Source organism: Aptenodytes patagonicus, chromosome 10 (genome assembly GCF_965638725.1).
Source record: "Aptenodytes patagonicus chromosome 10, bAptPat1.pri.cur, whole genome shotgun sequence".
Lineage (NCBI taxonomy): Eukaryota > Metazoa > Chordata > Aves > Sphenisciformes > Spheniscidae > Aptenodytes > Aptenodytes patagonicus.
In genome coordinates, this window is record NC_134958.1 from 12,159,125 (window position 1) to 12,281,020 (window position 121,896).

Sequence of the window (121,896 nt, forward strand, 5' to 3'; positions counted from 1 at the left end):
CTGGGTTGCTCTGCATCAGCATGTCCTCCGCATTCTCCCCTGGGCATCCTCTGCAAAAAAATTTCCCTGCTTCTGCTTAATGGTTACTTTATTTGGATATCACGTGGCAAACACATAACGCTTTGCCCTGCCCTGGACACCTCTGGGCTGGTGGGGACCGTCCTTTGACTCTTAGATGGGCACTTTCTGATGAAATCCTGCAGGACTGAAGTGCTGTGCTTCAAAGCTGTGGGTTCATTAGTTTCCCGTTTCCCAGCTCCAGGTACCCTCTGCCCAGCAGAGCCACTAAATGGGGTTAAACCCAAAAGAAACAGGCAAACCGTGATTGTGCAAAGCGCTGAGCCCGTGATAAATGGGAGACGAGAAGCAGAGCCTGGATGGTGACAGGCAAAATAAAACAAGGTGATTTGTGTCCAGGACAGCTCTGGAGGGTACGGCCGGAGAGGTGTCACTGTCCCCTGGCCGATGGGCTGGAGGGGAGGCAGCCGCTCTGGAGGGAAGCCTCTGCGTGCCTTCTCCTGATGCTCAACAGTGCTTTATTTATTTAATCTCCTCCAAGAAAAAGCAGCCCAATTCCCTCTCCTGGCCGCAAGCAAACCCCATCCCCGGGAGCAAGCGGCAGCACCTGGCCAGCCCCTTCCCACGGCTCCAGTGGGAGTGAAGGCTGCTGGCTCCCATCAATCCGCTAAAATAAAAAAACCCCATGGGCAGAACGTGCTAGTTTTGGGGGGGGAAGGATACTGTCACCCTGGGGAGATGCCAGTGTGTCCTGTATGCATTAATGAAACACTTTCTTTCCAGTTAGGACTTGAAGGATGCTCATTGAAAATCAGGCTGCCATGGAAACCAAAGGTGTTTAGTCTTTTGGGAATGCAGTTGGATGGAGGCAGGGAGAGGTGTGGGAGGGGGGAGGAACAGCCTCTGCAGATAAGGCATTTTAGCAAAACCCTTGATTCACCATTGGTCGGTACCTGTCTGTTGCTTGTGGCTGCTAATTGTGGGAGAGAAGGGTTCATCTCTTTGCTGGATGCTTTTCCCGGCCCCAGGGGCCTCCTTGCCCTTGGTGTGTCCCTATGTGGATGTGGCACATGGAGCCTCGTGGCTGCAGAGGCTTTGCCATAGCACCGGCACGGGGTCCAGAGGGGATCAGCAACTGCGGAGCCCCAAGCATCCTTCTTGCTTTCAGCACGAGGTCCGTGACAGGAGGCAGCAGGTTGGGGGCCCTTCGGTTGCTCAGAGCCCCCCGGTCCCAGCAGGACAGGTGCCGGCATCCGGTCCCCTGCACCCCTTGCCCCGCTCCTCAAGGATGAAGCCCAGGGAGGTGCAAGCATGGAGAAGTAATGGAATTATTGCACCTCCCCTCCCCGCTCTGTCACGTACCATTCGTTTTAATTAACGCAGAACATCCACACTGTGACAGCGGTATTAACGAAGGTTTAGGAGGTTATTGCGAACAGTGTCATCTTCCTACACCTTGTCACTTCGAGCGCTGTCCCCGAACCAAACTCCTTCTCCTTCCCCTGTTCATTCCCTTCTCCATCCTCTCTCCGGCTCTTGCTGGGAGCCTGTGGCTGTGGGCAGGAGCTGGGGGCTGAGCCCGCTCCCCCTTGGCCCCATGCAGCCCCTCACCATGAGAAGTACCTACCAACGCATTTTAATTAGGATAATTAAATGAGTTGCGCTAGGAAGAAGGACTGGAGCAGGTCCCTGTTGCATGCGTGACGCAGCTCCTCGTGGTGGCTTGTACAACACTCTGCAACACTTGGCTGCAGGCACTGATGCTGCTGGAGGTTGTCATTAAGTCTAATTAATTGCAAAGATACCCAGCGCTTTCCGTTGGGCACCTTTTTATTAGGGGCTGCCATGGCAGTCCAGTGCAGCGTGGGCAAAGACAGGGAGCCATGCTATGGCTCAGCCTGGGTTTGAAGGCAAAATGCAAAGAAATAGATAAAAAGAGCAAAGCAGCCACCCTCCCTCCCATCAACTGTTCCTGAAATCAGCATGTTTCCACAGAAAACCTCGGCTTTTTTCCGTGCGCGATGGAAAATCCTCAGCTATGGGGGACGGGGCTGTGCGGGGCTTTCAGTGCCGGCTGCCTAAAGATCAATTAACCCTTGATTTGGATTTCTCCTCCCACAGCAGTTAATGCTCTGCCGGTGTTTTACCACCATATCCAGACCCGTAATTACAGTGACTGCACAGATCAATTAACAGCCGCTTAAAGCCATTAGCAGCCCAGGCCCGTATAGCCCATAGCAGCCCGTAGCTCATGGCCAGCAGCTTTGTGCATGGCGGAAGAGCATCAGGAGGGACCTCCTGGTACCTGCGGTGGGCAGCCCCCTCACTAATTTTAAATTTAGATGTTAATCTTGTTTTCCTCATTGCCCATCAGTAAAAAATCTACTGATGTCCTTAGCAGGGATGCTGGGCATCCCCAGGGTCTGGGGTCGAAGGCTTCGGTGTGGATTCTCTGATGTCTGATAAAAACAGTCTGCCCACTAAGATGCACAAAGGCGGGCAGGACGGATTTGCGCTGGGATTGCACAAATCTGCTTTTTCTTTTCTTTCAATTTGCGCTTTGTCTGGCTGCGAATGTTTCATTTCTCTGGGATTTCAATGTTGCCTCTTGGGGTTGGCCAAAAGGTAACAATTCTGTTTCGTGATGGGGTTTATAGTCAGGAATTCGTCCTTGTTCAGTGCTGGAAGAAAACCAAAGCCCCCAAGGGTCTGGGACTGTCTTGAAACATCCATTTTCAGAGGGAAAAGCAAAAACCTTTCCTGGGGTCTCATCCAGGGGGACGAGGGAACCGGGGTGAGAAGCGGAGGAGGTGTGTGAACAAACGCATTTTCATATCTGAAAGGGAAGACAAATATTTCCTCTGTGCCTCAGTTTCTCTGTTGGAAATGTAAGTATTGCCTCTACCTGCCCATGTAACCTGCAGTGCTCTGAGTCATGCAGATTCAGAGCTCGGTGTTTTAGGTTAAATGGTTATCGACGGCAGGACAACCGGGAGCCAGCCAGCTCCAGTGGTGTGGCTCAGGTTAAAGGATGGAGATTAAGCTCCAGGCTCTTCGTGAAGTCGTCTTGACCTACCAGTGGGCACAAGCACCTCAAACACAAGGTTTCCATTCAAATATAAGCATTTCCATTCACTTTTTCTCTTATACTGAAAGAAGACAGCAAATAACATCCAAAATATTCCCCAAAGAGGTCACTTCTTTCAAGGTCTCCCCAAAAACTACAGGTTAAAAAAGTCCTGGGAGAAGCTCAAGACTGTTAACCAAGTCTTGTAATATCCAACATCTCACATGCCAGGACTTTCTTCCTCTTTTCCTCCTCTGACGAAAGGATTTACCAGGTTTAATGGTGGCATGTCCTGACTTGTGTGGCCCCGTGTCCAGGATGTCCTTGGTGGCACAGCTGTCCCTGGGCAGAGCCTGGCGTCCCCAGCAGGGAGAACCCCTCTGCATTTTAAAAATCTAAATAGCTGGGAAGATGCTTTTTTCCTTTTTCTTATCATTTTATAATGAAAACAACAACAAAAAAAGATTAAACTGCTGTGAAAACCGCAATATTTTCAATGGGGCTGAGGGACCCTGTATGCTGGAGACCCTGTTTGGGGCTGTGCTGGTCCATGGGGCAGTCGGGGGATCCACAGGGCAACTTGGGGGTCCCTGTGAGAAGCTGGGGGGCCTGGTTTCCAAAACCCAAGTCATAAATCACGCATGTAAAAAGTCACTCAGGGCACTCTAAACCAGCGTGCGGCAACTGTAAATATTTCTAATCTAGAGGATTATTTTCTTTTTGGGAAGTGGATCGTTCTGTGTGTGACTTATCTCATTTCTAGATTGACGTACGCAGGATTTTATAGGCATGTGTGCCCTTGTATCTGCTCGTGGTTAGTTGATAATGCAAAAACATATGGGCTGTCGTGTACTTTTCCAGATATTCCTGTTATATAGGATACGAAAATAACTTGAGGGTTAAAAAATAAATAAGCTCAAGGATGGTATTGTTCGTGCTGGATAAAATCCTGTGAACAAAGCAATTGGCATCATTTCACTTGCAAATTGAGCAGTGAAGCAAAATACCATTTATGAAACTGTAATTTATTCTTGGAAAATCAAGCACTTACAATGTCGGCTTGTCACAGGTTAAGTTACAGAAAAGGGAAAAAATAGATTAATGATGAACGTGACAACATTTCAGGGTAAATCATCACAGTGAAAGCCTTTGAAAAGCTTGTATGCTCCCTGCACAAACTGGGTATTTTTTTTCTCCCGAGAACATTAAACCAGCGATTGCTTCAGGGCTCAGCGACGCTGGCTGCAGCCAAGCAAGCAGTAGCAAGGTCCGGGGAGGTCCCTGCACCCCTTTGCCCCCATCCTGCTGCATCCCATGCTGGGGAGCCCCTGCTGCCTTGAGAAGCCAAAAAGCAAAGTCTGGCTCATTATTTTTTTCCCCTGCCTGCAATTTGTCCATCCCTTAACGATCCTCTTTCTTGCAGGTATGCGTATTATATTCTTATATTTTGGTCCTGTGCAACTAAAACCAGGCAATGTGGACAAGCAAAGTCACTCCTCCGGTGGGGACGTCACTGGTGACACCACTGGGGCATCAAACCCCATCATCAGCTTCTCCATCGTCAGCTCCTCCAGAGGAACCGCAGGAGATGCTCCATGACCTGGTTCCTTGAAGAAGGTCTTCCAAGGTCTCCTTTCTGCCTTGGCTTTTACTCCTCATCCCTCTTAGCTCTTTTTCTTCTGACCAGGAGACCACTCCCCACCGCGCGGGCACCCCTTGATAGCCGGCAGACGCCATGGAGGCGTTGCAACAGGGATGGGAAGAAAATTAATATAATTTGCACAAGACAAGGACAGAGCTCGTCAAAATAAGTCAATAGGTGATTAGGAGGTCTGGCCTCGTCTCCCGGCGTGGGGGAGTTTCTGGGCCACTTAGAGCCTTGAATCCTGGCTTGGGGTCGGACTCTGGAAACGCGTCTTACGTCTTTAATAAGGGAAATATCAGAAAACAGTCCTAATCTCAGTGATTTCTGCACCAGCATCTTTTAAGGTCTCACCCCAAGTGCTGGATCCCGCCTCTGCCTTGGTAATGGGGTCTTGGCAGGGAGGGAGGAAATCCTGATCTTCCAAACAAAGTTTCAGATAAAGAAATCAATTAAAGGGCCTCAAATATATTATTGCCGGTGGGGACCATGTTGTGACCGGTACCTGACACCCCCACAGAGGGATGGGGCTGTCTCGAGGGCTGTCCTGAGGAGCGTTTGGGGCTCATGGGGTGATGCGGGACCAGGAGAGCGCCCGTGGTCCCTGGGGGAGGATGGGGTCGGGCAGGCGGAGGTGGGCTGGAGGGGACCCTTGGTGGGGAGCCACGCCAGTGCATCCCCAGGAGCACGGTGCTTTCAGACCCATCTTCAAAGGGACACCCCTTTGTGACGGGTGGGCAGCTGTGATGAGTTTGCAAGTTCTCAGTGCAGGCAAGGGGACCAGGGCTGAATCCCAGCACCCCCATTCCTTTCCTCCAGCACTTCAAATGCTCCGGATAAGCCCCTAGATGAGGATTTCATGCCATTAAGATTTATTTCTGCCTTTTACGCTTTGGGTAGGCAGATGATAACATCAAATGCAGCGGGGCGACGTGAGCAGAGGTGTGCTTTTTGCATGCCGTTAAATCACAATCCCAGCAATGAGCTGTGTGGGGCAGGAGCGGGTATTTCCATATCTCAGGCCGAGGCATCGCTCGTCTCCCCGCGGCGCTCGCCGAAGGTGATAGTAAAACGGAGTTCGCGACCCGAGGAGCTATTGCCGGCTGTAATAGTGTGTCACGTATTAAGGGAGCATGTTTGAAACCACATTATATTATTAAAATTCATAGGAGTGATTTATAGGGGTTTTTAAAAACAGCAGCTTGCCAATATAAATTGGCTTAGGAAAGTCAACTGTAATCCACCCAGGTCCAAATAATGACATTTCCTCCAATACATCCAAAAAGCTGAAAAGCAGAAAATAATATCCAGGCTCCAGAGATAAGGCGAGTGCCCAAGGGAAAGAGGACTCTGAAATATTCATGCAGTCGTAGATTGCATGGTGGAAATGGCCGTTCCCAGCGGCTGTATTTAGGGACTGATGAATTTAGTTACTGTACCTTTATATTTATCGCTCAATAAACAAGACAAGCTCCTTTACGATGCCAAGCAAGACTAATTTAGCTATTTTAGCACTAAGGAAATGGCTTTCTGGGCAAGATGAGGGCTTGACAGTTTTGTATGAAATTAGGAGTCTTTTAATTTAGCCAAGGCAGCGAGCGTTGGTGGGCGCTGATGGTGCTGTGAGTAACAGGGCTGGAGACCCGGATCTGAGGATTAAACTCCCCCGGACCAGGTCTGCAGCGCGTCAGGGTGCCCAGCTCTAGGTTTTGGGGGACCCTGCACTGAAAGCGGGTGCAGCCTTTCGGGGCCGCCTGCACCCACTGATGAAGATGTTCCAACTTTTGATTTTTAAAGATTATTTTTCGAGGCAGAGACCGTCGCTATAAAGGTTTTACAGCAGCTATGCTGGAATTAAGCGTGGCTTTGTAAAAGTGTCAGCAAATGAAACGGTGATGCCCAAGCAGTATTAGTGCTAAAATGACCTTTCGGATAGTTAGGGTTTTATGGGATATTATAAATTCTCCCTGTGTTGGCAGGGTTATAACTAGGACATTAGCAGTAACATCTTCTCCAGCGATACCCAAGGCAGGAACCCAGCGTTTGGAGCCGAAAATACCCAACACAATTTTTTTTAGTATTTCTGGAGCTGAAGAGCTGATATGAGATGTTTCCAGCAGAAATTTGAATGTGTGCGGTCAAATGGAGATTTCTTTTATTAAAGATGAGTTTTGAACACTCAGGTAGGGTATTTTTGAGACTACTAATATTTCCAACAGCCAAAAATCAAAGCGATTTAAATGTATTGCTTGGGTTTTTTTATTTCCTTAGTTTCTAAGACTTCAGATTAATATTGTCAAGCCTTTTTTTTTATTGCCATGAAGGCAGGGAAAGCCCTTTTTTAATGAAAGCCATGAGCTTTATACAATACCTTGACTCCGCAGCTGCTATCTGAAGCACCATATTCCACTGAACTTACAGGAAAATCCCCCGAGTGAGCTAGCTCTGATCTTTTGTTCACCTCTTGCATTGCCACTGGGAAATAAAATCAGTTTTTATGCTTGTATTTATTATGAAGTATGTATTTAGACAATCCGTGCTTCAATTTAGCAGCTTTGAGAGCTTCGGGGAGTTGTTTGAAGCGACTCTTCACTCACCTGCTTATTGTTCACAGCCCCCGTTTTGGGGCAAGGATACACCTTCTCCATCAGCCCCATGGATGCTGCCGTGTCATTAGGCTTTGGGCTTCATACCTGGCTCATCGGTACCTTGCGGAGATGGGAACGTTGGGTTTAACGACTCTGCCCGAGAGGCAGAGGTTTGTGCCGTCCCAGTTGGCGATGAGCCCGCGGCTCGGCACTGCCCGCTCCCGAGGATGCCCGTCCCGCCTCGGCCATTGCAGACCAGTTTGCAGCTGGGCTGGAAAAGGCCGGAGCGTGGCTTTAATCCGGGGTTTCTGCCAACAGCCACCGGGTAAAGCGATGCCCCATTAGCGCCCTAGGCAGTGGGAAAAGCAGACGGCAGCAATAACTGAGCAAAGGCCAAGATTAATTGGAAATTAATTTGCACCTCCAAGTACAAGGTGTCATACCGTGACCCCGGAGCTGCTCGTCTCAACCACCTCCCCAGCTGCTGAAGAGCTACTGGCAGCCCTCAATGCTCCAGCCTGCCTCCACTGACAGCTTGGCCTGAGGTTTATGAGCAAAACAACAAGAAATATAACTCCTCAGCCCTTAAAAACTGCATTTTGTAGGCTGCTCTTTGAGAAGAGCCAAATTCACCAGCCCTCTGCATGAAGTGGTGGTGCCCTGAGCCGCCCCGCACGATCCCCACGCTGCAGCCGTGCATGTGCTGCGGCACAAAGAAAGCACCACTCAGGCTGAACCGCTCGAGCTCATTTATTCTAGCTTTATTTTTCTTGTACAAGTAGCCACAGGCTAAAAGCTAAACAGAGCAAACTACCAAAAAAAAAGGGGGTTATTTTTTTTTTTTTATACAGAGCTAACAATCGTAGGATCAGTGGGATTTCAAATATCAAGACAGTTCAAAGTAAGAAAGGTAGAAAATAAACAGTAGAAAAGTGCTTTGTAATTTGGGTTTTTAATATTACTCTTAATGGTTGATTCCCGAAGAGGACTGGGACAGAGGTTTAGCACCGTCTTTATTATTATTTTATTAAAAACGTAAAGATATTGCAACTTTAAATGATGGAAATATGATCAAGGTAAAATCCCTCTTTGCTTTGTAAGTAAGACCCTGACCCAAAGCCCCGTGAAATCAGGCTTTTCCCTGACTCACCGGGCTTTGCCCCGGCCCCGTCCCTTCTTGTTACACAATGCTGAAGCTCAGACTCTGCTCTCGGAGGAAACCCGGAGCCATTTCACTGATTTCCAGCGTTACGGTGGGTTTGGGTGCCATGGCCCCGCACCAGCAGCGCTTTCAGCTGGGGATGCTGGTGCTTCACATGTAACCATCTCCCTGCCCGCTGCTCCAGCCCAAGCATCGTTCCTTTCCTTGCCCTTTTTTTAATTTGACGGGTGAGGAAAATAAATGAGCAGGCATCAAGTTGCTTGATAGGATCTTTACTCTGCCTTCACTGGCGCAGCATGGGGAGGGATAGATTTCCAAATGCTGTTTGCACAGATGAAGTAAGTAAGTAGCTCCCCCCCCGCGCCGCTGCCGTTTATTTTCATAAGCTTTTAATTTCCTTTTTTTTAACCGATCTTCTCAGACTTAAGTGCTGTCAGTCAGCTCAGAGAGGGCTCAGACACTGCACTGATTCCCTCCGAAATACCGTGGGATGGTTATCCCAGAGAAACACCCCCATGGGCACCAAAACCTTCCCTTCAACATCCAGAAGCAACAACGCTTCGTAGCTTCTCTCCTCTTTTATTGCCAACTTAAAATGTACAGTCCCTTGGTATAATTTTGGGTGAAAGCTTTAAAATTCCCAAACTGGTCCAGCACTTAAATATTTCAGCATCTTTACAAAACAAGGAAGAAGAAAGATACGGTAGACAAATAAATACCTGAATCCAACAGCGTGAAAATACCCTGTCGCAGCATAAAACTATTCCCTGTTCAACTAAAGACAATGTGGATACTATCCCTGAGGTAGCAGCCATCTCTGGTAAACTTGAGAGCTCTAAGAATAGGTTGTGCCCATTATGGGTTACAAAAAAAAAAAAAATCAGCTTTTGGATACTTTATTCCTTGCTGTAATTTCATCTCACCACAGCCAGAAAAGCAAGAGGGTTTTTTGGATCTGCCCAGAAAAGGCAGCGAGTTGAATTAGTGGAATTATTTGCTTGGAAAAATACTAGAAGATGAGATTCCTACCCCAAACGCAGGGGGTTGCCAGCAGCTTGCGCTGGATCCAACACCTGCCCATTATCCAGCAGTTCTACCTCTGGATATAACTCTCTGATTCCTCCCATCAAGAAAAGGGGGGGGGGGGGGGGGGGGGGGGGGAAGAAATAAGAAATCTGGCAAGCTGTTGCTTAAATGTTTGAGGTGTATAAATGAATTATCGGGGCAAAGGGCGTGCCTGCCGTTAGCTGATCTCCGGCAGGTGGGCGAGGATGGGTGCAAGGCACCGGTAACGATCCCTGGGACAATCCGGCTGGTTTGGCCCTCTGGTCCACGTACGTAAAATGATGCCTGGACCCCTCTGCTGTGGCTCGGCCCCACGCCCGCACAACCCGTCCAGTTTCTGGCCCTGGGCGGTGGTGGGTTTGGTGGCCGGTAGGTTTGCACCGTGGATGCAGCAGAGCTTTGCCCCAAGGCTCAGGAGGGCTTGTCCCTCCTGGGACGCTGCCACGGTGGCTGCCAGCGGCACGGGGACATGCAGAAATGCTCCTGTTCAACCAACAACCCGGCCCAAGCCGGAAGGTGATTCCTTTGAAGAAGCCTCTGATTCCATGAAAACAGGTACGTGCTCATGGAAGACCTGGGAGGAGCGTTTCTGACACCTGTAAACCGCATCCAAACCACCGGCAGCACATGGGGACCTGCAGTCCTACTTGTCTACCCAAGTACAACATGTCTATGCAAGTACAACATGTCTACGCAAGTACAGCTGCACCCCAAGCACAGAATAAGAATCCAGCGGTTTCTCTCAAACACAGGGCAGCAGTTTGGATGAACCTAGGACAGACCTGAAGCTGTACCCCATGCTGAAACCAAACACAAGCTCTTTTTTTTTTCTTTTTTCCTTCTTGTTTTACAGCTTAAAGGCCAGACGCTCTCCAGGTGATGTTTTCCCAAGTTTTTGGTCGGCACAGCTTTGCCTCCAGCCTGGCTCAGGCATCGATGAATGGCGAGAAGGGCTATGACATGTCGCTTCTCCAGCTAACTGGCAGCTAGAGGTACTCCACAGCACAAAGCCAGAATGTGCCATTTCAAGGGGGTTTTTGCCCAGCTTTGTGGACTTGGGAAGCTTGGATAATTCAGGGAAGACCATGTCCTCCTGCTGGATCTCCAGACTCCAGCCTCATCCCTTTGGGGGCTGACCTGCCGCAACTGTCTGCATTAGGTCCCAACAGTACGGATTGACAAGAGCAGAAAAGAAACCCCAAAAAAGAGGAAAAGCTAAACATCTAAAAAACAGTCTTTAAAGATTCACGTCCATCTTCAACCGTCGCAAACCAACACATAATCTGCATTGGTTTAAGACATTACATTTCTGCATAATTATTTAAAAAAAAAAAGAAAAAGCTCTATTCTTGAACATACTTTCATATTTCAACTAGTCAAATGGCACAGCATTTCCCTTTAATAAAAGGAAGTAGTGACAAATACTTGTTACTATTACAATATCACAATAATATGATATTAAATTAATAGCATATTCACAGCTCCAGAAGTCTGAGCTGAAAGCTAGTCTAAATTCTGTGTTCACTTTGGCAACAGTACTTATTCAATGTGAACGTCGGCGTTACACACACACAAAAAAAACAATAAAAAGAAAAGCTGGGCTGGAGCAGGAGCGGGATGGCAGAAGGAGACTGGGATTTCTTTGATACGAGGTTATAACTCGAGCCATTTGGCATCTCCTCCTCCCTCCTGCCATTTCTAAGCCCCAGCATCCTCCGGCTCCCACAATGGGCTGGGCTGTGCTACCGGTCTTGTATGGTGCCACCAGCACTGTCCCCCCGCGGTCCCTTCCCAGGCTGTCTCCAGGTCCAGCACCGTGTGAGAGGGATCATGCCCCCGTGGTAGGTGTGAGCAGGAATCGGTCTGATGGCCCATTTAGCCTCTTTGTGGGGTGGGGAGAGGCTATTTGGGGGGTTAATGCATAAATTTAACCCTTCAATTTTTTTCTGTCCTGCAAGATGTCTACAGGAGGAGGAATTTTAATGGAGAGGGCTACGAACACCGAGCCTCAAGAGCTCCTTGCTCTCAAGGTCAATGCCATTACATCTGCTTGGGCCAAGCTGGATGATTTGATCTGGAAGGACAGAGTCCTGCTCAGAGCTAACCCAGCCCAGCACCAGGACACAGCACGGGGGAAGAGATGTTTGCTTTATCATCCTGTATATTGTATTATTTACACAATTATCGGTAGCATCCCATTGCCAAATGGGAAGGTGATGGGGGATGTTTCTGACACAAGGGACTCCCCCACTGGTACCATTTAAAAAAATACAACTTTTTTTTTTTTTTAAACTTAAACTCTTTTCCTTTCCTGATTCCTTTCACTTTTCCTTGCAAATACGGCAACATTTGATTTACCACCACCTATACAAAGAGTTCAAACCTTCACATTCGCCTGGTTTTAACCAACCCACGTGGCAGGGAAAGGGCTGCTGCCCTCTGGCTAGCTGATGTCCCTGTCCCCCGTGCGTGCCCCCATCTAACCCCACGGACGACACCGGTCACACACCGACTCACAAGGCTGCACCATTCCAGGACAACTCAAAAACTATGGTGGTACATTGGCGGTGGTCCCTGGAGGGGCAGGGTCACGCACAAACCCTCTCTTTGGTGTCAGGAGCTCCTCTGCCCACCCCGGGTATGGGGAAGGGGTGGCTGCTGACAGCCCCCAGCAGCCTCCAGCATAGGGCCCCCCTCTGCATCGCTGCCCGGGAGCCCTCCTCCCCTCCTCCCCCCCCAAGGAAGCGAGCCCTTTTTGGCTCAGCTCGTGCTTTGGCTGTGCCTGCCTGCCTGGGGATGAGCCCCTGCTCGCTGGAAATATGCTGGAGGAGCTGGCAGCAGCTCAGTAGCATCTCAAGGGGTTTGGGAAGTGCTGTTTCAGGGTTTCCTCATAGGTGCTCCTGATGGCAGGGTGGGCTTTGAAGGGGCAAGATGGTGACAACTGGGTTCCCACCTCCCAGGGGTGCGTTACGCTGCTCATGCTGGCACATGCCATAAATCATCCTGAGGGGAATCAGCCTTGGGGAGCCGTATCCTGAATACACCCAGGATGGACCAAGGCAGCCACCACCAGAGCTGAATTTGGCCCTGCAAGAGCAACAGTGCCAGCGAGCCACGGGGCATCGAACTGCGTGCCTGTGATGGCCCCAACAGTCTTTAAAGTAAAAAAACCATGATACGAATCTCCGCCACACAAAAATCAAACCAGAGCCCCGCTACATGCCTAAAAGTAAAGCTCATAACACTGGTGAAGCATCTTGCTTCGTGTGGGGCTGGGTGGGAGAGGCAGGAATTGGGGGAGAGGAGAGGACACACACACACACACGCGCGCGCGAGTTTCTATCACGCTTGAGGTAGAACATTGCTTTCAAGGTTTGGAAGTGCTTTACATGGGAACGACGACAACAAAACCACCAAGGCGGCAGGTACAGAGCGTGACTGCTGAGGTAGGACCAAGCTTGTACTGACCAAGTGCTACGCTACTTGTTTTTTGAACATGAAGGAAGACGCAGGTATTTCTGCTTCCCAGAAGACATTCATTCCGGTTGAGGTAGGTTCTGAGTTCACTCGGGTTGTCTGTCCAAGTCTTTCAGTAGCCCTCAGGCAGGCATCCTTTGACACACACACTCTTTTTTTTATCATTTTTTTTTTCTTTTTTTCATATTATTTCGAGTCAATCAGCAAAAAAAGTATCCTGAGAAATAGCGAAAGTGTACAAAATCATCAAATCCATGGAGAGACGGCCTTCCTGGGCCTCGATTTTTGGAGTCAAGTTAGAAGGATTTCTCCAAATCCAGTCTTCTGGAAATAAAAAATAGATCCGAAAAGTAGTCCTAAAGCTGCTGATCAGGAGAAAGTCTGGGATGCCAAGAGAAGGAGGCTCCACTGTATCCCCAGTCTGTCAGAGACGGGAGAGTTTGCCAAACTCTGCCAAGGAGTCTTTTACTTAGCAGCTGCGGGGAAAATCCATCGTGACCAGTCTCAATAAAGCCATCATCGGAAAAAATGCACCGAGGGGCCCGAGAGAGGTCAGAAAGATAAACTTCACAAAGTTTCCAAAAGGCTGTATACATATATATATATTTATATATATATAAAAAAATAAAGCAAAACAAAAAAATAACAATCAGACTGTAGAAATCTTCAATTGACCTGAGATTGACGACTCGTTGTAAAGACATCACCAGCCGTGGGTTTGGTTTCTGGCAACTCCTACAAGAGGGTTCGAGTCTTGGCAGTTTTATCCTTCATTGGTGGGACCGTGGTCGGGAGCCGGAGCTGCAGGGCTGCCACTGCGGGGGCTTTTTGGGAGGGGGTCTGGCTGCTCCTCGATGATGCTGAACTCATCCAGAGGGAGTGTGGATATCTGGGTGTCGTCGTGGGTGGCTGGTGGGCTGTGAGCCGACTGGCAAGAGAGAAGGGGACAATGCAATGATGGTGGCAGGTCACCAATGCTCTTAGACACGCAGCCGTGTCTCCATTTCCCAGGTGTGCTCCCGTCCCGCTGGACTTACCGTTATTCCCTTATCCTGCTGCTCCTGGGACAGGGATGCTGGGAATAACCTCTCCAGCTCATTCATATCCAGCTGCTTTCCATTCAAGTCCCGGTCATCCCTGTCCCTGCGAGCGGCCCCATTCAGGATGAGGCCCGTGGCGCTCCGCTGGCTCCTGGGGATCTGCGGGGTTGACAGCTGCTCCTGCACATTTTTGCACATCAGCAGCCTGAAAAATAAAGAGATGGAGCCTGAGGGTGAGCAAAGCCAGTTCCTCCCCCGCTTCCTTCCCCCAAGCCTGAGTCTGCCTTATCCCTGTGCTACGTTCCTTCACTCCTTAAATCCCTCCTGTAAAGTCACGTCTCTTCCCCTCACTGTGAACGGGCTTTCGGTTTACAGGGAGGATCAGGGCTTGCCAGAGCAGAAATAGTGATGCTCCCGGGCAGTACCAGGTCCCTCGATGGGGACTGGAGCTGATGGGGTGTATTCAGAGAAGCCCGCTGGGTCGGGGTGCCTGGGAGGGAGGCAGGAGCCGTGCCGCAAACAGCACCTGGCGTTCACAGGAGCCGGGCTGCGCAATCGCACGCTGCGGTATGCGCATCCTGAGATGTGCATGGGAAACAGCCCGTCATCGTACTGGGGGTGTGAGCCCCCCGCAGGGATACCCACATGGCATTAGGGACCACCGCCCCTCGTGAGCAATGGCGCGAGCAATTCGTACCTTCCTCTGTACCCAAACATGAGAAAGAGGACGCAGAATATGATGCACGTGACACCAATGTGGATCCCAATGATGATGCCGGTTGTTGAGGTTTTATTGTTCTGCTCGTCCTTCATGCAGTCGCAAGGGGGATTCAGCACTGCCAGAAGAAAGGGGGAGAGGGAGTCAATGGTGCTGTTTTCCTATTGCTCCTCCAGCTTTTGGGGAGCCCAGAGCAACAGCTGGAGCCTGGGCAGTGCTGGGAGCCATGTACGGGGAAGAGGAGAGCGGGGTGGGTGGCCGGGGTGTCACTGCCTGCCAAAGCAGCTCCCCTGCTCCTGGTACCCCAGGAAGGCAGTCACAGCAAGCACATGACTGGAAGGTCCGTAGAGAGCCAGCCCCATTACCCGGCCTGCTGTCATTAGACACAATTAATGAATAAAAAAGACTCTGATGTTAATTTTTACAAAACCCTGTGTCTGGGGTGAGAGGCGGCCACCACGCCAGAGCAGGCTGACGCCTGATGGAAAGCACGAGTGGGCAGATGCCAATGAGATTAGTATTTACTCCAACACAGACAGAGGAGTAATAACTGTCTCTTGAAGGTATTCCCACTGGAAGGCTTAAAAGGCTTCCAAGAGCAGCAGGATGTTTTTTACACATAGATGAATATGAAAGGTGTGATCAGTTAGAGATTCCCTCTAGAGATTTCCCCTTTTCTGCCACATAATGCAGTGCTCATGCTCTGCAGACCTTCTCCTTTCCAAAGCCATGCGTCCTCCCTTCCTGGCACCAGTGAAGGTCAAAATATCCAGGAGAGCGGAGATGCTCGGTGCACCATGTCCCACCCGAGGACAGCAGCTCTTAGTTTATGCATGGGGGTTTGTTCATGTTCATGGCCTCACCTCTAGCTTGAGCTTAGGGGACAAAACTGGCAATTACAGGAACATTTGGTTTGTCCTCTCCCCCCTGATGAAAAAGTCACCAGGCTGAACTATGCTGTGAAGGGGTGTCAGCTCGCTAATGCTAATGAAGGCCAACGGGGATGGTACAAGCCACGTGGCAGAGAAGCCACTCCTACCAGCACCAGGTGGTCCCAGCCCCACAGTTTTCCTTCATCATTATTTGTGATGCTGAAAATAAATGAGTGGCTGAAAATGAGATGGTGGGGTAGAGCCACGGGTGTCTGGGGGATGTGTCTGGCCTCGCCACCTTCCTGCAAAGCGGTTTTCACAAACCACCACCGAGACGGACGTCCCATCTCACCTGTCCTCTCCACAGTTTCCCTCAAGGACACGAAGCGGACAGTTGAATTTCCATCCCCGTGCTGGTTATAGGCGAGGAGCTTGACTTCATACACCACCGACGCATCTGTTTCGAAGGAGACACAAGAAGGGAATTTCAACCTTCATCATTAGCGTTATCTCCCCGAGCAATGCTTATTTAGGAAACGCACATCTTTCTTACCAAATACACACAAGATATTGCAAACAAGTACCTGCTACTGTGAAAGCACCCCAAAAACCTGGGGGAGAGCTGCAGCATCTCCCACTTAGTGGCTGTGCAACACATCTGAGCTCTCCCATCACAACAGGCTCTCCCAGGGCCAGGAGGGGATGTGGATCAAGCTGTCACCATACTCACCCAGGTGGGTAATGTTGTACGCTGTTACGTTGCTGGGCAGCAGCACTGGACCTGTGTACTGGGAGAGGTGGACCTTGCGGTAATACAGCTTGAAGCCTTCGTGCTGGCCCAGTTTGATGGAGGGCTCCCACGTAGCCTGGACAGCGGTGCTGTTAATGACTTTAATAAAGAGGGATGGCATGGCTGGGACTGAAAGAGAGAGAGAAAGACAGTGGGTTGTATGTGGTTTTTTTAGTCTGCGTGATGACAAATTCCCCAGCAGCCTTTCCCTGCGGTCATTGCACCAAACAACACGCTAGACGAGATTGAGAAAAATCAGATCAGACCAGATCCTGGTTTAACAGCTTTGAACTTCTTCAGGGAGCTGTAGGAGTTTCCAAGGGTTTCCTCTGCTTGGTTCAGCAAGCAAAGAGGCTACTTTTACACTCCGGTTGCAATCTGATGCTCAGCCCCTTGGGTCAGGGCAGGAATGCAGCAACTTTGGCAATGCATTCCCAAATTCCACTTTTCTGCCCTCGCCCTGAGGGTAGTGAGGACCTTTCAGAGTGATTAATCCCCCAGGGAGGAAGGAACCAGAAGGAATGGAGCTGGAGACATCCATCTTAAAAGCATGCTAGGTACCTGCACTGGCTTGCAGGGTGCACAGGCACTTGCTCTCCCCATCGGCTTTAGGAGGGAGGTTTGTGATTCTGTGCTGGGGACTTAGGAGAGAACCGGGACATCTTCATTAACAGCCCTAAATACCTGAGCAGCCTGAGATCCCTGCACAGCTGTGGCTGGCTTGTTTTGGTAGGCAGGCACTTACCTGGCCTTAGGGGCGCACGGGGGTTTAGCTGGGAAGATGTCCCTGCTGCTGCCTGGTGTCACTGAGGCCTGATTCAAAGTCCACCAGGACGCTTTTTGCTCCAGTCAATGCCCCAAAACCCTGCCCTCATTCTCGGGGTGTGCTGCAGCGGGAGGTCACAGCCGTTTCATCCCCAGGTCCCCGGAAAGCTGCCCGGCCCCATCAGCCTGGGCTGAGAGGCAAAGATTTGCAAACCAAAGCCAGTTTTCTTGTGATGCAGATATCTGGGTTTTCCAAAGCTGGTTCTGCACAAAACCTGGTCCAGAGCCCTGTGCAGCGCTGGGGCACACAGGACCACGTTTCCCCCAAGCCTCTTCCTTCCCCTCTCCCTCCCTTTCTCATACGCTGATCACACCAACGCAGAGATGTGTCTCAGCAGGACATTTCTCTGACGATTTTTTTCACCTCATTTCCACAAAACACCCCCAGGCCAAATGCTTCCATCAGTTCCCCAGCCTTTGGCACCATTCAGAAGGTGCAAAGCACCAGGCACTGCAGGCTCTGCCCTGCCCAGGGCTCTGCTCCAGCATGGGGAGGGAGAAGGGTTTTCGGGCACTGCTCTACCAGGCAGCGAGCTCGGCTAAACCCTGCAGCAAAAGCACCGAGCAGAACAACAGCCCTGCTTCTCCAGCAGCCTCCAGGCTTTGAGGCAGAGCTATTTTTCCAATCCCACATGATTATAAGCTCAGATATCCCCAAATACAAGGATTGCTGGGCTTGCATTGGACCGATGCTGCTTTTTGTCTTGTTTTTCCCCAAAGGGCCTCTAAAGGATGAGCAGTGCAAACCTGGCCTTGACGGCGTCCTTTGGCAGAGTTCAGCACAGCCATTTAGTGAGCGATGGTGAAAAGCGGATGAAACATGGCTGTGTCAATCTAAGACTGACGAGAGCTAAAAAGGGCACTTCCTCCATTTAATAGTAAAGGCAAAACTGCACAGCACAACAGTTTGCCTTTTCCCAGGCACTGAGAGCTCAAGCTTTCCCATGATGAGATCTAGGGGAAGGAAAGACACCTCTCCTGGTGAGCAGGAGGGTCTGGGCAATCCTGTCTCTTCCCAAAGTGATGCCCTCCTTCAGGTTGCAGGGGCTTTGCCTGATGCCCTCTGAATAAGCGTGGGGAGAGGAACAAGTCCCTGGTGACCGGCGAGCATCTCCATGTGGACTCAGAGAGGAGCTGTCCTCCATCAGGTTAATGAGATCCCATCCTGTCTGAGTGCTGCCAATGGGAAAAAACGGGTTGAAGTACTTCTTGCTAGGATTTATTCTGAGTTCATTGATGGGAAGGCTGTGCTTAGCGATTTCTGGGTGCAAAACACAGAGTAAATTCTATTTATACCAGAATGTACCATTCTTCCCAAGGCTGCATATTTTTGCGATCCAATTAAATACTCTTTTTTTCTAAGTCTCCCAATTCCCTTTAGGGCAAAATTAGGAATTGTCTGGATCCCCCTCTGAGAAGTTGGACTTTTGCTTAAAGCATCATTTTCCAAATCATGGGTGAAAACGCCACAGAAAGGGAAATCGCATTATCCCATGGACAAAGAAACACTGATGTGGGCCATCCTGATTTGCGAAGAGTTGGCTTTATTTTATGGTTGCAGAGCCTTACATTTAATAAAAACCACAAGAATATCTGTCCTTCAAAGTATGGAATATATAGTATTTATTCAAACTTTGAGTATATATATGTATAATATTGATTATATGTATGCACTCGCAGAATGCATGTGCTGTTTATAATGTTATTACACAAATAAGTGTATACAGATGGAGTATATCTGCGTGTGTGTATAAATATATGTACACACACCAGTGTATAGGTGCTTCACAGAAGTATATATAAGACATAATATGGATCTACTGTAAGTGAGGCATCTCCCTCATGCTAAGGGCTGGGATACTTGTTTTCCTCTTCCGTGCTGTTTGGAATTTTCCCCAGGTCATTTCAACTTTCTTCTTGAAGGTGTCTTTAGCCGAAGATGACTAAAGGAACAGTCTTCATCCTAGAGAAATGTCAAAAAGTCCTGGAGAAAACCCTAAAAAGCATTAAAAGACAAGAACAAGGAGTGTGTGCTGCTTAATGAAGCGGAGAGACTTTGAGATTTAAAATACCACAGCATTTGTGAAATGGCATAAAGGAGAACAACAGGGAGGAGACAAGAGGACCTTCCTAGTGACAGAGGTTTATGGAGGACAAGGTTCACTTGGGTAGTTTCTCTACGGAGTCTTCGCTTCTACTTTGCATCCAAAATTACCACTGGCACAAAGGAAGGAGCACCGCACTTCGAGAAAGCGCTGGAAGCTTCAGCCAAGCGCATTCTCAGCATATTCCTAGCCCTGAAAAGCTGACCTCCCCAAGCCGAAAGCAGCCCTGCTCCTCAGTACCTTCACCGTACTCCTACTCCAGACAATACCAGTATAACATGGTCATTCAGACCAGTCTCCAGCTGGCAGCATCTCTGCTGGCCACTCCGACAAGCACTGCCCCGGCTCTGCCGAGCTGTCCCTGGCTGGCAGATTCACCTGCCGTGTCCTTTCCACGCAAGGCAGGACACGGCAGCGTGGTGACACGGTGGGTCCTGCCACCACAGGGCTTCACGCACATCTCTGTGCACATCTCATGTGTGTCATGCTGAGCCGGCATGACAACGCCGAGACATGGCGTGTCGGGGAAATCCCATCCCTTTCCGAGGGGTTTAGCACAGACCCAGGGGCTGCCCAAGCCCAGGGGAGTCACAGCTCTCCGGTGCACCTCGGGAAGGCACGGGGTGAAACAACTGGGCTGTGAGAAGAGGCAAATCTGCAGTGAAACCTTGATTTGGTGACAAAAGCCACTGGATCCTGGCTCTTTGACCTGCTCTCTCCTCTGTGAGCAGAAGGCAACAGACACCCGAGTAAAGCAAAACAAACAAATCAAGCCAGAACTGGGGCTTTTAAATCTCTTTTTATCTTCCTACAAGGCAAACACAAGCTGGGGTTGAGTGATCTTAACCAGGCCAGCTTGTCCATCCTGAACATGGAGCTAACTGCTGAAGCTTCGTTACACAGGACAAGCCTTTTTTAAAGGATAGCAGAGCAGGACAGTGATGCCTTGAAACTTCAGAGAGCCAGGAAATTTATGATCCCATTACTGGATACCTAACTATTTCTGTCATGATTGAAGGTAATAATGACAAAAAGTCCTCTCTAGCTTGACCCAGACTTCTGCAGAAACACCAAGCTCTATGAAGCATGGCTGGCTTCTAGCTCCAGTAGCTGAACTCAGAGCATCGGGTCAAGGAGTTTCAAGTTTTGCCTTAGTCCATCCTTCTGTCTCTAAATTGGAAGGAAAAACAAACTCTAAGGGTGACCAATTCCCTGCGGAGTAGGGGAAAATAAAAAATTTGCCAAGGAAAATAAACTTGCAGGGTAACGACCCAGCAGGGTGAGGATTTATTGGCATTGTTGCTTAAATGCTGTAGCAAACACCTGCAAGGGCTGAAAATGGAATGAGAACTGGATCACCCATCTGGAAGTCAATGCACTCTTTCATTTGGTCCTAAATAACATCCTCACACCCAAGGCCCTCTCTGATGCAAATTCATGATTACTGAGTGTTCATGAGAACGATGCAATGCTCCTAAGAAATTAGTCTCTGTATGTGAGACGAGCCAGGATTCAGAGGTGCTGGAGAGTTACATGAATCTCTAGGAAAATGTTCCTAAAATGCCAGCTGACAGATCACACTGGGGCTGTGGTTTCTGTCTGGTGTCTGTGTGCAAGGGTCCTGCATTAGAGCACCCACTTTCTTACTGGGGAAGCTAACTGGTGGCCACAACTGGGAGGCCAAGTCAGGGAAAAAGCCTTGGAGATCACCCTAACTTCCCACTGAAACAGAAGGCTGCTCCAAGGCAGGGATTTGTAGGTCAGGACAGCTCAACTCCACTGTGATTTCTCCAGGGTAGAGCAGAAAAAAATCAAATTTAAAAAAGTGCGGCACCTATCAAGTAAGAGCTGTGAGTACCAGAGCTGCTGGAGGATGCTGAGACACTGCTTCAATAGGAAATCTGCATTCAGCAAGCAGTTTAGGAAAAGCCCAGAGCAGCTGCAACACACGAGAGCAGCCAGACTTGCACTCACACCCTGCTACAACATCAGCTGTGAGAGGCAATGCCGCATTTAAGGCAATCAGTCGACTCCCGTGTAACAGTACAAGTGAGTTTTACACAATATCCCAGAGTATGAGGAGGAGCGGGAACAAGGAGCATCAACACGGCAGGCTATGTGCCAAAGCGCTCTGGAGTGGGTATCGGGGTGATAGGCGCTGCTGCTACGCACAGAGGGTTTCAGCACCTGATGGTCCAAGCGCAAAGCGTTCCTTACCTTCTCCCAGCGTGCTCACCACTGTGACTTCTGAGGCTTTGCTGGCACCCCGGGAGGTGTAAGCCTTTATATAAAAGCTATAGCTGGTCGAGGGCTCTAAATCAGTCACTAGCTGCTGGAAGGTGTTCTTGCTAACAGCCTCCTGATACTCCATCTCTACAGGATCTGAAGTGCAAAGGAAGAGAGAACAGAGCAGCATTAGGCTTTGCAAGAGGTAAAGAGACTAAACAGATGTTGCAAGCAGTAATTTTGGTCCCTAAGGTGGATATGTATCTGCCCTTTTCGGCTGACATTTCTGCGTGCTTTGCCAGAGACCTAAGTGGGCAGCAAGATCTGACCACGCAGCTTCACCCTCCCCACCCTTTTGGTATTTACATCAGCGTTACTGCCTCATGTCTGTCTTTCAGAAACATGGGGATGATGGAGAACATGGGTGGCAGCACTGTCTACTGCAGTGCAGACTTGGTTTATCTAGTGGGCCACGCTGCTAAATTATAGGAAGGCTGAGGATGCTCTGGGCAGTGGGTAGAGCACCATACCTGCAGCTTTCCGAATGTGCAGCACGTAGCCGATGATCTCCTTGGTGTTCTGCAGAGGCTCTTTCCAAGACACCTGGATGGTGGTTGCAGAGACCGTCTCAGCCTTCACACTCTGCGGAGGACCGGGCAGCCCATCTGCCCACAGGACTGTCAGGCGAGCGCTGGCTTGTGTGGAGCCGGCGCTGTTCTCGGCGATGCACTGGTAGATGGCTTCGTCCGCCTGGTTGATCCCGTAGATGGATAGAGTGCTGCGTGGGGACATGAGAGGGACAAGCATCTCACTGAGTGCTCTGCAGCAGACGTCCCTCCCCTCCAGCCATGCCATGGTCCCCATGCTGGCTCTGATGCAGGGCATCCCACATGCCTCTGTTTCCACAGAAAGCTTCCAGAAAGCTGTGGGCTGGTGCTTTTGGGGAAGGAAAAGCCCAGGAGGTGGATGCATCATTCCTCAGATCCCGTGACTGGGCAGATTATCTCTTGCCTTGCAGAGACTGTGGTTCAAGTACAGCCAGATGGGGACACAGGGCGGGACAGGGAATGGTAGGATCTGAAGCCTTGAATTCAGGAAGATCCCAGCCACACTACAGCTACATCTCTGTGGCAAGTGCATCCACACACCCAAACCAGCTTTGACTGGCTTAGCTCCAGTACACACCAGTGAGACCCATCCAGGCACTGCACACGGTTGCTAAGCCAAGTCTAATCAAGCGCAGCCAGAAAGCCCTCTGGTGATGCTCTATAGCATTGCGTAATAGCACATTAGAGCAGTCTTAGGGTAACATTGGGAACAGCTGACTTACCCAGCAGGGTTACAGCCTCAGCTCCTGCTTCTGCATTTTCAGAAACATGATCACCACAAGCCAAAAGCCAAAGCTTACGAACAAGTCGCAGGTTTTGTCTGCAAAACCTCTGAGCGTCTTTTTGATGCTGGTGCATCAAAGCTTGGTTTCCCAGGGCAGCAACCAGGACAGTTCTTCCAGCCTGCTCTTGTGGGCCTCCACACCAGGCTTAGATGCTGTTTTCAGCCTCCAAGATAAAGACAGGCACTGGCTACCCTGATGGAAAACATCCCTAAAGGAGGGGGAAAAGCCAGCCATGTACCAACTTCCCAAATGAGCGCGTTCCTGAGCACGGTGCCCATCTCTGAACCACCTCTAGGAGTGGTGTTTAGTGGCTTGATGGGCACAGGGACAACCAGAGTCCACGTACATGTGGCCACCTGAACTGAAGGCCCTTTCTGAGCTGCATGACGCTCCAGCAGTGGCTGTGTACAACCGGAGCAAGTTCAGGGCCAGCCAATATGTTGTACTGCCCAGTATCTTTAAAACAACACCAGCAAATATTGAGTCAGAAATAATTCAGCGTGCAAAACAGCTCTTCTTAATAACATTTGTTCACAAACAGGGACCCGTCAATGAAAGCTCTGCTCTCTCCAGGGCTTGCACCCTTCCTCAGAAACCAAGCCAGGAGCAATGCAATTCAATTTGTGACTATCCAGCAGACGCAGGACCCCATAAATAAATACCCAGTGTGTCTCCCTTCCAAGACATGGGTTGGGGAGTCTCACCACGCTGCGTCCAGCTCCGAGCTGGAAGTGGAAAGGCAGTCTTTGATGTTGGAGATGTTTTTACCAACCCTGAGGCAGCAGCTCAGGTTATGATACAGTATGCTTATGATGCCCTTAGTCCCGGTAGGATATTCTCACAAACAGGGCATCTTGGGGAAAATTTTGGAAATAAAGCTCCAGCAGGAGCCCAGACTGGACCAACTAAACCTGGTGACAGCTTTGACACTACTGTAAATTGTATTTGTTACTGCAAATTGTGGGGATTGACTAGTCCTATAGATAGGCGATAGGACACACCCCCCAGCACTGAATAAAACACTGCTCACCACTGCCTGCACCATACGTGCACCACTCTGGATTAATCCCTATTTGTGCATCTGTATTTCCAGTCCTGCCCAGTTCGTTTGAACTGTGGTTTGCTTCTGGCTTGGTATGAAGGTTTGGGAGACCACGATGCCCCCGAGCTTCAGCATCATCTTGTTGGCTTATGCCAAAGCTTGCATGAGCTTTTTCATTGCTATTTTTCTGTAAGAAATGACCCGAACCTAACCAAATCCACATCCACTGCTTGCTTCTAGGGAGAAATAAATTATTTTCTTCTCCTGCGGTGAATTCCAGGTGGACTTGGGACTTGACTGCACATAAGTAAATCTCAAGCACCTGTGCTGATGCAAGGGGCGCTTCACGGCTTTTTGGGAGTCATAATCAAAGCTGCCCTTTATGTAAATGAAAAATTGTACATGGAAAGTGGAAATGATAAATAACGTGCCACTGCCTGCCTGTATGTCAGAACAAACACTTCTTCTAATTGCAGCAAAATATTGGTCTTCCTATATTAAAATTTATTATTGCTGTTGATTTAACATTCATATTTCTGCCTTGCAAATTATCGGGGCCATGGTAAGCGAGCAAATGTTTAACAGTCATCTATTTATGTCCTGTGCCTTTGTTTCCTTGGAAACATTGTAAATGGAATATCAAATGTGATGGTTTCAGCTGATATGGTGATTTTAGAGAATCAGCCCTAAGCTCCCCTCATAGCCACGGGCTCAACGTATCTGATTAAATGGAAGGAGAAAGGCAGAGCTGGGAGGGGGGCACAGGGAGAAATGACCCCGATGTGTGGCTCAACTGTGTCAACAAGGGCTGATTCCTGTGAGGACAGATGGCAGAAGGCAGGATTACGCCGTCCGAAAGCTGTACTTGCAGTTCTGCATAAAGCAGATGTGTGGAAGAAGCAGCAGTGCTTCCTTCTGCCCATCAATGCAGGGATTATTTCTACGCGGCTGCTGTGCATCTGGGCACCCAGGAGCAGCCAGGCCAGGCTGGCATGCAAGTCAAGAGCAGCGTTAAGCTTCCCAAGCACAAAGCAGCCCAGGAACAACAAGGAGTATTTAGGCTCCGCTGCCTCCAAGAGTATTTATTTGCTTTACAAGGAGAGAGGAAAAGATGCGGAGGAGGGAAGAGAGGAGCCTGGTTGGAAAGCAGTGCAAGGGTGCAAGGAGCCTGACGACAACACCATGATGCTGGGGCCAAAGACATCTCTCTCCTGGGAGGATTAGGGCAAAGCTCCTCTTGTGCAACACAGATGATATGCTGTATGCCATCGCTCCTGGACAGCACTTGGCCACTGGGACCCGGAGCTGGGCAGAGCCTCAGACATCCCAGCTGCCTTTCTGCAGACGTCCCAGGGAGGCCGGTAACAGTCATGCACAGTCAAGTCAGAAGAAGTAAATAAAATAAATTCCCACAAAGTGGACATGTCAGGTAGCTGGAAACTTGCTTCAGGCTTTGAAAAGTTCATTTCCATTGAGATTTACAAAGCTGCGTTTGGATGTACCGCGCAATAAGAGCCTCGGCCATCCATTACCTGGGGCCCACGTTACCTGGAACGATGTGCAGACAGCAGGGTCAATAAAATGACTGGATTTTTGGCTATGCCTATAAACGTGCGTAAGGAGCAGAAACCAAGTGCAGAGAAGCTGGCGAGCAGAATGCCCAGCATCTAAACACCAGCGTCATGAGAACAAGGGTTTTCTCTCTCTCTGTCGGTCCCTCTAACACCCACTGGCAGACCTCTAAAGGAGGCTGCCGAGCTCCCTGCAAGCCCCAGCGTGAGCTCTGAAGCACGCTGGTAGCTGCGATGAGGAGGGCAGGAGCTGCAGTGAGTTACATGTACGCCAGCACCATCCCAGCTGATACCTCTGCTATGCATCCGTTTTCATCTTAACTACTGACAAATTCTTCCTGCCTTCACCCACCGCATCACCCCCTCGGATGCGGAGGGTGCGGCGCAGCAGGGTCAGTGTTCAGTCCAGCAGCTTTCCCAGGTTTTGCTGCTTTTTGTCTTTTTCTTTTTTTAAGGAAGCTCAAACAAAAGGAAAATATGTAGTTGCCATGAGAGGAGGCGCAGAGCGTCTCTGCGCGTCAACCATCTGAAATATGCAGTGTCCTTTTATTTCTCCCCGTCAACAGGAAAAAAATCTGTCACTTTGGGACATCTGCTGTTGGAAAACTTTCCCGCGAGTGCCAGACTGGCAGCGCCATGAGCACGTCAGACGAGGCGAGATGCCAGAAGGCTTTCTGCTGGTCACCAAAGCCGCTCAGCGAGCCGAGGGCTCCATCACATCTCCGCACAATGCCCTGACAGGCATTGATGGAAGTGGGGAGAGGAGCCGCTGCAGATTCACACCCGGCTGAGCTGAAACGAGAGGCCTCCGCTGCTCGAAAGCCACGGTATTCCCAAGCTGTCTTCCCAGTTCATAGGCAATCAGGATGACTGATCTGGCTCAGGTCAGGGGTCCGGGCCAGTGACCGGAGATCGGCTTTCCAAAGGCTCCTCTGAAAAAGTCTGAGAACTGAAGGAAGCCTCTTCATCGATTCAGCAGCACAAAGAAGAAGAGGGGCCCATCTGGAAGGATATCAGCATGCGCGCGCACACAGGCGCACAAAAGAGGGAGTGTGATGAAATTAATGCAGAGAGCAGGCTGTGGCTAGCGCTGAGAGCATTTTAAGTGCTGGCCGCTCCAGAAACCCACCAGCGCCTCATTCAGACGCCCTGTCCCCGTGCCCTGCTCTGCCTCCATTTGTTATGGGTTGTGTTGTGCCTTGCTGCACCGAACGAACCGCTCCTGGGCTGCTGGCCGGTGCTGTGCTGGCAAGGAGCTTTTTTCCCTCCAGTGCTGGTTGTTGGCAGCTTTGCAGAAATGCCCTGTGTTTGAAGGTTGCCTCGTACAGGCTGAGAATAAGGTGCAAAGCTTGAAGAGTGACACTCACCGGTCCAAAGAGACACTGCAGATCATCCCCAGCCTTCTACAAACATGTTCTTACACCTCCAGAAATTAAATATCATGCAGGGCTTCCTAGGTGAAATTGGGTTGTGTTATGCAGGAGAAGGATCCCTTTCGGGACAAACTGGGTTATATTTAGCAGGTACTGCAGCCCGCTGGCCAGGATCCCAGCCTGATTCTGCGGTTACAGATTCACCCGAGCGCAGTTTCTGGAGGGATGCTGCTGGTCCCAGAGGGGTGCACAGTGCCATGGGGAACTAGCCCACCATCCCCACTGGTGCTGGATGAAAGGGCTGGCAGACTCTCAGCCTGCAAAGCTGGTTAGAGATGGTGCTCCTTCTCACGCCCCTGGGAGAGGACGGAGTCCGGCAGGACAGGGATTTGGCTGTACGGTATGTTTTCTGCAAATGGGAAGTTGTAAACGGCATCACATTTGCTACAGGAGGCACAGCAGTGGCACCATTTCATCCTGAAATGCTGACCCTTCTTTGCTGACTTCACGACACCTGGGTTTGCACTGTCTTGAATTGACACCAAGCACACAAGCTGAGCCCTTCGGGGAACCTGCTGCTGCTCAGGCACCATGCTCAGGACAAGCAGAGGCCGGCTCAGCTCCGCAATCCAACTGGACACCAAAGTCTATAGCTTTGGAGGCTCTGGGTCCTTGGGTTCAGCGCTGGTCCACATCAGAGGTGGTCTGAGCCTTCCCAGGTGGGAAGGACACATCCATCCAGCTGGTGCTGCAACTCAGCCCTGCCTTGGAGCACCTCCCAGCACAGCATTGAGCTCCATGCAGAAGACCTTCAGCAAGTGAGCGGCTCCAATTTCCCATGAGGTCTGTTCCCTCACATCTATGGCCAAGGCAAGAGGGTCCACCAACCGCACTGATGGTGGTGGCGTTGTGTCCTCCTGTCCCTGCAGAGCTGGGAAGTGCACCCTGGCACAGGCAGGAGACAACAGCCAGAGCCAGCTGCTCCTTATTACAAGACTTGCCAGTCATCTGTTGAACACGCTGGCTGCCACTCAACCTGTTTTCACGAGTCAGAGAGTGCAATCACAGATTTAACTGAATCCTGTCCTAGGGAGGGAGCAGAGAAGTCTTTACATCTGCAGGACCGCAGGGAAGCACAAAACATCTCAGGAAAAGCTACTGGAAGGGAGAGTAGATGCCTATGTTGGTAGGAATGCTAATGCAGACAGCTGGGAGAGCTATCTGCTGCTAAATGGAAAGTCCCCCAAACCTTTTTCCCAGCAAGGGGCACAGGTGTTGGAGAGAAAAAAGACCCAGCCTAATCCAGGGCAGGCTGAATCTGGGCTGCCCCACAACGGGGTCAGTCCTGCCTTGAAGGCTCCTGTATAAGGACCATTCTCTGCAGATGTATTTTGCTGTATGCAACAGTTTGAAGAAACACTTAAAACCCTGAATCGGTGATGCACTTCAAGAGCAGCTCAGTGGAGCAGCACACAGAGAAAAATTACACGGGCAACTTGGTAGCAAAATAATCACAGCCACATGAGAAGGAGAGACTGACGCCCATCGCCATCGGCTGCTCCAGGGCTGCTGCAGATCCCTTTCATGGGATACGGCTGCATGACCCCAGCACAGGATCCCTGCTTGGTGCAGGGAAGGCAGGATCACACTGATGCCCCACTGCTTAGCAGGGCTTTGGGCGCTCGTGCGGAGACCCTCCCTGTGAAGGCCATTTCCACGTGTCTTCCAAACAAAGTCCAACCCATAAATTATTCTTAAATCAGGAGCAGCTGGTTCACATCCCAGTCCTCCATGTACTTATTTATCATGCTTCTGGGAACTGAAATACGATTTACTATACAGTACCCTTCCCATAGTCACCAATGGTCTTCAAACTCATTGCATAAATAACCTGCAGGCTTGCCTGTCCTCCCTTAAGGTGTCCAAATCCCTACAAATTCAAGGGTTTGTGGGGTGTGTGTGCCATGAAGGGATGTACAAACCCATCTGCATCTCTCTGCACCCAGCTAACGTGAGTTTTATAGAAAAAAGCCACCTTGTGAATAACAGGCTGTAGTTTCCCTGGGTTTGGTACCAAAAGGGTTGCCCTGTCCCAAGTGCTTGCGCTAGGATTAAGCAACATGACAAGTGCAAGAAAAGCAAAGTTGTCCTGAAGTTTATTTATGGAGGAATATTTTCTCTGATGAACCTTGAGCATTCACGTCCCTTCAAGTGAGTCATTCCCAGAGCACTAAAACAAGTGCAAACCAGTGAGAAAGAATTTAAAAAGGAGACAGTTCATAAGTGAAGGTCACCGAGGAGAGCAAATGCCACCTGAGCCCAGGTTCTAACAAAGCCTTTTTCCGGTGGAACAAATGAAGTCCCTTAATTACCATTTTGTAAATAAAATCTTCTTGGAAAATCAATATTTAGAGCCTGCCTTCTCTGAAGATGTTGGCCTTTGTTCCTTGCTATTACGGCAATATAAACCCCATAGTGTGATAAACTTCTAGGCTGAAAATTACCCCCCTGAACCTGATTGGGTCAAAGCAAGAAAAGCAATAAACCTTTCAGAGCAGCAATTTGGGTACTATTTCATGCTTCCTTGTAAATTTTGACGTAATAACCTAGAAAGCATGATTTTACACAAGCCCACAATTAACTCAGCCCATAACCGCACCTTCCTCCTGCAGCCATACGCCTGCTTTCGGGCTGGGCTGGCGATGCCGGGTGGGAATTTTGCTGGAAATGCCTTTTATACCTCTCAGGCATTTGAATCGTTATTGATCTGAATCACCCCAGGAACAATACGGGCAAAATGGCATCTCTGATCAACAGAGAGCGACAGGCCCTGCGGCTGCTGGACACGGGGACGGCTCCACCAAAGTCAAAAAGGCTCCACCAACTTCTCTATCTGAGAGCATAGTCCAGTGCAGCATCGCCCTGACAGCTATTGGCTCCATCCCCAACTGGGGAATCGCATGGCAAGACAGCCCCATCGTCAGCTCCTTTAGTGATTTTTATTCACAGCTTTTAATGGAAAACCCCACAATTCCCTACGCTTAAGCCTTCATGCATTTTTCATTAACAATTACCCGCTATCCTAGAACTACTTTTGATTTTTGCTAATCATCAATTGGATATTTTGTTCCCACACAGCTGGCATTTTCAAAACATAACAACCACCTCTGGAGAGGGCACAGCAGAAGGCTGATCTTTAATGCTAATGTGCCCAGAAACCATCAACACATCAGGTGATGAGAATTCACATCTGAGGGACCACGAGGGAAGAGGTATTTTTTTGGACACAGCCTGTGAGGCTTATTTTACTGTGCTGAAAGGCTGGAAGTTGCTTAGCAAGTGACCGTCTGATGTCGTACCAGCAGCCACATCCAATCTGCAGTGAATCCAGTCCTGAAGCTGCTGTCCCATCTCAACAACGATGGGCTTCTGAAGTCCTCTGACCTTGAGGGTTTGCTCTCCTTGGGTTTGCAGTTACTGCATATGAGAGACAGCATGGGGTGATTTGGATGCCAAAGGGCCCTTCACAACTTTGTGCAGCAACAGTTTGATGGACAGATCTTCCCATCAGCTGTGGGTTTGTGCAGACATGCTATTGCCCACAAAGAAGGATACCTCAAGTGGAGGCTGTACTTGTAAAGCTTGCAGGAGCAGAGCAGCATCTTGAAGGCACTGTGTTCTGCAGATCTGGACCTCACTTCTAGCTGTGTTTGTTTACAAGAACAAAGTTGCTCATAATGATACATTTTGCAATCAATTAGCACATGATATGATTTGGGATGATTTACTCTTTTTTTTTCTAAAAATCCCTTTGGGGGCATTCAAACCTTTATTGCCATATTAAGCAGAGTTTTAATCCAAATGAATTTTCTAGGAAACCATGTAATCTAATTAAAAAGCTCATAGTGCAGTTTAGTAGCTTCATTACTAGTAGATTTGAGATCCATCTTTACACGGACAAATATTTTCCAAGTGCAATAGACTGATAAATCCAAGGCATAATCACAAACTGATTCTGCCTGGAACTAAGTGGGTTACAGCACTTAGTCATGCCCATGAGAATGAAACAAAGGACAACTTGAAAAAGCTCCGAGAAAAACCCAGCCGTTGATCTGCTTCCTCCAGTTCATGGAGCACCCAGCCCTGCTGTACTAGCGAGGGCATTTTTCAGACTGACAGCTTTGGAAACCACCAGGAATGGCCACTTGCCTGAAGTTGCAGGTCAGAGTAGACCAAGACTAGTGCGAAAGAAGCCAAAAGTTCAACATTGTCAAGTACGATGGCCTTAGGGCTCAGCTTTACAATCACGTTACTATAGCTTCAGAAGATACCACGTGTCAGCTGAGCCCCAGTAACTGGCTGAGCTCCCCCAGCCTGTGCCAGATGCGATGTAATCTGATCATTTAGCTCGCAGTGGAAAAGACTGACACTAAATTGCATTAAATGATTGCCATAAGAAAACGATTACAGCGATGTTTGCCAAGTCACAGTTCACATGCACGTGTAGCGCAGCTCCAGGCACAGGGACCTGGCCAGGAGACATGACCATGACCAAAGACCCTACTTTTACCTTCCCCAAACAGTGAAGAGGAATGACTTCACAGGCAAGACATCTGGGCGAGATGCAGAGCTGGACCCAGTGTGAGTTTTGTCATGGATTTAATGACCACTTGTAAAGTCTCCAGTCACTTCCGACTCCGCTTCCTGGCCAATAAAAGGGGATGCACTAATTTCCCTTCTCCCATTTCTGCTCTGTTCATATCATAAGGGCAAACACGCCTTAGAAATCCATGCAACGAACTAGAAGACCACGAACCTGGACTGAGCGGCATCTGTATGGGCACACACAAAGTTCCCTGAAGCTCTAAAAACTTCCAGCTTGGAGAAAACCTCCACTGATTGAGAAGATTTTGTTACAACTCACACCTTATCCTTCTTGCAACACACATCCTTCCATCCTTCAGATAACAAAGCTTTAAAAAAGCCTCAAACCTGAAAACAAAAAACCATATTATATAAAAACTTAGAAAAATAATCCCACTCTTCTCCCCTGAGGAACAAGCCATGGTGCCTGCACAGCACTTCCCAACAGTCTAAACTGAAGGTCCGGACCCTCCAGCGAGGTTGGGTAGTTGCATTCATGAGATGCATTTGTTAATACAGATAGCAGCTATATGACACCATAGAGTACAAATCTCTACCAATAATTTAGGTTTACAACACAGGTACTATTATTTTTCAGTATATTGTTCCATGCTATTTCCATAGAAACTATGTTGTCAACTTCTAATTTTCACACTAAGTGCATCCCACCATATCATTTCCTCAGTACAAACATCCCCATCCCCTCGCACAAAAATGCAGTTATTTAGTACTCAGAGAAAACACTCTTCCCTGGTGAGATAAAAGGCTGGAGTTTAGTGAAAGTCAGCTTCCACGCAAATATTATTTCAAATGTATTTGCATTTGCACACCCAGGCAGGTCAATGTTCAGGGGCTAAAATGTGGTTCCTCCACTGCAGAGTGAGTGTGGTCCCTGCTAACTCCAGGGACAACATTTGGTCCTTCCAGAAATACCCAGATGACGATCAGGACAAAAGAGAAACTTTTGCTGGGTGCCTGCATCATCAGTCAAAGTCTAACGTTGATGTCCTGGTACAATAAAGCACGAAGCGCAGAAATGTAAGCCTACAATGTGCAGCTAGTAGGACTGGAGCAGTGTTTTAGTATATCAAAGCCCAAGTTGAACCCACAGATCTGCTTCTGAACATTACCACCTTCACATTAGCTCTTTGCTAAGGCAGAAAGCAAGCCAACACCTCTCCCTCTCCCCTTTCCGCTGGAGTCCAGATAGTTCAAAACAATGGGTTTTAATTCAGCCAGGTCAGGGAGCATTGCATCAGTCCAAGGGATGCATGACAGCAACCCACCTCGCCTGCCGAAGCCAAGCCGGCTCTGAGGCACTCCCTTTTCAAGGTGCTCAAGCAGCAGGGCTGCAGTCTCTCTGGATCACTCATGCCTGTCTCAGCCTCGAGCACATTAGCCATTGCCCAGCGCAACGTGACCATGGCGAAAGCAGGGCTTGCACGGCTCACCAGGACGTGCCGCAGACCCCACTGCTCTCTGCCAGCCTTCACCAACCAGTCCAAAATGAACTACTGCACACATCTGCCTCAAATCCACTGTCTGCACAAAAGCTGAAGCCTGTGTGAGCTAACTTGCTCTTTGCCCAAGAATTACACCCGCAGGGACAGCTATTTCTGGATATTCAGGTAGGCGATGTCAGTCCTCCATGCATGGTAACTCCAGACTGATGCTGGGGAATGGCACAACCCAGCTGTGCATCTCACAATGCCCTCCACCCCACGCTGCAGTGCCAGCAGCCAGAGCACGAGGACTTACCTGTTGTTATTCTTCAGCTTAATGTGGTCGCTGGTCTCCAGGATCTGCCCGTTCCTCAGCCAAGTGATCTGTGGTGGTGGTTCCCCTTGGGCCACGCACGTGAAGATGGCAGTAGTCCCCACGGGCCTGGAAATGGACTGGGGATGCTGCACAAACTCTGCAGGGGCTGCAAGGAGGAAGGAGAAGGAGGGTCAGAAAAGACATGATGATCCCACTTTATCCTGGTACAAAGAGCAACCTTGTAGCTTGGGCTTCAATAAGCCTCGTCTGCCTGGGAACATGGGATACTTGGCCAACCCACAGCATAGGCAGCAGATAACTGTGGTTTGGATGGTGTGTCTGTAATCAATACAATGCCGCAATTTGGTTGCCCATCCTGGCAGTCATGACTTCATAGAAGGCACCTGAAGGTCAGCTCAGTACTGTATGGAGAGCCGAGGTGAGTCCTGCTGGGTTCAGGCAAACAGCATCAAGGTCTAAGCCCCCTCACCTCTCCCCAGTCTCCCACTGAAAGCAACCCCAACGCTGCAAAATAATCCATATCTGACAAAGGTTATTTAAAAATGCATCCTGCCTGTTAGGGGCACAGGCTGGAAGGTCAGCAGTCTCCGGTCATTTGCACACACGTAAAACAGAAAGCGTGCATAACCCTTCATAACGCGTGGCACCACGCAGGGCCATCACCCTGGCAGAAACGATCCCTCTGCTATGGAGGCTTGCAAAAATCAACACATATTGACAGTACAAAGCGTGGTGAGGAAGTAAGGCTGCAACTACATGCGGCAATTATAGTATTTGCGGTTGGGGAGATCTGCTGTTTCATCAATGGCAGAGCTAGAGCAACGTCCTGGCTTTGCCCAAAGGACCCATACGGCATTAGCAACCTGCTTGCAAATGGAAAGAAATGTATGGATGTGCATACAGCAATCTGGCAGGTTGTTCTTTCCTCAGTAAATATCAGATTTGCTGCAGACTCTCCTGGTAGCAATAGATTGGGGAGCCTTTTTTACCCCAGATCTGCAGCCTGGGACTCTTGGGGTCCTGCCAAGCCTGGCAGAAGACTCCACCATCCCTGTAATTGCTGCTTACCTCGTAACCAAATGTTTTCACCTTTAACAATAACATTTTTAAACGGAAAGTGATTTCCCCCCTTCCAGCAGCTCAAAATAGATTTAAAATCATTTATCAGAATAGAACAGTGTATCAGCTTACAGAAAGCAGGGCCTGAAAGACACTGCCAAATTGGTGAGTTTATTCAAGCAGTTACGCTTCAAAGGGCAAAGTGATAAATATACCCCACATTGCTGCTGAAACCTAAAATCAGGTGGAACCGGCAGCAGCCGCAATGAAGACAAACAGACGAGAGGCACGGGCCCGTAATGAATTTACCAACCAGTGTCACATAATGGATGGCTGGCGTTAAATTTTCTTGACAAAAGCAAGATTATCCAGGGAGACACGCTCAGTGCCACTCGCTGGCATTTTCCAAGCATGGGGCTGGCGGGCTCTGCCACCAGCAGAGATGCCCAGGGATGGGAGAAGGGAGCAAACTGGTCCAGCAAAATGTGTTGAGGGGTGGCCAGGCTGCAGGCGGGAGCAGCTAAGCAAGAGCAGAGCCTTATGGTTCATGGCCAAAAAAACCCCGCAGGGTTTGCTGCAGGAGCATGGGGTGATCAAGCTCTTACCAGCTGCGTGCATGCAAGGGAAGAGCATTGCTACTGCTGCAACAAGGCCAAACTGCAGCTAAAGGTGCTTGTGTGTAAGAGCGAAGTCATGCACATTTTAAGTCCTGCAAGCAGAAAGATACAGAGATTCATTGAAGAGCCCGTCTACCTCGAAGGAACCCCCTCTTTCATTTTTAATAATCAAAGGGAAGCAGAGCATGGCAGGTCTGACTTACGTTAGTGGTAGGGGGTGTCCGCCGGCAGTTTATTGTCAGGCCACTTCTGGCGGCGCTCGGGTGTACTAATGAACCTGATCTGAGCAACCGAATGGACACGTATTTCCAGAACCTCCTGCTAAACTTCCCCACGTGCCAATCAATCCCTTGTCCTTTTATTTCCCTCCTACATATTTCCCCTTCAAGACTTATAAATTAAAATAAAATTCAGGATGGGTTCAATAAAAGTTGGAAGCACGGATAAACAGGGGGAAAAACCCCTCACCCCTGCAGTGAATGGTCCCTTTGTGGCGTACAGTGAGAGCATTAGAGACTCGATTTTCAAGACTTCCTTAACCTCCCGCCCCCCGCTTTGTGCTGGCACAGTTTTGTAGGAGCAATTATTTTGCAAGTGGCTGTGCACCTCCCTGCTTTCATCTGGGCTCATGAGTTGCACCCGCAGCACTTGCAGGTGCAAACCCATGATGCCAAGGAAGGGCACAGCCATCTTCCAGCGCCTCGCTGCAGCTTCATTAAAGATCCTGCCACTTGGCTCTTTGCCTCTGCCTCCCCCCTGCTTCACCAAATCTCAAACCCACCATTTGTTCCAGCAGAAACAAAGTTTAAATATGGAAAGAAGCATCCGGCATAACCCTTCTGGAATCGCCGGCTCTCCTTATCCTCCCTTATTAGCCCGTGTCAAGAGGGAGTAATTGGAGCGGTGTCGTGTGTGACTCGGGGGTAACGAACGTGCAGCTGCGACCACTGGCGCTGAGCCAGCGATGCTATTCAGGACCATGGCCCCTCGGGTTCCTTGGGTCCCTGCTCCCCTCCGCCGTCCCTCCTCTTCACTGTCTCGCTAAACACAACCAGATCAAAACCCCGGCACCTGTTTAACTTGCTTAAACGTTCCGGGGAGCAGGCGGCCACTCCTTCAAACGGCTCTCACCTCCGCTGTGCCGAGCTGTCCTGCTCGGTGGCATCCCTCGCTGCAAGACATGGGATGCCCTTCCACTGTTCCTGCTCCTCCTGGCTTTCTCCAGGCATTGCTCTGTCCCATTCAGGTCTCACCCTACTCCTTTTGGTGCAGAAAGAGCAGCAGTGTGGAGCTGTAGCGGCAAAAGGGCCCAGGCTGCAGCAGAAACCCATGGAATTAAAAGGCTCCTTGTCCCCATCACCAGCTTCTGACAGCATCAGAGAAAGGACATGGTCCAGGTGCCACCAGGGTCTTAACATAGGGACAGACATTGCTGCAAGGAGATGCCCCTCTGCTACCCCGGAGCAGGGTGCACCCGACCCAGTGTTCGTACCAGTGTCCCCAGGCAGGGTGCCCTGAGGCAGCTGCTGGTACGTGGTCTCGGGGCAAACAGCTCCTTTCCTGGACAGAAGAAAGTCTGCTCTCCTCCTCCCAGGTCCTCTCCCTGCCCTTTCTAATGATTTCGACAGGAACTGAGAGTTTGCCATCTCTGGCCCTGGGTTAGCAGGAAAGGAGCAGAAGCAAAGCCCTGCCTTCAGCCAAGCCCTGCCTGCTGCCAGCCCTCCACCCCCCTCGTCATTCATAATTAATAGAGCATCTTGTCAGTGCTCATCTCGCCCTGCACGGAGCCACAGCAGCCCGAACACCTCTCCCCCTTCCACGCTACGTGCCAAAAGGCCATCTCAGGCGGCGAGAGGAAGCGCTTCTCAGCCCTCCATGAAGATCTTAATGAAGATATTAATGAAGATCACTGTTAAGAGCAGAGGATTCAAACCTGGCAAGGAGGAACGGGCAGGATCCAGCCCTGGCTTGTGAAGTATGAAGAAACCGGAGTGTCGATTATTCAGGACTTAAAGGGAGGGAGGGGTTCATGCAGTTTTAATGAATATTTAAAGGCGTGACATTGGTATCAAAAAGCAATAACGCTTAATACCACCCCCAGAATTGTTAATGAAGTGCTTCAATAGCTTTTACTGTGCTCAACAAACTGTGATAGCATGAAGATGCACTGTAACAGCGGGTTGTAACGGGAGACCTGGACGGGCTCTATCTCTTTAGGGACATCTCATCTCAGCAGTGATCGGCCACCAGTGTGTCCCCCAAGATAACAGGGAGCTTCGCTGCCCTTGCCGTGAGTTTGTGGCATGGTGCTTGTTGCAGCGCCTGACAGCTCACTGAGAAGGGCTGTCCTAAGGGTCAGGGAGCACTGACAGCCGACGCACTGGTGCCAGACGAATCCTTGCCCCTTGCACCTCAGTATGAAGCTGTCATTAATTCTCAAGTAGCCAGAGTGGCAGGGTGAGGGAGGGAGGCTGGGGTGAGGAGAAGGAAGAATAACATGGAAACAACAAAACCTCATAAATTAGGCTACCGGAACCTACAATAAGGGTATAAAGGAGAAGACAAGTCAACGGGGAAGTCAGTCAAGCACAGCATCAGATGACAGGAGATTTAAGACAAAGAACTGCTGCCCACTTGGCTTCTTTGTATTGACTACAGAGGATGCCCAGATACTTACGTAAGTAACTTAAATAGTTAAGTTGTAGAGCTGGTGGGATTGCTAGGGCCAAAGATGGAACCCGTGACTGTGTCCCCTGGGAAATAGGCAGAGACCACTCAAGGAGGCTGTCATGGAGGCTGTCCATCAGCTTTCAGTGGGTATCATGAACTTCTTGTCCCAGCAAGGTGCAGGCTGCAGCTCCGCAGCAGTGGGACGTGTTCCCACGTCACCTACTGGCGTGCTCCTGGGAGGATGCTCCGGAGGGCTCAGGCACCCCAGCTCACTCCAGCATCCTGATGGATGAGATCCGAGTGCCCACCTGTCCCTGCATGGTAGCTTTTCTTGAGAAGGAAAACGTGGGCAGGAAGGGGACTGCTCCATGGGGCACACTGACCCATGCGGCATGTACTGAAGCTGTTTTTGCAGCATGAATTCAGGGCTAAACTCAAGGACAAATCAAGTACCACAGAGTCGAGCCTAAAACACAGCAACTGCAATATATCTGCTGATGAATTCAACCCTGCAGCCAAGGCTTACAACGCCATCAAGCAAGAACGATGGAAGAAACATCAGGAAACGCAGCGGTGGCCGGATCTGCTGGACCAAGGAGCGCTGCCCGGTTCTGTCGGCAGAAAGCAAGGCGAACAAGGCAGTCATTGTCAGCAGAGCCTTCAAAAACATGTCCCTAAGATGGGCACTCATTTATGAGATGGGATCTCATTTTTCTGCATAGCTTTCAGGAGGAAATGAAGCGTGGAGTGGAGAACACTGGTGACCATCTGGCCATTCACAGCCCATCAGTTTGTTATGACACCAAACACAAAATAAAGCACAAAAGATTGCACAGGAGGTAGAGAGAAAGCGCTTTGATAATTTTTTTTTCCTTGCCACCGAAGCCTGCTCTTCCCTTGCACCACACGCACGCACACCCTCTGTTTCAGCCAGCGATGCATTCGGCCCTTCGACAACTCCCCCCGTGAGACTTTCATTCGCAGCCCGGCACAAAGCAATATTCAAATGGCTGTGCCGGGATCTGAAGAGAAAATGGAAACTTTCTTGTGTGAGAACCTTACAAAAGAGATCAAAGGAGCCTAAATGGCCAGGGGAGGGCAGGGAGGGAGGGAGCGGGGGATTTACGCCTTCTCCTCTGAAGGGAGGAGGAATTCCCAGGAAGATAATAAGACGGCGTTAGATGATCTGAAGGAGAGCCTGCAACGCGAAAGGACATTACTGCCGGAGCAAGAGCAGAGACCTGCACCAGGGTGCCTCTGCCCAGGCGGCTGCCGTGATGGGGACGAGGACCAACGCTGGCAGCAGGAGGGTGGACGTGGTCTCAGTCCCAGCCTCCCGCTAACTCCTTGCCTTACAACAGGAAACATCGCCCTTTCTCCCCCAGTTTCCCACCTATAAAACGTGCCTCCTTCAAAAGACGAGGGGCAAGTTAATTTGTGCCTCCAGGCACTTCAAGGGTCCCTGCATAAAGGCAGCAAGTACCTGGCCTGGCATGCTTTGAGGACGCTGTATTGTCCTAGCCCTGTGCTAACTTCCTCTCCAACCAGGCTTTTGATAGCCCGCTCTTCGCTTTTATTCTCTTTACGGATGTAATTTGCATCGCTGACATCTTGACAAAGATAAAACCCACAGTCTCCCATGTCAGTCATTATCGGTGTTTTCTTCCCAGACAAACCTGAACAGCAATCATTTGTACCTCGCAGCTGGAAAATTCAGGCAAAATGAGATTCAGAGGAAGGAAAAGCTGCTTCCAGAGGGAGGGTGAGCAAACCTGGGTCCAGCTGCCTGGCCAGGGTGTGCCATTAGCTTCCCTGGAGAACGACAGCCCCCCGAAAAACATGAAGCATTTTATGAATGGGCAACACAGGTTGGGGTCCTGGACACTGCAGCTCATGTCTAAGGGCTACACCAACGACGCACTGGCCACGCTTCTCCACGTGGCCAACTTCTCTGCTAATGCTGAATGCAGGAGCATCCCCCTTCCACAGCGAGGCTGGGCTCCGATGGCCTTGTGATTACCGTTTTAGGGACAAATTCTCATCTTGGTTGCCCAGGTGAAAATACACAGTAAATCTACCCCAGGTGAACTCCAGCACTAGACCAGCTGCTCAGGAGCTGATGTTCAAATCTCCAGAGAGACTGAAAACTGCCGATCTGTAGCAATGAGAAGTTGTGCTACCTTTCCCCCTCTCATCCAATTGCTAACAGGAGCAGTCAACAGTATTCAATAGCTGTATTTTTACAACTTCATAGATTTTCCAAGTAATTTCTTTTGGCTCTGCCTGCCTGCCTGCCTCCTGTACCTCAGCTTTGTGTTTGGGTTTAGTAGACCTCTGCTACATGTACCATGGGAAGAGCTGTCCTGCAGCAGCTCTAAAGGGTTTGTATCAGTACAGCAAGGTTGTTCGTAATGCCTGGGTTGGTGTTTCTTAGTAAGGGGACTTATAGGTGTGCCCACCACTAGCCAGCTGGGAGGACCCCTCATTGCATTGCTCACCCAGAAATCCAACAGTAAAAGAAACGGTGAGTTTTCACCTCCTGTTGTGTCTGATCAGCACCTGGGACCCAGGAGGCAAGAGCAGTCCTGTATAAGCACCCTTTCTACATTGCTCCTCGCTGCTCCCAAGGCAAAGGGGAAAAGGGATGCCAGCACCCAGGGACCACAGCTGCTGCACAAGCGGTGCTGTGCCGGATCACCGCCAGCGACTCCCAGGATCTGTCAGGTGAGCATCAGGGCTGGAGCAGGGCACTTTCCCCATCACCAGCATGAAAGGTTCAATTAGCTCACTCTGGCAGGAGGTGTATAATTTTAGATTCAGGATATCATCAGTCAATAGTTAATGAGTGAACTGATGAGAGCGCGAGATGCTTTAAGTGGACTAGCTTGAAGAGGAGGTGAGTGCCTGTAATCAGGGGCGGATTACTGCCATTCAGAGCACGCTGCCAGCTGGGTTTGCCTTCTGAAATACTTGCCTGGCTCCCCTCACCATGGAAACTGGTTGCACGGAGCATGTAGAGGGGATTTGTTTGGTTTCTTGAGTGTTGATCTCTGCTCTGGGCTGAATCACCCTTTACAAGTGGCATTTCAGGACAGTTGCTGCGGGAAAGGGGAGCAACCTGCATCTCCTGGGCATCTCCCCCAAAAGGTGCTTTACTCATGTTGTGGCAAGGGGCTCAGATACAGTGTCGACTGCTAAAGAAAACAGCTCACTGACTTTTTGGAAATGGTTTTAGACTTACTGGTGCCATTTCAGTTAGAGCAATATTCTGTGAGTGATATCCACTCCTGGATATCACTGCAGGAGTGATATCTATCATGCAGAGGGGTCCAATATGAGAACAGTGCCTGTGTCCCCATATCACTAAGGACCATGCAGGGGTGAGAGATTAATTTGGCTGATTAATTCAGCCCAGGCTTTCTGCTGAGATGTACAAGTAGGATAACAAGTAACAACTGGTGTCCGTTAAGCCAAATGAATGCCTGTGATGGGGTGGGAAACCATTGCAACCCAAGCAGCTGAGGCCTCAGTTGAATGAATCCTGGTTGCCACTCATCTGCGTGGGACACAGAGACATACACCCACCTGGAAAACCATGTGTCTAGAAAAGAAGTCCTTTGATACCATCAGAGAAGCAAAGTCAGCATCTGTCCAACCCAACCCATCACAGTGCCCAGGCAACACGTAGAGCCCATGCAGAGGGCACAGCGAAGTGGGCATCACCGCTCCCCAAGCCCCAGGTTTGCTCACCTTGTACAACAAGCCTGCCCTGCGCAGTCCTTCGCACCCGAGTGCCGGGTTTGTTCGCTGCGCACACATAGATGCCAGAATGCTGCACGGTGAGGTCCGAGATCATGAGATTTCCTGTCCCCAGCACCTGGATCCCCTCCACGCCAATTGGGCGGCCATCTGAAAGAAGGGGAACAGGGTAAGAGTCACATGCTGGACCTTTGAGTGAGGTTCTCCAGGGCACAGCCCTCGGTGAGGTCCAATCTAAGTACTTATGGAGTGGTGCCATGCTCTGTTACTGGGATTTGCCAAGTAAAGTCAGTGGGTTTTAGCTGATGCTCTTAGCAGAACTGCCTTCTGGAGAAAACCAGGATCCTCAGGTGTTTGCCCAAAACTACACTTTGTGCTGCTTGGAAAACCAAGGTACCATTACAGGAAATGTGAAAGCTTTCAGCCACGTGTTCAGATCAAGATGAAGCGCCCAGAACACTTTTCAACAGAACGATTAAACCAAGTTAAATCATATCAGCTTCTTTCTTACATTAGACTGACCAGGGATCCAACCAGCTCAACAGCCTGCTCAAAACAGAGATGCTCTGGGAAGGAGAAGACCAGCCAACCCACAGCAGTACTTCCCTGATGCACTCTCCCAGCCGCCAGCAATTTATGACCTGGGGATTTCCTGAGCCAGAAGTTATGCCTTTTTGCCTGATAACCCTTGATGGATTTTTGCGGCTTCAGAAACTATGCGAACACTGGATTTTTCGATTCCTTAGCTCTTGAACACACAATAGCTCAGGGCCAAGGAGCCAAACTGAGCCGGTGGTTAGATCTGCTCAGCTGCTCTGGCTTGGAAGGGCAACTGGAAAGGGCTGCCTCCATCCTGAGTGCTGGGTCTGAGGCAGGCTGGCAGGAGAGTGGCGATGTTTCCAAAAAACCATGCCTGGGCTCCAGCACAAGGTCTTCAAAATTGAAGCACTTAACGTGAAATAGTCAGTATCAGGGAATTCACCTTTTTCCAACAAAGCCTGTTTTCACTGGAAAATTCCCAGCCAGCTCTAATTACAATGTGTTTCATTAGTATCAGGCTATTGCTTTTTATTGTTTCATTGGTTTGTGTTTTAAGACACTGTCTGACAAAGGCAGCTCTAAATCTGTCCTAGCATGTGTCAGGGTGTCTGAGCAGAGGGGCAAGGCAGGGGAGTAGTTTTACTGGAGGAGCAGTTAAAGGGAGCGCACTTTCATCAGATGGGAAATGGGAATCCAGTTCCTCTCTTGCCTTTGCTCATGGAGGAGGTTAAAGAACCTACAGAAATGAGAGAAGCAAGAACCAGCCCCAGTGATGTCCCCACCTGACCATCCCACGAGCCCTCCATACATGTGTACTCCTCAACAGCAGAAGAGCCTGTGACTTGTGCTTCAAAGTTGTGGCTAGTAAAAGGAAAAATTCATCTGAAAAATTCCTCCTGGGAGCTCTATTGGTCTATGCCGTAATCTTGCTAAGGAAACAGAAGCAGCCAAATAAAACCAGAACTGCTCTGTAGGAAGCAATGGGTCATGAGGAAAGATCTGAGATGCCCTAGCTGGTTTCCACTCCTGTGGGCCACCTCCTGAGAGATGCTAGGTAATGGCTGTTCAACCTGCTTTAAAATTTATCATCACCCAGTGGGCAGAACAGCTTCCAGGGACGTTTAGTGCTGAAGGACCTCAGGCTCAGGCTGGTTACCAATATTCATGGCACACAGCCACTTCAGTGGCTGCATCGGGTGTAATCCAGCAACGGGAAACCTTCATGGAAAACACAGAGGGAAACACAAGTTGCCACGGGGCTGCTGCAGTCACCCCGAGACACCCCATTATCCCCAAGGGTTTTCTTCATAGCCTCTGCTGTACAACAACATGGCCCCTGACCGATACCTGGCTCATGCCTGACCTCGGGCAGGCTTCATGCTTCAACACAGACAGGCATGCAGGGCCAGTTAAATGTTATCGTGCAGTCGCATGCTTTAGGTGTAATATCAAGCTTTGCATAATCAAGGATATTATGAGGATTTGGGCCGTTCATAACCAACAGGTTCTGGAATAGATTGGGAAAATGTGAAGGCCCTCAAGAAGAGGGACAAATTAAACATCAACCCAGAAATGCCACTTTGCAACTTGCTGGCCAGCAAGTGTTCAGATCCCTACAGAAAGGTATGTGATGGGACGGAGAGCAAGTGTCTCTGGCAGCATTAGTGAGAGCAGCGCACGTTCATCAGCTCGCAAGCCTGGACCATACAAGTGAGGGATCCCATTTCAGATTAACAGCAGCATCCTGCTAGTAAACACCGGCAAAACATGGACTGAAAGCTACAAAGCACTTCACAAACGTATCTCCTGCCACACTTTTTATATATTGTTTTTCAGGAAATTTTTAAACTTAAAGGTTTCCTTGCTTCATTAGGCAGGCAATGCCAGACCACTTCATTATTTGCATTGCAAAGAAAAATGCTCGGGTCTTTTAGAGAGAGAAAAACAATGTCATTAAATGATTAAATGATCACATAGCTGGCCAAGCCACTGCAGCAGTAAATGGCTCAGTCATAAAAAGGACAGTAAAACATGACCTGTCCCACATTTAATGAGCAATAAGAAGGAACCATTCCTTTCAAACATCATTTGAACTGAAGTGTAGAGAGGTCTGAATTAAATTCAAATTGAACTTGATTTCATCTTTTAAATTAGACCTTTTGGAAGTCCATATTTACAATAGGCATAAAAATCAAATCTCTCTCTCGAGGGAGGGGCGTGACCAGTGAAAGATGCGAAGTGGCCATACCTGGATGCTTCATCACATCATTGCCCTAAGAAACACCACAGAAATGTGACTTGAATGTCAGTAGCTTTACTGTATTATTTATAATGTGCTACATAATTTAAGCATGCAAAGACCCAGCCTGCAGCAGGTACTCCACACAGTCCAAATTCCAACTATTAATTAGAGGTGTGGTGGTCTGAAGAAACATCTGCTGTCAACCAAGCATCTTTCATTTCCCTGAAGAACAAAGCTCTCCAAGCTCAGAAACCTCGGGGGATCTGCCATTTGATTCAGAGAGCATGGCCACCTCTCACAGCCAGCAAAGATCACTGTGCCAGATCATCCCATATGCTCTTTCTCAACTCCTCCCCTCCAAAAAGTGCTGAAAAGGGGTTCTAGAGAAATATCTCTGCTTTCCCAGCCTGCTCCATCCTTCTTACTCTACTGTGCCTCACTCAACCTGAGCCATCCTGTGATAAGTTAGAAGCTCTTCAGCTAATATCAAGTCCAACACTGACAACACATATAAATAATACAGGGTATTTACACACGAAATCCCTTGCATCCAGAAAGCTCATCACTTCGCAGAAGTGCTGTGCAGAGGGACTGATATCTCACACTTGCTTTGCAAAGGTTGCTATCTATTTTAACCCTGTTTCACTTACACAGAGACTTGAAGAGTGGCTTGGATCAAGGGATCCAAACCCTGAAAACCCACCTTCCTGGCATCGCTTGCCATCACCAAGTCATCTCTCCATGGAGGAGATCCGAAAGACTGCCAAAGCTAACACTGTTGCTCAGTTCCCAAGGCTCCCAGGACCCGCGCAGGCTTGAAACTGCTGCTCATTTAATGTGACCTTCTACTTCTTATGAAGTCAAAAGCAGAAAATTTGAGGGCTGAAAGCAAGCCAATCTGGGTGGAAATGTCTGACAGACTCTCTCTGTCAATCCCTGATTGATGAGGGCTGAAGGAGGAGGTTCAACTGGTTGTGAAGAGCAGCCGGGCAACCGATTAATAAAGGAGACTGTTGTCCAAATGGGAGATGCTCCCAAAGGATGCCCCGGCTATGGACCAGTAGAGGCTTCCAGGTTCCCCATTGGATTGAATTCTGGATGAAAGATGCCTGCGGTTTGGGAGCCGCATTATTTATTTTTCCAAGATGTATGTGATGCTTTCTGGAGTCCGTTCTCCGCCTGCTAATCGAGTGATTGGCACACCGGCACCAATTACGGAGACCCGTTAAAACGTGCCAGGCGATATGAATATGCAACAACACGAACGCCTTTCTTTTATAAGTAGCAAGTAGAAAGAAAGTAACAACTTTCTAATGTTGATCATTTAGGTCTTTTGTGAATTCTTTGTATTGTGCCATAGTAGCCTTCCACTTTTTAGACACATGGGTCTCCTGCTCCGGCGGACACTGGGCACTGTGGATTAGCATATTTAGAGTACATTGCAACAGTTGACTATTCAGTATGTGAAGTGGTGAAATTTACTCTATTATTTCTAAACACTTACGGGAACGGTGCTCCTGTCAACCAGTCAGCCATCTATTGCAAGCTTCTGTGTCCAATAAGTTACCAATTAATTGGCTCCTACAATTGTTGTATAGTTTACTTCTTGAATGGCTCCCTCTTTAGTAATTTCCTTCCCATTGTGCGGCCCTTTCTGACAACTTCTGTATAACGCTATCAGATAATCGCTGTCTTTTCTCCCTCGCCTCACTTTTCTATATCTCTCTAAATAGTTTATTATTCTGCCTTGGTACCTTTTATGGAGGCCAGCTCAGTGGCCTGTCAGTTAAAGGGTAAGGATACATTAAAATCGTCATTCATTCAAAAGGCTTTGCAGTAAGTGCCCAGGATATTCATTTGCGCACACATACAGGTCCAAGCCTGAAGTGCGTAGCTCTGAAAGGAAAAGCCCTATCTTCCCTGAACAAACCCTTAATGATTTTACATTTCTCTCAGAGCCTGCTCTCTAATGAATGTTGACATTTCATGCACGGCGAGACACAGGAATTCTGTTTGTGGTCAGGGGCTACAACATATTCCCAAGGAAATTAAATTCAAAATTGATTGTGTGACACTCAAAAACTGGCCCAGAATTTGAATTATTTCCTTCAAGCAAAATATAGCTGCCTTTCCCTCTGAAAACCAGCCAGGTTTTAGAAAAGCCAAAGCAAAAAGTGCAAATGTTGTTTATGGCTTGCTTTCCCCTGCACCAGAAAGCTGTAAAAGCAAAATTGTTCTTTTTCTCCTTTCTGACAGAAGAAATGCCACCATGTCAAAACTGTGAGCCAAGTGGTTCAGAGAGTCTCCGAAACGGCAACATGCCCTGTGCAAAGACCCGGCATAATGGCAATGCCACGACTCTTCTTTATTTTGACCAAGCAAGAAAGATGTTCACATATAATTGACTTTTTTTGTTTAAATTAACTCAGGCCTGTTGTTAAATCAGCTGCATCTCTCTAAAACTTTGTGGCGATGGATTTTTTTATTTCTGGAAGTGGATGAAAAGGGTTTTTTTTCCAAGTTGAGTAAGTTAACTGGTTATTTAAGGTGAACCAGCTCTGTAGAAGGAACCTCTGGAAGGAGACCCTCACACGGGAGGAAGCCACGTGTACAGACGACAGATGCTCGGAGGACCTCCCCGTCCAGCGTAAACCCCTCTCCCTCCTCCTGATCACACAGACACAGAGACATGAAAGCGCTTCCGAAACGGCTACAAAGAGGTGACAAACCCACCAACTCATCAGAGCGCCTGTACGCCACGTTGCTGTCGAGATCGGTGTAATACTAAACAAGATCTTGCGATGCTTTGGACAGGAGACATTCCTGCTGAAGGGGATGGAAAATAACGTGGTCTCTTTCTCATTCAGTAGCTCTAATTTTGCTGCTGTGCTGCAAAGCAGCATGGAGAGGGTATTTATTTTTGGTGGAAGGCAATGCTGAGCTCAGACCATCCAGACAAACATCGCATGAAGCTATTACATCTTCATTATTGCACTGCTCTATAGAGACAAGTGTTTTGAAGAAGGTAATAAGCACTTATAATTAAGGCAATTATAAAGTAGTTTATTATAGTTGAGCGCTAACATAGAGCCGCCTTGTGTCCAAGAGAACCAAAACAGTGATACAGCCTATCTGGGGAATTTTTAAAACAGCATCAATCTGACGGTTATGGCTCTGGAGGAAAAAAAAACCAGTTAGTGGCAGACACAAGCTGATTTTACAAGCCACCAGAGGATGCAAGCAGGAGGGCAAACATGGAGAAATTGTGCAATTGATGCTGAATACGTGTCCTTGTCCCCTGGCAGATGGCTCTGGAGTGGGAAGTCGCCCTTCCCATGAGCTAGACCCTGACCCTTGGAGAGCCACGGAGGTGAAGTCCCACATCCAGCACAGCAGCACGAGACAGGATTACCCCTGTTTGTGCTTCACAGCCACCTTGGGGGACTTGGGGAGATTAGTATCCCAAAATGATGTGACCTCGCAGACCACAAGGGCTTGGGAAACACTAACTGAACCCAACCCCACAGTGCACACAAGCAGAGTTGCAAGCTCTGGGAGGTAAAACAAAAGCCATCAGCTCTTTGCTCAGCACAGATTTCTGTAGGGCAATGGAAGTGTCACTCTGAGCAAAATAGTTTCCGAGCTACTATCACAAAGTTAGAACCTAAAATAACCTTTGCTTTCAGACTGGGAGAAACACGGCACTTTGCACTTCCTCACTTGTATGATGCCATCAGACACTGCCTCTGGTTTCCATGCTGATTAAAAAAATATCACGGACCCCAGCAGAAGCATTTGTTTTTTTCAGAGCTTCAGACATGCTGCTTTAAACACTCTCTTCCCCTCAAAATTTTTTTTAAAACTCCCTGAACAGGCAGCAAGTTTCTTTCAAGTCTGCTTTATGTGAAAGATGTGTTTGTGTATGATTTTGCTTCTCTAGGCCAATAGTGGTGATGTTTTTGATGCAGCTGAAGAAGATGCTGTCATTCGAGAAAAGATAAAATTATCACCTTTCATGAAACATCTACAGGTTTAACCAACCCACTTCTCTAACAGGTGAAAACAGGATCTTGGCAGAGAGAAAAAACAAAGTGTAGGCATGAGGATAAAAAGCACTTCAAGCCTACAATTAACTTCAGTGGGAAGGGAAAGGGTGAATCACCTGTTGCATAAAATAGTCAGTGGTACCTACCTATTTCCCACACAATGGCAATGGAGAGGAGGAGAAGGAAATCCCGGTCACCCCCAGCGCTTACCTAGGCGGCTCCAGGAGACGATGGGCCGGGGATTGCCCGTTGCGATGCACTCCAGCACAGCGGTCTGGTGCACTGTCAGCGTGAGGTTCTCCGGACCGACGAGAATCATGGGGTCCTTGTAAACGGTGGAGTGGGAGCCTGCAAGGACAGCATCATCATTAAAAGGCATCTGATTCTCTCTTGTTTAATGGAAACACCAAGGGCTTCATGCATCGTCTAAGTGCAAATCATGTGGCTGGTGTAATCCTCAATAAATTTGAGATGAACATGAAACAAAAGGAGCCCAATGTTTGCGTGACAGCCACATTGAACGTGTTTTAAGTGTGTGCTGATATTCCTGGGGAAAACCCCTCAGCCAACCAACCCAGCCACAAGCAGCCCTGTTAACACCAGATATGGGCAGTATAAAGAAGGAACCGCGCTGTGAACTGCAGAGAGCAGACGTGCAGGAAAAACATGGAATATCGGGAGGACACAAGCTGCAGGACAGCGCATGCAGACAGGAATGCAAATAAATGAGGAGTTGCTTTATCTTTCAGCATCTCAAGCCGTAAAGTAATCCATGCAGTCCACAATGCCTAAACCTGCATCTCTGTGAGCATCCTCTCTTGCTGCTGGTGTAATTTGCTCCAAACGCCCCGTCCTGGGACACAGAGAGTGATGGAGGTGCCAGTCCCTGACTCCTGCTGAGGATCTTTTTGAGAGGAAGCTCAAGGAAACTCCTCTGATGACTGCCACCCACGGGGTGGTCATTTCCCTGCCTTTTACAGCACCCCTGTCCTGGCCCACTCTGGTGTAACTGGGTGCAGGGAGAGGATGCATCCCATTGTTCTCATATAATCGTGATACAATCATTGCTCACGATGCAATCACTAATCGTTTATTTGCACTACAGTAGCACCAAGTGGCAGCAACCAAGAATGAAACCCATCATACAAGATGATGCACAGACCCATAATAAAATAAAGCCCTGGCACAAGGACTCCAAGGAAACCAGACAGGCACAGGATAAGCAAAAGAAACCACATTTCACCAGACAGGAGGAGACCGCGGGACAAAAATATCATCCTGTGTCAGGTATAGCACAGCTGAACCCGCACCTCCTGAGTCCCCAGAAAGTGCCTTATCCCTGGCCCAAAGCTCCCTTCAGCCTTCACTCCCATTTGTTGGGAGCAGGAGACGAGGAAAAAAAGGAGATATTCTCCATCAATAAACAGGAACACTCATAATCTCTGCATTAGTCTTCTCCCTATTTCCGACAAGAGGTGGGTCATACTCCAGAAATGCTGAGGTCAAGCAGTGTTTAAGGAATTTCAACAATCTGACAGCTGCTGCTGGCAAAAACGCTCTGTACACCTGCGGAGAGAAATACTTGGGCTGGTTGTCTCCTCCCCGAGGAGAGGGGCACAGGGAGGGCTCGGGAGCTGAGCTCTGGCATGGGCTGGGCTTTGCCGTAGGAACCATCCCACGCTGACTCCTGTACATGGACTTTCCGATGTCCAAAAAGCTTGTTAAAGAGAAGTGATCCACCAAAAACTATCTGCAAGGGCTTTTCTCAAAAAAAAATTTCTTTTCTTCCTACACTTTTTAGCGTTACCCTTTCACAGCAGCTCAGGGGCTGAAGTCAGGGTGTTAGCAGGGGGATTTCGCAGCGGTCCAAGGGCAAGCACAGATCAGAGCAGCTCATTTGTTAATTGTTCCTACAGGGGCTAAACAGGGAGCGATAAAGCGACTCAGAGGTTGTGTCTGAATGGGCAAAATCCAAGAAAAATCACCGTGTCAGTGTGACTTAAGAGCTGACTTTCTCACTAAACGCATTTCACTGCAAGCCATAAAATGCAGATTTTTTTGATGAGAACCAGAATGCACAATAAATTCACATGGCTGGCTGGTTAACCCCAAGAGATCTGAAAAACAATACCTTCCCCCTCAGTACCTCGGAGTGCCTTTAAAACCCGTGTAGATTTATTGTTCCAAATCACAATACTAAATGTTCACACTTAGAATAATACGGTATTATCATCATATTATATAGTGATTTCAGTATTTCAAAACACAGAGAAATGAAATGAATTGTCCAAGGTCACCCAAGAATATCAGTAAATGGGAGCTGAGACCAGAATTTATAAAACACTCTATTTTGACAATAAAATATTAAAAAAATCACACTCTGATTTATACTCCTAAACAGTCCTAAATAGGCATTCAGGTTTTCGGGTGTGGGCTCAGCTCCCTGAGTTTGGCCAAACCCCACCCAGCTCTGGAAGTGGTGTTTCCACTGCTGCTCACCTTCTCCTGCAAGGGCCACATAATGGTCCCGTAGCTTTGCTGCCGAGCCCAACGCCCACGGCAGTGCCAGCTCCAGGGCCAGAAGGGATGGTGACCCAGCAGGGATGCGGCGGACAGATGCCAGCACCATGCAAAGGGGCTGACCGTGCCCATCCATCGAGGAGGAGGTTTCCTTCTCCAACCAGAAAAGCTCTTTGATGCAGGGTCAGGAAGGAAGGAGCGACAAAACAAGGGACTCGTGGCAGGCGAGTGCTGCTGGAGCACAACAGGGTTCAGGGCAACGTGGGGGGGAATTGTTTTGAAAGGGAAAAAGGCTCTAATGATGCACATGGTCCCCAGGGACTCTGCCAGCAGCAATCGTGGCGAGAATGGGGAGGTCCCCGGCACCACCAGGAGTGACAGGCACTCTAGCAGGGATGGGAGCATCGCCAGCACGGGCTGTTAGATCTTGATCAAAAGGACAGCAGCAGAGAGCCGCAGCCCGTGCTGAAAAGGTGTCAGCACAGAGAGGCAGGCAGCCCCTCGGGAGCATCTCTGCTAAGCAGGCACTTGAAAATAATCAATCAGTAGGACTGGAAGACATATCTGTGCCGCTCGCTGCCGGCAGCCCCGCCACCACTGCCGGCGAGAGGAAGGAAAAGTGCTGTGAGCAGGCTCCTTCGTTGCCCGCAGGCAGCCACCCTCCTCCTCCTCTCCGGCCGGGCTGTGGCAGTGCCCTGCAGGGCAGCGGCTCCCAGAGCCCATCTCCATCCTCTCCCTCCTCCCTCCCCAGTCAGGGCTCGGTTTGGAAACCCCAGTGAGGCGGACTCGGTGCTTCTCTGTGGGTGAAGCATTGGCTGAAGTTGCTGCCCCGTTAAGAGGAGACACCACGATGAAGAGCAGAGAGCACCATTCCCTTTACCCCTCTACACAGGAGGCGGCGATGGAAAGATTTGCAAGATTACTGCTTACCCCATCATGCCTAATGACACGTGCATAACAGCACTCACGTTAGTTCAGTATTTACTGATACAACACCCACACCAGTGAAGCAACATCCCTGTGCTACCTCTGTGGCACACCACAGCCTCTGCCGGTGTGCCAAAGCCTAGGGTTAACATGCTAGCACACACCCACTGTCCTTCTCTAACAGATATTTGTGTGCTCTTAGCAAACGCCACAGAGCATAAACCTTTTTCACTGAGGTTTAACCCAGTGCAATGAGTTTTCCATGGGCTGAGAGCACGCAAACGTCCCGTTACGGCAGCTCTGCTGCCATGCAGTCACTGAAGCACGGTCCAAGCCCTTCAACAGACTTGCACACAGTGCCCATATTCATCATCCAGCTGCTTTAAGGAAGACAAAAACCACAAACGTTTCACAGACAGGAAACCTGGAAAATATCCATCTGAAATGAGGGATGGTCAGATGAGAACAACTAGCACTTTCTGCCCTGTGAGAAATAATAACTCAGACCAGTAAATTGACACAAAGAACTTCACCACATCGATAATTTACTGTTCTCGTTTCCCTCCACGTGGCTACCATTCGCATAGATCAAGAAAACAGATAAGTAACAGGCATCAAAAGCTCCCAGGTCTTACAGAACCAGTTAACCTGCTTTCTCTCCCCATCAGAGTTGATATACACAGCATCACTCTTTCCTCATCTTCACCCCATTTCACACATGCCTCTTTTTTACAGTCGGCAGAGGCTAATCTGACATTTGGTACAGGCGTTAAGTCTCCTACTTCAGAACCACTGGCCAGGCAGCCGTTTTGGAAGCTGAAGGCAGGCTGTGAGATATGAGCGTATGCTGGCAAGCCTCCAGCCACTGGGTACCAGCAATTATGTGTATCTACCTGATGGACAGGAGGATCACAGCTCACAGGGGGGAAGACTCTTTGCTGCAAATAAAAAAAGCTCACAGAGAAACACACACCCAAGCAGCCCTGTGCAGATTTCCCTTGCCTCTTACCTCCAAAACTGTCATCTCCATTTCCACAAGGAATCTAGGCTGGCCCTCTAACCAAGAGCCAGGGATGCATCACCACTGCTGGGGTGGTGTGGGTAACCACTGGGTGGGACCACAGTGGGTAACCCAGCATCCCAGGGGGGTTCTGACCTGCACAGAGTCCTGTATCTCAGAGGCCACCCTGCCTGCAGGACATCATAGCCACAATTTGCAGGTGACTACTTCTTTGGCACTCTTATCTTCTCTGAAGGTAACCCACAAATGCTCTTAAGTCCAGGAGAAGCAAGCTGTCCTGTTTTCATACAAGGAGGATGACCATATCAAAGACATTTCTAAGAAGAGGGCACAAAGGTGTCATTCACTCCTGGCTGCTTGATCAGGCTGGGTCGTATGATTTGACTTCATACTTCCCACTGCCTTCATACTAGGAGCAGCTACTGAAACATCAAGAGAGACTTCTGAAGCTAGAAGTGTTTTAAATTAAAAAGACTGACAAACGAAGAGAGCCTAACTAGAAGGTGACAATCTAACATCAGGTTTAGAAATTGGCTGATAAGTTATTGCTAGAAGGGGCTCCAAGAGATCAGCTTGGGTCCCACACGGACAGCTAATGGAGGATGGGCAATGGGCAGGTCAGCGGAGGGTAGCACAGCTATGGAAGGCGGTCGCAGCGTATTTGTACCCTAATCCTTCCTTCACTGTGCCTAAGGTCATCACTTCCACATGACATTTTGTGTGCTTTCACAAACAGGCCAAACGTGTGCACGTGCAAAGTGTGGATGTGGGTTGCTTTGGTTTGCCCTCATAGCTTCATCACATCCTACCTCCAGCAGCATGAAACCAAACAGCAAGTATGTGATTTTGGCCCCTTTTTTGGAAAGGAGACCATAAGGCACCGTCATTTCTTCACTTGGAGCTTTCAGAGGTGAAAACCTGTTTCTGCCACTGACTTCAAATGTGGATGGAGAACCAAGTCAAAATTCAGCCTGGGGTGCTCAGGGCTTCTCCTTCTCATCTTCCAAAGCAAGGTTAGCCTGCTTCAGTCGCAATGTAATGCTAACAGCCTACAGAACGTAATTCCCCCATTAGATAAATAATTGATCACCCTGTGTGCTGCAATTACTTCCAGAGTGGGCAGGTCTCATAAGGAAATGATGAATCTTCCACATTTCCAAAAGAATTTATTTAATGTAAAGCTGCTGTAACTCATTTTCTCAATGTCCTCCCTCTACCCAGAAACTAGCGCTAATTTACAGGCAAAGAGACAGATTTATCTGCTATCAAATGGACTGATCTGGCAGGAACTAATAACAATCCAGAAAAGGAAGGCACTATGGCTGGACAGAGGGATGCTTCTCAGTGCTGTTAGCCTAAAGCTCTCTTAAACTGTCCTGGTCCAGACCAGCAGCGAGAAGAAGAAGATGGAAAGGCAGTCAGGAGAGTCCTTACTGGTACTAACCTGACACGGTGAGTCTGGCCTCCTGGCTGAACTTCACATTAGCAATATTGGTAGCAACGCAGTGAAAAATCCCACTGTCTTCTGCCCTCAGTCCCGTAATCTGCAGGACCCCCTTGGGAAGCAGCGTGTACCTGTGGGAAGAGAAAAGCAGAATCAAAAACTTGCAAAGCAGGACATGATGTGAAAGCAGGCTGCACACCCATGGAGGTGGGGCAGGCTGGCTCCCCGCATCCCGGTGCAGAGGTGCCAATAACACCCAAGTGGCACAGCCCCTGGCAGGCTGAGCCCATGCTTATCACTGTATCAGTTCTTTTTTTTTTTTGGATATTTGAGCCTCTGGTCTTCTTTTACAGGGGGTATGTTCCCTTTTTTTATCTTCTGATGCACCCTTGAGAAAGGATGACTTTTGCTGGAAGGCTACGAAGTAGATGCTTCCTATTTAACCTGTGGGAAAGCTTTGGCAGTGCATTTGCATGTGAACACAGCTGACCTGCAAATTATCACCCATCAGCTGAAGCACAGTGACCACGGACAAGCATCAGGGGAAGTGTGTGCTCCACACTCCCAGCTCCAGGTCCAGGACTCAAATCCACATAACCTTAAAACCTCAAATGCATGGAGAGGCATGTTCAAAATAGATATTGAGTGGGCATATATAAATATCGATAAATATTTTATATATTTAAAACATAGGTACGTTTAAATCATGCATGCATACACACATATATGTATACATGCATTACAGGTTGCTTGGCAACTGTGTGTTTAAATTGGCTGGTAGTAAGTCATTACATTGTGATGAGTTAATAATCCATTTCCGTCTGGAAGATGAAGAATATCTTTTTCCATATCAGCATATGGTTAAGTGCCTATAACCTGCTCCCTGCGCTGGGTTCCAAACGTGCGGCTCGGTGTCAGCAGCAGCGTGACAGCAATCAGTTTTACACGTCCCGAAGTTGATTGCAATCTCTCTGGGACTTTAAAATGCCCATTGTTTTGGATGAATTATACCACAAGAAGCCTTCATTTTTGTTAACAATCTGCCCACAGCATTAGAAGATTCAATTCCAAAGCTATTATTCTGCCTTCAAAGCCTCCAAGTGCAAGACTCGGCATATAAATTTATATACACTTTATACACAGAAATGCACCAAGCATGATTAATGCAGAAATCCAATTCAGTCAGAGAAGCAACCCTCATCACCCAGGCCCATTGGTGTCAGAGATTAATCTACTGAGCTGACAGTAAAAACCTTCCTTAGTAACTTTACTCCTACAAAAAGCCAAATCTGTTCAAAATCAGCACACTGAACATAGGGAAACTGCTCCTAGCCCACGTCCTCCAGGGCTTGGGCAAGCTCCCTGTCCTGGAGGAGAAGCAGCAGGGATGAGCACAGCATGGGGCTCTCTGGGTTGGAGAAAAGCCTTGCAGCTCCTCAGCCTTGGGGCTCCTCAGCCTTGCAGAAAAGAAGTCCTGGTCACACTCAAATCCCTGCCACATCTCTGGTCATCTCCACACCCGTGACCCTGGGCTCAAGTGGAAAGGGGCAATAATGCATGAAGGACTTCAAGGGAACTGCATCTGTCCTGCAACATGTCATCGGTATGCACACAAGGTGCCAGGCCCAGTTCTGCACCCCTTACTTCTGCTGATAGCACCTCAGACCACTTGCCCTGCTCTGCCACATCCCCAGTTTAGCACTTGTGTGAGTAAGGAGCCTTCAGAGGAGATCAACTTTAACAAATCAACCCTGTGCTGAGCTAAAAAAAGCTCAGATGAAAAACGCAAGGAAAAACAAAACCTGACAGTTGCAGTTTTCCATGGCAGGGTTGGGCCTCTTGGGTCCTTCTACTGTAAGTTCACCACAACGCTGAAAAGGTCAGGCATTGTTCCAGCCCTTGTGTTTTCTCCTGCCTCCAAAGCACCCAACCACGTTCTGCTGCAGAACTGACATTTTTAAGAATAGGGGCTTTCAGGAAAATATTTACAGCTTCCTGGTTTCGCCTATTCCCAACGCACAGGCGTAAATTTGCGATCGAGGTGTGCTGCGACCGATTGTCTCCCACCATCGGTTGTGCGGCTCCCGAGCTGCAGCTGGGACCACTGGAGGCTGCCGGCATGGAGCACGCGTTTCCTGCCACCTGTCCTCCGCCGGGCCCCACCACCACTTGCAGGATCAAACCATGATGAGGGACGTTTCCGATGCAAAGGGAGTAGCCTGTCAAACACAGGAAGCGAGGACGTGCCGTCCCAGGTCTAGGCTGGGGAAGGGGGGCAGCTGGGGTTTCTCTTTAGGAGGGTTGCATGGGAAACAGCAGCCCAGGGTGCTGCGGGATGCTCTCTGCAGAGCTTCCCTGCCGCCACACAGAAAGCGTCACGAAGAGTCCACCTGGGAAGGAAAGTCTAGCAGCCACGGTGTAATTCAGTGCTTGCAAGAGTTCAGGACCCACTTGGAAGATCTTAAGTCATGGATCTGGCTCAGAAAGAGTTGCACAAAATGGAGCCACAGAGGGATGATGGATGCCAAAGCTACCACAGCTCTGCTAGGATTGCTGGGTGGGCTCTTCATGCTGGAAAGTAAACCTGAAGGAGGGCTGATCCTCTCAGGGAAGGTCAATGCAAACCCTTGCCCACTCCAAAATCAGCCTACGAGGTTTATCCAGCTCTCTTGAGAGATGCAGTATTTCTGCACAGTGTTTGGCCAGAAGGAGCCCAGACAGCCCACAACATTGAGTCTTCCATGTCAGAAACACTGGCCAAGACCGTCAGCCCCGATCACTTGTGTCCTAGCACAACTGTGAGAGCAAGAGCAAGCCTGGCCACATTTTTCCACCTGGAGAAAGGACAGCAGTACACGGTTCGGACATGTCCTACCTTTCATTGTCTGTGTTGACTGGCATGCGGTTCTTTTGCCAGAGGATGACCGGCTCAGGCAAGCCATGGATCTGGCACTGGAATCTGGCTACACCACCTTCTTCCACCACTGCGTTCTGAGGGTGGATGTGGAAGTCAGACATCGCTGGAAGACACAAAGAGAGACAAAAATATTCACGTGTGCATGGAGAAACAAGACTAGTGGCAAGTTCTTGCTATATGTCTGCCTCTGCACATTGAACTGATTGACTCAACCAGGACAGGAGACAGTGCTCCATGACCCATATGCTCCACAGCAAGGTCTATGGGGGCAGCGAGATGCACAGCCACTGCACTGGCATTTATCGGAGGTTATTCTCAACAGCTTCAGCAGGCTTTGGATCCAAGCTCACATCAGAAAAGGGATTTCAAGCTCACATCAGAAAAGAGACATCTATCCTTCCCATTGCTGCCAATGTCTTATCTGCTGTAAATATCCTTCTGATGTGCATGGCTTGACTATTTTGTTTAAATACCTTCGCTGAAAGAGCTCCCAGATACCCTAGCAAAACTTGCAGCCCCTGATTTCCATCTCTGCACGTGCTCCAGCTAATTGCATACTCTGCCTTCCAGCACCGCAGAAGGAACGGTCACATCCCCGCGCTGTGGAGCAACAGGCTTCAGCCGATAGAAAGAGCAGCTGCCAAGAGCTCAGCAGCTCAGCTCAGCTCAGCTCACCCAGGCTTTTGGGGCTGGGACCACCCGACAGCGAATAACAAACCTCAGCGTGCCCACGCAGGATGAATACAGACCAGCCCGTTTCAGCACAGCCACAGCTGTAACCATTGTGCAGAAAGACTCTGGCATGCTGTTAGAGCTACATAAATAATACAGTAATTATTACTATTAATTAATTGGAAGGTGCTGCCTGTTGACTCTGCAATAAACATATTCAAGGCTAATAAACATCCCAGTGGTTATTTAGCTCATGATTCATTTATAGTGCCGCATCCGCGGGAAGATCTCTCACATTATCATATAAAATAAACTCCAAGAGAGCCCCCTGCTCTGCCACCCCAGCCCGATAATACTCCTCTCCCCAGCGAGAAAGCCTCGTCCCCTTTTACATGCGTCAAGTGTAATGAATGTACCTCTGCTAAGGAACAAGCTGCGTATGTGTCAGAGCAGCTTAATCATTCATCTGCAAACTCCAGTTGGGCTCAGGCAGATGGGAGATGGCCATTAGCAATCATACATTAAATATGTGTTGCATTAACGTGCACTGCTCCCCCAGCCACCGCTCCCAACCCACTGACTGCAGATTTGTTAAGCTGATCGAGTACCACGCAGTGAAGCCCCGGCCCCGCACGGCCGTAGGGTTGGGAAGGTAGGGTGGGATGGGCAGCCAGCCCCACATCGGGATACAGTGATGGGAGCAGGACCAGGAGGTGGCTGTGCAATGCTCCAGCCAGATGGAAACGCACCAGCACAAGGCAAAAGATCACGCAAAAATATGTGTCTCTTTCCCAAGATGCAGATATCCTCCCTGGTAAGGGATGAAGCGCAACGGTGGAATGGCAATTTACCCAATTCATACACATTTAGCCTTGAAATGAGACTGCTCGTGGCCCAGAGCACTCAGCCACGTGGGAAGGAGCCCAAAGGCTGCTGGGGGGGTCTCCCACACCAGGTGATCCCCCTTCCAAGGTGGCAAGGGATGCTTCAAAAAATGGGGGGTCCAGGGGTGCCCGCGGCAGGAGAGCTCGAGGGAGCCTGCAGAGTATTTCAAGGCTGCCATTTGGAGACCCAGGCCAGGGTGAGCATCTTGCAACCAGAGCTTATGAACTCTCACCAAGAAATGAATCCAAGAATTAATGAGAATGACACAAAGCTCTTTATTAAGGAAAAGAAAAAAAAGCAGAGATTCAGATGCCTGCAGGAAAATTCCTTTCAAATGTACAGATGCTCAGCGCTGAGGTTTTTCGGTGGCTGACAGGGTTGATAAGAAGAGGGAGGTGTGAATGAGAACAGCCCAGGCACAGACTTCGCTCTGCTGGCTACAGAATTCATTGCCGTTCCTTTATTTCAATAATATCACCTCTTATAGGTAAAACTGCAGCAATAACCTCTACTCTTAAAGACACTAGTATTAATATTTATCATGAATAAAACATGGCAAGTTATAAATAATTCAGTTATGAGGATGTTAAGTAAAATATTACTCTTCAACGACCCCATAATGTGGCTTTGAAGCACAGTTTTATGTTAAATGCCTAGGAAACACTGTGACCCTTGCCAAGACCAGCTGGTTTGCAGAAGATGCATTAAAAATTCATGCACCAAGCTACAAAATGCTATTTTTAAAACAGGTTTACGAGTTTATTTACACTTGCAGAGACAAAAGCTTTTGTAATATCTCCTGTAAAACAGCAACAAAACTTGAACGCAAGTGATTACCTGGGATGCTGTTTTCAGCCTGGAAATAAATCACTGGGTGTAAGAAGAGAAGAGGGATAGGAGCACATCTGCTTTACAGGGCATCGCTTGGAGGGGCTAAACCTCTGCTGACCCACGTGAGATTTTTATATACGTCCCAACTGACTGTAACAAACTCATACAGCGGAGTGCTTGCTCCTATTTGTCACTTATCTTTCAGCAGCAAACGCCAGGACCCCCATTATCAGCCAGGCCGCTATTGTTTCAGCCGCCACGGAGAAGAGCTGCACACCAGCCCGGGTGGGGTTGGCCAGCAGCCAGGGAGCTGCATCTCATTTCTATGCTAATGGCCATAATCATTTTAAAAATAAATACATGCAATCACAATATTCACCCGCAAGCTCCTAAGAGGGGAGGCACCCTCTAATCCATCTGCCCACGGTCTCTGTCGTCCAGCAATGCAGCATCTGTGTGCCAACGGAGGGACTGGTGCTGCCCCAGGCCCCTTTTTACTGTCATCAGATGGGGTGAGTGTCACCCTGTTCCCATTAAACTTCCCTCTGCCGTCTCCATGTGTAGCACGGTACCATCCACACACAGTGAGCGTAGGGTAGTCATCAAGCCATAAAATCAATCTAAATCATGTGCACACTCATTGCTCCATACCGATGCTCCAAGCCACGGTGTCTCAGTGCTTCTGCTATCATCACACCTGGATTTTGGCCATGGTACACACAGGCTGGCACAGGGCAGGGGAAGACAAAACAAAATGGGCTCACAGCAGATGGGGAATGGACCTAGCAGCCCTCCCACGCTGCAGGCATAGGTGCACCTTCTCCCAAAGACATTGGCCAAGGCTAGATTCAGGCTGAGTTGTCTATAGCCACACTAATGTATGAGGCAGAGGAGTTACTCTTCATCTCTTCTTCCCCCATGTTGTATCATGGAGGACCTCAACAAGGATGAGGCTGAATCACAGGTGAGGCTCTTCCCTAAAGAGAAACCCATGCTTGGGATCTCTCACCACCTAACCCTCACCAGGATGCAGTTCCCAAAGGCATGTCCTATGGACATAGTGCAGGTGAGCCGCAACTCTTATCCTCATCCACATTCACAGAGGATTTGTTCTGGCAAACGAATTTGCTGGGTCTCCCCTAATCGAAGTGCAAACACTCTCTCCATCCTAACAGGCTCTGTGGAAAGGCCAACGGAATAAAAATGAAAATAGGTATCGAGTGAAATTTTCTTTACTCAATGAAAAACTAATTGAAACCATTAGTGGCCAATCCTTTTTTGCTCAGTACAGCATTAGTGCTAAGCTGGAGATTGACCTAGGTTTGATATAGAAAAAGAAAACATTAACTTGGTATGTCAAAACAAATCCTAGGCCTGTTTGAATCATTAAAACGCAAAGATTATTATCAACTGCAGGCACAAGGGGAGGAAGAAGACTTGAAAAGTTCAGTGCCAAGCCTGGTGTTAGGAGAGCATTTGGGAAGTGCACCTAGTTCTGCAATCACATTGCTTTTTGCTTTTAAATTACTTATGGGGAAACAGATACCCAGGTTGGCTCTGACACAAGAGGATGGTGGGGAGGAGCTGAGCATCCTCACCGACACTGACGCCAGGCAGTTCACAAACAACAGCCCACAAGCGAAGACCCTTTCTCCACATTTCTGCCACCAACCTGTTAAATTCAGACCTCTCCCAATGCAGGCACATGGTTAAAATGCCTCAAAGTTAACACAGTACAAGGAACAAGAGTTTAATGGGGACATGCCTCCAGTACCTGGCCTCCCAGACACCCCTGCCATGGAGGGCAAGCTTCGTTAGCTCCATTACAACTGATGAAGCCTGGGACGCAAATGGTTTGACCAGTGTTAGAGAACAAGCCACGGGCAGAGCTGACCCCTTCCAAGAGTGCCTCCATCCCAATGCTAGTGACAGATGCTGATTTTCATACTGAATTTCCCAACTTACTAAAAGAATTGAATTTCCCCTCGGGTCAGCAGAAGTCAGGGTTGTTTTTAAAACACAACAACCACCGTGCCAATTAAAGCCAGACCTAAACCACTCTCAAATCAGGCTGACAGCTCCAGCAGAACCAACCCTTGGTAGCTGTGAGATTTATTAAGCCCCCATCCTCCTTGGCACCACAACTCCTTCCCAAATGCTTTCCCTGCCCCAAAGCAAGCAGAGGGATTGCCTCTTCTTCCATTCCCTCCTGACTTGGGAGACCTTCACCACTAAGTTAGCAACCTGCCAAGGAATATTTTCAAAGAAGACGGCAGGTGAAGGCTTTGCAGACACAGGTCCTTTATTTGCTCCCCTCCACATTCTGGAAATGGAGGATTCGCCTGCAAGAAAGAGCCGGCACAAAAGATGGGGGGCATACGGACACCACAAATCCCATCCCCTCCTCTCTTCCCCCTGCTTTCAAACACGGATGCTTTCCCAAGTCTTTAAGAAAAAGACACTGCATCTTCTTTCTCTACATTTTTTTTAAAGATGCATTTTTATAAATATAAAAAAGCCCACGTTACAACAGCCCAGTGGCTACTCCAGCTGCAGAGCAGCCTCTGCGCCTGCGAGCCGGCCCTGCGTGTCTAATGATGCTATTGTGCGAGGTTGTTGCTGAACTGCCATGAGCCCAATTTTGAATGCAAGTTGCTTTGTGCATAGTGAAGCGTGAACAACAGTGCCGCCCATTTATCTATTTAATTCTCCAGGAGTAGCAGGAGCGGGGGCCTTCGCTCACATCTAAAGGGAAGAAAAATCGCCTTTCTCTCAGCTTTGGAAAGGGAGGGAAATATTAAAGACCAGCCGTGCCTCTCCCAGCATAGAGGAAAATCCCCTCTGCCCCTGCCCACTAATCATAGTGGTGAAAATCCCAAATCTCTATTGTCCGCCCTGGGCCTCAGATCTCAAAAGAAAATGGGCTGCAAGACTCAGGAGAGTTTGAAGCAAGGAAGACACTTTGGAGGAATGTAGCTCATTTAAGAGGAACCAAAATACACGGTGAGATGAGAGAGGGAGGAAGCCCCATCTCGCTCTGTGCTGGGCAGATGTAGAGGGAAAGAGGGTCAGTCCTGCACGCTTTTTATTTGCAAACAAATGCTTATTCCTCTTTTGCTTTGGCTGTCATTTTCTCCCCCCGGTGCTGATATGACTGCTCAGAGCAGTGACGGAGGATGGTCCAGGCTCCCTGCCATCTCTGCATTTTACATCCTCAATCAAAGCTGAGTGAAATAATTTAAACAAGATTGAGAAGACACCCCATCAGATGGACTTCTCTGGTTGAGGAACAAAGTCTCCACCTGGCCTGTTTTTTTTCCCCCCTGCCTTAAGCCCCTGGGGTGGGGATGAAAGGGAGACGACTGAGCTAATGCCTCGCAGTAGGACACAGCAGCTGCCCACGGGAGGGAACACACAACAGATATTTTACAAGGAGCAGGGGGGAAATCTACCGCTTCATGACTCAAGTCCACCAGGAGGCAAATTGCTGCCTGATCTGGGACTGTGGCTTCTCAATTTTTTGCATAACACATGAAATGACTGCAAGCCAAATCCAGCTCAGGTGACCTTGCCGCCACACTGCAATGAGCAGCACCAATGGACTCTAGTGCCCCGTGATTTACTGTTTGTTTTGGTGCTTTGAGAAGCAAGTGGAAAAAAGCACAGAGCCCTACGGGGGCTGCTTCTGCGTAGGGATGATAAATATCCTCCGAAGGTAATGAGCACATCTCCACTGCATGCAGACCGCGGGAGGAACAGGGTCAGAGGGAACATGCTCAGGGGTCACTGCTTGCTCTACCCACCCTGCACAAGCAAAAGACCAGGACTGGGAGGAGAAGGATGGGTCATTCCTGCGAAAGTCCCTGTAGGGACTTTATCGTGGCACCTGGAAAACCTTTGAATGCCTGTGTTGCAGCTCCACTCCTCTTCCTGAGGCTCCCTTGAACGCACTCCCCATCACCAGCACACCCCAGCCTCTCCTGCACAATAACACGTGCCTCCAAGCCGGTCTCCCAGTCCTAAAGAACGTTTAGTAGATTTATGTATTGATTATAGCTTACTTATTGGAAAAATAACTACACCATCAGTTGTTGATGCAGGGGTACTCTCCCGTGAGTGGAAAAGATTTTTGTCTGAATAAATGCAGTCTCTGAGCCATGCATGGAAATTAACAGGGGCCATCCACCCCAAGGGCTGTTTTAAACTGAAATATCTCGCAATTTCTGTAAAGCTCAAAAAGTGCTATCCCTCTGGACAGCCCACACTGTCCCAGTACAGCGTGCCAGGGAGCATCCCCAAATTCTGACACCCCACCACCCTCGCCATCTTGACTTGGGAGAATAGAGAGTGCCCGGGGAGCTGCCTGTGTCAGAGGAAACCCCTGAAAGCAGCTGGCCTTCGCCATGCTCTGCCTTGTGCAGCCCAAATGCTGCCTGCTCAGACCCAAGACCTCCTACAACATGGCTGCAGCCAGAAATCATCCCAGCCTGGAAATAAGGAGCAGTGAGTCCCAGTGCATCAGCACAAATGCCCTCTCCGTAGCCCAGCGAGCAACCAGGGCTGTCTGAGCATCCTCAAATCTTTCCTATAAATGTATCGGTCATTTTACAGAGACAGGCACAGGGGACACAAAGTGACACCCACAGTCACAACCCAAATCCAACATCATCCCTTGAGTACCAATGGCACACTTTACCCACGAGGCAATGCTGCTCCTTATAAATCACTTCGAAAGATGCATCTTGGCAATCCCACGAATCAAATTTCCCACTTCCCGCCGTGTTCGGAGCATGCAGCAGCATCCCATCCCGTTACCTGCTACGGAGAGCAGCACGGCAGACAGCCCAAGGTGGTTATTTGTCTTCCAGCACCCTCTTGTTTTGCAGGGGAATCAACTAATAAACAGCCCCTTTAGTGCTCTCAAATTGGTTTCAGGGAGAGAAGTTGTTTCTGGCGGAGAGGGAGGCATCACTGGGAGAGACCTTTATCGGGGAGCGCTATTGCAGTAATTTTTCAAGACGAAATTGCTCTCTGGCTCATGACAGCATTTAGTGTATCCTGAGGCGACCATTTGTGAAGCCAAACCTGTGGTCCTGCCGCCCTGCTGCTGGAGGGAAGGGGGAGTATTAAATGTCATAAACAACTCTTAATTTGCTTGGGCGGACTGCATATGGGGCTAGCGATTCTGCAGTGCAGGAGGAGGTTATCTGTCGTCATTACAGTGCTCCGGCACCAAGGGTGATGCTGGCTGGGCAACACTGGCTGCTGTTACACCTGCCCGGTGGCACTAGTCACCACGAAGGGCTCCTGCGTTTCTGCAGGATGACTTCTTAAGAAACCCCAGCATCACACAAAGTTCCCCCACCCCAAAGCAGGGCTCACCTTCAGCATCACAAGAAGATGCTCCCTCCAGAAGCTCCCTCCTGTTGCATCCACAGCTCACCCCGCTTTGGGCAACGGCTTCTTCAGGACCTTGCCACCTGCCAGGCTTTCCTCTGAAGCACACATTTGCTCTTTGCAAAATACCTATGATTTATCCTACTCAAGTGCCCCTGCAGACCCAAGAAATAATGAGAAAATGAAGGGCAAGCTGTCCCGCAAGCCTCCAGGAGAGGCTGGCTTGGCGAGGGCAAAGCAAAGCGTGCAGTATGCTGCCAGCAGGCAGGTCTCTCCTGCCAGATTTCCATCCAGAGCTCCTCGTGTTTTTCCTACTCCGACACACACAATTAAGACAAATTACATAGTTACCATTTTGATTTGTTGCACAATAACAATGTTTCCATCCCTTTCCCAAATATTGATGGAGATGGTACAAGAGGAAGCTCCCGCACAGCCATTTTTGGCCCTGGACTACTTTGTTTGCAGCCAACTGCTTCCAATATCAAGCGCGGACTAGCAATCCTGCTTTTTATCAGCTCAGAGAGGCAGCGAGCCATCCAAGCACAAGGCGTTACCCTGCTCCGCCGCAGCCTTGCAACACCTCTAGGTAGAAACATCCCTGCTCAGACCTCCCGGTCTGCAAAGGCAGCAGCCATCCCTGGGTTGCTGTGCTCTCCAACGAGCACATGCTTCGTCTTGGCATCTCCGTAGGCGACGGTGGAATCCAGAAAGGTGAAGGAAAGGAAGCTTTTCATCATGACTGCCCACGGAAATGCCATCAGCCCCGCTTTCAGACAGGGAGCTGTCCTGATTTACAGGCTAATGAATTTTAAATGAGATGCATTTTTTAATTTTTTGTTGTCAGCCCCCATTTTTCTGCTAGCAATCATTCCAATAATAGCTTTAAATTTTCAGCATCTGTTTTTACCAGCTCTCTTGTAATTAGTTTACTAATGTATTTCACTGCGCCTTTGTTATTTTCAGAGAATTACTTCATTCCCAGCTATCAGAGATAGTGCACTTCAGTCTATAAGGAGTTTGGCCTTTGTTCCCTTGTGGTTATTCACATGGGGGAAGATGGCTCAGTGAATGACAAGCCTTTCTATCACCACACATTCTCCATTTAATGTCTTTATACTGGCTCATTAATTACCACAGAAGACTCCTTTCCGAATGGAACCTGTGATTTATAGAAGACTTGGGCAAGGTGCCATTTTTATCGGGCCGACAGCAAACAGCACCAGTGCCGGTAATTCACTCTTCATTTTCCCTTCTGCTGCAGCGGGGTCAGCCCTGCCGCAGTGGGACTTTTGCCTGGGCAAGGGAGCTCAGCAAATGCTCGGTGCTGCCGAGCCGCGGCCATCACACTGCTCCTGCATGGCCGGGACGACCAAGTCCATAGAAAATTGAGCTACAACCTTCTGCCTGTGTACCGTGGTGCCCGCTGTACAGACCGAGGTACTCCCTTGGGCTGGATGAGTGCCTGGAGGAGGTGGGACTGCCTCCAAGATGATGCCCTGCACCTCTTTATCAAATCTGGTGGTCCAAGGTGTTGCGGTGCATACAACAAAGCATCTCTTAGCACTCGGCAAAAACCCAAGCACACTGCAGAGAGAGGCTCAGGCTTTCATTAAGGAGCGGGCAGTCAGACACGATGGACACTGTGGTACCTAGATGCACCTCTCTGCCGTGTCCCATTACACAGAACGGGCTGGACAGCAGGTTTGCGTTCCAGCTGTATCCCTCAGACTCTAAAACATTACAGACTGGCAAACCTCCCAGCAGCACAGGGTCCGTCCAGGGGGAAGAGCTGCACAAAGACACAAGGTAAAGGCTCCCTGTAGACCCAAGGCAGCCAGAGTGCGGGAGAAAGGCGGCTGCCCTGCCTTCGAGAGGGAGTAACCCGAACAACGGTCTCTCTGTCCAACAGAAATTAACTTTAAATCCTTCAGAACAGTATGTCTTTCACCACGTCCATACTCTGTGCCGAGCATGATAAACTGCCCCCTTCTTTATTAAGGAATGAAATAGAGGTGGAAATAGTGCACGTGTTGACTAAAGAAGTTATTCAATGCAGAAAAAACTAGAAGCACTGCTCTAATGCTCCTTTCTGTTCATTTTAACGCTGAATTTCACTCGAATGCAGGTGATTTTCCAAAATGCCAAGTGCTCCTCTGCTCCCATCCCTTCGCGACCAGCACAGCCACTGTGTTACGATGTTACCTGATCCAGACTGAAGGCGATAGTATCAGAGATGTAAAAAGGACTGAACTGCTGTGATACTGAGAAAATCCAGCTTCCTCCAAGGTCTGCTTTTCCTCCTAGTAGCGGCTAAGCCATTAGCTGTCATCTCATCCCTGTGGCTGAGTTACATATATAAATTCCTGTTCACTCCTTGGCAATAGCAACAGCTTCCTATTTTGCTGGCAGCGATCCAGGGGAAATTCAAGCTGAATTACAGCCATTCTTCAGAAAATAGGCCAAATCCACGAAAGCAGGACACATGACCGCAGACGTAGAGCTCATCCTTTTTCTATTTATTTTGCAGCGAGAAGCCCCGTTGGCTGAAAATAGCTTATCTCTGGAAGTCCCCCTTTCCGTTTGCGGCTGCCGCTCCTGGCTGCTAGCCAAACTATTACCACCTCAAAGAGAAAGTTCATAGCTCCGGCGTATCAGCCCCACTGTACAGGACGTGTGGTTTGATGTTTTCACCAATTTCTCTCTGGGAGCTCAGAGGAGATGGGGATTGTATTTCTGTGCATGAGCCAGAGAACGTTAAGTCTTTTCCTGCGCCTCTGCTGGGATGGTTGTACTTGGGGTTGTACCCCAGCATCGTTTGTCAGTGTATACAGAGTACCCCGTGTACATGTGCACCTATGTGCATGTATGACACAGCACGGGTGGTAACACGGACTTGACTCCGTGAACCGGGGTCTCTCCAGACACCCATTCCCATGACAAAGTGAGAGCTTACATTTCACGCCGGGTCCACATGAAACAGCCACTCCATCCAAAAGTACCTCTGCACCCGCAGCGAGTCCTCTCTCCTCCCTGTGTACCCCACAGCACCCTAAATATGACTGGGAGACACACTGCCCTCCTGAAGCATGCAGACAAACACAAGTGAGGACACAGGAGAACGGTTAAGAAGGATGGGAAGGATGGTCACACAGAGGAAGAATGGCAGAGTTACAAACCACAAATCTCACCATCTTTATCTTCCTCACTATCACCAGACCATCACCAAACCCGAGCAGCAGGGATGCATTCCAGGAAACAGCTGTCCAGGGAGGACTGGCTTCTTGATAAGAAGCAGGGAGGCTTATCTCCAAAACTCACAGTGACACCTCACCCCACGCCCAGTTTATCAAATTAAACTCATTACCTTCAAGAACTTGTTGAAAAGAGGTGGCAGAAGAGTGGTGGGTGAAGGAGGCAACGCTCCCACCGCCCTGCTGTGCCACTCCCAGCTCAGCGCATCCTTACCGGCACGTGCCAAGCAGTGGTGGTGGCTGGTGGGACACCACCACCTGTGAGACCACCACCAGCAGCAAAATGCCCCAGAGTGTCACGTCAAGGAAGAAAACTGACAGAAAGAGGAGATGCACTGATTTACTGCGAGGCTGTCACACGGCTCTGCAGTTTATTGTGTGTACAGCCATGCCGTGTAGGGCTGCGCTCGCTGGGTGTGTTTTCTGCATGTAAGATGGTTTACATATAAAAGCATATAAGCAGGTTTCTATATGGTAGAAAGATAGCCTCACCGTGCCTACAGGAGAGTGATGTATCGGGGATCTGCCATCATCCAACCTCCATACTGTGTCACAACCACAGTATTTTGCATATGCATCTATCACTGGCAAGGAGAAAGAGCCAAGTCCTTTCTATAGGGAATTTTTAAAACAAGCAGCCAAGCAAAACAGAATTTCAGCTTTGAACACTTTCTAAGGTATTCAGATATATACTTCAGATACTAATATTTTTTTGCTTTTTTATCATAGATTAGACAAACATCGGTAACCTCAGGTGGTGTCTCTCCTCTCTTCTCAAAGACCTTTGGTACTGTTTATGGGAACAGGATACGACAAGAAGCCCTGGGTACCACGAGGCAAGGGTGGTGAGGCTCGGGAAGCTTTTGAAGAGCGTAATTCCTGAGAAGTGCTCCCGGACGGGATAACTATTAGCTCACAGGGCTACAAGGAGGGGCTCTATCGATTTGCTGGGAGGAGAAGAGATGAGAAGAGCCTGTGTTATTTCCTACTGTGGAATTCGCAAAATTTTTACCCAAATGAGTTTCAGGATGCACAAACACATGAAGAAGCGCAAACACTCCCCGAGCAGTGGTCCCCTGACTAGGGGACACAGATTCTCCTGCGGGCTTATGGTGACCATCAGGTAAACCCTCTGCAGATGCACCAAGTCCCTATGTCCTCCATTGCTCTGCACCCACGCTTCCAAACAACCCCTGGCAGCAAAATTCAGTGTCATGGACAAAAGACAAGAGGAGACCTTGATAAGAAACCCAGTGTCCAATGCCCAGCCTGGGGAAGGGCTCAGTGCCTTCAGCTCCTGCTGAAGGAAGGAGAGCTAGAAGAAAGGCTGGACACTCAAGCAGCCATGCAATCCAAATTTAAATATCAATATTTGCCTTCACAGAATCATAGAATCATTGAGGTTGGAAAAGACCTCTAAGATCATCGAGTCCAACCGTCAACCCAACACCACCACCCACTAAGCCATGTCCCTAAGTGCCTCATCTACTCGTCTTTTAAATACCTCCAGGGATGGGGACTCAACCACTTCCCTGGGCAGCCTGTTCCAATGCTTGACAACCCTTTCGGTGAAGAAATTTTTCCTAATATCCAATCTAAACCTCTCCTGTCACAACTTGAGGCCATTTCCTCTCGTCCTATCGCTTGTTACTTGGGAGAAGAGACCGACACCCACCTCGCTACAACCTCCTTTCAGGGAGTTGTAGAGAGCGATGAGGTCTCCCCTCAGCCTCCTTTTCTCCAGGCTAAACAACCCCAGTTCCCTCAGCCGCTCCTCATAAGACTTGTTCTCCAGACCCCTCACCAGCCTCGTTGCCCTTCTCTGGACACGCTCCAGCACCTCAATGTCCTTCTTGTAGTGAGGGGCCCAAAACTGAACACAGTATTCGAGGTGCAGCCTTACCAGTGCCGAGTACAGGGGCACAATCACTTCCCTCCTCCTGCTGGCCACACTATTTCTGATACAGGCCGGGATGCCATTGGCCTTCTTGGCCACCTGGGCACACTGCTGGGTCATGTTCAGCCGGCTGTCAACCAGCACCCCCAGGTCCTTCTCTGCTGGGCAGCTTTCCAGCCCCTCTTCCCCAAGCCTGTAGCGCTGCATGGGGTTGTTGTGGCCGAAGTGCAGGACCCGGCACTTGGCCTTGTTGAACCTCATACAATTGGCCTGGGCCCATCGATCCAGCCTGTCCAGGTCCCTCTGCAGAGCCTTCCTACCCTCGAGCAGATCAACACTCCCGCCCAACTTGGTGTTGTCTGCAAACTTACTGAGGGTGCACTCAATCCCCTCATCCAGATCATCAATAAAGATATTAAACAAGACCGGCCCCAGTACTGAGCCCTGGGGAACACCGCTCGTGACCGGCCGCCAACTGGATTGAACTCCATTCACCACAACTCTCTGGGCCCGGCCGTCCAGCCAGTTTTTGACCCAGCGCAAAGGCCTTCAAAGGCTCTCAGTGATGGGAGAGCCATGCAAACCTGCAACTGCCCAGCTATGGGCAGAGGAGGGATGCGGCCACGTCCCTTCTGCGAAGGCTCCCCAGCTTTGCCGGCTGGGTGCACCCGCGGGAGAGGACGATCTCACCTGGGATCCTCCGTCCCCATCCCTGCTCATGCACTTGCTGTCCCCATTCGCTTCCCGGACACATTCCCCATCCAGATGTCAGGGTTAACAAGATTTAGCCACCTAAGCTCCCTGTCATTATGAATTTTCATTTTAATTAAGGTTTGTTAAGGGTTTGGGATGTGTACCCGAGTGTGCAAACCTGCCTGGGCTGGAGCAATGCTAAACATCAAGGAACAGTGGCATTGCAAAAGCAATGCGGGTTTTAGACAGCAGGCAGAGGTCAAACGCTGCGCCTGAACGGTGGGGTTGCAGGGGGGTGTTTTTACTGACTTTGAGCTCTGAACTTGAGCTTTGCCCCGGTGTTTGCAGCACACTGGGGAAATCAGAGCCAAAGCCCCGTAAGCCTGATCTTCAGGGGGCCTCTGCAGGGATGTTCAGCCCCTCCTGCACCGAGCCTGGGGAATCAGTCCTCTCTCTCCTGAAATGTGCATCTTCATCAGAAAAAACACTTGCACCCTGAAACAGGCACCTCTCTGGTATTAATAAAAGAGATGAAAACTCAGTAACAAAGATGTAATTGTAGCACAGACTGCTAGAGACCTGAAAAACTGCTGGGACACCTGAAATATCCAGGACAGCGATTAAATCTATCTTAACAAAACCTTGTGGCACATAATGGCTCCCCAGGAGACCCACTATGATACCCTAATAACTTGTTTATGTAACCAAATTGTCCAAGAAGAGACTTTGTGTGGATTTGCACGCACATGGGACCGTGCACCCCACGTGCACATTCAGGCATGGAATAAAAGATGGGAAACAGCAAAGTCCGTTAAATATTCGCGTGGGACAAGGCAGAGGCATCTGCATGGAAAACATCACCAGCAACTTCACAGCCCTCCCCACCATGAAACGAAATAAATAAATAAAGAGAGCTCCAGGAATTAGCTGTGAGGGTGACAGCACCAAAGGGAAATGAAAGCTGGGGGGGGTGTGCGGAAAATCCAGCCCGGCTCGCTTTTGTGTTCTCGCACAATGGGGCACATCAGCTCCGGAGCCTCCACAAGCCATCACCCGCCATCTGGCACCGGGCTGGACTGCTAATGGGAGGCCCCGGCGCCCCAGCTGACTCCCAGAGCCACGGGGGAAATCAAGCTGACGAGCTCCCCACATTAAGCCGTCTAAATTAAGGCAGATGCGTGGCCTGCTCACGAGAAATTTGGCTGGTGAACGGCGGCAAAGAGCGCGGTGTGAGCCGGCTGCAGCATGCCATGAACCCCACGCCAGCCCGAAGTTACAGCCCAGCCATCGTATTAAGCGGGGCCAGGGCGGACGCGAGCCGCCCTTGCTCATTTGCAAGACGAATTGTTGGCGAGGGGATCTGGAAGCACAGCCCTTTTCACCAAGCGCTCGCTGCTCGACTGCGAGATGCACGACGCCGGTGAGATGCAAATTCTGTAGCAGCAGGGACAGCCCAAATTAACACTGCCTGCCTGATACGTCGCTCTCAAAACCAGCCTCATTAACTAATGTTCCTATAATGCTGTATTGGAGCAGATTGGCTAGGAAATTACTGTGCATGGGGTATATGCAGGAAAGGGGATGAAGATGTTGATATGAGCGCTTGGAGCCACATTCAACAGCAGTACCTCTCCCCAGGAGCAACCCCGCTGATTTTGGCAGGGTGGACCCCAGCGGATTCATCGCCCCAAAGGAACATTTACTGCCATGAATATCTGATTTCCCTAAGCACTATGGTACAGAATAAGGGTGCCAGAGCCTGGCACTGAATCACAAGGTAAAATTCAGTGCTGTCCTGGTGAAGCAAAGGGCTGGCTGAGCATCTTGTCAAGGACACAAGGTCCAGCTCCAGCCCCTTCCCTTGCCAGCTGTTGCATGAGGAGCGAGACGAGAACAAGCCACAGGGGATTTAGGATGCACAACGCTCCCAAGGCATGGAAACGCATATTGGAGAGCCCATGGGGGACACACGATCCCACCTCCCCCCCTGCTCCTAACAAGGCAGTGGGCTTTGGGGCCAATGCAGAGACCAGTGCCTCTGAAAGCTCCCGAGGTGCTATCCTGGGGACGTCTGGGTATGCTGATCAGTATCTAATGCTGTTTCTGTGGCGTAAGATCAGAGGTCAGAGCTCTCTGAAGGGACTCGGCTCTGGCTGGAGCATGCAAAAAGATCTGCCCCCTCTACCTGGGCACAAACAGAAAAGTCAACCTTCAGGCAGGGATTTAATTTCTCCTCTCCATCACCTGCTTCGGAGAATTGATGGGAACCCAGCTCCACAGCAGCCTGAGCCGGGGATCAGAGACAGCAGGGTTAATTTAGAGACAGGTGAAGAAGAGCCTGGGAGGATCAAAGGAACATCGCAGGAGCGCAGCACACCAGACGGCTCTCACCGCTGTGGTTTCCCTACGGCACGTGTCACATGGCGAGCAGCACTGCCTGCCCACAGCCGGTCCCCCACACACTGCCTTGCACCCCAGCATGACAGAGGCGAACGATGCCCTCACTGGCTTTTTGCATGCCTTTGCCACGGCTGTAAGCAGCAACCTGCTTATCGCCAGTGCCAAAAAATAGCCATATACCTCCCCAGGGTGAACTTAACCAGCAGAGACCTCCAGGGAATCGCTGCGACAAACCTCAGGCAGAACAAAAACCAGATCTTTAACAACTGAGGCACATTTCAGCATCCCTAGGTACAGCTGCTGTTGCACAGCCCAGGGAACCTCTCAGGGTGGCAGCGATGCCTTGCAACAAGCAGGTATTTGGGGATCCATCACTGTTGCCGACAGCTGAGCTCCTGCTTACAGCACCAAGGGTGAACCCAGACCCTTTCTAATGACTTTGGATTCATAACCTATTCCCGCAGATGGAAAATTTTATTCCCAAATGCACAGAGACCCACACAGCAGCAGCTTGAGTGATTACAGTCTCTGCTCTGCAGAGCTGCTATCATTTGCAGGGAGGCAGAAACACCCCCATTTTACCTAAAGGGGAGGATGGTAGCATATGGTAAGCGTAGGTTACAGTCAACCCCCGGAGCAATGCTGTAGCTCTTACACAGCTCACACCGCCTCTGAATCGTGTTCCAGGTCCCTAACGTCCCACCAGAAAAGAAGCAGAATTTTTGCTGGGGTGGGAGAACGGGAGAAAACCTCTTGACGCAATTAATTTGCCTCCAAATTCAAGCTAGTTGAAATAATCTGTTGGTAAACACAAAACACCATTGGGATAACAGCTGAGCAGAGGCTTATATTAAACAAGCATCTTCAGATGAAAATATCACTCATCTAAAAGGCATCACCACTCATTCATGCTCAATAAAACACAAAATCGTTACAGATAGAACTGATGGAAAATGAGAGAGAGAAATGGAAGTAAAGGTAAAGCTGCCAGGCAGGAAATAGCACAAGAAGAAAAAAAAAAAAAAAACAACACACTGAAGAGGCTGATTTAGCATTCTGCTTTAGGAGAAATTTCGAAAGCAGGTTTTAATATCTGATAAAACTTCACTGCTGGTTGCCACGCTGCCTGACGGAAGCACAGAAGGGGACTAATAGCCCTGGCATACGATAAAACGTTTTAAGCCGCATAGCTTTACTTGGACTTGCTACTTTTAAGGACGTTTTATGGTTCACTGCTATCCCTCAGTGTCTTACCAACAACCCCTGAGCACGCACAAGCTCTCATCTACCCACCAGGCAGGTAGTTTCCCCTAAGGCTGAGTTTTTCCAGCCTGCAGATTGCCACAGTTGAATATTAGCACTTGGCTGCATTGCTGCAAGGAACTGCAAGGGGCTGAGTGCAGGACCGCCCAGGCTGGTGGCTCTGGTCTCCTCGCCTCACATCTGGCTCCTTCGGGGCTCTCCAGCACCTGTCCTGCTATAACGGGGCCCCTTCGAAGCCCCCCATCGTGCAAACCCTCCATCCGACCAGCTGGATGCTGCTGACTCGGCATTAATGAGAGACATGGGGGCTCGGTTTCCAATACACTTCTGCTTTATAGATGATTTCCCAATCTAATAAAGAGGCAAAACATTATCTGTCTTTTCTTCCCTTATTTCCCAAGGAACAATAAGGCTGGAAACATCTTTCTGCTTCACTAACAGAACTTTTATAACCCACTTCCCTGACAGCCCCTGAGCAAGGGCCATTTTCCCAATGAAAAGCCTGGGATAAGCAGGGAAAGGAGCGGCGTGATCTGTATTCACAGCCCATCCTAGCTCAGGTGGCGGTGTGAAACGTCGGAGTCACACTTGGATGCAGGCTGCAAAAATACTCCCCTTCGCCGGCTGCCCAGGGATTATTCTTGCCAGTCAATGCATGCAGAAGGCTTTACTGGACACAGCACCGCAAAAGTCCCAGTGCCAAGATTTAAAAGCTATCTGGCCACTCCAGGAAAATAAAAAACAAAGGCGACTAAGATGGGGTTTGATGGCTGGTTTGAGTCCTATTTTGTTTGATTTTTTTTTTGCAATGGTCTGGTACCAGCTTGTATTTCCTGGCAGCCATCCTGCCATTTCCAGTTTGATTTTACATTAGGGGAAAAGTCAAAAACCAGGCAAATTTGGCCATGGGATGGACAGGTCTACCTGCACATCCCTCCATACAACCACAGGTCTCGGCGCAGCCTGCAGCTGCACTGCCATGCTGGCACTACTGCCAGGACAAACTGCTCTGGTTACCGGACAGACTGCGTGACAGCAGGAACGGTGCTCTTTTGACCCATACCCCTGCATTTCTAGGATTGCCAAACTGGTATAGGTGTATGGGCAAAACTTGTTGAGACTACAGAGCAGGCTTGTCGATACCTGAGAAGATGACAGCAAGTTTTCCAAAAAGCATACAGTCATCGGTGCAACAAATAAACGCAACAGGTATCAGTAATTTCCACTCTATATTTCCAGCTGGAAGGAGGAAGAATCAGCACAGAACAGGCTGTCTGCAAGCAATAATCTTTCTCGGTCTTCCCTGTGATGCTGCCCGACACAGAGTAATACCTTATAAATGATCCCTCCCCACGTGGGAGACAACCCCAGCAGGGTGAGCAAGAAGAGGCACAAACCCACTGACTCACATCACAGCTCTGGGGCTGCGCTGAGAAAGGGCAGGGTTGGCCAAAGCAAATGATTACCAGGAAGCCCTAGGTAGGAGGATGGAGAGGAAGAACATGGAAGAGGAAAAAAATATCCAAAGCAATATGGCTTAATCACCCCGGAGGAGCCTTCCCCGATAGTCAGCTACTGCCTCCATGCACACATGGATATCTTTTAAGACTGTTTCTAAATCCAAGAAACCTCTCCTGGTCACAAGCACAGGGTCAGGAGGGGGAAGAAAGGGGGAAGAAAGCTACTGAGGAGGAGGAGGGCAGGAAACTTTAAAAAAAAAAAAAAATCACATAAATCAAGCCAGGGAAAAGACTTCATGCCCCAGAAACCCAAGGCCAGGTTACTCCTACATTCAATCATAAACTCCAGGAAGGAGAGGTCTTTCCTTTCTGCAAAATGCTTTTTTAATGTCAGGAATGGTTTCAATTAGCGTGCCCAAAGCTTGCAAGCAGCTCTGGGAGCTGAGAAGCCTGCCCCGTTAATGGTCGCAGAGAAAGCTGAGCACCCCAGCAGGATTCGTCCCGACTCCTGGGGACAGCTCATCCCCCCCAGCTCCACACCGGAGAGCAGGCAGGAAAACGGAGCATGGGGTAGGTGTCCACATCATGGGAGATGGTCAGGTTTCCAAAGGCCCTCACCGTTTCTTGGCAGCCCCATGCTCCGCAGCAAGCTCCAGGTATGGCTCTGAGCAACACCAGCCCTTTCCTCCCCACTTCTGAACGGTTTGCAGAGATCAACACAAAGACCTCTAACAGGCATTTCACCCAGCGCTGCTTCAGGCTAGAGCTTTCCACATGTGCCTGAATATTGATAAGAGCTCCAAAAGCAAAAGTTGGACCCATTACAGGTCCAACTGGGCACACCTTGCCTGCTGAAAGGTCCAAGCCATTTGCAGGGTATGCATGTGACACCCATGCATTTTGTGCTTGGCCTGGACCACAAGTTTGCTCAGATCCTGGCTTGGCACACGGCAAACAGCTGGGGAAAAGCTCCTTTTAGAGGTAACATTACCCTTTGCCTATAATCCTTTAGCCCAACCAATGGTAATAACCGCTCATTAAAGCAGAGTCTTGTTTCAAAGAGCACACACCACCTCCCTCTACATTAAAATAGCAACCTGACCTCAATAAAGTATAAAACAATTAACTTACTAATTAGTCAACAAATAACTGTTTCACCCAAGTAGATACTAAATTGTTGGGAAATCTATTAGCATTTCCACTGTAATTTCATGCTTTGCTGATGATGAATAAAACAAGGTTGAATGGGACCTATTCACATCCAGAGCACAATGCCCACTAGCTGTAAGATAGCTAGTGGGAAACTTCCTCAAAAGAGCCAAATACCGGGACCAGAACCACCGGCTGGATGGTGTCACTGACACCACAGCAGCACCGAAACCCGGCAGGGACAGTGTGCACAGCCAAAAGGAAGAGCAAGGGCTGAGAAGCTGCTAGGGAGGAAGCAAGCTCTGCCTGCACTTCCCATCCAACATTCACGCATGCAAGTGGATCGGGCCAAAAAAATCCCAACATTTTTCTTAAATCGATGGTTTTAAATTCCCCCAGCCAGCTCCACCATGGGCAATAGAAATCTTACCAAAAAAGCTAGTTTTTGGACACGTCTCCATGTACCCTTGTGCTGTGGTCAACAAGCAAGGCCATCAAAAGTCACCAACCCATATGCATCCCCTCTCCACTCCCTTCCAGAGAAACCAAGCACCCCTTGAGCACAAGCCAAAAATCAGACTGCATAAAGACCCCTGATTTACAGCACGCTGCTACCAGCCCTTCCACTTCACGTGGGCAAGTGTTAATGTGAGTGTCTGTGCTGGTCCCAGCGATGAAGACTGGGGTCTCCCAGGTGACATCCATTTACAAGACCCTCTTCCCATGTCAGGACATGCTTCTTGGTTGCATTCTGAAGATGCAACAGGGGAGATTTGAATGTCTTCCAGCCCTGCCTGCCTTCTCACCTGCCCTGGCTGTGAAACCTCGGCAGGTGCAGGCCAGATGGGACCCCATCGTGGGAAGGGACAAGGACACAGCCAGCTCAGAAGGTAAGTCTACAGAGTCTTGGATGAGCATGCACATGTCCAAAGATGTTCAGAGACAGCGATGATAATACCTAAGGCCAGAAAGAAGGGGCAAAGCACGTAAGCTGCTGTTTAACAAGATGTACCAGAACTTCCTTAGGTCTGTGGTCTCCTTCCTATCTACGGATGAAAACCATCCAGAAAATGAGTGTGAAATTTGGATCCAATACAGTGAATCAACAGGTGCCCTGGACTGCCAGCCAGGCAAGGCACAGTCTGTCTGCCGGGGGTACGTTCAGCACGCACACTGGTTTCACAGCCGTTTGCTGGGGAGCGGAAGGAGTCTGTAGACTCAAGCTGTCCCATTCACACCAAAGCACAGGGATTATCAGGCTCCATGGTAGGGGCCTTGTAGGGAAAAAAATGAGTTGCAATGCTTAGATCAGTGAAATATTCTGCAGCCATACACAGATCTCCCCATCCAGGCAAGGGCTGCTGTTCGGTTGCATTTAACTGGCACTTTATTCACCCAAAACCCAGCATCCTGCTTAGCATCACCTTGTGATTTCTGGAGAGCTTCTCAGAGACCTTGTAGCACAACACACGCAGCCAGAAAGAGGTCGACACATCTAACTGCCTGCAGAGTGCCTGATTCCACGCACATAACATACACCCATGAAACACAGCCCCTGCCTTCCTTTCATCCTCATGTATGCCAGCTTCAGAAAAAATTTGCATGTTAGAACAATTAGACGTGAAACATTACATGCCTTATCTCAATGATATTACATAATTGGATTTGTGGCATATACAGATAATGAAAGCCAGAGCTTCCAGCAGCCAGAAATATAAATCAGACGCTGGATTTTCTGCAGTTAAAGTTAGGAATATTTTAAGAGGCCCCAGCAAATATGTTGTTTATATTAAGAAATAGAATCATGTCATTAGGCCCTCCATTTATCTAGTAAAATCTTTAAAAAGCTCATAAACTTGTTACTTTATTAGTTCAGACTTATTATATGTATTTGAAGCAATACTCAGAGGTATTGTTAAGCTACTGCAGGCAAGGGTTACAGGTCTTATGTATTTTCCTTTTGGTAGTACCAGATGTGTTGGAGGCAGTGGCTGTGCTGGGGGCTTGCTGGGAAGCTCACAGCTCAGAGCAAGCCCAAGCAAACTTTTGTGTGTTACCGTTCACCAGAGATCTCCAGCACATTTAGCGCACGGACAGCTTTGCTTTTTCCATGGAAAACTCTTCACCTGCCTGCCCACCCCTCCAACCTGTCCTCCCCCAGGAGAAAAGGTCACCTGAGAGCTGTCTGTGCAAACACAGCTGTGATACTGCTCCAGAAGTAAGGACACCTGGACTTCTTGCACTAATTAACCCAAATGAGTTCCTGCTCTGCATCACTGGAGCACCCACGGAGAGCGTGCAGGACCCTAGTGCGACTTGCATATCAGGGAGTCGTTTACAGAGCTGCTCTCTCAACAATTCATCTCCATCATCCTCTCGGATCCAGAAGATTTATGCAAATAGCTTAATGTGTTAATTTACATATTTGATGAATATGCATTGTCGTGCTCATAGAAGTGACAGCAAACATCCTAATTACCCGCACACAAGCCTGATCAGGCTGCAGGATGGAAGGAGCTTGTGAAGCAGAGCTGTGCCACGTTTCTGCTGGCTTTGGCTGGGTTACACCGAACGCTGCTCCACACACTGCCCGGCTGCTCTCGGAGCTGCTGCCCCTCATCTCATCGCCCAGTTCCTCCATCGCCTCCCGACCTGCACTGTGCATTGGGGCCTTCGGCTTTCGTAGGGGCAGGTCAAAGACCATCTGATCCCAGAAGCCTCCCAGTATTGCCAACACATGTGCTTTGATCTCCAGCCTCACAGCAGCTGGTGTTCCTACCCAACCCCACTTGCAGGGATCTGCAGGAGGATCTCGGCTTGGATTGGAATAAACAAACCTGTCCCCAGCAGCTACAGAGAACAGCGTCGATGGGAGACCCTAAAGCATCCTCAAGGCCCAGAGTGCAAAGTCACAGATCCCCAAAATGAGGGGGATTTTTCTAACTCCTTTGTCAATTTTGTCATTTTTAACCCACTCTCCTGATTTTTTGGGGTTGGATCTGATTCTGGAAAGCTTAAGGCCATCCAGAGCAGGACGTATGAACACAAGGGCGCTGAGCCCCGTCACCAGCCTCCAGCATGAGCACCCCCAGCAAGCCAAAACCATGCTCCAGAGTCTCCAGAGACATGCAGGACCCCATTATATCATTTTAGGCAGCACTGCTCCAAGAGGACTACGCTTTTAACAGCTGCCCTAACCTACAGGCAGTGCTTCACACCATCATCTCGGCAGTGCTAAAGATCATGCCCCTGGCACACAACCCACACACCGAAATTGGCAGTCTGCAGGGTGAAAGGCATTGGCGACGTGGCTTTCCCCATGCTGCCTCCTCCATCCCTCTGCTTTTCTTGGGCTCCTTCCTCCCGGAGCAGCTGTGCACCAGGTGAGCCGGCCCGCGGGGAGGCTGGGCAAGGGGCTCACAGCCCCCTGTGACCCCGCAGCTCCTCTCCCCCCTCCTCAATGCCTGCCTGCCTTTGAAGCCCAGCTAATGACAAAATGACAACCTGCTCCCTCCACCTCCCCCTGCCCGCTAACAGGGGCCCCTCGCCTGACCTTAAGGTGTGATGGCTCCTCAGGTTCAAAGCAGAGAGAGGATGCTCGGAGCTGAGCCCCAGCCGGCTACAGCAGCACTGCCTTCGGCGGGGGGAGCGTCGAAGGGGCCGCAGCAAGGAGCCCCGCATCGCCCTGTGCTTCGGCTCTCCCCTCCGACCGCTCTTCACCACCTGGCCGAGAGGAAACGGGCCATTTCACAGCCCCAGGGGTGACAGCTCTAATGGACGTTGCAAACCACCACCACGTTTTTCCTTGCACCGCGGCCCTGAAAGACTCAGGAGAACACTGCTTTTCTCTGGCTCCTTTTTGCCAGCTGAAATGTTAGCAGATTCAATCACTACATTGGGAGTTTTTGTGTGGAAATCAAGCCCTTTCCAGGCGATTGGCCACCACAGCTCCCTGTGCCACCAGAGTCTAAATACTTTATAACGTCTAATTATTGATGCAAGCAGACAGGGCACTGATCGCTCCTTGGCAGTGTTTCAAAGAGGTATATTGGATGAGAGCTAGCTCTCTATTTGATATGTCATTAAATCAGGTTCCCCTTACCTGCTTCTAGGCTCAAACACTGGCAAAGACAGAGGAGACTATTTCTTAAAGTGTTTCCTATCTCCTCTTTAAAAAAAAACCACAAAACTTGAACAAAGCCCTCCCAAGCTTTCCAAGCAGACAGGGAAAATATTTTTAATCTCTCCCTCTGCAGTTTAATATCAGCAATCAGTTATCATTGGCTCAGATTTATTTAACAGGATGTACAGCATGAACAAGCAACCGTCTACTATTAGAAGCCGGGGATGCAAAACTCCATCACTGGTGGCTGCAACCATCGTAAAGGCCATTAAGGGAGCTAGTCTGCCTAAATGCACATAATCAGCAAATTTATGGCCTGTTTCTTCTGTTCAGTGAGGAATTGGCAGAGGCAACAAAGATGTGTGATGCTGACGGCTTACAAGCAGGGCTAGTGTGCAAGCTCAGAAATACTGTCTGCCCGAAACCTGCAACAGTTTGGTGTACAAATGTGCCACACATCTCACGACAGTTCCATTGCACACATACACAAAGCTGCCCGCTTCAATTTAATTGATTCCCCCAAGGGCTTTGGTATGGGTTTTATAGTGCATAACTAATACTGATAAGCAGGCGTGATAAGGTAGTGTTATTACCCAACTAATGGGTCACTTCATCCACAAATACTTTCTAATTTAATTGAAAACAGGAACATGAGGTGCGAGCAGTCAAAACCTCCGGTATCGTCTGCACCAGCATTCCAGGCAGTTTTTTTGCTCTCCCCTTCCCACCTTCAGTAGCTGGTGAACCGTGGCAGATGTCACAAAACAGTGTTTTGTGGCTACGGATTCACAGTTGAAGATCTCTGGATTCAATTCAGCCATGCAGCGAGGAAGTGCAGCTCCCAGGAACTTCAAAGGGAATTGCATCCATCACTTTCAGCAGGGCTGAATTGGCCTTTGCTTATACCTACCTCCCTAGGTCTGCCCTGGAAAGGAAATTCCTTGAATAACTTTCATGTGCTTAGCCCTTCGGAAATGGTAGGCATTAATAAAGCCCCTCCTCAGCATCCGCTTGCCTGGCAGAGGTTGGAGGCCATCCGCGTCTGATCAGCAGAGATGTTTGCCGGTCATTAGCAGAAAAACGCACCTCCGCATTTCCATTCTGCTGGAAAAGAGCATATTTCCAGTCTCTCCCGAGGACATTCCTGAAGAGCACAGCTACCATTACATGAATCGCTTTAACGAGAGCCTGGCCTCCTCTAATAACAGCTACGAGACCAGACAGAAATATCAGATGAACTTCTCAGTTACTGGGGTACTGGAGAAAAATGCAATGACTTCTAATTCACAGAAAACAAAGTATTTTCTCCATTTTCTCCATTTTCAGTTGGTCTAGTGCTAGCCCTCCTCCTCAGGGGTATTTTTGCCCATTCTCACCGGTCCTGTGCTCGGTACCATGGGGTGCTACCACATTGCAATGCTCCAGCTTGGCTCACGCTTGGAAATCAGACCAACGCCTATGGTTGGAACTGAGGATTATTGAAGCGTAAGTGATTACATCTCCCCCTTGTGCCTACAAACTCTGTGAGAGGCTACAAGCCCAAGTTCTGTTGCTGTTTAGCATCAGAAGTTTTCTTTAACTGGGAGAGACAAACCTTAGAGCAAAACTGAGCTCAGTCCAGCAGCAGAGGGCAAGGGCTCGACGTGGTCCGAGTACCAGAGCACCGCTTGTGCCGTGGGTGGGCACGTAAGCAGGCTCACACCGTGAGCGCACACCTCATCCGTTGGAAAACACAACGGAAAAGCTTTCAAAAGCTTTGAAAATAAAACGCTTCCCAGCCCGTCCGTGAGTGTGTTTCCCTTCATTAGCACTAAGATCAACAATTTAGCAGGAGGCAGCTAGGGGATAGCAAGACCAATCCAAACAGTTTTACTTAAATTCCATCTAAATGAACCCAGTTTTCTGGGCTTTTAGCAATGGAGGGATAATGTATGCCTATTAAAGAGCATGTCAAAGCTCCAGTCACACAGTCTGGGCATTCAGTTAAAGCGAAGGTCACAAATCTGTGCCCTGGGGCCAGGGGAGAAAGGCTCAGAGGAAGAGGAGTGGCCATCTGGTCCCCCCGCTTATGCAGAGGTCACTGCTTTCTGTCACCCCCCCGTGGCCTCTGACTTCTAGGACTCAAAGAGGAAAAAAAAAAAAAAAGCCAGGCATGATGAAAGTGGGGCCCTGATGTGCTGAGACAACTTGCTAAAAGAGCTCTAACTAAAAACAGCCACATGCTCTGCACGGTTAAAGGGACAGCTCTCCCCTTCCCAGCTCCTGCTGCAACGCTGACTCCTGCACGGGTGTGTTTCTCCACGCGTGGAAAATAGCTGGGATGAAATACCGAGCATGGTAAAAGCCTACTGAGCCATCAGCTGTAACGAGGAAGCAGGGAGCCCAGTGTAATACACATGAATACAGCAGCAGCATGATCAGGGTGGAAAGCGAGGGGAAAAACAGAAGTACAGCCTGTTTGCAAAGCTCTCTGAAGTGCCAGATACTTGCACATGCCTGAAAATAAGATTGATGCTATTCATGCCCAGCGTGCTTGTTTCCTGCTCAGCAATGGCATGTGCACTGAATCGAATCCGCTAATTGTTCCGTCTGCATCACGATTTGCAAACTAGATCGCTTAGGAGCCAAGAGAAAATAAATGAGGTGTTTATTAGAAGGAAGGCTGGTTTCATATTCTTCATAAAAGCAAAACAGCTCTGATTCTCAGTGCCGTCTCCAAACTGCCTTTCTGGTTGAGATGTGACTTTGAGCTGCTAGGGCTTTTATTCCTCCGGAGATACTCATTCAGCATTCAAAGCAGAAAGGCATTATAGTAACTCTGCCATTTATTTTCAGAGTAAACAGGTTTCTTGTTCATTAATTACATGGGTTTTCAGATAACACACACAATTTCCCATTACCTGGACTCTGTGCAGTTTGTTCCCTGCATGCCAGAACACTGTAGACTTTTTATCAAGCAATTCTGCTTCATTTTAATCTGTGATTTATCTGAGGGCCCAGCATCGGTGCCTGAAGGGTATTGTTTAAGTAACAATACTGATGTACACATTCCCACATCAAATGTCAAGGGAGAAGAGGACTGCTCCAGAGGATGCATGGACTCAAAGGAAATCATTAAAAGCCACTGGCCTGTAGAAACTAAATTGTATTCGAAAAGAAAAACTAACAACAGACAGGAAGCTACTGGCAACCAGGCATGGCTTAGGAAAGCGGCTCTGGGGGGAATAGCTCGGTTTCCTCTTACAAACTCTCATCATGGCCCAGTTTTCTTTTTTAGGCAGTGACAGACACAAATTTAAATTGCGGTTCATACACGCAGCCCTGGTGCATGGATTGGTGTCGTTTGGATTTAATTCTCGTTTTTCCCAAAGTGCAGTGGCGTCACACCATGTCCCTTTGAGGCAACAGCAAACCTGCCACCGCCCGTGGATGGAGCCGGGATTTTGCCAGCCTTCCTCCCTCCCCGCCAGCTTTGAAGCCACTGGAAATTAGTGCAGCCCCATCAAAAGCAACAACTCCAATTAAAAGCTGTTGAGAACCTTTCCCACTTTATATCCCATGTTAAAGCTCCTATTAAAGCACACCCTCGAGCAAGCGCAAATCAATCTTGGGGAACGCCACAGTTTTGTGACAGTAGGAAAAAGAGATGCTTCATATTTGCTGACTCTTCATATATTTGCTCAGGAAAAAAGAAGTATTTATTCCTAGGATGCGATCTGCACTGCAATGGACTTAGAAGCTACTTTTAAATTAAGGGAAGGGTGCGGTGCTATGTAAAAGGCTAATCAGCACAACGCAGGGAGGAAGCAAACCATTAGTTTTGTCAGAATAATTTTTAAAAGAGCTAATAAAGCAAGACACCGTTATCTCATCACTGCTGCTCAAAAAAGGTCAACAGATGCTACTAACACACCAAGGATGGAGGCAGCTTTCAAAGGTGTTGTGCAAAGAGTCCTCAGTCCAGCGGAGCAGTAAAGCACCTACACAATTTACAGCTGAGAGTAATGCCACCAAGTGTTGACTTTGTGGCCCAGATCCTAGAAAAGCTAATGCTTCTGGAGACCCCACAGAGACGGGTACTACAGCCCTCTGGAAAGCCAAGCTGTGCATGTTCCTCCAAGGAGGCTGGATTGGAGCCTATGAAGGATAGCAGAGAAAAGAGCTGCTGGTTTTATTTTTCAGTAACATCACGTTAACGAAGTCTTGACACTATGGAGGTCCTCTGCGAACGTGGGGGAGCAGTGCCAGGGAGGGGGACCCTGGCACACTGTGGTCCCAGGGTGCTGGCAGGGACCCACGCAAATGCCACTCTCCGCAGTCACATCTTCTCAATGAGTTTCCAGCCCTGGAGGTACCTGTTCTCTGAGGGAATGGAGCATTTTAGGGAAGAATTTGGGGCAGGATTATGAGCCCCAGTGTCATCAGCTCTTTTCCTCCAGGAAGCCCAACAGATCTCCAGGAGCACAGGGCACAAAGCTGTTATCACCAAGCTCTGGAGCACTTCCCAGGATAAAGCAGCTACAAAGGTGCTATTTCCTTAGGAAACTAATACAGAGCAGAGGGAGAAAGGGAGGATTGCCCTCCTAATTTGGCACCAAGCTAGGCACTGCCAAATTCCACTAGCAGGCAAAACCACATCTGCTTTCATTTCACTGTTGTTTTACTGTGTTTTGTTCAAAATCAGACTGCATTTTACTTTACCAACCATCAGCAGAGCAGCTTCAGAGGTCCATGTTCCCGGCTTGCTAATACAATGGTGCCTCTAGCAATTAGGAGTTAGCTCACAAGAGTGAATTAACACAGCTAGCACTGGCTGATCCAGGCCCAATTTAGGAAACATCCCACCTAAGAACAGCCAAGTAACAGGCTCAGCCTGGTTTTAAAGGGCCTTCAGCCCACACCTTGGTGCTGTCCTGATTAAGGATGCTTTCCAAGAACAAACACCACAGGAAAAAATGTCACCTTGCACCATTACCAACATTTTACTGTGAGCTGTGGGACTCTCCCAGCTGAAGGACTGATACCTCAAACCACTTGCACAACTCCCAGCTACTTCTTTTCCTTCTTCCCCAAGGCTGAGGCCATTTCTCTGCTTTAGCCATCTCCAACATGTTGTCGCGAGCATGCACTTGCAGCGCATGTGAAGTCCACCAGCTCTCCCTGACCACAGCAGCCTGCCAGGAACCAACCTGGGCTGCAAGGTCCCAGGGACACACAGTGCTTTTCTAACACTATGGGACTCTTCGTGATACCGTATCCAGAAAGCAATAGCATCTCCAGAAATGCCGCTTATAACTCAATAATTGATAGACATAGCTGTATGTAGAGCGGTTGCACTGTGAATTCAAACAGCAGCTCCAAAAGAAGCTGGAAATGCAGCAGATCTCACAGATCTCCTCTCAAAACAATACAAAATACCAATGTCTTTAGGGAAAAAAACATTTCCAGTGTACTTCACAATAAGAAAGGGATAGAGGAATTAGATGCTAATTCATCTGCAAATATAATTAAACTCTGCAACACTAAGACTTCACTGTTAATTTAGTTGCACGTCCATGTCATGTGTGCAACAAATCAGAAAGAGGCCTATTAATTTACAACTTTACGTATAATATATTCAGAATGTAGCATAAAATGGCAGGAATACAGGCAGTTCCATCTAAAACTCTGCAGTTGGTAAATTAAATCTATTTGCAGCAAAGTAAATTGAAATACATACTGAACTTATTACTGTGTCTAGTTTAATATCTACAAATGGGTTGGATTTCTCCAGGTGAATATTAGCCATATGCAGTGAAAGAAATTTGGCTGTTTCCACCTCTCTGCTCACAAGATTGCTCTCATCCTGGAGGGGCTATTTAGCCCTGACTGGCACTGGGGGGGTTGGGGTGGATGGTGGGGGTGGAGTTGCCAGCACACAAAAGTTTCAACATTTGACTGTCCTCCAAATATTAATAGGAATAAATATTGTATTTTCAAAATACGGCAGTGTCTTGTAGTGTCCCTGCAAGATGTCAGACACACAACTGGAAAAATCAAGGTGTTTTGGTCCTTCACAGAAGTATTTAGATGTCTTCATACCCAGGGGACCATCAAACATGCACTCAGGAAGATCAGGGATGTCCCACAGGCTATTACAGCTGAGGCCTTAGGACACAATTCAGGGTTGAGCAGAAATTTGAAGGGGAAGAAAATACTCATGTAAAATGTTTTTTCCACTCAAGACAGTCTATAGGACCCCTTTGCTCCTGAGCCAGCAGACCCGAAGACAGTTGGACCGAACATCTAGCCAAGACACCTAGCCTAGCTAGACACCTGATTTCCTAGCTTTATTTAAAATCCAGACCAGTATGTGAGACTGCACTTGAATTTAATTTTCAGAAAAAAAACATCCCCTTTTTCCACCCCCACCACACAGCTCCTGCCTAACGGGCTTTATTTAAACAGGACTCACTAACAGCTCTCCCCCCGCCCCCCTTAATACTTTCAATCCATAATGCCTGAAAGGCTCTTTCCCTGGACCTTGCACGGTTTATAGGGTTAATTGAATGCACACTGATATACTAAGTGTCCATAAGAAGAAGCGCCATTCTTTAAGATGTCATTTCTCCCCCTGGCCCCCTCCCAGGCCTCCCGGACAATGCTGTGGGGCTGTGCCCAGCCGGGCTTGGCCCCAGCGAGGTATTGTTCCCTGGGGGGGGGGGGGGGCTTTGGAAAACAAAGCCAACCAAAAGAATCCCTGACATGCCTAAAAAAAGGAGACTTCATGCCAGAGCTAACCTTTGAAGATTTATTCCCTGCTGCCCTTGTGACCCAATTCAACCTCCATTACTCAGGAATTCCCCAGGCAAGCCCCGAAAGGCAGGGATGGAATTTCGGACTTTCTAACTCATTTGTTTGTGCAGGACAGGGTGGTCTGGCAACCCCATCCAGACAGGGAACTTGTGTGCTGGGAGAGGCTTTATATAAATATACATCTGTATTTATAGGGACTTTAGGTATTACATGCAATTATCATGACGATTCCCTCTCCCTCAACTTAAAATTGCAAATCCCCACCTTGCACAATGCAACTGAATTGTAACAGGCTTTTGTGCAGTTGCTTCCCTCAAGCCTTAGAATTCACCACCTACTTTTGGGGCTGGAAACGGGGGGGGGGGGAAGAGGCTCATCTACATTATAAAACTGAAGCATGTTTCTCTTGAGAATATCTCTAGTGGGGTGAGAATTTGGGAAATGCTCATTTGGGACATCTGCTCCAAAACACCTCTTGCAACAAAGCCTTAGGAGGGCTGTGGGGCGAGTGGGGTCCACGATGTGCCAGGCTGGGCAGCCCTTAATGCAGGGCCACGGGAGATGCCCAGAGAGATGCCTCTGTGCCTGGCAAAAAGTCAGAGAAACCCTAAAGGAAAGATGTAAGAGCCATAAAGTCAGACAGACTCACCCCCAGGAGCGTTATCTCTGCATCACTCTTCTGTCTGCAGATGGCTTTTCCAACAACACTGCGGGGTTGGGGGAAGGAATCCAATTTAACACTAAAAACTTGGAGGAAATAGCTTGGGAAGGAGTCATAAAAATGTCACATACGCCTAGTCTCATTAGTCCAGCAAGGGACGTGTCCCCGCCGCCGTGCCGAACGCAAACCAAGCCGGGGAGCGTGTTTATCCCAGGTCCAATTCAAACCTCTGAATGTCTCTCACAGAGCCCTGCTGAACATGGGCTCTCTCCGGGGACAAACACCGCAGCCCCACGAGAGCGAGGTTATTGCAGCCCCTGAGGTCCAGGGCAGGAGCTACACCCTCTTCGGAGGGTCCACTTTCTCTCCCTGCACAGTAATGTGTGTGAGCTTTTTGGCCCGTTTTTTGCTCAGGGCTCACTAATCAGCCACGGTTACCCTTGGACCCTTCCTCCAGGATGGCAAGGGGGATTTTGCATGCCTCAGGTGCTGGGAACAATGAGGTCTTGCACTCTGGAGGAAGGGGAAAAATTCTCTCCCCATGGGCAGCGGTAGGTGACAAAACCTGGGTGGATGGAAAATAACCGCCTGGCTCTCTAGCTGCCCACCAGCCATGTTCTGCAAAAATAGCTACAAGCTGCCTGCAGAATTCCTCAGCTTGGGAAGAGCTCAGGCCAAGGCATTTCTGCCTCAAGCCAACAACTCCCAAGGTGGAGGGGGACGTCCCCAGGGAACGGTCCTTACTCCAGCCTCACTGCATTGCGCTTGGTGGAGAAAAAGTAACACTGTTAGAGCTGCTGAACACCTCAGAAATCAAGAAGCCAACAGAGATTTATCTGCAGGAGACCTCAGAGACATTAAGGTGCTCCACACTCCCACAGCACAAAATACTCACACCTCTGCTTCCCTCTTCCAAAAGGCATGATCCTGCCTACCAACCTGGGCAGCAAGGCAGCAGCAGAGAGCACTCACAGGCCATCAAGCATGACATGAAAATATTCTGGGCCAAATGGAGCTTATACACTGGCACAGATGTGCCTCTTTGGAGAGCAGGCAGCTCTTGCCCGCTTGCAGAGTGGCAGCACTATCCAACCTCACCAGCAGGCAAAATCCCTGCTCTTCACTTACAGCACCAGAAAGATTTCACCAGCTCTTGACACTCACAAACACAGAGTGTTTAAACACTATAGTTGGTTAAGTGCAATAATTAGTGATCTTACCGCCATTTGTGTGTTAAAAAGCATCAAATTAGAATGGGACCTTTTGATGTTAGCTTTGAACAAGCACGAATGACTCCAGCAGAGCAGGACTGAATTCCTCTCCAGGCAGGGCACGCAGCCCCAACAAGAGATTGAAGGCTTTCACCCTCCACATCAGCTCCGCAACAGAGCTCTGGACTGTCTCAGCATCATCCTACCCCTCCTATTCCTTCGTGTCCCCTCTGAAAAATGACAGTGATAGCGTTCACCTGCTTCGCTGGCCCTGTAAGAACTCCCTCACTAATCTTGGCATAGTCCTTTGTAGATAGAGGGCTGGTCTCCGCTGGAGCTGTGCTGATATACGCCAGCTGGAGATCTGTCCCATTAAGGGGTAGGTGTTGCTCGGGTCTATGTTCAATACCTAGGAAACGGGCTTGAGAAATTACATTATGCACACAGCGCGGCACCGCACATGAGCTGGTAAAAAGAGCTTTACTTCTGCCTAGTTGATGCAGCCCTGAGTGACTGGCTGATTACTCCATCTATATACAGTAAGGCTACACTGTAAATATGTCAGCATCGTGTCAAACAAACCTCAGAAGTGGTAAGTACAAGGTGAGAGTCTGGAATGTAAAAACAATCACTTTTTTTTGCTGGTATCTGCTAAGTATGTTGGCTAAATGTCTAAACTGTTACAGGAAAGAGCTTCAAAGTGACCGTCGCTTAGCACAGCACACATCTCAGAGATGTATGCAACACAGCCCGATGCACCACACTAGCCAGGGAAAACTTGCCTGCAAAATTCACTATATCGTTGTCCAAATCGTTTACCAAGTCACAGCAGACATACTAGAAAGTCTCCTGGATTTCTTCTAAAACCTCTCTCCCTAGGAAAGACTTCAGAGGAAATCAGCATTAAATCCCAGGTAGCCACACCACCCGAGCTAAAAAGCTCTGTGGACCCAAAATGTAGAGATGTCTCCCAAACAAACAAAGGGTAGGCTGAAACACCCCCACTAAGCAAAACTCCATTAAACTCCTGACCCTTCTCATTAAGATAAATGAGGTCTGACTGTCACTCCACCTTGCCACTCTTTCACTTAAAACTGAGAAGGAAGCAGATGCTTAATTAGCATCTGTCATGGGTGTTCACAGGTCTCGGTGTAAGGAGTAAGCAATCTGCTACTTCTTAGAAATCCTGGGTGACATCCTCCATCCACTTGCAGTGACGCATGCTGCTGAAGTCCCTGGAGGGATGCCTGGGTATCGCCGCAGGGCACGGAGGGACAAAACTCCAGGTGTGAAACCAGGGCTTTGCTAGAAGCTCATCTCTAACCTCCACGTCTCAAGGCAGCCAGATACCCAAGTCAAACACCTACAGCTACAAGGTCTGTATGAACTCTGTATCTGTGGTTAAGCTTTAAGATTTTCTAGCTCTTAGCCAAGATAACTCATCCACTCCAGTTACAGATCCAGGAATGAAGTATTGTACTGTCAAAAATCCCATACACTATTAGACGTGCATAAACTCCCCTTAGCTGGGGAGAGGCTGGGTGGTGAATGAGCTAAACTGGCTGCATTACAGAGCGCTTGCTTTGTTATTGCTGGAGACTTTCCTGCCATGGACTGCAAAACTTCCGAATCAAGGAGCGCTGAAAGGTTTCAGGAGGAAAAAAAGGAAGAAGAAAAAACAAAAACAAAAAACCCAGATCTTTTTTCAAAATATTTTAAATAGCCAGGGTTTAAGCTACTCATTGAGGACCAGCAGCTACAAGCAGACTCTGACACAACCTATAGGACCCAAACAAAAGATGATGTGTATACAACTAGTGGAAAGCTCCAGTCTCTTTTCAGCCCCACAAGGGCGAGTTGGATTTAACACAACCATGAGCTCCCCTGCTCCTTCTCCCTGTAGGAGAGACACAGATTCTCAGCTAGGAGGCAACCAGAGGGAAGCCATTTGCACTTATGCTAACTTGGTCCAAGGACACACCTACATGAAAAGCCAGTCTGCTTTAAGCTCTGTTCGCACCCCTTGCACCTTCCTAACGTTTTGCAGCACCCAGGGAAATCATAGAATCATTTAGGTTGGAAAAGACCTTTAAGATCATCGAGTCCAACCACTAACCTAGCACTGCCAAGTTCCCCACTAAACCATGTCCCTAAGCACCACATCTACACGTCTTTTAAATACCCCCAGGGATGGTGTCTCAACCACTTCCCTGGGCAGCCTGTTCCAATGCTTGACAACCCCTTCGGTGAAGAAATTTTTCCTAATATCATTTAAACCCTCCTTAGTAAACTGACCCTTTGGGAACCGGTGCCGAGCCCAGGCTGTTTGCCCACTCAGACCCACATTTGTGTGGGTCAGCAGGCATCGCATCCTGCTCTGGTGTGCCAGATGTTGGGATAAGGGTCCGGCCTCAGGTGGGCTTCAGTTTCCTGTGCTTTTGTCGTATCTCACCATGGTCCACCTCGTCCCCATAGTCTCTTTGGTCAAGTTGCTTTACCCAAAATACTGCAGCCATCAAGAGCTACCCAGCTTCTCCAAGGAAGACAGAAAGAGACAAAAGTATCTCTTTGAGAAAGGCAGGAGGAAAGGGACCCTGGAAGGAAGGCACCAAGCAGCACTGCAATCAGACCCCAGAAGGACAAAAGCTCCGCGTCCAAGGTGGATATCCCCATGCTATCATGCAGGGGGTCATCTCATGCCACCTTCTACTGAACCACAGCTGTATTGCTCCTGCAACGGGAATGCAAACCAGGGTTTGCATCTTCCAGCACTATTCACCCAAATCTCAGGCAGGAGTTACTACAAGGAGCACTAACGAGGAATAAGAAATCCCCAAGGTGCTGAGATTGTCTAAATAAATCACACTTTGAGGTGCGATTCAACCATTTTTGTCCCCACCTGACAAGAAACTCAGTGACTTAATATCTTTAATATCTTTATCGATGATCTGGATGAGGGGATTGAGTGCACCCTCAGTAAGTTTGCAGACAACACCAAGTTGGGCGGGAGTGTTGATCTGCTCGAGGGTAGGAGGGCTCTGCAGAGGGATCTGGACAGGCTGGATGGATGGGCCGAGGCCAATTGTATGAGGTTCAACAAGGCCAAGTGCCGGGTCCTGCACTTCGGCCACAACAACCCCATGCAGCGCTACAGGCTTGGGGAAGAGGGGCTGGAAAGCTGCCCAGCAGAGAAGGACCTGGGGGTGCTGGGTGACAGCCGGCTGAACATGACCCAGCAGTGTGCCCAGGTGGCCAAGAAGGCCAATGGCATCCTGGCCTGTATCAGAAATAGTGTGGCCAGCAGGAGTAGGGAAGTGATCGTGCCCCTGTACTCGGCACTGGTGAGGCCGCACCTCGAATACTATGCTCAGTTTTGGGCCCCTCACTACAAGAAGGACGTTGAGGTGCTGGAGCGTGTCCAGAGAAGGGCAACGAGGCTGGTGAGGGGTCTGGAGCACAAGTCTTATGAGAAGTGGCTGAGGGAACTGGGGTTGTTTAGCCTGGAGAAAAGGAGGAGATCAGGGGAGACCTCATCGCTCTCTACAACTCCCTGAAAGGAGGTTGTAGCGAGGTGGGTGTCGGTCTCTTCTCCCAAGTAACAAGCGATAGGACAAGAGGAAATGGCCTCAAGTTGCGCCAGGGGAGGTTTAGATTGGGTATTAGGAAAAATTTCTTCACCGAAAGGGTTGTCAAGCATTGGAACAGGCTGCCCAGGGAAGTGGTTGAGTCCCCATCCCTGGGGGTATTTAAAAGACGTGTAGATGTGGTGCTTAGGGACATGGTTTAGTGGGGAACTTGGCAGTGCTAGGTTAGTGGTTGGACTCGATCTTAAAGGTCTTTTCCAACCTAAACGATTCTATGATTCTGTGACTTTTCTCCAGTGAAAATACAGCAAGTCTCCAAGTAAGAAAGAGCAACAGATTAGACCCATTAGGAAAAAGATAAAATGGACTATTGGCTGTTTAAAAGTCCTTGATTTGAGGTGGATGGGATTGTGGTTCAATTTTATCAGCTGCTCAATAGGTATGTTTAATGAACTACATTGCTGGGGGTCTCTTGACTCTGACAGGGATTAGCATTAAACCGGGAGAAAACAAAGCAATTTGATGGAAAAACACATGACTGGAGCAAACTGGGACAGAGACCACTTCAACCTCCATAATATCATGGAAATCTGTGGTTTAACCCACAAAAAAAGTCCATAAATAGCCCCGATTAAAAAATAAAATCCCCAAAAGTCACCTTTAAGCAATCCTCCATTTATTTCCCATTAAAAACTTCTGGTTGTGTAAATTGGATTCAAATGAACGTATTTACATTTGCAGTAGGAACCTGAAGTCAAGCTGTCAAAATGTCACTCTGTCACTCATGTTTTCATTGCACCCCGTCACAACACTGAGACGTTTCCCCCCACCGCCTCGACAGCCTCCTTGGACACAAGGGAATGAGTGGCAGGAAGGAAGGACGGCTGCTGGGAGGGTGTCTCGTAAGGATGCTGTAGTGAAAAAGTGTTATTTGCCTGTGAATTCTGGCACGCCGGGCTCTTATTGTCATTGGCTTTCAGCCAAGCACTGCCAGGACACAAAAAGTCAATTTATGTCGGGATTTTCATTGACTCACTACCCCTTGTTCCTCACGTTTTTGGGGCAACTTATTATGAAAGCTGGCACTGGCCATACGTGGAGTTTTCACATAAATGTTCATGCTAATTAACGGCATGCCAGGACGGAGAGTAAATTACAGCGGGCCAGGATTGTGTTCACTGTGAAAAACAGTGTGTTATTAATCTGGGACAATCTATAGCATGTCAAGGATTACATGACTCCTCTCATTTTCCTTAAAAAAAAGCCCACAGGGAAAAAAACCCAATCTTTAAAACCAAACAGTTTAGAGCCATAAAATCTCGCTCTTCCGAGTGAAATTTCTGAAGGTAGTAAAAATCTCCATAACGAAAATAAATTCCAAGTAAGACCAAGATTTACCACTTGAGGTTAAACATTCAAGGGAAAGCATCAGTAAGTTATTACTTTTCGTTTCGTAATAGAATGTTAATGGTGCAGCGGAGATGAGGACTATGTTTGCATCAGTCCCTACGCAAGGACAGGGCAATGATAAAAGGACCTAACCCCATCTTTTTTTGTTCTCCCCAAAAGAGCTCTTTTCAGGCTCTCTCTCCAGGCCTTTTAGGTCGCAGCTCCCAAATATTTTGGGACTGACTTTCTCTTGGGAAGAGAAGCTGGAGCTGCACACAGGACAGTGCTCTCACTGCAGCAGCATTTTAGAGGAGACACCCACGCAACCAAGGGCAGAAATTCATCTCCCTTTTGGCTACTACCTGATAGATATTCTTGCAGGGTCAAGCAACAAAATAACGACAAACTGATACCACTCCTAAACAGAAGTCCGTGGAAAATAGATCTGCAGCTCTGAGCACCAAATGACAAAGTATACGAGCTGCCAATGGAAGGAAGAAACGTCCAATCAGCCAGGCTGCGCACGCACCCGATGATGGCATGGACAAGGTCCAAGTCAGCACACAGAGGCAAGAGATAAAATGGGCAATCCCACAGCTTTTGCTCGGCCAGGCTCCCACCCCAGGGATCCGTGGGCCAGTCTCTGGAAATAGGGAGTATGTCTCACTTAGTCTGAGTAACGTTACATCTGGGAGGAGAGCCGTGGAAATAAGGCACATTAATAGAAAAGCAAAGCAAATGATGGCAAAGGCGGCAAGCAATGCTGCTTCCAATAAGACCCAGGACGTGGACTAACCCCTACAGACCATCCAGCCACGTGCAGGGTTTAATCTGTAATGAGTGAGTACCGGTGCAATGGGAGATCTCAGTTGCCTGCCATACACAGCTCTAGTGCTGGCCTTAACTCTTCCAGCCAGGTCTGGAAACCTCCCTGGTTCTGCAAACATGCCTCCGTCTCTGGCAGGGAACACGACTGCAGTCAAACAGCACTGAGAAACACTTAAAAACACTGCCCAGTAGAAAAAGAGAAATAAGCTTGGGTCCAACCAATAGCACAAGAATTACACTGATATCCCAAAGGATACGCCAGTCGTCCCGGCTACGCTGCTGCCTCTCAGGACCCTGGGTTCAACTTGCCCTCAGGAAAAATGCCACCAAAGCCAGAATTGCTAGGATGGGGTAAGGTCTTCCAGCTCCTGCCTAGTTGCTCACCGTGCCAGAGCAGTCTGCTAGCCTTTCTGGGCCCTATGCCGTGAAGAAAAGCTGGAAAACAGGATGCTTACAGTCTCCAAAACCAGGAGACAACCCAAGATATCTCTTAGGAATGATCTCTAAGCTCAGATTCTGATTTTTAAACATAGTTGCTCCCAATCCAGAGATGGAAGCACATCCCATGTACCAGAATATCCCATGTTTTACTAATCAGTATTAAAAAAAAAAAACACCCAAACCCAAAAAACCCCAACTTATTCTCAATACCCATGTCTTGCCCTTTTCTCTGAACCAGCTGGTTTGGACCCTGTCAGAGTCAGGAGACTGCATTAACCAGAGCTGATGTACTAACCCATCAATTCCGCACTCCTCCGAGATGTTGTCTTCAAGCTCATTATCCAAAGCCTAAATTGCAAAGAATTAGAGACCTTCACTCTGCGTACCAGCAGGAAAAGGAAAATAAAAAAAAATAATAAAGTTCACAAGCCCACGATCTAATTAGGAAAAAAACTTCCAGTCCTGAAGCGTTTGTCAGTTTTTCATCCTGCAGAATGCATACTAATACCCTCTCCCCTGCACGCTGCGTGGGACTGCCATTACGCTGCTTCCATAACATGTCAGAAGTGATCAGCATTAGGCCTTCCTAATGTGTCTCAGAAACAATAGCAATTACAGAGTCGTCCATTCATATCTAAAGGCTTACCAGACTACAACTTCCCTCAGGAGGCTAAAGACATTTCATTGAAGCAATTATATTTATGTAGCATTAAAGTACTTTCTTTAAAGCCACAGCAGTTACCTTTTTGCATTAGAAGCAGAGCAGTAACGAGGTGCCCTCTCACCCGATCCGAACTCCTCCAAGCATATTTTTTTGCCTGTTTAAAGATGGCTAACACACACACTTTGGGGTCTTTGCTGCCTTATTTTTAATGTTATTACACTCCCTTACCCAAGGGATCTGACATGCAGATTGGAGCCCATTTACATGACAAGGGACCAGAATGGAAGAAGCTCATCAGTTTATTCAGCTTTCCCAGCTCTCCTCATGTCATCAAAGACCTTGTGATGTCTGGCAATGCCGTGAAGCACCAACTTTCAGCGTTTCGCAGCTCTGTCAGCCTTAGCTCTCGTTATGTTAAAAGCCAGAGGTTTTCAAGCTTTTTTTCCTCCACAAATCACAAATGCTAGAAACATGACTTAAGTGTATCATAACAGCTAAAAGTCACTAGACAAGCTAAAGAAACTAATAATTTGTTACTTTTTAATACCAAGAATTCAAAACAAGTGATTTTAGGAGAGGAAAGACAGCTCAACTCAGGTTTTGAATGCTGGAAGCTGTCAATATAGCACATTATTTATTTTCCACTTCTTTTCCCCTTTTCCTACAGGAAGCCAAGCAGCTCTCTGGAAATACTCCGCCTATGAATTTCACAGCATGCATTGAAAAAATCAAAACGCGAAGCCTTGGCGTGACGTCTCAAATCTCTGCCATTCAACAGCTGATCATATTTTCCCTTTGAGCTGCACCAGCTGCACCCTACCGGCACGCCTGGCTTGCGCGGGGCCGCCGGCGGCAAGTTCAGCAGCCAGGATCCCAGCTTGAAGAGACATTTCCCTCAAAGCAAACGCTGCACCTAGCTCTGATAGGCAGGGAGGATTTTTCTAGTGCTTGAAGCACTAATAAGAGGAACAGATTCCTTGTGTTTGACCAACATTTCCTTGGATCTGGGCTCTCCATCTTCCTTCCTGAGCTCTTCGCGTTGGAGAGCAAGAGCTATCATGACTCTGCACCCCAGTGCTGCCCAGCTCAGGATCCCAAAAGGATCACCTAGCGCCTCACCTATCCTTTTTGGGTAAGAAACCAGCAGCCTGAATTTTGCAGCTGGCAGAGCATCTTGCAGGCACGAAGCCTAACCCCATCCCTCCTGCCTCCCTGGGTCCTTCTGGGGATGCCACAAGACTGGACCGGCTCCTGGCCACCTTGCCACGTTGCAGCCAACCACTGTACTGGCCTAAGGATGAACTTGTTGCCATGGCAGGAGTCGAAGCATGCATTGCGCTGCCGGCATGGCGGTGAGCGGCAGCATGGAGCGCCGGCTGCTCCTCCACAACGGCTTTTTGTTGTTCCTTTCTCACCGAGGCAGCCCCACCACAATGTGCCCATCCTGTCGCGGTGCTGGAGCAGCCTGGCAAAATCCAGCTGACCGTAAAGCACAGCAGCACCGTGGCCGAGGGCCCAACATCGCATTTCTCTGCTGCAAACTCTGCCTCTTCCCTGCCTGCTGCAGGGCACAGCATGGGAAAGCAGACCCCACTGCACAAGGTGAGCCTCCCACTGCAAACACAGGACATAAAGGGATGCCAAAGTTTTGAGGCGGGAGCTCTGTCCAACATAGAGAAGGAGATTTTAAGTGAGGGGAAACAGCATCACTCGAAAAGGAGGTTGTCTCCAGCTAATGCATTTCCTCACTGCTGCTGGGATGTTTGTCACAGGACAGGCTTAGCTCGGCTGCCGGGTAGTGCCTTTTAAAACTCCCTTACAGCTTTGATGAGCCTTCCTAAAACTAAGGGCATCTCTCATTCATACACTAATTAATGGCAGGCTCAGAAGAGGTTGGTATCCCCCTCATCGCTGCAGATTTTAACAAGGCGAAATACAAAGGTGGACTTAAAAATAAAAGTAATGCTCCTTCCTGAGCAGCGGTTTCAGTGCCTCGGAGATTACAAGACAGCCCTGCTCTGTGTGTCAGCAAGCCTTTCCAAAATAATGAGCCTGCTTCCGTCCAAAGTCCCAAGCAGCTCCTGTTGCACTGGAGAAATGAGCAGAAAGGTATTATGGGCTCACACTCACCAGATGGATGTCCTGCTTTGTTCTCCCCTTACAGAAAACCCTACACATACAGTTTGGATTATCTTCATTGTAATTCTAATCACCACCTCTCTGTAAGGGAGGGAGGGAGGGAGGGATCCTTGCCTCGGTCAGGAGAGCTAATTAAAAGTTGTGAGTCATCCAGACTTCTCCGCACATTGGAAATGCTTTTGGAAGATCAGGTAATCTCTCTTTCTTGGGGGAACCTAGTTAGCAAAAGAAAACTTAAGCAGGCTCCCCTTGGGCAGGGAGCTGTACAAGAACAAATCCCGTTTCCCCCGTGGGATGTGGCAGCATGAGTCGCAGAGGTGCTTCAAACGTATGCAAACTACACTTTAAAACAGAAAGGCTTGTACGTGTTCCCCAGCACAGAAACACAAACACCTCCTGTGTACGTATACCCATGCTGGCTTTTAAAACTCATTGTCTAAGAGGCTTTTGCATACAAATATACGATGCAGGGACCTCTGTCTTCTCCTAAAAGAATTTCTGAACCTTCTGGCTGGTTCCCGGATGGTTGGGTACAAGCTCAAAGGTCTCACAAAAGCCTCATGAAAATCGGCAGCCGGCAGCAACACAAGGTCCATGCGGCGCCCCAACTCCTCGACCCCGATTAGCCGCAGAGCAATCGGTGCTGAGCAGCACGCCCAGAGGGAACTGGCCTCCCCAGACCCGCTGCAGTGGGAACAAGCTGCCCACGCTGATAATGAGCTCTGACAGCTTCAAGTGGGGTCAGGGCCCCCCGCACCAGCTCGGTGCAGACAGTCTGTGGGTGATGGGACCCCAAACCCAAAGAGGCTGGAAGGAGCTGGGGAGCACCAATGCCTCTGTCCCCGATTCCTGGAGATACAAGGGCATTGGGAGAGTTGCCCGAGGTCACACGGGACGGCAGTAGCGGGAGCCAGGCTTCCCAAGGCATCAACAACCACGCTGCTTCAGCTAAAATGGTCGAGCCTGAATCCTTAAAACTAGCACCTAGTCTCTCTATTTAAGGTGTTGACGAGTCCCTGTCATTTAGAGGTGCTGGGTGCCTGCAGAGGCTGAGCCCTCATGAAGGTCTAGAGTACCCATCGTTGTCCCAAGGGACAAGGAAGCTGTTTTCTCTTTGGCTACCATAAAATTAAAAAAAAAAGATTATTTTTGTTGTCATCCTTCAAATGGCCAGTCCAGCATGCAAAGAGCCTCTTTCGCTTGGGCAACAAGTGCTGCTCTTCCTGCTCCCTACCACGGACAGGAGAAATCGGGCAGAGACCACTGCTGGGGTGGGGAAGGAGGGAGAAGGAGTTTTAACTAACTGTATGTATCCTCAGGGCTGGCAAAACTCAGCTGTGTTCATACAACTGGGCAGCCTGCCGCCCTGCCACCCCAGGCATGAGGCAATGCCCTGCAGAGCCATTGCAGGGCCAGGGCACGGTAGGCACAGGGCTTCTCAGGGCAGAGGGAGCGTAGCTGATACAGCCCCATGTGCGCCCCGGAGCATCACCTCCACATCCCCCCTCTGCAAAGGTCTCTCTAATGCAGCAGAAGAATTTGAAGACAGAATTTTCCCAATGGTCATAAAATGTCTCCAAGTGTTATTACCTATAGGCTCACTTAAAATAAATTATTTTTATAAAGATTTTTTCTTTTCTCTCCCCTCTTTTTTTTTTTTTTGAGAGAGAGTTTGAGCTGACCCCCTTGGGGCCCTGCCTCTCCTCTCCTCCTGAGCATTAGGACCACTAAAGAAAGACGCAGTCAGGACTTTCCCTCCCACCCCTTTACACATTGCCGTGGGAAACCATGGTGAGCTCGAAGTGGATGCTGCTCCGAGCAAACAAAGTGCCTCGGCAAGTACCTTCACCTCGGCAGGAGCGGCCACGCCGGGGACCAAAGGGACGCGGCTGCACTGCTTGGCCATTCAGGGCAATGTCACCGCAGAGAGCTCAGGATGAGAGCAAACCCCTGGATGGAGGCTGAACATCCCATTGCCCTCTGGGGAAGATGCTGAGCTGCAGGGAAAAAACCTGGTAATGGGCAAACCACACCAAGGAACGAGGGGAAACAGGGGACTGCCGCTTCCGTGTAATCATTTGGGAGGTTAGCTCAGTACCATAAATCTGTTTCGGTTCAAATCTATTTAGCCTTTGCTTCATGGGAACCCCACAGACCCTGGAGAACCCTCTTGGCAAAAGGACGCTCCAGTCGATGCTCCTACCTTTCTGCCCAAGGCAAATCAAACGAAAAATAGACATGATGCATTTCTACCACCAAAACAATTTGCAAACTGATTTTAACTGGCACAGCTTGGGGACCCGGACATTTGCAACCAGCTCATCCCAAATACATATTAGCTCTGACTTTTTGTTGTATGTGAAGACTTGGGCAAACCTGAATCACGTTTCTTCAATGCTCAGTGAAGCCATGGACCCAGCTTGCGCACCCTTGGCTTTTCCTTGTCCCTCCTGCTGCATCCATGACATCCCCTTTGATGGGAGTTCACTGTCCCCCTTCCCTCTTTGATACCTTCTCCAAATCAGCATTCCTCTGCAGTCTCAGCAAAGCAGTGCAATCCCTGGTAGGGCAAGCTATGGCCTGAGATGAGGATGGGCATCGTCCTGCCCAGAGGAATGGGCAGGGAAGGCAATGCAGTGTGCTCAAAAGCCACCAGCTAATTTGCAGTGCCATGCTCCAAGATGAGCCATGCAACTGAAGAAACACAAGCTCCTGCTGCTGGCCAAAAACATCTCGCAGGGATCATCCATGACTTGATCCGGCAGGTTTGCTGTCCCTGCCCCTCCTGGGCACAGCAGGCAGGAAAACACTTGGTTTTTCCTCAATGAATAAGCACAGAAGTATCGATCAAATGCAGTGGAGTACAATGCTGCAGCTGAAGTATGCACACACTGAGCCTTTTCTGCTACCGCAACACCACCACTCATTTACACACCAGCAGCCTAAAACTATCTCTTTTGTACACCCAAATTGATCCTCACTCTTAATTAGTGCTCTCAGTTGCCGCAAAATTTCATTTGTTTCTTCCAAACGTGGCCTGATCCATTGTCCCTCTCCCATGACCCATGAAAATTAGTCATTGAGCTCAGTGACAGTGGTAAGTGTGAAATGCAGCATCAAAGGGACATAATGGGGGCCTCTTGGGACTGACAAAAAAACACCATTAATCAAGGCATGCTCAAGAGGTGCCAACTTACTGAGGCATGTGAGTGGCGCCGGTCCCAAGTGCAGGCCCTCCCGCGGGAGGCTGGATGTAAAGGGATGTGCAGGCGCAGGAGAGCTCCCCACCACCCCGAGGACCGCAGCCTGCCCCAGGCAAGCGGGTGCGTGCGGGGAGGAACAGCTACCCCAGCATCACTGCTCCCTGGGCAGATGGTCTCTGCTCTGCATGTCCTGAGGATTTGTCCACCTGCTTTCCAAAAGAGGTTACGGAGCCATGCTTTTGCAGGCAGCTTCTTGGTTTAGAGAGCGGGGACGGAGCTTGTCTCGTGATACCCAATGCACTGCTTTAACTGTGTCTGTGGCCCCTACTACTGTCAGGAGCGATGTATGGGACACCACACCAGATCAGGAGGGAGATGCCAGCATCTCCATCTGTGTTTCCAGAGTTAACACGAGAGCCTGCAGGCTCCCAGAGCCAAACACACGACATTGTCCGTCCAGCAGCACCCTGCACTGACTGACCCCTTGTGTGATCCCAGGACCAAGCTAAGGGGGAAGGCACAGACTGCACAGGCAGACCAGAGTGGTGTGGAAGCTGCAGCAAAATCACCCGGGGAATTATCCCAGGGATTGGGGCCTGGGAGCCCTACGGACAAACCTGCGCAGGTACAAAGTCAGGGCAGCCCCGCAGCCAGTAAAGACAGCAGTGGGGCAGCTGAAAGGGTAAGGGACCAATTTTAGCTGGTCGGGGCAGAGAGAGTTTTAACATCAGAAAACCAAAGCAAAGAGGTAAATCTCTGCAAAATTCAAACCTCCGTGGCAAAGCAGCGTGTTTAAACCCTCTCCTGCAAATCCATGTCATTAAACAGAATAACTTGGACTCTGCAAATCCAAATGACTCTCACTTTCAAGGTCCTGCATTCAGAAGCCCACAATGGAGAACAATGAGGTAGAGAAAAAGCCGAGGATCTTGACGCCGCATTCAGAAGGCCATCTGGTCTGGCCAGCACAGCCAGCGCTGGGAACGGGCAGCGTCGTGGGTTGAGATTTAATCTGAGCCACTTATTGAGTGACCTCAGGCGAATCGTTTGACCTCCTTTTGCCTCAGTCAACCCAACTGTAAAATTGGGTTTAAAGCAAGAACCTCTCTGAAAACCATATGCTGTGCCTAGGAGGAGTGGGAGTAGATTCCCTTCCCAGCAACAGGGCTGCGATGGCGGGTAGAGCCAAAACCGGAGCGGAAGAGGCAGTGCACGGAGCGGGGATCCAGCATCCCTCAGCGTCGGGAAGCTCTGGCTGACGGCTCTCCCAGGTCTCATCCTGCCATCCCTGGGAAAGCAGCTTAGGGGACTCACCCGTAAGAGGGGATTTGTGAGGTCTGCCCTTGCTCATATCAGTACTGCACCCAAAGGCCCCAAACATTCAAAGTGGGGTCCCCAAATCCCAATCTCATCGCAGGCAGCCTGCTGTGGGCAGGGATCAGCACAAAAGACATGGCCCTGACAAAATCAGGTATCTTTCTCTACAGCTTCTGTGCCCTTTTATTTATTTACATATTTTGCTGTTTTCAGTAACTGTGGGTTACAGCCATGACCAGAGCTTCAAGGAAAACACAGCGATGCTTTCCTTTAACTCGCTGGTTACCCACTAGATCAAGAGCATTGATTGCTCTGGTCAAATGCCCCCAAAAATCGATTCCTACTCACAGCCTTGCCAATGAACAGCGGCAGAAAAACAGCCCCCCTCTCACCTGGGCACCAGCCTTTCCCCGGCACTGCGCACACTTAGTCTCTTGGCAGGCTTGCAGGGAAGCGTCGGCGCATATGAAACACCACCCCCAGCTAATGCGGGTCCCCAGTAAACCCAAAATAGCATCTTGCCCCTCCCAAGATGCTCGCAGGGGTATGCAAATGATGGCACTGAGGTAAACCTACCCTGGGTTCAGAGAAGGGAAACTGAGGCACAGATCGGTGTTACTGGCCACACCATGGTGACTGGGTCAGCCAGCTGGGACCCTTGTAGGGCAGTATGAGAGCGAAAGCCATATATAACCATCACACCATCACCAGCCCACTGGAAAAACAACCGTATAACTAGTAGCATTATAAATCCTTAAGCTGAGACAAGCCTAAGTACATAAAGAGCTGCTCTAGGTGACAGCATTGAAGAGATCCTGGAGTGATGACTGCAAGCAGAAGACTAAGGTAGCAGAGACCTACCCTGGCCCCGTGCTTCAAGGAGAGGCTGGAGCAAAGCAGCAGCCGGAGGAACAAGCAGCGTACAAGCACATGAGGCTGAGCACCGCGCTGTCTCCACAGAGCTGCCTGCACAGGTACTGGCAGAGCATCACCCGGTGTTAAAAACACAGGCAGCAAACTCGGGAGCAGCCTCGTGCTGCAGGCGCAGGCTGCAGAAATGTCAGAACTTCCTCAGCTGCGCTCCAAGAGTTAATTGAGACAAATACCTCAACAGTGCTACCATTAATGAAATTCTTCTGATATATTTCCCCTGAGCTTTCTATAAATGACTAAGTGACATTACTGCCTGCAGTGCAAACCCCCTATATGAGAGATAACATTGCCGGAGCTAAGGTTGGCGCATCCACGTTAGAAGCCTTGCAGAGAAGTGCAAGATGATATTTAAATAACTATCACACTGCTAAGAAATGAGCAGCCAAAAGAAATATGGTCTTATAATGTGCTCAAGTCTCAGGATGGATCCTGGCTGTTACATGCAGACGCTGAAATGCAGTGGGTGGTAAGTGACAAACTCTTTTCCTCCCGCAAACCTACTAAAATTCCCCGTCAAATCTCTCCGATCTCCTCCCAGTGACTCCTATATTTGTACATTTGTTTTGCAGCACACACAGGGCCAAATACTGCAACAGTACAGATGTGAGAGGCAGCATCACGTGAGCCAGCATGTCCTAGAGGCAGCCAAAAGAGCTGATGGAAGGAAATAACCCACTCACCCATCATATCCATCCCCTGCAAACCTCTCACAGTCTTTTTGCTTTACTTAATTTCTTTTTCTTTCCTTTTTTTTTTTTTTTTTTTACTAATTCCTCATGGGTGTTTTTCCCCTCTGAGACCCACTGCTACAAACCCAGAACCTGCTCTGGGCTTACCAAGAACCATGAGCGTTCAAAGTGCAGACAATAAAGAAACATCACTGGCATCAGGACTGAGCCCTTATGCTCAGCATTTGGGAAGAAAGGGCATTAAATACAAGCAGAGCCACAACTGGAAAAAAAACCATCTTGTTTGTGGATGGAGGAAACTTGGCATGCAACACCAGGGGTTAAACTGCAATAAAATGCAAGTGACCATTAGCCAAAAGTTCCTGGGAGTAACACAACGACGTCTCCAGAGCGGCAAACCGACACCAGGGCACTTGCTTTAAAAGTACCTCCAGCACATGTTTTGCACCACTAAAATGTGTCATCACAGAAGTATCCCGCTTCCAACTGCAGAAACAGGTTCACTTGATCTAAGCACAAGCTATAGGTCTCTGCTGACAATACGGATACTGTGCACACACAAGAAAAACCAACAGCAAACCCACGTGTTTAAGGTCTGCCTTGACGTTTTGAGCTGGGACTCGCAATCTGCATCCAAGCAGTGGCATTGCCCAGGAAATACCTTGGTGACAACTTTGGTGCCACCTTATTTAAACCTTAATTTAAAATGCTAACTTCATAATGAGTGGAACAAAACTGTGTAAAAACATTTCCCACTCTAATCCTGGTTTGATCCCCCCAGTATGGCCTTCTTTTGTAATTACATCCCTTTGTGATCTCACTCTAATGCCTTGTATTGTGACCCATAAAATAATCAGCCCCCTTTGTCTCTCCCTAATCCTTTTAGACTTCCTTCTTGTCCCTACGCTCTTATAAATGCTGCCATTATTTGGGCTCAGCAGCTCTTCCCACCACCCCAGAGCCTGGAAAAGGGGCTGCAGGTTAAACCCTGAATATATTCTGTGCAGAGGAGCTGAAACGATGGGAAGATCTTTCCTGCTTTAAGAACCCTGCAATTCCCAACCTCCTCCCCTAGCCACACAGCTTGGCAGGGAAACCAACTTGCAAGCATGCATATGACCAGACCTCCCCCCTTTTTGTACTTTGCAGATGACCTTGAGACCCTTGGCCTGGAGGTCGCAGCGGCCAGCATGTTTGCAGTGAGAGCATGCTTGGCCCCAGGCTGGGCGAGAGGAGCTGCTGCTGCTGTCTGCAGGGATCAATGCAGAGAAGAGACATAACATCTGCTTTGCCCGGGCTATCAATCCTGCCCTCCTGCAAGCAGGGTAAGTGCCATGGATGGCCAGACACAGTGGGATGGAGGAGCGGGATTTGGAGCAGGATGCAGAAGGGAAGGGGGTAAGAGAGCAGAGGAGGGACGCATGGTGCTAAGCTTGGCTACAAAACAGTCCCCCCACAGCAAGACAATGAGGAAAGCATCTTTACAAGCCCAGATATCTCCAGAACTATTCTCAGGTCCCACAGTACTTCAAATATTGGGCAGGTCCATTTCGCCAAGCTTCACGAAACTTCTTTGGCTCTAAGTTGCACAATTGACTTACTTTCCCTCTTTCCTGTTTTTTATAGCACCAGATCAAACAGGAAAATTGCTACTCTCAAGCCGGATGCGTGCAGAGTCTGATCCGATACCCAGTTTGATGGTGATTTCCAATTAGCGGTAACTGCTTGTTATTGAGTGATATAATCAATGGGTCTTACTCCACCGGCCGGGCTGTGATTTATGATGATGCGGAGCCAGCTCCATCAAATTACAACATCGGCAAAAAGGACTGGAAATGCCATGAGACAACACGACCAGAGTCAAGTACGGCCAAGTTAAGCAGAGAGTGGTGATGAGGAGAAAGGCGGCTGCGTTTTGGGGAGCTCACCTTCCAAAGGAGTGGACTCTAGCTGTTACTATTGCTCAGAGGGTATCTTCATCCACAGAGAGCAAAAGCGTGCATCAGCTTCTGGCATGCACAAGGGAAATACAGCTCCTCAAAGAGACCCGTGAAGACACAGCCAAGCAGTGCCTCCAGAGAGCATTCTGCCTACAAAACTGATTTTAATTAAGACAGCTCGGACTCAGGCGAAATTATGAAACTGTCATTAGGAGAAAGAAAAGATCTGTATTCAATAACCTGATCAGATTATAAAAACATGTTGCATTCCACAACCTTTTAAACTAACACAGCAGGGTTTGAACAGACACAGAAACAGCAACCGAAAAAATTCCAACCAGCGTGTTAGGCAGAGGGTGGAAATGCCGAGGGCCTCCGCTCGACTCAGTCACGCGTAGGCTTCTTGCACACTTGTACTTGTTCAAAAGAAGGTTACACTACAAAAATATCAATGTGTTTAGCACCTGACCTGCCAATCCACAAACCAGCCAAGGTCCACTTTCCTCCGCTGAGCATCTTTGGTTAATAATGATGACATACAGAAACTCCCCTGAATTTTAGTTAAATAAATTTAAGGAGTCAATTTTTAGGAGGAAGGTTTTACAAAGTTTTTAGGAAGGTTTTCCTCCGTGGGGAAACTGCATGCACCTCGAGCCCATCGGGGCTGCATGTGCAGCGGCTGAGAGCAGCATATTCTTCCAGTTAAATTTTACTCAATGCCAAGTGTTGAAGTAAATTTGAAACATAAAAATACGATATCCAGCTCACATTTCCTGAATGCAAATATGTACATTCCTCTGAGCCAAGAAGATTATATTCCAATACAAAGCCAGGGTCTGTAACGGTGATATGAGACTAACAGCCTGCCTTTGAAGACAGCGAAAAGTGCAGCAGAGCTCTCGAGGGGCTCCGGTCTGTCAGATCCCTTTTATTCCTCAGTAGCACGGCCTTGATCAACTTTCAAGATTTTTGTTTGTGAAAGGTTTTTATTTCTCCTTTGCTTTTGTGTTCAGATGTCAGGCTCAGAGGGAAGAAGAGATCAGCATTGGGATGAGGTTTTACCCACTGGCAGTATTTACTCTGCTTTGCAAAGGTCTGCTTAGCGCTTGGTTTTGGTTTTTCCTTCCAGGCAGCCGGCACCCATTTCTTCGATGCAATGGTCCCCTCATCTCTAAAATGGGGATAACTACCCTCCTCCTTTGTTTGACTTGCTTATTGGGACTTGGGGCAAGGAAAATCGCTATTACTTGTGTGTAACCACCCTGAGACATGGGGGCTCGAGGGTACAACTGTGATTCATTCTTAGGAGATTTCATCTGTGTTTAAGCCGAGTCCTAAGTGCACATGCATGCTCCCGCGGTTCAGGCACAGCGGGAGAGCTCGCCCTGAGCAGCAGGTTACATTTGCCCACAACATCCTGTTTTATTCCCATTATCCGCAGGCACCTGTGGCACTGAGGCCAGGTGCCCCGTGTTTTGTGCTGGCTTCACCCAGACCTTTTCTCAGGGCTGGCAAGAAACCAAGCCTGAAGCCAGAACAGAGTCCAGAGCATTTTCAACACGATCCCTTTTTCATTTTGATTCACACGAAACTACAGCTACAAAAGGAAATGCTATTCAGGTACACACAGCACATCACATACATATTGATGTAGGAGCCGAGATAACAGTGTTTATTGACAATCCACTATCCCAAAGGTAATTCCTCCGGCTCTCATGTCGCCTGTTTACAGGTCCGAGAAGTTTGACATTGTGCCTGTGCGTCAGCCAGCTCCCAGCTCATAAATGCCAGAGCCATTCACCAAAAGTGCTCCAAGGTTTAGCACCACAAGACTGACGAGTTTGAGATCCAGCTGCTAATCTGGCATGGACCCAAAGCCCTTGGCTCCTGGACAATGTCACTTCTTACACTACTGAAAAGCTAGGTTTGCAGATGGCCACTTCATGCACTCGGGGACTGTTATACACAAGGGCTGGAGTGTTCCCTTGGTAGGCTGCCAGCCAGCCCTGGCGCTGCAGGGAGCGGGCAGCAGCTCTCTGAAAGGCCCCCCAGTTTGGGGAGTGCAGCCAGGGGAGCCTGGCCCCAGACTTTGCCGTAGACTTTTCCTGCTTTGCACCAAAAAATCACAGTGCGATTTACAAATGCAACAGAAGTGGTAGTAAGTGGCTTGCACAGAAAGAAGAGTGGTAGCCATCTCCCAGACAAGTTGGAGAACCCTTCAGTAAAACTTATTTAACAAGCCAGCATTAAGCCAGGTCTCGGGGCCGTGCCGGACACCCATCCTCACACCTGTATATAAATTACACCCAGCAGCAACTTCTGGTTGAATGCAAAAAGGATTAGCGGCTCCACCCCCAGAGCCCACAGACAGTCTGTGGGCAAAGCTGGCAACCAACACAACAGGGACAGAAACCACCACACCACCTCAGCTCTGCCATCAGTCCCGGGACAAACACAAACCAGCAGCCAGAGCCAGCAGGGGGGAACCCAGCAGCCTGCGTGGCAGGAGACCCAACAGGACCAACCGCTCTGGCCGTGGCGATGCAATGGGCTAAGCTGGGTACCGTGCAGGGCTGGAGTCACAGCCTGCCCTGTAATTCTTCCTCCCCCACCTTTAAATTTCATTCCCTCGCTGACATTTTCATCTCCTTCCTCCTCCAGGCTGCCCCACCAGACAATCTGTCTGGTGTTGTTAGCCTTGCCCCCAAAGGCACTGCCATGCTGGGTAGTAAATAAGACCTTGCTGCCTCCACACTGCCTGCCTTAAATAACAAAATGAAAGAAACCATGACCTTCAGAAGGTCTTCGCCTATGGTTTGGAAAGCGCTGCCTGCCAAGCAGAGCCCAGACGTGCTGCAAAGCAGAGGGGCTTCCAAACCCACCACAGGAGATATACAAACCATGGACTATTTCACCGCATGACTTTAACATAACTTATCCCTCTGAGACAGGGAATTTACTGCTAGAAGGTGGCTTTTAGTTTTCTCCCCCTGAGAAGGCTGATTAGCTCTTCTTTCACACCTGGACAGCTACGCAGATTAGATGCCAGCCAGATCCCCACACCAGCTCCAGGTTCTTTTTTCTCTTTCCCCTCTTTAATCCTCCCTCCCTGAACACCCAGCACCCACCACGCTGCCCTCCTGCCTCCCAGCAAAGCCAGGGCCCCTGGTGGCATGGCCCCATGAGGTGGGACAATGCCCGTACTTACTTGCTGCCTGAATCTTTGCCTTCCGGCTCACCACCAGCCCATAGTGGTTTTGCGCCATGCAGTCGTACTCGCCTTCATCTGAGGACCCATCTCCCCGGACCCTCTGGAAGCGGGAGACGTAGAGCGACCCGTTGGCCAACATGAAGGCATTCTCGCTGTCCACGATCATCACGCCATTCTTCCGCCACGTGATGGTGATGGGCTGGATGCCCTCCACCTGGCAGTAGAGGATCAAGGGTTGCTCCTGCACAGCTATGTCATCACTAGGCTCCACAACAAATGCCAGCTCGGAGGAATGGCCAAAATCTAAAATGAAGAGAGAAGGACAGAGTCAGCAGTGTGTCCACAAGAAGCAGCAAGAACCCACTGCTAAGGCAGCTAACAGGGGATGGTGAATACATTTTAGATAGAGTGGGCTACATCGGGGATACAGGGTGCAAGCGTTTTGGAGAAACATGAAACCCTTGGGCATGCTTTGCCTCCCAAGGCTTTGCTATCAAAATCTTGGGGTGCAGTTTCCAAAGGCACAAACAGGCACAGACCTTTGAGGCTGCGTTTGGAGACTCCAGTGAAGGGGACGGGCAGGCACACCCCTCCGGTGCCTTGCCAAACCCCAGCTCCGCTTCATACCCCACTGAAGATTGCCTCTTCACCTCCCTTTGCAGGGAAACAGCAATACAGAATAAAAACTTGCACAAGCATGGGACAGTGCTTACTTCACATCAGCCATTCCCACCCCAGGAGCAGAAGTTTACACCAGTTCAAGAAATCCACTCCTCTCCCCCATGTAACCAGGCAGAGAGGGGGCTGCGCCGTGCCCCAGACCCGTTTGCAGCACAGCCGGCAGGGGTGAAGAGGGGGATCGGCAGCTCCTGATTCAAACCATATTGCCACCGGCATCTTCGCGACGCTTCTCCCGCTTGGCAGAGCAGGAGGTTGTTTGCCTCTCCACGTAACACCATGCCCTTCTGTCACTTTGGTCTCTCTCACGCTGTAACAGGCAAAGGATGGTGCTATTCAGTCCTTAATGAAGAGCAAGTTAAGCACCGAAATACAAATGCACAATGTTCTGGCTCAGCGACACAAAAGGTTTCTTGCAAAGCAATTACGCTAAATGACGTCCAGGAGAGATAAGTTACTGCAGAATTTGTACCAACAATAGGCAAACCCTCGCTTCCCATCATACAGATACATACTAATTTACTTCTTTTGCCAACAGAACGTTTAAACACTATGTCTTTGGCATGTTATGCTTTACTTGGTCCAGCACACCTTTTTAGGGTATAATTTGCCATACAGTCATGATTAGACGCTACAGAAGACGACAGAAATAGAGCTATTGTTTAAAGATTAGCCCAAAATACACGCTGACATGAAAGACAAAAAGCAACCAAGAAACAGGAGTCATATAAATATTTGAACGGTGTAAATGCAGGGATGGAGGCAAATTTTTTTTTTAAAGAGCAGCAATGGAGAAGAAATTCCAACAGAGTAAGAAAACTACAATTTCATTCGAACACAGGGAAAGCCTTTCTAACAGTTCTGTTGTGCGACAGCCCCTCGATGGGTGGAGGTTTCCAGCTGCTCAAACCTGCGATACAGCTTCTCCCCTCTTTCATGGGCTCAGGGGGACCGACTCCACAGCTGTTCACAGAATCGGGACACACGTGGGCAATTTCTCTTGGCAAACACCAACCACAGCACAGTCTTTGAAATGCCTGTCCCTAATACAGATCCCACCACACTAGGCTCAAAAACAGAGTGGAGGGCAGATCGTTAATGCATGGTAAAAATAAAAGACATGAGAAGAGGCAGTTATCCTAAAGAAAAGGAAGAAAAAAAAGGCTGCCTTTTCTGCTCTGCAAACCCAGTGAGATTTTTTTCTTTCTTTCTGTAAATCCCCATTGCTTTCTACAGCAACTTAAATTGGATTACGGGGGATAAACATTGAGTGCAACCTGAGCCGAGGCAGATGGACGGAGCAGACAAAGAAGGCAGGGGTAGTGCACGGCAGGTCAAAGGTACTGCTGTCAAGGTATGAGTGTGTGCAGGGAATGGACAAACTCTACTTAGTGACAGACACCTAAACCACACACTTTATTAACCCATTAAGTCTTAAAATGTCAGGCTAGCTCCAGCCATCTCAATGATCTATCGCTCACTGTGACTTCTTTTTTATGAAATAGCCCTGGGGTCCTCTCAGCAAGTTAGACTACAGCCAGCACAAACCCATAAATTACTTTTTTTTGTGAAAATTAAGGAATTAGATGAATGCTCCGCATTTTTCTGCAAAGTGGCCAGAGTCTCCACAGCACCTACCATGCCAGGGCCCCATTCCCTGCATGGGCACTCCTGGGAGTTAGGTAGGATAAGGACCCTCGCGTCCTGACTCCCCACTGAACCGAAGGGGACTTCTGACTCCAGAAAGATTGAACAAGATTCCAGGATTTAGCCTAACAGGCAATCAGAAAAAATCCCTAATGAAATAAATGCCCCATCTTCCCCCAGCTCCCCTGTACTCTTAGATAAAACAGCTTATTATTATATGTACAATAAAAGGAAGAATCAACATAATTACATGCCCTTCCCACAATAGCTGTCATTATAATAACCATCATTAAGGCCTGTGATTGGAGATAATCATGTTTACCTCCATAAACATTCGGTCTGCATCCTAACTCCAGGCTGCACAAGTAGCAGAAGTGATGACACTCGTAATTAGGACCAGTGCCCTCAGACACATGCCGGGGTGGGGGTGGACACTGGCTGGTCCTGGGGTCTCCTCGGGCTGTAGTCGAGAGCGGGATTGCGCCTCAAGGTGTGACACTGTGCAATGGACAGTGTGCAACTGGTTTGTAACCCGCAGTGTCCAGAAGCACCCAAATTCCTCCTCAATGGATGCTTTTTTCATGGGATACTTTTCTGACCTTGAAGAAATCCCACTGCCACTTTCCTAGGGCTACAGGGACAGGCGACCAAAAAACCAGACGCATGGAGAGAAGCAAGCCCGCCCCATCGGGGGATGTGGGAGAAGCCAAGCTCTGTCTTTCACCCTGACATGGGCTTTCCATGCAAACTCAGCCAAAAGTCTCTCTTCTCCCCAGATACTTAGATGCTGAAAGATGCAGAGAGGCATACGCCTTTCCCGGGCACCATGGGCACATTAGACATCCTAAAGCTGCCTATCTGCATCGTTAAATAGACAGATGTGAAATTGCCTTAAAAAACTGAGCTTTGGTCCTCAAGGGCCTTGGTATCCCACTCTGAAAAAAACACAGGCTTTCTCTTCCATGGGGTAAATGTCTGAGTCTTGCAAATAGGTAAGTCATCGGTGGCACAGTCGGCAGGAACCAAGCTGGCAAGCTGACCTGAGCGTGTTTCTGCACCACCGTGGCACTGCAGCCCAGCAGGTCCCCAGCATGCAGCAAGCTCTGAGGAAGTAACCGTGGGCTCTTCCCCAGCCAAAGGTCACCTTGAAGCCAGCACTACTCCCTATGACCCTCAGCCTCATGGCCTAATTTGGGGGCACAGAGTGGGCTTGGTGAGAAAAACACCCTTCTCAATGCTGTGCTTCTACAGGGCACCAAGTTCCTGGAGGTTTTCTCAAAAAAGAATGAGACCCTGGAATGCTGCACACCATCAGGAATGGGTATGAGAAACTGGTCCACAAACAGCCCAACCTAAGATCCACATGGCTGATGCACAGACGCTCTGGAGAGAACTGGGTGCAAGGCATGGTAGAAACTGGGCACCTTACACCTTCTTCATCCCCTTCTGAAGACCCCCCTTCATCCATTTGGCTGTAACCATGGGATTATTTGTATTAAAAGTGGTTTTCAAGGATTGGGCTTCAAACAGGGATGTTGGGATTTGGCCTTCCAAGATTGACACTGTGGGGCTCCAGGTCTCAAAGGTGGACTCTGAACACAGAGCCCTGCCTCCCCCCGATGCTCAGGATGAGAGACAAAGGGACCTAGGGACACTCACAGAGGAATCTCTATGGTGGAACAAGAAGGCATTTGCTCTAGAGATCAGCTCAGACGGGCCAGAGGGAGAGCACATACAAAGCAAGGAGGTAACGGGGGAAGAGGGGGAGCCAACTCCGTTAGCATAAATGACTGATTGTAGTTAGAAGTGAGGCACAGAAACGATGCTGCAAAGTTGGAGGTAAACGACACTCCAAAGGCACATGGAAACAGTAAAAGTGCAATTAATTGAGAGAGACAGAGAGGAAATCACCGAGGCCATGTGCATTCACTCGGGGAGTCTGAAAGCCCCATCCCTCTCCAATGGCTGGCTGCGTATCCAAACCCAGCTCATCCCAGGGTACATCCCGGGTACCTCCCAAAACAGACTGCGAGGCGGCGTGGCTCACAGCCACTCTCTGCTCAAGGCAGAAACTGTAAGACTGAGCTCACAGCAGCTTGAGTTTGTAGTTAGAGGCAGGGGTGTCATGCAGGCAGCTGAACAGACTGCTTGTCTCAACGCCGGCAGGCTGCACCGGGGAGCGCGCGAGGGAATATTGCTTTGCTTTCTGCAAAAGGATGGAGGAGGAAGCGTTATTAGCTCTGACATAAAGGCCACAAGAAAATTATTGGAATCCTCATTCTACAAGTCTCCTTTTGAGAAACATTTGCCATCTCCCTGAGCAATACAATATGTGACTATATGTGCAAATATTTAACAAAAACTACTTCCCCTATTGATCAAGCAGACAGGCATACTCAGAGAAACCAATTAGCACTTGTGCTTTTGAACCAAGAGATTTATTTAGCGCTGAGAGAAAGAACTTCGAATTAATGGGAAGCTTAAAAGACACTTTGAAGTACATTTAAAAAAAAATAAGTTTAATTATTTTTTACTTGACACTGTGATTAATGTTCAAAGCTTCAAAAGAACTTGCTCATACCCTAGAATTGTCCTTTTCCATTTGGGAAACATGATTTTGGCTTTCCCTCCTGTGCTTCTGAAAAATACAGCAGCTAATCTCACCACTTTAATTAGCGGTGACATCCATCGCAAAGGACCTCAGTCACAACACGGCTCATCCTCCTGGACCCTGTCCAGACCCACAGCCGGCAGGGCCACCCCTGCCCCAGGAGCACGCGGTCCCGACAGATGAAGCCCGTATTATTACTCCCATTCTAGACAGGGAACATTAATCACAGAGAGATGAAATGACCTGCCAAGGGCCCGGTCTGAGCTTGTGGCAAGGCGAGATATTGCAGAAGCAGTCAGGTCCATCCTGCTCTTCCTGGCGCAGCATCATCAGGAGCACCGGCGGGGAGACGGAGGCAGCCCTAGTTCCTCTCTCATCACACCAACAGCACAACATCCACCTGCAAACCGCCTCTCATGAGCAGAAATTTGCCCTCCCCTGATTTACCATGTTTGTTCCCAGTATAACACAGCATAAATCAGCAGCGACCCACTGGTGAGTGTTACCATCACAAAGGATAGCCACTCCGGTCCTGCTTCAATACAGCCAAAAGAAGATGCCTCTGGAGTCCCGTGAGCCTGGGACCAGAGGTTTTTATAGTGGGATGCAGGTGAGTATTAGGACCAAAAACCTGGGTGCAGGTTGGGACAGCCCTACAAAAAATGGCTCCTGTTTTTTCAGTGGTGCTTTTTTTTTTTTAAAACCCTTCTGCAAATGGGAGGATATGGAAGGAAGAGATATCTGGACCTGAAAGATATTCTCCAGCAGATTATAACAGGTTTCAGGCTGATGAAATTGGCAACCTAAAAATCCAGCTGGTGCCCCCTTAAATCTCCTTGAGGCTGACCCAGATCCTACGGAGAAAAGCACTTCACTGCAGTAAAGTGCAAAGTGGCTCTTTAGGGCATCCAGAAAAATTTACATTTAAAGAAGAGAATAGGCTGTAACAGGCCCAACATCTTGCTGGCAGTAAAGTTTACTAGCTCAGAATTTTTTATTCCCTTTCCTTTTGGACAGGAGGTTATATAAAGCGATTTTTCCATCAGGGCACATAAACCACATCCACTTGTTAAGCGATTGCAGGAGGTCTCTGTCAAGGATAACACGACCTCTCGGCCACCTGATGCGGAGCCCAGAGACATGCCCAGCATCACTGCCCTCAGTGAGGGCACAGATTTTAGCCAAGGAAGGCAAATGCAGCCCAAAGAGCCAGAGAAGTGGCCCCAAATAATTTTCAGATGCTTGAGACCAGACTGGGCAAATCCCAGGAGGTCGCTTGTTAAACACAGCATGGAAGCTGGAAGCGTTCACAGCACAAAGACCCTTTCCAGGACGAGCTCCGAGTCCTCGTGGGCTCCCCCATCTCTAAAGAAGGCAGGGTAAAACCTGTTGGTATAGCTGGAAAGGGCAAAGACCTTTTCTGAGTTAATTGCCCACAGTAGCTCCATCCACAGTGAGGCATCCAGAGATCACAGCAGCAAGCCGAGCATAGGATGTGTTGTTATTTGCATTCCCCACGTGTTTCGCAGCCCTGACCAGATCACAGTCCTACCACAGAGGGCATCAACAGTACAAATACGGAGCAGCAAACAATCATGCACGAGAGGACAGCAAAGGCAGCAGCCAAGATGGGAAACACTGTGCCCAGAGCCGGGGTCCCCACAGGCTTCAGCCCCCAAGGCTGCTCTAACACAGAACAGGGCTTTCAGCCCCCAACTCTGCAAGAAAGCATCAGGGAGGCAGCTGTCCCTGCGGCCGGTCCCTTGCACAGACCCAGCAGGGCACAGACTGGCCACATGGTACGTAACGATGCTCGTGGATCAGAGACACTGCGGCTGGGAGACGCATGAAGGCATGAGGCTGCTGAGAGAGCCACAGGCACCCCGGCATCACGGTGCCAAAACCACCAGCCAGCACAGCCCCATCATCCAGCCCTTGAAATTCAGTTTGAGTACTGGCAGGCAGGACTGGATGGTGTGCAAGGAAAGGAAAGACAAGGTCCTTCTGGAGGAAGAGAAGTTTCTGTGTACATTAAAACCTTTGAAACTCTTAATCGCATCCAGGGGATTCAAAGGAAACACAGCACACTCTCCTCCCTGCCATCCCCTCTGCCTTATCACCTCCCACCCTGAAATTCAGGATGGAGGAAAGCATCGCCTCACTCCTCTCAAGGAGCCGAGCATGGCACCGATCCCTGCTTGCTCCAAAACCAGAGCCATTTCAACGAAACACTAGCACTTCTCTCCCGTTTCACATACTCTCAGGTTTCAGCAGCAAAGATCCTTTTGCAAAAGCATCTTCACAACTCAGCAGAATCACCCGCCACAACCCGCATCCTCCTGACTTGCCATTAGCTTCGACAACACAACCACGTGCGCAAGAACAAAAAAAAAAAAAGGCAGCAAATCCTTGACTCTGCTCTGAAACTCTGGTTTTAAATTACCAACGCAGGAGCGGGTCTGGGTTGTTAAGTGACTGGGCTCCTCTTGAGTGGAGGGTGCGATACAACAGTGACATTTGATATAATAGTAAGGCCAGATCAGTATGCTGTGTGCTTTTCTCGGTACACTCGCCTATTTGCCTCTCTTTTCTCTTAAAGTGCAATTATTGACATGTTCGCCTCCTTAACCATCAGTTTTATATGCTTGCCAATAACTCCTGAACATGTGTAAACAATTATTTTTATTTTCTTGCAAAACCAAAATGTTGCATATTCTTTTGGATAAACGGACTTGGGTAGATTTTCATGAGCCCTGCTACATAATTTATTAGTTTCTAAACTCTGTAAAACTAAAAGCTCCAGTAAAGTTCAAATAAGTTTGTGATTTCAAAGTAATTTTGAACGGACTATTCCTGTTCCTGCCCAACGTTATTCAGTCGATTTAAATGAGAATTCTTAATCTGTAGAGGGGGGATCCCGCATTGTTTTGTTAGATCAAATAAAAGGACAATATCCGGGATCAGAATCCCAGGAGCGCAAAGCATGAAATAAAGGGGGGGGAGAAGGGGGCACGGAGAAAAGCATCTTCTGTCCCAGATCTGTTGCAGGCTGCAAAACGAATCGCATGGTCTGCTCAAACGCGTGCTGGATCAGGTTGCTGCTTTGGGGGGGGAAGCCGGGTGCCGGCAGCAGCTTCGCACGAACTCTGCTGCATGCTGCTCCCCGTGCCGCAGCCCCGCGTCGGGGTCCCGTCCTGCTCCCACTGGATCCTAATGCTGCGGCGAAGCGAGCGAGCTGGGTCTCGCCATCCCAGCACGGCAGAGAAAGATGTTTCAAGGCAGCGGGATGGGAAGGTGCGGGGGCAGCAGCATCCCAAGGGTTTGCGAAGCAAAGGTCTGGCGTTGCAGGGGGTCACTGCTTGGCACTTCACACGCTGTGACACGGGAGTCTCCAGAAACAAGGAAATCAGGGAAATAAAAGTTCAAGCAGACAGAAAAGAGGGGGAGAGGCTTTCTCATTTGCACACATAAAATGAGGGCAGTTTTGCAGCTCTCCGCCGGGCAGTACTGCTGCTGAGCTGCTCCACGCTGGCCCATGCTGGGCTCATTGCACCAGGGTCCATGGGCCAAAACTGGGACTGAGCAGGAAGGAGAGGAGTGGGGAATGGGGCTGTAATCTTGGATCTGGGACCCTCTGCCCAGCTCCTCTCCCTGGGACCCTCTCCCAGCTCCTAAGCGAGCATGGGAGCTTGTGCTGTGCAAGTTCCAGAGTCTGACAGGTAATAAGAAGAGGCGCAATTAGACTAGCTTAGGATTTCTAACTCCTTGCGTGGGGGGTGGCAGGGCAGATCAGGAGGGGACCAACCTGCCCTACTCCCCTCTCTATCGGCTGGCTTTTAAATACTTCCAACGAGAAGTTTAGTTTTGGCACCGTGGTGGCCCCAGCAGATGTTTGTGTGCCACTGGCATGGGTGGCTGCACGCTCGCACCCCTGCGTGAGCTTCGCACCCAACACCAGTCCCAGACATGGCGCACAAGTTTGGTTGCAAGACGACCCCCCCATTTCATGGGCCGCCTGCCGCATCCACCACGCGGGAAAACCACGTCCTGCGATACTCCTGTTGAACTCCCCGAGAAAGACAAAGCCCAAATGTGGGCTTGAATTTCATATAGCGTCTCTGAGTGTTACTGGGGAAAAATGATACCAGATACCCTCTATATATATTAAGAAAAAAGACGGGGTATTACACCAATTTAGGAGAAAGCAATCCTTTTTTTGCATCTAAAAAAAACCAACAAAGACACACAGAGTAGGAATTAGTGAAAGCTTATAGCTTCAATAATTTAAAAGTTAAGCCTACTTAAATATAAATGACGATGTTTAATTCCAAGGCTGTTATTGAGCAGAGCCGGGGAGCCTCTCGTATCCAATGCCTGCCTTTGAATGCCAGGCTCAGCAATAACAGACAAAAGCTGTCCACCACCCAGAACAAAGAGCTCCAGGAAATTAAAAAAAAAAAAAAAAAAAAAAAAAAAAAGGAAAGAAAATACTGTCTCGCTGCTGAGCGCACTCCAGCACACTGACCAGCAGCTCCCAATGCCTGGTTCACAGACGCCAGGCCAGCACTTTGGGGAGTTTGAGAACCGCAGGGATGGGAGCGGAGCATCCCGTCCCGCGCAGCGCGGCACCTCTCCTGACGCAGCACCCGTCCCCGCAGCGAGGCTTTCTGCTCTGGCGCTGATTGACATTGACGCGGGAGGGTTTATTAAATTCAGCAGAGCACAGAAACACGTTACCTCGCTGTTAACCACGTCTAGAGAGTATAAACCCACCGAGGGGGGGGGGGAAACTCAGAACAGAAAAACTTTTAAAGCGCAGCCAAGCACTCTTTAGCGGGGCCAGCAAAACACACCCCAAAGTCAGGAGCCACTGACCTGACAAGCCGCAGCATAAACAAACACACAGGGCAATTTGGATAGCAGCAGGCAATAAACTAGACACAAACCCAACTTACTAAAGTTTTGCTTTCAAAAATTCACTTCTTTTCCTTTCCTCCCCCCAAAAATAAGTCAACCATCCTCATTGCACTGCTGCATACCCAGGAATCCCAACGGAGTAACGAGACCTGCTTCATTACATCCACTTCACAGATAACTTATATTTTCCGTGAGTTACGCTGGCTTCTCCTCCTCGCCGTGGCTGCTACGAACCACGTGGCGAGATTTATTATGGGAATAGTCCACAGCCTGGTTTCCTAAACACCCCAGCAGCTAATCTCTGATTAATCTAATGCGCACTCTTCTCCCTCTGAACATGCTGGGCTGCTTGCACATTTTTTAAACAATTCCTACTTTTCCTTATCTTTAAGGCTGCTACGTGAGGCGAGGGCAGGATGCACATGGGTATTTCGCTGCAGAACAGCATCTTTCTCAGATTAGACGCATGCTTAAGGAGCATCACCAGTAGAAGGGAAATATTGCAATTTATCAGCAGGGCATGTGCAGAGTAGGTCCAGGGAAAAAATCCCTTTGATGTTTTTGTAGTTCGGCCCTGGTCCGGTGGGTGGTGTTACCGGTTGCGGCTGTGTGAACCGAGCCAGGCATTACAGGAGAGCACAATACTTGGAGGTTTAAAGTAGCTCGCCGTCATCCCTGCAACTTGCAGCCCAACGTCTCTTTTCTGTAGCTACCGCCTTTGCTAACAAACACGACTCGTTTGCTCGGGCGCTGTCTCCCGCTCACATCGCCGGTGATGATTTCGGGTCTGGTCCCTGAGCGCGGATGCCCAACTACGCCACTGCACGGCAGCCCCCCCCATCCCTCCCCAACGCTGGCCATGGGGGCGAGGGCCCCACAAACACCACGGTCCCCTCCCCGGAGCCCCCCGCGCGAGTGGGGTTTCCAGCTGAAAACACAGCCTCGAGGGAACACTTCGGGCTATCTGCAGATCAAGGTGTCGGATGGGCTGATGTAGAAGTCTACAGCCGAGAGCCGCGACCCCAACGTGCCTTCCCGGAGGGACGAGCCCCCCCGCTCCCGCAGAGCGATGCTAACACGGCGGGCGACACGAACAGCCGTGACCGCGCACCTCCACGCTGCACGGGCGGACACACGCCTGCCGGAGCCGCGCTCGATCCCTCCGGCCCCCGGAGCTGTTCGGCCCCGTTCAGCCTCCGCGGCGGCCCGATGCCACGGGGACGGGCTGAGCGCGGGGCTGGGAGTGACCGGGGAGGCGTGCGGGGTTGGGACCGGCTGGGGACGAGCAAGGGCGACCGGGACCGACCGCAGAGTGGGGAGGGACGCGGGGGCCCGGGGACGAGCACGGCCCCGGCCACCACAGGGGTGATGGGGGGATGCGAAGTGCGGGACAGACCGCGGACGGGGCCGACCGACCGACGGACAGACCGACCGAGGGGCGAGGGCGGCGGGGAGCAGAGCCGGTGCCGGACGCGGCGGCGGCAGGTCCGTCCCCCCACCCGCTCCCCAAGCCCAGCCCGGCTCTTACCTCCGCGGCAGCCGAGCAGCAGCAGCCCCAGCAGGCAGGCGGGCAGCGCGGAGCCCGGCGGAGCCATGGCATCCCGGGCGGGCGGGCTCGCCTCCCTGCGCCCCACGGGGAGGGAGCAGCCCGCGCAGGAGGGAGGGAAGGAGGGAAGCTAGGCGAGAACCACCCCCCAGTAACGGGGGGGGAGGGGGGGGAGGAAAAAAAAGGCAAAAAGCGGATTTCAGCGCTGCTCCCCTCCGCGCGAGCACGCCGCCGCGCCGGGCGGGCGGGGGGGCGGCGCTGAGGGAACGGGTCCGCCGGCGGGCGGGGGCGAGCGGGCAGCGCCTTGCG

The 121,896-nt window shown here is 49.3% G+C and overlaps 1 protein-coding gene across 1 annotated transcript; it reads right to left on the reverse strand.

Annotated features, from left to right (window-relative positions):
- Positions 1–13,734: 13,734 nt before the first annotated feature.
- Positions 13,735–121,636, reverse strand: IGDCC3 (immunoglobulin superfamily DCC subclass member 3). Its single transcript, XM_076348668.1, is given in 14 exon segments — positions 13,735–14,009; positions 14,012–14,264; positions 14,757–14,895; positions 16,002–16,106; positions 16,380–16,568; positions 21,587–21,751; positions 22,126–22,373; positions 33,377–33,542; positions 41,494–41,652; positions 48,541–48,678; positions 54,243–54,373; positions 57,118–57,262; positions 110,186–110,491; positions 121,570–121,636. Coding segments are annotated over 14 exon segments (2,466 nt in total). The 3' UTR covers positions 13,735–13,754.
- Positions 121,637–121,896: the final 260 nt, after the last annotated feature.